Below are 144,179 nucleotides of genomic sequence, written 5' to 3'. Positions count from 1 at the left end.
GAACACTTACCCAATCAATTTTCTTGAAAACCCCACAAGGAATTGCTCAAAACCGAGCACTACAAGTCAAAATGTGATAAGAATGGCCGAACCCTCGATTTGGAAAACTTATAATCTGCCCAGGTCTGAAAGCATCGCGAACGCGGAGAAAGGCTCGCGTTCGCGAAGAAGGAAGGTAAGGCTGTCCAGAAAAACCCTTCGCGAACGCAAGGGAAGGAGTGCGAACGCGAAGAACAAGGGACGGAACCTACGCGAACGCGAGACGTTGAACGCGAACGCGAAGAAGAAATATGAGGCTGCCATGGAGAGCTTCGCGAACGCGAGTAGCTAATCGCGAACGTGATGGATGAAAAAGGCAAACCTTCACGAATGCGAGAGGTTGAACGCGAATGAAAAGAAGAAATATGGAGTGGTCAGCAATAACACTTCACGAACGTGAGATACTCTTCGTGTTCGCGAAGAAGAACACCAGAAGACAGAACATCAGTTCAAAATAGGAGGGAAATGACATGTAGCTCATCCGAAACTCACCCGAGGTCCCCAAGACCACGTCCAAATATACCAACAAGTTCCTTAACCTATCACGGACTCGCTCGAGGTCTCAAATCTCATCAAACAACGTTGAAACTATGAACCGCACCATGAATCGAACTCATGAACTTCCAAAACTTCCAACTTCGAAAACTCGTGCCGAAACCTATCAAACCAACCCAGAATGACGTCAAATTTTTAGGCAAGTCCCAAATAACAGAATGGAGTTGTTCCAACTCTCGGAATCGCATTCCGACCCCGATATCAAAAAGTCCACTTCCGGTCCAAAACTCCAAAAATTTGACTTTCGCCATTTCAAGCCTAAATTTGCTACAGACCTCAAATTCACAGTCCGGACATGCTCCTAAGCCCAAAATCACCCAACGAAGCTAACGAAACTGACAGAACTCCATTCCGGAGTTGCCTTCACACAGTTCCGACCACAGTCAAATCACTCTGAATCATCCAGTAACTAAATTCAACCATGCACGGAAGTTAATACACATAATAAGAAGATGCTCAAGGCCTTATGCCGCCAGACATGGCTTAAATTCTTAAAACGACAAGTCGGGTCATTACAATATGCATGCCACCTCATTAATCGTCTACCATCTGCCGTTATTGGTGGCAAGACACCATTTGAAAAATGGTATGGAAAACCTGCTGAAGATAATAATTTTTGACATGTGTTGGGCTTAATTGCATACTATCATGTGAAGAGTCAAAATTAGATCCGAGAGCAAAGAAAGCTATATTTATGGGGATTACTTCTGGAGTCAAAGGATACTGATTATGGTGTCCAGAGACAAGAAAAATTATATTCAGCAGAGATGTTACCTTTGATGAATCTACCATAACATATAAGGTGACAGTTAAAGATGTCGAACAAACTGATGGTGCTTCAAAGCAGGTAGAGTTTGAGGGAAAATTAATTTTCCCAACACATGGAGAAAACGAGGAAACGGTAGAAGATTTTTCCCTGGAAGAAGAGTTAGTAGAATGGGAGATTTCAACTCAGGAACCCCAACAACAACTTGAATCAATAGCAACCAGCAAGCCAAAAAGAATAATAAAGAAACTTGTTCGTCTCATAGAGACGGTGGCTTGTGCAGCCTCAATTATAGCTGATAGTGTTCCTACTACTTATAAAGACGCAGTCCAAAGTTCAGAAGAAGATAAGTGGATGATTGCCATGAATTAAGAAATGCAATCCCTTCATCAGAATTGCACATGGAAATTGGCCAATCTCCCCAAAGGGCAATAAAGCAATTGGGTGCAAATGGGTATTTGCAAAGAAAGAAGAATTTTCTAACCAAGAAGATGTTCGCTACAAAGCAAGATTGGTGGCCAAAGGGTATGCTCAAAAGAGGGAATTTATTACAATGAGGTATTTTATCCAGTCATGAAATACTCCTCCATTAGAGTTTTGTTGGCTTTGGTAGCATAGTTGAATTTGGAACTAGTTCAGTTAGATGTAAAAACTACATTTTTACTTGGAGACTTGGAAGAGAAAATCTATATGACTCAGCCAGAAGGATTCAAAGTTGCTGAAAAGGAAAATATGGTGTGCAAACTTGAAAAATCGTTGTACGGATTGAAACAATCTTCTAGATAATGGTACAAATGATTTGACAAGTTTATGTTGCGGCAAAAGTACAGAAGAAGCAAATACGATCATTATGTATATTTGCGCAAGCTTGAAGATGGATCTTTCATATATCTTCTCCTATACGTTGATGATATATTGATAGCTTCCAAAAGTCAAGAGGAAATTGAGAAGTTGAAGATTCAACTAAGAAAGGAGTTTGAGATGAAGGATTTAGGTGAGGCGAAGAAAATTCTTGGCATGGAGATAAAAAGAGATAGACACTCAAAGAAACTCTATCTATCTCAGAAAGAATACTTAAAGAAAGTAATAGATCAATTTGGCATGAATGAGAACACGAAGTCGGTTAGCACTCCTCTTGCTCCTCACTTTAAGCTGAGTGTTGCTATGTCGCCGAAGAATGAAGCTGAACGAGAGTATATGTCAAGAGTTCCATATGCGAATGCCGTTGGTAGCTTGATGTATGCAATGGTTTGCACAAGACCTGATATTTCACATGCTATCGGAGTTGTAAGCAGGTATATGCATGATCCAGGAAAGGAGCATTGGCAAGCTGTGAAATGGATTCTACGGTATATTTGTAATACTGTAGATGTTGGATTGATTTTTAAGATGGAAGATAGTTAGTATCTAGTTGGATATTATGACTCGAATTATGCGGGTGATTTGGACAAGCGTAAATCAACTACTGGTTATGTTTTCACTTTTGCAAATGCACCAGTTAGTTGGAAATCTACTTTGCAGTCAATGGTTGCTTTGTCTACTACTAAGGCAGAGTACATGGCAATTACGAAGGTTGTAAAGGAGGCAATTTGGCTTCAAGATCGCTTAGAGATCTTGGTATTGTCAAAAAAGCATCACACTATTTTTTGATAGTCAGAGTGCTATAGAATTAGCAAAGAACCAAGTTTATCATGCAAGGACGAAGCACATTGATGTTCGATATCACTTTGTACGAGATATTATAGAAGAAGGTGGAGTCATGGTGCAGAAAATTCGGACTACAGACAACCCTGCCGATATGCTTACAAAAGTAGCCACTGCAATCAAGTTTCAACATTGTTTGAACTTGATCAACATTGTTGAACTTTAAAGATTGAAGTTGAAGACACAATTAAAATTTATCAGTAAGAGAAAATTGCAAAAGTGGAATCTTACCAAGGTGGAGATTTGTTGAATTTTGACAAGATTAATGTGAACTAGTATGAACATTTGAAGCCTCCTTTTAGGAAGAAATTGGTAGATACATTTTTCATGCATTTACATTGCATGTTCACACTTAATATGATGTCATGCATGACATTATTAAGGCCATTTCCCTTCTATAAATAGCAAGGTTTTTGTTCATTTGTAAATATCTCTCACTTGCCTTCTTATCTCCGAAGGCATTTGAATCTTCTTTCTCTCTTATAGTATTTCACTTATATTTTTGGAGTGAAATAAATTTGAGTTGATTGTGTCCGAGGACTAGGCAAAAATTAAATTTTGCCGAACCTCGTTAATTTCTGGTGTTCATTTTATTATTGTCTCATTAACTATTTATTAGCTACTTTTAGATATAGTAGTTGTGATTTCATCACTCTCTATATATTCGAATTCCGCAACATCTCCATTTTTGAAATAAGAAGAAGAAGAAGATGGGAAAAGGAAGGCTATGGAGCAAATAGAGGAAGCCTGTGTTAACTGTGGCTTCTTCCAGATTGAGAATCATGGAATTCCTTTGGAGTTGCTAAACAGAAGAATGGATTTGTACAAGATCTTCATTGTTTCTTCAGATGAAGATAAACTCTTGGTCTCTCCCAAGCCTGGAGGTACTGTACCACCTACTGGTTATTCACAACATTCGGACGAGAAGTATTGATTCTTAATGCATCCTCTGGCGTCAATGTCTACCCCAAAAATCCACCTCAATTCAAGTATGTCTTCATATTCTCTTCCTCATTCCTCAAACTTATACACTTCCAAATTGGTTTGATTAGTTCTAGAAAATAATTTAGGATAAAAATCGTGTATTCGGATTTGTTTCAGATCTTTTCTGAATTCCGAACATATTTTGAATTGATTTTTTAATCCAAATTTGATGTTAATGGAAAGCTATTGCTTTTTAATTTTATAAGAATTAAACAAATAGATACCTGTATCAGAAGGGATTCGGTACGGTATTGGAAATTCCACAATCACTTCAGCCTGTTTGGCCAAGATGGAGAAATCAGCTTATTTTGAAAGTGTTTTTTTAAAAAAATGCTTTTGAAAAAAAATACTTTCATAGAGATGCAGTTTGTGTTTGGATAATCACTCTGAAAAGCACTATTGAGCAATAACTTGTGTTTGACCAAACTTTTCAGAAAGTGTTTTTAAGTATCAAATTAAATAAGGACATGAATAGATTTACTTAATAGTGAATATTATAAGTAAATAAATAATCTTAAAAATTTGTTATTACAGGCAATAATTAAATCTTTTCATTTTATTTAAGTAAAATATAAAAATAAAATTTAAAAGTACTTAATTCTTTTAATATAAGTTAAATATATTAAAAATCATTCAACAAATATAAAAGTATTCACCCCTAAAGTCACTATTTATTAGAAAGCTATCCTAAAAATAATAAAAAATATTTATACATTAATATCCTAAGTATTAGATTTAATGGTTATTTTGGTATATACTATATTTTGTTAAGGGTATTTTTAGTAAGAAGAAAAGTCAAAATTGCTTCTGCTTTTGGGAAGAAGCTACTTTTTCTGCTTCTCAAAAACTGTTTCTGCTTCTTCCCAAAAAGCTTGGCCAAACACCTCAAGTTAGGGGGAAAATGCTTTTGAGAAAAGAAAAAAAAAGTATTTTTGGCCTCTTGAGAAGCTTGGCCAAACAGGTTATAAATTAGTCAAAATTGAATCAAGGGAGAACCCAGCCCGAGCAAAGAGTAACTCTGTCATGGTGCTTCCAGAAGAACAAAAATAATTTGCATTTTCGTCTTTGTTTAATTTGTAAAAAGAATCTTTACTTTTTTGTATTGGACTAATAAGATGAACTTAAATGAAGCTAACATGGACATTGAGGATCATATGGTCGATCTAATTTACTTGGAATTGAGGCATAATTGTTATTATTGTCACAGTCTTAACTTCTTTTGTGGAATACTTTTGAATTTTGATATTCTTAGATAAGTTTTGGAGGAGATGATTTCGCACTTCACCAAATTAGGGGTTCTATTGGAGAGCATCATAAGTGAGTGTTTGGGCCTCCCTCCTAACACATGCAATATTCAACAACAATCGGTCATGGGATTTATTGATTGGTCTCCACTTTTTTTCAGCAACAGAAGCTGAAGACAATGGGAAATCTGCACATGAAGATGGCAACTGCATTACTTTTGTTTACCAGGATGAAGTTGGAGGCCTTCAAGTGCAAAATGATGGGCAGTGGATTCCAATAGAACCTTCCAAAGACAAACTAGTTGTTAATATAGGTGATGTGATTCAGGTAAATCTCAGTTGGTATGAGAGTTAATTACCATTATCCCAAAACTAAAAGAATAAGTTATTTAATATTTGATTTTTTTTTGTGATATGTATGGGAAAAGATGTTTAGCAACAATAAATTTAAGAGTGCAACTCATAAAGTGGTGAGAGTGAGAGGGAAAAGCCGCTACTCGTGTGCATTCTTCTATAACTTGCAAGGAGACAAGTGGGTTGAGCCATTACCACAATTCACAAAGGAAATTGGAGAGTCACCCAAGTACAAAGGATTTTTCTACAAAGCATATGTGCAGCGGATAGCAAGAAAATGGACTCATCCACCCGCTAGACCTGAAGATCTCATCCATATAACCCACTATTCAATTTCTAATTAGAGAACTCTATGTTGTGATATTTCCAAAAATTGGACAAATGTCCTTCCATGTGGCAATCTTGCATGGGAAATTCAAGACAAGTGTTATACACTTGTCATTCTCTATGCTTCTCTTATAGCCTATAAATAGGCCTTCAAAATAGCCATCAATGATCAGTATCTTTTCCCTTGCCTTTTCGTTCCTCTTCAAGCTTCCTTTTCTTTCCTCCTTAAACTTTTGTAGTCTACTTTCTTTGTTCCCCTCTTTTTAAATAGCTGAATTTGTAATTTAATATTTTGCTGATTCATGTATCCTCCTAAATAGAAGTAGGCTTGTTTAATCCTGGAGAGACATTTCATACTACTGAAATAGTTTCTTAGGACAGTGCCCAGCATGACTCAAGTCAATTCGTGTATCCGCTTACAAAGAATATTGAAACAGTGTTATTATTGAAATTTTTGCTCTCATTTCCTACGATCTAAGAAACTATGGCAAATAACACTGATGCTGAAAGTACTACTGATACTACCAATATTGGCGCTACCTCCACTGCCCCAGTTCCAGTTGCACTATCATATGCCAGGCCATTTCCAGATGTGTCGAATATCGACATTTTTGCCAATAAAAATTTCAAGCGTTGGCAAGAACGTATTTTCTCACTACTTGATATCCATGGTGTTGCACATGCACTGTTGCATCCGCAACCTAGTCCAAACACTGATAATAAAATAGTAGAATCTTGGCAACATGCCAACAAGGTATGTCATCATACTATATTACAAACTATTTTAAATGAACTGTTTGACGTGTATTGCAGTTACAAGGAAGCAAAAGCTATCTGGGAAGCCTTAATTAAAAAATTCACTACTGAAGATGCTACAAAACAAAAATTTATAGTAGAAAAATTTTATCAATGGCAGATGAGAGATGATAAAGAGATGAACGTACAAATCACCGAATATCAAAAATTGCTAGAAGACTTGAAGGTTGAGGGGATGTCATTACCAGAAAAGTTTGCTGCTGGAGTGGTGATTGAGAAGCTGCCTGACTCATGGAGTGACTACAAAAATAACTTAAGGAAGATTCCAATTTCACCATTGAGGAAATTGTGACCCACATCCTAATTGAAGATTCCAACAGAAAAGAATCTGCCAAAACTAGGATGACAGCTCTTAAAGCAAACTTAGTGCAAAGCAACACCAACAACCGTAAAAGGTACGAGAATAAGTCTCAAGATTGCAAGCCTAAAAATCCTAACCTTAAAAGAAAAAAGGGCTCTTGTTTTGTTTGTGGAAAACCAGGCCATCATGCCTCACAGTGCAGGTACAGAGCATGAAATAACAAAGGAAAAACTAATACTCCTAAGGCTAACTTAGCTGAAGGAGGTGATATTATTGCAGCTGTCATTTCTCAAGTAAACATTGTAGCACGTGCAAAAGAATATGTGGTAGACTCTGGGGCTACTCGGCACTTTTGTGCAAATCGAGAAGCATTTTCCTCTTATACTCCTATAGAGGATGATAGAGAAGAGGTCTACCTTGGAGACTCAAGTACTACCAAAGTCTTGGGTAAGGGTAAAGTTCTCCTGAAACTCACTTCGGGAACTTTAGCCCTTGTTGATGTACTGCATGTTCTTACTATGAGGGAAAACTTGATCTCTTTATCCTTATTGGGAAGAGCCGGAGTGAAAGTGTCATTTGAATATGATAAGATCATAATGACCAAAAATAATATATTTGTGGGAAAGGGCTATTATAACCAAGGACTCTTTGTACTAAATATTTCTGATATTATCAATGGAAATACATCTACTACCTAAAGAAAATGCAGTCACTAGGATTAATATCTGGTTTAGACTCAAATAATATTGATAAGTGTGAAATATGTGCTGAAGCTAAAAGTACCAGAAAGACTTATTTTTCTGTAAATAGAGAAACTGAATTATTATCCTTGATTCACACTGACTTAGGCAATTTAAAATAAACCATGACCAGAGGTGGTGAAAGGTATTATGTGAGATTTATTGATGATTTTTCCAGATATACTAAGTTGTATTTGCTTAGAAATAAAGATGATGCCTTTAATGCTTTTATTTCTTATAAAACTGAGGTTGAAAATCAACTTAGTAGAAAAATCAAGAGAATTAGATCTGATAGAGGTGGAGAATATTTATCTTTGAATGTTTTTTGTGAAAAAGAAGGAATAATTCATGAAGTAACTCTGCCTTATTCACCCGAGTCAAATGGAGTAGCTGAAAGAAAAAATAGAACATTAAAAGAGATGATGAACTCTATGTTAGTTAGTTCTAATACTCCTAATAATTTGTGGGGTGAAGCTATTTTATCTGCATGTCACTTACAAAATAGAATACCACATAGAAGAACTGGCAAAACTCCGTATGAATTGTGGAGGGGTTATAAACCTAACTTGAAGTATTTAAAAGTGTGGGGGTGCCTTGCTAAAGTTCTTTTGCCTGAACCTAAAAAGAGAAAAATAGGTTCTAAAACTGTTGATTGCATACTTATTGGATATGCTGAACATAGTGATGCATATAGATTTCTTGTTTTAAAAAGTGATGTGCTTGATTGCAATACTATAATTGAGACAAAGAATGCTGAGTTCTTTGAATATATTTATCCACTGTCTGATAAAATTTCTCATACACCTGTTGAAACAAATAATAAAATTACCTCTAATGAGGAACTGAGAAGGAATAAAAGGCTTAGGAAAGAATATTTTTCTTATAGGAATGATTTTCAGACTTTTCTTGTCGATAATGAACTATAAAATTATTTTGAAGCTATAACTTCTTCAGAAGCTAATTATTGGAAAGAGGCAATAAAAGTTGAAATCGATTCTATTTTAAAAAATAAAACATGGATTTTAACAGATTTACCTCCTGGTGCAAAGCCTATTGGTTGTAAATGGATTTTCAAAAAGAAATTTAATCCTGATGGATCTTTAGATAAATATAAAGCTCGGTTAGTAGCAAAAGAATTTTTTCAAAAATAAAATATAAATTATTTTGATATATTTGCACCAGTGACTAGAATTTCTTTTATTCGAGTTTTAATTGCATTAGCTTCTATCCATAAGCTTTTTATCCATCAAATGGATGTCAAAACAGCTTTTTTAAATGGTGATTTAGAAGAAGAAATTTATATAGTTCAACCTAAAGGTTGTGTCATTCCTGGACAAGAAAATAAAGTTTGTAAATTAATTAAATCTCTTTATGGCCTTAAACAAGCTCCTAAGCAGTGGTATGAGAAGTTTGAACAAGTCTTACTGAGAGACGGTTTTTATTCAGTGGAGGTGGATAAATGTGTTTGTACTAAAGTGGTAGACAATGATTATGTGATAATATGTCTATATGTTGATGACATGCTTATATTTGGTAAAAGTTTAAATATTGTGCAAAGTATTAAATTATTTCTGTCTGCTAATTTTGATATGAAAGATCTAGGTGAAGTAAATACAATATTGGGAGTTAAAGTTATAAGGAGTGAAGATGGAATAATATTGTCACAAGAACATTATGTTGAGAGACTTCTTAAAAAGTTTGAATATTTTAATATCACATCTGTGAGCACTCCTTTTGATGCTAACTCTCAGTTGAAAAGGAATAATGATGACCCAATTGTTCAGTCTAAATATGCACATATTATTGAGAGTCTGATGCATTTAATGAATTTTACAAGGCCTGATATAGTCTATGATGTGTGTAGACTAAGTAGATATACTTATAATCCCAACAGAGAGCATTGATCTGCATTAGCTAGACTAATAAAATATTTGAGAGGAACCATGAATTATAGTATCCTATATAGTGGATTTCCTTCTATTTTAGAAGGGTACAGTGATGCAAACTGGATTTCTGATTCAGATGAGATAAAATTCACTAGTGGTTATGTATTCACCCTTGGTGGTGGTGCAATATCGTGAAAATCAGCTAAACAGACGATCATTGCTAGATCGACTATGGAATCAGAGTTTGTAACTCTGGAGTTAGCTGGTTCTGAGGCTGAGTGCCTAACAAACTTCTTAGCTAATATCCCTTCAATAAAAAACGTATTGCCTCCTGTGTTTATACAATATGATTGCCAAGCGGCAATAGCTATAGCAAAAAATAAATCTTATAATTATAAAAGTAGACACATGAAATTGAGACATGATATCATAAAGCAGATGCTGAGAGATGGAATAATTTTCATTGATTATGTGAAGTCAGAAGTTAATTTGGCCGATCCTCTGACTAAACCTGTGGGAAGAAAATTAATTCTTCAAACCTCAAAAGAGATGGGATTAAGGCCGTCATATTGTCAATAGAGATGGTAACCCAACCTATGTGATTGGAGATCCCATGAAGTAGGTTCATATGTAATAACAAGTCAATATTGACACTGAAGCACAAAAAGAGAGTGCTTGACTGCTACTAATTGAGAGGATGAATTATAACTTTTAATGAAATTCATATTCCTTTAGGATAGTATATTTAAAAGCAGTATACACTTAATGAATTCACCTATATGAGCGTGGAGTGGGGCGGCTTCTATGAGATTTTGGCCTAGTCTCTAGAGCTCTCAAGAATAACCAGGCACGCGCATGGCTTAGTGGCGCAAAACCGCGTTGAACAACAAAATTGTGAGGGTCGAAATGTGATTGATAAAATCTTTGACTTACAATAAGTATTAGTGGTTCATAAAAATATTATATTTCACCAGTAATTCTGTGAGTTAAGTTTTATTTGTCTAAGTTTGGTTCATAGTCGAAAAGACACCAAACCTATTGCATTTGGACCATACAAATCCAGAAAATTTTACTCCTCTTTGTATGAATTTTTTGAAAATATGTGGGGGAACTGTTGTGATATTTTCAAAAATTGGACAAATGTCCTTCCATGTGGCAATCTTGCATGGAAAATTTAAGACAAGTGTTATACACTTGTCATGCTCTAAACTTCTCTTATAGCCTATAAATAGGCCTTCAAAATAGCCATCAACGATCGGTATCTTTTCCATTGCCTTTTCGTTCCTCTTCAAGCTTTCTTTTCTTTTCTCCTTAAACTTTTGTAGTCTACTTTCTTTGTTCTCCTCTTTTTAAATAGTTGGGTTGTAATTTAATATTTTGTTGATTGTTGTATCCTCCCAAATAGAGATAGGCTTGTTTAATCCTGGAGAGACATTTCACACTGCTGAAATAGTTTCTTAGAACAGTGCCCATCACGACTCAAGTCAATTCGTGTATCCGCTTACAAAAAATATTGAAACGGTGTTATTATTGAAATTTTTGCTATCATTTCCTACACTCTATATGTGATCAAAGATTTTCCTCTACATAGGAAGAAACGTAGGAATAATATGTATGACTTCACTCCAACTATGCAGACAATTCATTTGAGTGTCAGTTCTTCAATCAGCTATTCCATTTCACTTGTTTTCTGAACCTCTTCTTCTATAGATTGAACACTATCATACAAGTGTTATTACACTAATTCTGATTTTTAAGTTACATGGCAGAGATGTGCTCTTTTAACTAATTAAACGTGATTGCTTAAAAATATTGGGGGGAGGGAATGGAAGTTGGAAGGCCAAATACATAGACAGCCCCTTAAAGTTGGTCCCAAATTTTATTTAAACACTCCAATTAGTATTTGTGCCTATTGAACACTTTAACCCAATAGAAGTGTACCTATTGAACACCCCTCATAATGTGTGGAAGTAAAACTAGGCGAATGAACTGCAAGCACGTGACATGAAAAAATTAACGAATAAAAACAAGCCAAGTTATTTTGTTAATCTAAAAATGTCTTAGGAAAAAACAAAAAACAAAAAAAACAAAAAGAAAGAGAAAAGAACCCCACTGCTATTCCCCTCCCATCGATGTCAATGCTTTCCGACTAAACAATCAATAGCTTCTCTTTCAATGAAAAAATTCATAAGCTTGAATGGTCCAATATTAACTCCATTTTCTAATTAAGGTAAACAATTAATATTTTTATAAAAAAAAGAATCACATTTCTAATTAAAAACTCCACTGCAGACACCGATTTGCCACCAATACCAATATTACTTTTCTATTTCATACAATTACCTCCATTTTTTGTATCAATATTGCCTTCATCTTCTCCAGTGATTAAACCATCTGAGCAAAATCTGTAACCCATTAAGGTCATTTCACTACTAAGACATATTTTTGTTGTGCTTTCACCTTAAACCATCATCTCTTTCGGCCATCATATACACCACCAAATACACTGCATCTTCATCACCATCTCTTGGGACCATTATCGACAATAACCAGACAGTCAATTCAAGACCACCATCCTTTTAACGGCACCTTCACACTACCAAGTCATCTTCAAAATTGTTGTAGTGCTCTCTACCGACGATGTCACCGGCCACTTCTGAAGTGGGTGTTAGACAGAGAAAGGAGATACAGATAAAGAAGAAAGGAAAAAATATTATTATATTTAAGTAGTCACACGCTCAAAGTTTGGGTAAAAGTCACTTCTTTTGCCATATCAGCGGGTGGGTTTAATAGGTACACTTCTATTGGGATTAAAGTATTCAATAGGTACAAGTGTTAGTTTGAGTGTTTAAATAGAATTTGGGACCAACTTTAAGGGTTGTCTATGTATTTGGCCAAGTTGGAACTATATATATGGGGCATTTGCGTGGTTCATGTTTTTAATTCGATTACATCAGACAAGCTTGTAAACGTATGTGTTATGACTTATGACTACTATATACTTGATGCTAATTATCCTTATACTGATTCTCATAATTGGAGCGTGTTACTGGCTTGTAGTGAAGAATTTTTTATTAAATTCATAAAGTGGGTTAATTTCATAGATAGTTTTATTGCATCAAAATCATAAAATTAGTGTAATAGAAAAATAACTCAATTATGCCGATATATGTAGCAGATTTAGCATTTTCGGCCTTTTTATTTTATTATGATATATATCATAATTAATTAATCAGAAAGTTAGATGAATTTTTGTGAAATTAATTCTTTCTGAAGACTTGCCAACTTTGATTGTCTCAACAATTTTTCAGATTCAATGCTTTTCTTTTTACCTCTTCCAGCTCTCTCTTATGAAAGAGTACATAGCACTGCTATTCTTTCCGTTGGCTTACTCACCCTCTCGCTACAGCTATGTCAATTCTTTTGTCCCTTTTTCTTCAAAGCATTTTGAGATCCTTTAATCTATTTGTATACGGTCGAAACTGATTTCGGCCTTCGTACGACTAATCGAGATGGGATCATATTGGACCGAATAAAGTATTCATAATATTGAGATGGGATCCGAAGATGGCACAAACGAGCTTCAAATTTCAGGTACAGGTCAAATACCGAGTTCGAAGTCATTATCGAGCTCAGGTCCGAATCGAACTATGATGAGATGTGATGGAATCGAGCTTAAGGGCCAGAGGCCAACCGATACCGAGCCGAAGTAATTACCGGACCCTGAGTCGACATCGACCTCAAACGCACATCGAGCTCTAAAACTGGAAACTGACCAATGCTGAGTCCGATCAAGATTGAGCTCATAGACAAGAGTCGTTGCAGCCGCACTAAGGGAGAGAATCTCGGCGGGAATTAGGGAAAAGTTGATTTATTATGGGTTCCCCACTATGTATTTTTAATTATATCTAAAGTAGGATCCCCCACTATAAAATGGATGACTATATTTCTGTGAAGGATCAAGTTTGGTATACATTATAATTCAGATATCATACTGAAGAATTGTCCTTTTTTAGCTTTATAAATTGATTCATCTTGCTTAATCCATAAATCATCCTCTTTTCAACTTTGTTTATTTTTCATTCTTTACAGACAATATTCGATATTTCTATTTACTCTTATAAATTGTGTCAAGTTATACCATATACCCTTAGAACTACGTACAAATTCAACTCTTTCCGTTTTTCGGGTAAACAGTTTGGCGCCCACTGTGGGGCTAAGGATAACAGTGGTTATTTGATACAAGTCTGCAAAACACACCATTTTACGCTTGTTGTTGAAAGTGTTTTTGATAAGCAACAATAAACTCTCAATTAATGGCTTTACCTATCGACAACGAAGATGTCCTTCAAGGTGAAAACAACAACTTGACGCCTAGGGCCGAAAGGCCGCTCGTCGATGCCGTTGGAGCCCGAGTCGAAGTACCATTAAATGTTAATTCGCATGTGGCTATCGAAGAAAATCAACGTTCTGAACCTGAAAATAGCATTCATGGTGGTACTCGATCTGTAGCTTGAGATACCCATAACGTTGAGGAAAACGGAATCAGCTTGCGTATGATTTTTAAAATATTGCAAGCTCAACAAGTAGCGATAGCTCAGTTGCAGAGTCAAACCGGGGTACCAAGCAGACCGGAGCCCAGTTCACCCCGAGAAATCACCCACAGAATAGAGCCAGCTGTAATAAGTTCAAATAAGTAAGAATCAGGGACTAATCCCGAAATTACTAAGATGTTCGAAGAACTGACCAAACGAATAGAGTTAGGAGAAAGGAAAATCGAGGCAAACGACAAAAAGATGGAAACGTATAACTCCAGGGTCGATCAGATCCCGGGGGCACCACTAGTGTTGAAAAGTTTGGATTCCAAAAAATCCGTGCGAAAACCTTTTCCGCCAAGTGCAACTCCAAAATCGATCCCCAAAAAATTCTGCATGCCCAAAATTCCTAAATATAATGGAACGACGGATCCCAACGAACATGTCATCTCTTAGCCATTAAAGGGAATGACCTAGAAGATGATGAAATCGAATCTGTGCTGTTGAAAAAATTCGGAGAGATCCTTTCGAAGGGAGCAATGATTTGGTATCACAACCTACCACCAAACTCCATCGACTCATTCGCCATGTTAGCAGATTCTTTCGTAAAGGCACACGCAGGGGCCATAAAGGTCGCAATGAGGAAATCGAACCTTTTCAAAGTAAGACAAAGAGGTAATAGAATGTTGAGAGAGTTCGTGTCCCGATTTCAAATAGAACGCATGGAATTGCCATCGGTCACAGATGATTGGGCCGTTCAAGCTTTCACCCAAGGGTTGAATGAGCGGAGTTCGATAGCATCACATCAGTTAAAATAAAGTTTGATCGAGTATCCGGTCATGACCTGGGTAGATGTGCACAATCGATATCAGTCGAAGATCAGGGTCGAGGACGATCAACTAAGAGCCCCCTCTAGTTCAGTATATCCAAATAGGTCGGTGGTTAAAAACTATGTGGACATCGACAGGGAACGAAGGTCGAACAAAGAGCGATATCAACCATATGCCGCAGATCGCAAGAATAATGGTTCAGGACGCAACTCCACTCGGAACAATCGAAGAAGTGATCAAGGACAGAGTTCTCAGGGACTTATGAACAAAAGTAGTTTCAACAAGTATGTTGATTCCACAGAAGCACCTCGATTATTGAAATATAACTTTAGCATCGATGCATCGGGAATTGTATCGGCAATCGGAAAGATCAAAGATACCATGTGGCCCAGACCCATACAGACTGATCCTTCCCAAAGAAACCCAAATTTGATGTGCAAGTATCATGGCATGCATGGTCACAAGACCGAGGATTGTAGACAATTAAGGGAGGAGGTAGCCCGTATATTCAACGAGGACCACTTTCGAGAGTTCCTCAGTGATCGAGCCAAGAATCATTTCAGAGAAAGAGACGCCAACAAGAAAAATGAACAGGAGGAACCCCAACATGTCATTCATATGATCGTCGGTGGGGTCGATTAGGGAAAAACGAACCCGAGACTATGTGCCCGAAGGAACTTTGTCATTCAACAACGGAGAAGCGGAAGACATTTTTCAGCCCCACAACGATGCTCTAGTAATTTCTATCTTATTAAGTAAAGTTCAGGTTAAGTGTGTTTTAGTGGATCCAGGTAGTTCGGCAAATATCATCCGATCGAGTGTCGTGGAATAGCTCAGCCTATAGAATTAAATCATACCCGTAGCTTGGGTTTTAAATGGCTTCAATATAGCCAGTGAAATAACTAAATGGGAGATTATTTTACCGGTGAACGTGGCTGGAATGATTCAAGACACCAAGTTTCATGTAATCGAGGGCGACATGAGATATAATGCCCTGCTCAGAAGACCTTTGATCCACAATATGAGGGCAGTCCCTTCGACCCTCCACCAAGTGATGAAATTCCCAACGTCGGACGGTATAAAAATAGTATACGGGAAACAGCATGCCGCAAAGGAAATATTTGCGGTCGATGAGGTAACACCGATATCGACACTATCAACCTCGGAGAGGCCGAGCATCAAAGGAGAGGAGGAAGTCAAATAGCAATCACAGTCATCAGTCTCGACCGAATCGGGGAAGCAGGAGATAGAAGAAGAAAAGGAGGACTTTTTGACCCCTCGAACTTTTATTGTTCCCGAAGACTCCGACGCCACTAAATCAACGGTCGAAGAGCTGGAACAGGTTATATTGATCGAGCACCGACCCGAGCGAAACGTATACCTGGGAATGGGATTAACCCCCGAACTCAGGAAGAGGCTTATTCAATTCCTTATTGATAACATAGATTATTTTGCTTGGTCCCATTTAGACTTGACAGGGATCCCACCAGAGATAACGACGCATCGGCTAAGCCTGGACCCCGGGTTCAAAACGGTGAAGCAAAAGAGGAGACCCAGTCCGAGGTAAAGCAAGCATTCATAAAGGATGAGGTAACTAAACTTCTCAAAATAAGATCCATTCGGGAGGTGAAATATCCCGAATGGTTAGCCAATGTAGTTGTAGTTCCTAAAAAAGGGAACAAACTTCGAATGTGTGTAGATTATAAGGATTTAAGCAAGGCGTACCCCAAAGATTCTTTTCCACTGCCTAACATCGATCGCATGATCGATGCCTCGGCCGGCCACAAAATCCTTACTTTTCTCGATGCCTATTCCGGGTACAATCAAATCCAAATGAACCCGGAGGACCAAGAAACAACTTCATTCGTCACTAAGTATGGGACATATTGTTATAATGTAATGCCCTTCGGGCTAAAAAATACAAGAGCTACTTACCAACGTCTAGTAAATAAAATATTCGAAGAACAATTAGGTAAATCAATGGAAGTTTATATCGATGACATGCTAGTTAAGTCCTTGCTCGCAGAGGACCATTTGGCTCATTTGTAGGAAACGTTTGAGATTTTACGAAAATACAACATGAAGCTCAACCCGAGAAATGTGTTTTCGGGGTCGGTTCGGGCAAGTTCCTTGGCTTCATGGTATCGAATCGGGGGATCGAGATCAACCCCGATAAAATCAAGGCCATCAAAGACATCACCGTCGTGGACAGTGTAAAAGCCATACAGAAGCTAACCGGATGGATAACTGCATTAGGTCGATTCATCTCGAGGTCGTCAGATCGAAGTCACCGATTTTTCTCTCTACTCAAAAAGAAGAAAGATTTTTCCTAGACCCCGGAATGCCAACAGGCATTAGAAGAATTGAAACGATACCTATCGAGCCCACCACTGCTCCACACTCCGAAGGCAGATGAGAAACTTTACTTGTACCTGGCAGTATCAGAAATAGCGGTAAGTAATGTCCTAATTTGAGAAGAGCAAGGTACACAATTTCCCGTTTATTATATAAATCGAACCTTAGGGGAAGCAGAAACTAGGTATCCGCACTTAGAGAAATTGGCACTTGCACTGATAAGTGCCTCTAGGAAGTTAAGACCATACTTTCAATGTCACCCCATATGTGTACTAACCACTTACCCACTTCGTAATATTTTGCACAAGCCCGAACTATCAAGCCGATTGGCCAAATGGGTCGCGAACTCAGTGAGTACGATATCGAATATCAACCCCGGACGGCCATCAAGTCTCAAATTTTAGCGGACTTCGTGGCCAATTTCATGACAACCCTCGTACCCGAAGTCGAAAAGGAACTCTTGTTGAAATCAGGTACATCATCGGGAGTATGGACCCTTTTCACGGATGGGGCTTCGAACGTGAAGGGGTCCGGGCTAGGCATCGTTTTAAATCCACCGACAAATAACACTATTAGGAAATCTATCAAAACTACTAGGTTGACTAAAAATGAGGCCGAGTATGTGGCCATGATTGCAGATCTCAAGCTAGCTAAAAGCTTGGGAGCAGAAGTCGTTGAAGCCAAGTGTGATACTTTACTGGTGGTAAATCGGGTAAACAAAAACTTCGAAGTTCAAGAGGATAGAATGCAAAGGTATTTGGACAAACTATAGGTAACTTTGCACCATTTCAAATAATTGACTTTACAGCATACACCTCGAGAACAAAACAGTGAGGTCGATGCACTTGAAAATTTGGGGTCATCGGTCGAGGAAGATGAGATTAGCTCGGGGACTGTCGTCCAACTCTCGAGATCTATGATCGAGGAAGGCCATGCCGAGATAAACTCTACAAGCTTAACCTGGTATTGGAGGAATAAGTATATTGAATACTTGGAGAACAGAAAGCTCCCATTGGACCATAAAACTTCGAAGGCCCTACGAACCAAAGCTGCCCGATTCACATTGACTGCAGATGGAACATTATACCGAAGGACTTTCGATGGACCATTGGCAGTATGCTTAGGACCAGGAGATACTAACTACATCCTACGTAAGATTCACGAGGGTACTTGTGGAAATCATTCCGGTGCCGATCCATTAGTCCGAAAAATAATCAGAGTAGGATGTTATTGGATCGATATGGACAAAGATGCAAAGGAGTTTGTTCGAAAATGTGACAAATGTCAAAGGTTTTCACCGATGATCCATGAGCCCGGAGAGCAACTTCACTCAGTCCTATCCCCATGGCCATCCATGAAATGGGGAATGGATATCGTCGGCCCTCTGCCATCGGCCCCAGGTAAAGCTAAGTTCATTTTATTTATGACTGACTATTTCTCTAAATGGGTTGAAGCACAGGCGTTCGAAAAAGTACAAGAAAAAGATGTTATAGACTTCATCTGGGATCATATCGTATGTCGATTTGGGATACCCGCCGAAATAGTATGTGACAATGAGAAACAATTTATCGGCATCAAAGTGACAAAATTCCTCGAAGACCACAAAATAAAAAGGATATTATCAACACTGTATCACCCTAGTGGGAACGGACAAGCCGAATCGACGAACAAGACTATCATCCAAAATCTAAAGAAAAGTTTGAACGACGCTAAGAGGGAAAATGGAGAGAAATTCTACTCGAAGTTCTTTGGGCATATCGAACAACATTAAAATCTAGTACAAGGGCAACCCCGTTCTCCTTAGTATATGGCTCTGAAGCCTTGATTCCAGTCAAAGTCGGGGAACCCAGTACCAAGTTTCGATATACAACAGAAGAATCAAATCACGAGGCTATGAATACTAGCCTCGAATTATTGGATGAAAAACGAGAAGCTGCTCTCGTCCAATTGGCCGCCCAAAAGCAGCGGATCGAAAGATACTATAATCGAAGAACCAATCTTCGCCATTTTAAAATCGGGAATTTAGTGCAAAGGAAAGTCACCCTCAACACCCGAAATCCAAATGAAGGAAAACTAGGTCCAAACTGGGAAGGACCGTATCAGGTACTCAAAAATATCGGTAAAGGATCCTACAAGCTCGGTATTATAAACGGCAAACAACTACCAAGCAATTGAAATGTGTCGCACCTAAAACAACAATACTACTAAGGTACGACCCTCCCATGTTCGTTTATATTTCGAAACTAACCCTTGCAGAAGTTCGATCAGGAACAAGGATAGATCATTCAACACGAAGCCTTAGGTCTGAAAGAATGTGTTGCACTCTTTTTCCCTTAGACTGGTTTTATCCCAAATTGGTTTTTCGAAAAGTTTTTAATTAGGCAACCATTAATCGTGCTAACTTAGAACAATTCAATAGTATCCGAGGTCTCTTTACAATCAACCTCGAATACTGGGGGGGGGGGAATTACCCTCGAATATATCAAGTAAGTTCAATTGATTATCAAGCTCGATGCAAGAAAGTTACGTCATAACGATAGGGTTTCGATAGGAAAAATTGTAAGAGCCAAATGGTCAAAATGAACCATGCTCGTGTAGTCTGCTCGATCCCTGGTACAAAACATGAACACATGTATAATGATATAAAGAGAAATTTCTTCTTTGTCGATATCTCACGTCTCAAAATCCATCCTCTATTTTACTAAGCCTAAGGGCTATCCTACTTCGAGTTCGAGCAATCAACTCACTCGACCATTAAGCCTACGGGCTACATTACTTCGAGTTCGAGAAATCAACTCACTCGATCATTAAGCCTACGGGCTACATTACTTCGAGTTCGAACAATCAACTCACTCGACTATTAAAGCCTAAGGGCTATATTACTTTGAGTTCGAGCAATCAACTCACTCGACTATTAAGCCTAAGGGCTACATTACTTCGAGTTCGAGCAATCAACTCACTCGACTATTAATCCTAATTGATACATTACTTAGAGTTCGAGCAATTAACTCACTCGACTATTAATCCTAAGAGCTACATTACTTCGAGTTCTAGCAATCAACTTACTCGACTATTAATCCTAAGGGCTACACTACTTCGAGTTTGAGCAATCAACTCACTCGACTATTAAGCCTAAGGGCTACATTACTTCGAGTTCGAGCAATCAACTCACTCGACCATTAAGCCTACATGCTACATTACTTCGAGTTTGAGCAATCAACTCACTCGATTATTAAGCCTAAGGGCTACATTACTTCGAGTTCAAGAAATTAACTCACTCGACTATTAAGCCTAAGGGCTGCATTACTTCGAGTTCGAACAATCAACTCACTCGACTATTAAAGCCTAAGGGCTATATTACTTTGAGTTCGAGCAATCAACTCACTCGACTATTAAGCCTAAGGGCTACATTACTTCGAGTTCGAGCAATCAACTCACTCGACTATTAATCCTAATTGATACATTACTTTGAGTTCGAGCAATCAACTCACTTGACCATTCAGCCTATGGGCTATAATACTTCGAGTTTGAGCAATCAACTCACTCGACTATTAAACCTAAGGGCTACATTACTTCGAGTTCGAGCAATCAACTCACTCGACTATTAAGCCTAAGGGCTACATTACTTCGAGTTCGAACAATCAATTCTCTCGACTACTAAGCCTAAGGGTTACATTATTTCGAGTTCGAGCAAGCACTCACTCGGTTATAAAGACCACAAAGTTCTAATTCAATCAAATTGCCTAATGCCTCGAATTTATGAAAACTTTCATAAGGCATTAATGAAACAAGACCATCACAAGGTAGAAAATAAGATAGAGATGAATCAGGAAAAGATCTTTATATATACAAATATGTTTACAACGTCCGAACAGGACCCTACACAGAAAATAGAAAAACTTCTAAGTCTCCTGGTTTTCTTTGGGGGCGGTCTCTTCTCCATCGGGCTCCTCCCCGCTCTCGAATTCACCCTCTCTCCCATCATCATCATCATCATCATCATCGGAATCCAAGGCTGCAGCATCGACTTCGAGATCTTTAGCCCTTTTTATCTCTTCGGCGAGATCGAAACCTCGAGCATGGATCTCCTCGAGGTCTCCCTCCGAGATCGGCATTTAACAAGTTCAGCAACCCAATGTTCTTGAGTGTTAGCGGTCTTGGTCGCCTCTCTTACTTGTACCTAAACAGCTTCAGCATCCGCCCGATAGGCGGCCACTAATGCATTCGCATTGGCCTTTGCTTTTCTGGCATCAGATTTGGCCTTGGCAAGTTCGGAGGCCAACTGAGCCTCGAGCTCCTCTATTTTTCTTGCTTGAACTGAGCTCTTCTCCTTCATGCTTTGAAGTTGGTTTTCGGCCGATGATAATTGGGTTCGAGCAGTTTCTTTTTCTGCGGCAAGACGATCCATACCATCTTTCCATCCCAAGGACTCCGCCCTTAGCATATCGACCTCCTCATGAAACTTCCCAATCAACTCAAGCTTCTGTTGCAGTTGTGAGATCGAAATATTGGCCACCGTTCTAGGATTGAGCCCATGGGTTTTTAAGATTATTATTACCTGCTCGATCAGGTCAGTCTGGTCTTGATCAGCCTTGGCCAACTCAGCTCGGAGGTCTTTGATTTCTTCTTCCCTTTGCCCGAAGAGGAGTCTAAGGGCGTTCCTCTCCTCCATGACCCGTCGGAGGTCGGCCTCGTATCGATGCAGCTCAGCTCGAGACCGAGAACATGCCTCCCGATGAACCGTTGCATCTTACGTAAGAAAGAAAAAAAGAAGTCAGAGAAGAATAGCAAACATAAAAGTAATATCAACTAAGGGAGTTAAAGCTTACCCCATTCAGAGCTTGTTGCACTTCACAGAAAAGGCCCGACATATCACAAGGGCCAGCAACATCCTTGACTTCAGTAAACAAATCACAAAAGGGGTCCTCCCCTTCATGAGATCGGTTTATCTCGAGGGCCCCCAAATCTTGGGCTTACAGAATCTCCCCTTCGGAAAAAGGCAGGGGGAGTGGGTGAGTCTCCGATTACTATTGCCCCAAGCGACTCGCGTGGGGCATTCTACTCAGTTCGGAGAGCTTCAGGACCGGCCCCTTCTGATATACCCACCGTTTGTTGACTTCGGTAGTAAGCAATCTCGATTTTTAGCGATTCGGGGACTCTGCCCGAACCTTCCTCCGATATCTCCTCAGTCCGAGGCGGAGCTTTATAAATCACCATCGATTCAGATGCCTTTGGGGCATAAATGGTTTTCTTCATTCGGGCCACCAGCACGGACCCGTCATTTTCTTTTTCTTCTTCATCTTTATCTCTTAGACGCAGAACTGATTCTAAGGACAAAGGGATGTTATTCTTACTCGGCTTACGAGCCATCCTTGTCTTCGATTTTGGATCTTCGGAAGCTGAGGCCCTTTTCTCTTATTATCCTTCACCGGTTTTGGAACAGAGGACAAAGCCTCTTCCTCGACGGACAAGGCCCTCAAAACCGCATCTTTGCCCAGGCCTACATACAAGAAAATTGATTTAAGTATATGGAGAGCATCTCGTTTAAACTATCAAAGATACGAGAAAGAGGCTTACCATGATTTTTGGTCTCCCATAGGCCCTTTGACAAATCACGCCATGAGTGCTCGACGTATGAGGAGGTCGAAGCCAGGTCCCGTACCTAGTTCTTGAGGTCAGGGGCTGCACCGGGCATCCAAGAAACCGCTGTATCACAAAAGGGGATATCAGTGAGAAAGAAAACAAAGGAGCAAAACAATAGGGAGATAACAGCAGAGTTACACTTATGCTTCATGTTCCACTCCTCTTGAAATGGCATCTTCTCGGCCGGTATTAGGTCCAAAGTCTTCACTCGAATGAACCGGCCCATCCAGCCTCGATCCTTGTCCTCGTCTAAGCTCGAAAACAGAACCTCGGTAGCCCGGCACTGAAGTTTTATTAACTCGCCTCGAAAGAGACGGGGGCAGTACAATCGAATGAGATGGTCGAGGGTGAAAGGCATCCCCTTGATTTTATTCATGAAGAAACGAATTAAAATAACGATCCGCCAAAAAGAAGGATGGATCTGGCTTAAGGTTATTTGGTATTGACGGCAGAAATCAATAATAACAGAGTTGAGAGGACCTAATGTGAAAGGGTAAGTATACATAGTTAAAAACCCTTTCACGTGGGTGGTGATATCTTCTTCAGGAGTCGGGATTACTACTACTTTGTTCTCCCAATTGCAATCTTTTCTTATCTGTTCGAGGTACCCCTCGGTTATCGAATACATAAACCTCGATCTTGGCTCACATCGGCTGGGAACCGACGAGCCTTTGTCGACCTTAAAATCAGAGGTAAGAACACATGCCCCAGGAACGTACTCCTCAGGTCGTGGCTCCACCAGTATTTTGTCGGCGGAAGACTGTGAAGAAGAAGCTTTTTCTTTTTGAGAAATGGTTTTTGATGTTTTCGCCATTTTGGGTTTAAAGATTGAAAATAGAAGAAGGTAACAAAGATTTGGTATTTTTGAAGAAAGATTTTGCAGTAAAAAATCACAGATTTACAGATGAACTCAGAAGAAGAACTTAGAAAATTTGGAGATTGAAGATGTAAAAATGATAAATGGTAAAAGGGTGGGCTATTATAGATTGAGCAATGGCGGTTCAATATCAGCGGTGGCCGACCATCGTCTGACACGCATTAAATGTCTTGGTAAACTAAACCGACGGGACAGCTATAACGTACATCATGGTCAGGCTCGATGCAAACGTCAGTGCATATCCAATCGAGCTGTTGGGAAATCATATCGTTTCTCGCCACATCCTTCCCGAGAAACGAGGGGACTATCTGTATACGGTCGAAACTGACTTCGGCCTTCGTACGACTGATCGAGATGGGATCATATTGGACCGAAGAAAGTCTTCATAATATCGAGATGGGATCCGAAGATGGCACAAACGAGTTTCAAATTTCAGGTACGGTCAAATATCGAGTTCGAAGTCATTATCGAGCTCACGTCTGAATCGAACTATGATGAGATGTGATGGAATCGAGCTTAAGGGCCAGAGGCCAACTGATACCGAGCCCAAGTCATTACCGGATCCCGAGTCGACATCGACCTCAAACGCACATCGAGCTCTAAAACTGGAAACCGACCAATGCTGAGTCCGATCAAGACTGAGCTCATAGACAAGAGTCGTTGCAGCCGCACTAAGGGAGAGAATCTCGGCGAGAATTAGGGAAAACCTGATTTATTATGGGTTTCCCACTATGTATTTCTAATTATATCTAAAATAGGATCCCCCACTATAAAAGGGATGACTATATTTCTGTGAAGGACCAAATTTGGTATACATTGTAATTCAGATATCATACACTCTCATACCGAAGAATTGTCCTTTTTTAGCTTCATAGAATGATTCTTCTTGCTTAATCCATAAATCATCATCTTTTCAACTTTGCTTATTTTTCATTCTTTACAGTCAATATTCGATATTTCTATTTACTCTTACGAATTGTGTCAAGTTATACCACATACTCTTAGAACTACGTACAAATTCAACTTTATACGTTTTCGGATAAACATTGTTCATATTTAAAATTTTAAATACAAAAACATGGTAAGATACTGTTAATTTAAAAGGCTCAATTTGTAGCTCTGTGTCTAGCCACTGTTTGTTGTTACTAATATAAAATACTCAAAACTGTAGATACTGCAATCTTGTTTCTTATTTTTTTCAAATAACGTCAACTCGTCAAGTACTGCTTCAAATAGTTTACTCTATTTTTGGATACCAATGCACGTCTCTTCTCCCTCAGTTAAAGCCAGATGGAATCTAGTGTATTGAGAGGAAATCTTTAAAATGCTAAAAGAATTGTCAAACAAATGACGAAGAGTACTAGATGAGATCTAACGTCGCAAATTATATTAGTTATATGAGGTGAAATCACGTAAAGTTGCCAAATTGAATGCTCCATGTGAGGTGGTTAATTATGTCCCTCCCTATGGTTCTGCAAAGGGAGTAAAATTATTTAATTTAATTAATCAGTAACCACACTTATCCCCTTTTTAAAAAAATATGTCATCAGAGCGCCAAGCTAATCATCAACCAACAACCCACATATATAGACGTACACATTTATTGATTTTTCTCATATAGTTATAGTGTAATCTTGAAATAAGCTTCTTCTAGTACTTCTATACATTTTTTCAAAACAAATACTTTCAGTTTGTAACCTCTTATTAGATGCACGAGTTTTGCAAGTCCACATGGCTAATTCAGTGATACCAATTGTTGATCTCTCTCCTTTCTTCAGACAAGGAGATAAAGATGGCAAGAGAAAGGTGAGAGAAGTGATAGACGAAACGTGTTCTCGATATGGTTTCTTCCAAATTATCAATCATGGGGTGCCTTTGGACTTAATGAGCCGTGCCCTGAAACTATCAAAAATATTCTTTGAGTCTTCAGTTGAAGAGAAAATGAATTGTTCTCCATTGCCAGGGTCACCTTTTCCTGCTGGCTATAATAGAAAACCAAATCCATCTTATGAGTTTGCAGAGTTCTTGGTTATGCTTCAACCTGGATCCAACTTCAATGTTTTTCCTTCTAATCATTCACATCTCCGGTAAGTTATATGTAATATTAGGACTTAAGTTATATGCATAAGAATCGTCTCACTACTGTTTATCAACAAATATATAAGGATGAGGTTAGTTTTTTCTTTTCCTTTGTATCAAAAGATCTGTTAAAACTTTATACAATGCTTTTATAAATTTTTGGTCCTCTTCCTAGTTACTTAGAAAAAGTGAGCCACCTGTTTAGGTACAAGACACTATCATTACTACTTGGACAATTAGACATCCAACCCGCATAGATTACATTATCACTATACTTTTATAACCATGTTACCAATTAAAATTTGTCATATAATTTACTTATATACTTTATAAGTGATCTAATCGTGTAAATATTTTTTATACAATCTGTACATAAAACTTAAGCTCACAATAGCAACACTTTTATTTTTTCTCTTTTTGCAAAAACTAATTAAGTTGTTTATTTGTAAAGTGGCTCCTAGTTAAACTGGTGGCTAGCATACTTCCCCGTGTCCAAGTTTTCACATTCTGTGCTATCTAATGATTCTTGGCCTCAATGATTGTGGAAACCCTTTAGCTAATACATTCATTTTGTAAGATAAGAATTAGCACGTTATTGGATCTTTTCGGATTACTACTGAAGTATACAAAATTTGTAAACTATGGCATACGATACAGACTTGATAACTTAGAAACAAAGTTGCAGCCATCTTTTTTTATTTATGACAGAGCTGCCCATGAACTGAATAATTTATATGGGGCTGAAATGATTAAGGGCTACTTAATTCTATGTCCCCTTTTATCCATTAATTAGAGTGAATGATTGCATTACTCTATTAATCTAATGTATAGAATACTAATCTAATTCCTATCACCCTTTAGGGCATGAAAAGATGAATAGTTAAAATATAAAGAATAAAACTTGACTCTCAAGTTAAACGAATAGCCATTGAGAAGATAATTCAATAATTCATGTTTCTTCAATAATGTTTCAGAGCAGTAATGGAAGATTTATTCGATCAATTTGTGAAGATTGGAGCAATTTTAGAGAGCATACTGAGTGAATCCTTGGGTCTACCTCTTAGCACTTTCCAAGAATTTAACAATGACAGAAATTCAGATGTGTTGACAGCTCTATATTACTTACCAGCAACAGAGAAGGAAAAGATGGGAATAAGTTCACATAGAGATGTTGGATGCATAACATTTGTGTTACAGGATGAAATTGGAGGACTTGAAGTTCTAAAGGATGATAAATGGATCCCTGTAACTCCAAAGGAGGGTGCCCTTGTTGTCAACATTGGTATTATTCTTCAGGTACAAAAAGAAAATATTATTTACACTCAGTGTATATACGTATAAGTTAATAGTTTTGCTTATGAGCTTTATCTTTTTCCTTTTTGTTGAAGGTGCTGACAAATAACAAATACAAGAGTCCAAATCATAGGGTGGTGAGACCCAACGGAAGATCAAGAAATTCATTTTCATTCTTCTATAATATATCAGGGGGAAAATGGGTTGAACCACTTCCAGATTTCACTAAGCAGATTGCTGAGAAACCCAAGTATAAGGGATTTTTTTACAGTGACTATTTGCAAAAGCGCAAGGAAAATAAGCTCAAGCGTACTTCTGGACTTGAAGACGATCTTGGCTTATCTCATTTTTCACTCACTGTATAAAAGATCATTTATGTGTCTCTTATCAAGCATTGTTTCTCTTCATTTCCATATGCTTTTTAACTTTCTAAATTTGTACACATTTGCCTAGTCTCCCCTTGATGATATGGCAATATTTTAAAGCCCTTTGTTGACAAATGTCTTAAACAAAAGTATGTGGCAGCCCGTCTAGAAGCTATGAGATAAATAGCAAGAAACTTTTGAAAAATGGCATTTGCCACGTTCTTTCCTCTCAGCATATGGATCCATGCACATGTGCCTATAAATAGGCTCTCAATATAGACAAGAAAATCATTCATTAGCGAGACAAAGAAATCCTTCTACTTCTTTCCTTCTAATTTCGGTCTTCATCACCTTTCCTTTATTTTTTCTTCTCAAAGTTTAGTAGTTTAATTTCTTTTGTTTCTCTCTTTTAACTAGTTGAGTTTGTAATTTAATTTTGCTTATTCATGTATCCTTTTAAATGGAGGTAGACTTGTTTAATCCTGCGGAGACATTTCATACTGTTAAAATAATTTCTTAGGACAGTGCATAGCACGACTTAAGTCAACCCGTTTATCCGCTTACAAATAATATTATAGCAGTATTATTATTGATATTTTTGCTCTCATTTCCTACAAACTAAGAAACTATGGCAAACAATACTGATACTGAAAATACTACTGATACTACCAATATTGGCGCTACCTCCGTTGTTCCAGCCTCAGTTGCACTACCATATGCCAGACCATTTCCAGATGTGTCAAATATTGAAATTTTTGCCAATGAAAATTTCAAGCGTTGGCAAGAACATATTTTCTCACTACTTGATATCCATGGTATTGCACATGCATTGCTGCATCCATAACCTAGTGCAGACGCTGATAATAAAATAGTGGAATCATGGCAACATGCCAACAAGGTATGGTGTCATACTATATTACAAATTATTTTTAATGAACTGTTTAATGTATATTGCAGTTATAAGGAAGAAAAAGGTATCTCGGAAGCCTTAATTAAAAAATTCACTGCTGAAGATACTACAAAATAAAAATTTGTAGTAGAAATTTTTTATCAGTGGCAGATGAGAGATGACAAAGAGATGAACGTGCAAATCAACGAATATCAAAAATTGCTAGAAGACTTGAAGGCCGAGGGGATGTCTTTACCAAAAATGTTTGTTGCTGGAGTGTTAATTGAGAAGTTGTCTAATTGATGGAGTGACTATAAAAATAACTTAAAGCACAAACAGAGAAATTTTACCATTAAGAAAATTGTGACCCACATCCTAATTGAAGATTCCAACATAAAAGAGTCTGTCAAAGCTAGGATGACAGCTCTTAAAGCAAATTTAGTGCAAAGCAGCAACAACAACAACAACAACAACAACAACAACAACAACAACAACAACAACAACAACAACAACAACAACAACAGCAAAAGGTACGAGAATAAGTCTCGAGGTTACAAGCCTAAAAATTCTAACCTTAAAAGAAAAAAAAAAAAGCTCTTGTTTTGTTTGTGAAAAATTAGGCCATTATGCCTCACAGTGCAGGTACAGAGCAGGAAATGACAAAGGAAAAACTAATACTCCTAAGGGAAAATTAGCTGAAGGAGATGATATTATTGCAGTTGTCATTTCTCAAGTAAACATTGTAGCACATGCAAAAGAATGGGTGGTAGACTCTGGGGCTACTCAGCACATTTGTGCAAATCGAGAAGCATTTTTCTCTTATACTCCTATAGAGGATGATAGAGAAGAGGTCTACCTTAGAGACTCAAGTACTACCAAAGTCTTGGGTAAGGGTAAAGTTCTCTTGAAACTCACTTCGAGAAAAACTTTAGCCCTTGTTGATGTACTGCTTGTTCCTACTATGAGGGCAAACTTGATTTCTGTATCCTTGTTGGAAAGAACCGGAGTAAAAGTGTCATTTAAATCTGATAAGATCATAATGACCAAAATCAATGTGTTTGTGGGAAAGGGCTATTGTAACAAAGGACTCTTTGTACTTAATGTATCTAATGTTATCAATGAAAATGTATATGCTTCTGCTTATATGGTTGAGTCTATTTCTTTATGGCATGCTAGAATAGGACATATTAATATCGCATATATAAGAATAATGCAGTCACTAGGCTTAATATCTGGCTTAGACTCAAACGATTTAGACAAGTGTGAAATATGTGTTGAAGCAAAAAGTACCAGAAAGACTTATTTTTCTGTAAATAGAGACTGATTTATTATCCTTGATTCACACTGATTTAGGCGATCTAAAGTAGACTATGACTAGAGGTGGTAAAAGATATTATGTGACTTTTATTGATGATTTTTCTAGATTTACTAAGTTGTATTTTCTTAGAAATAAAGATGATGCCTTTAATTCTTTTATTTCTTATAAAACTGAGGTTGAAAATTAACTTAGTAGAAAAATCAAGAGAATTAGATATGATAGAGGTGGAGAATAATTATCTTTAAATGATTTTTGTGAAAAGAATGGAATTTTCATGAATTAACTCCGCCATATTCTCCCGAGTCAAATGGAGTAGCTGAAATAAAAAAAATAGAACATTGAAAAAGATGATGAGCTCTATGTTAGTTAGTTCTAATGCACCAGATAATTTGTGGGGTGAAGCTACATTATCTGCATGTCACTTATTAAATAGAATACCACATAGAAGAACTAGCAAAACTCCTTATGAATTGTGGAAGGGTTATAAACCTAACTTGAAATATTTAAAAGTGTGGGGGTGCCTTGCTAAAGTTCTTTTACCTTAACCTAAAAAGAGAAAAATAGGTTATATAACTGCAGATTGCATGCTTATTGGATATGCTGAACATAGTGATACATATAGATTTCTTGTTTTAAAAAGTGATGTGCTTTATTGCAATACTATAATTGAGACAAAGAATGCTGAGTTCTTTGAATATATTTATCAACTGTCTAATAAAATTTCTCATACACTTATCGAAACAAATAATAAAATTACCTCTAATGAGGAACTGAGAATGAGCAAAAGGCCTAGGAAAGAATATTTTTCTTGTGAAAATAATTTTCAGACTTTTCTTGTCAATAATGAATCATCAAATTATTTTGAAGCTATATCTTTTTCAGTAGCTAATTATTGAAAAGAGACAATAAAAGTTGAAATCGATTCTATTTTGAAAAATAAAATATGAATTTTAACAGATTTACCTCTTGATACAAAGCCTATTGGTTGTAAATAGATTTTCAAAAAGAAATTTAATCTTGATGGATCTTTAGTTAAATATAAAGCTCGGTTAGTAGCAAAGGGATTCTCTCAAAAATAAAATATAAATTATTTTGATACATTTGCACCGGTGACTAGAATTTCTTTTATTCGAGTTTTAATTTCCTTAGCTACTATCCATAAGCTTTTTATCCATCAAATGGATGTCAAAACAGCTTTTTTAAATGGTGATTTAGAAGAAGAAATTTATATGGTTCAACCTGAAGGTTGTGTCATTCCTGGACAAGAAAATAAAATTTGTAAATTAATTAAATCTCTTTATGGCCTTAAACAAGCTCCTAAGGAGTGGTATGAGAAATTTGAACAAGTCTTACTAAGAGATGATTTTTCTTCAGTCGAGGTGGATAAATATGTTTGTACTAAAGTGGTAGAAAATAATTATGTGATAATATGCCTATATGTTGATCACATACTTATATTTGGTACAAGTTTAAATATTGTGCAAAGTACTAAATTATTTTTGTCTGCTAATTTTGATATGAAAGATCTAGGTGAAGTAAATACAATATTGGGAGTTAAAGTTATAAGGAGTGAAGATGGAATAATGTTGTCACAAGAACATTATGTTGAAATACTTCTTAAAAAGTTTGAATATTTTAATGTCACACTTGTAAGCACTCCTTTTGATGCTAACTCGCACTTGAAAAAGAATAATGGTGACCCAGTTGCTCAGTCTAAATATGCGCATATTATTGGGAGTCTGATGCATTTAATGAGTTTTACAAGGCCTGATATAACCTATGTTGTATGTAAACTGAGTAGATATACTCATAATCCCAACAGAGAGCAGTGGTCTGCATTCGATAGACTAATAAAATATTTGAGAGGAACCATGAATTAGGTATCCTATATAGTGAATTTTCTTCTAGTTTAGAAGGGTACAGTGATGCAAATTGGATCTCTGATTCAGATGAAATAAAATTCACTAGTGGTTATGTATTCACCCTTGGTGGTGATGTAATATCATAAAAATCAGCTAAACAGATAATCATTGCTAGATCGACTATGGAATAAGAGTTTGTAGCTCTGGAGTTAGTTGGTTATGAGGATTAGTGGCTAAGAAACTTCTTAGCTAATATCTCTTTAATAAAGGATGTATTGCCTCTTGTGTCTATGCATTGTGATTATCAAGCGGCAATAGCTATTGCAAAGAATAAATCTTATAATTGTAAAAGTAGACACATGAAATTGAGACATGATGTCATAAAACAGTTGTTGAGAAATGAAATAATTTTCATTGACTATGGGAAGTCGGAGATAAATTTGGTTGGTCCTCTGACTAAACCTGTGAGAAGAAAATTAATTCATCAAACCTCAAAAAAGATGGGGTTAAGGCTGACATGTTGTCAGTAGAGATGGTAACCCAACCTATGTGATTAAAGATCCCATGAAGTAGGTTCATATGGGTAATAACAAGTCGATATTGACACTGAAGCACTAACAGAGAGTGCTTAACTGCTACTAATTGAGAGGATGAGTTATAACTCTTAATGAATTCATATTCCTTATGGATGGTGTATTTAAAAGCAGTATACACTTGATGAATTCACCTATATGAGAGTGGAGTGGGGCCGCTCCTATGAGATTTTGGCCTAGTCTCTGGAGCTCTCATGAATAACCATTAGGCACGTGCATGACCTAGTGTCACACCTCCTTTTTCCCGAAGAGGATATGGTATTTTTTCAATTAAAGTGACGTTAATCGAAATGGAATTATTTATTTATCAGAGTCGTCACTTGGAATAGTTGTTATAGTGTCCCAAGTCACCAGTTTATTTTAAATCCCAAATCGAGGAAATTGACTCTATTTTATGGTCCGCGAACACAAAAGGCCGGGTAAGGAATTTTGTTAACCCGGGAGAAGGTGTGAGGCACTCTCGAGTTCCGTGGTTTTAGCACGGTCGCTTAACAATTAATACTTGGCCTAATTATTTGATTTAATACATATTTAAAGCCTATTATGCATTTTTACTTTTTAACCGATTTTAATTATTTATGAAATTATTTCTGGAACAAGTCACGATGTCGTACACTTGTCGTTTTGGCACACGTCGCAAACTGCGCCACATGAAATGCACCCGCGATTTACGACCTGCTTATTTTTATTATTGTTTGAAGTTCTGGTCGAGTCACGTGGAACGTACACTCGAATTGGAATTTACGTATCGTGACCATGCTATGGGAACCGTACCCATAATCACGATGATTTATTAATCGCGTCTAAAGAAAGCTACGATATTCATTAGTATTTCTTTCTATGATCAGGATTAAGTGTGAAGTCTAGAATTCATGGATCTTCATATGTGGAGAGTAGTTCATTCTTTTAAATTATTAATAAAGTTATTTTGGAGAAAAGCATTAGAATTACTAGAATTGCTTTGGCGGTCATTTTTTATATAAGCTCATATGCGCCTACAGCGATTTAAAAAAAACTTCACAATGTTTCAAAGAGTTTGAGCTTCTGTAACAAGCCCACCAGTACTGAGTGCTAGCCATGGTCACCAAGACAAAAACAATTCATGGTCTAAGAACTCTGTTCAACTCAAAATCACGGAGATTCAGCAATTGACATTTATGAACTATAAGATTCCCCAATCTAAAACTAATTTCATGTTTCTGTTATATGCTAGATAAATGAGCTAGCTGACTCTTAGGAAATATATACAAATAACAGTCACTCACATACTAATTTTGCTAATCACTATAACCCAAAATATAGTCATTACAGGTTCATTTCATACTAATTCTGCACACACAAAAAAACAATAACAAACAGGATTCCAAAATTCAAAATCCAAGGAATTCGAACAATATCCAAACAACACATACAGTTATTTATGAATTCACTTCATATCCTTATTTCTTAGTGTACTCGGTCCAATTCGAATTTAAAGTTAAACAGTGAAGGAGTATTCAGCGAACATATAGATGAACAAACTGAGGCAAATTTTATAATGCTAAAACATCTGTATGGCAATACATAATCTGAGAATGAAACTAGTATCTGGATCGGTAGGAAACAAAGCTAACGCAACTAAGTAAAAGCTGAAGGAAGCAGTAGGGTAGGAGTTCAGCAGCAGATTCGAGTAAAACAGCAGCAGAAATAATATGATTCCAGCCCGATTAGGCCTTAAAACTTTCAAAAAAATGTAGTGCAAAACCAGCAAAAATTGAAGCGACTATCCAGATCCCTTTCACTCCTCTTGTTCGAAGCTTTTGTGTGTGTATGTGTGTGTGCTTTCGGTCCCTTTGCTGAGACTGGAGTGGGAGAGGGGACAGCTGCTCGGAGGGAATGGATAAGAAGAAGTCGGCGGCTAGGTTGTTTTATGTGTAAGGGGGCAATCTGATCTCTTCTTCATGGGAATGAAGGAAGTGGGGGGAGTGAGCCCATTCTCTGTTGTGGTTCGAGAGTGAGAGAGGAAAAATTAGGGTCTATTTTAGGGAAGAAGGGGGATATTGGGTCGGCGGGTAGCGGGCTTGGGCGAATAGAAAAAAATGGGCCACTAGAAGCACCTGGCCCAAAGCTGTAATGAGACCCTATAGCCTTCTCTTTTCTTTCTTTGTATTTTGCAAGACTAATCAATTTATTTAACACTCCTAATTTCAACTAATTTGTAAAATTAATCTAATGACCTATTTTTCTATAAATAACTAATTCATTTAGCTAACCAATGCATGTAGAGTTACTAATGTATTTTTTTTGGGTATTTTAGTATTTTATAAATGCAATTGATTATGCAATTAAAATCTAAAAAATGTAAAAATTAAAAATATTTTTGTATTTTCTTTAGGATTTAAAATGCAACTTAAAAATGCATCAAACATGAATACGTACAAAGCAAACTAAGTAAAAATATAGAAAAATAATTTAAAGCTATTTTTTAAATTTTTTAGGAGTAATTTTATATTAGGGCAAAAATTAGGTGCTCACACCTAGTGGCGCAAAACCACGTTGAACAACGAAATTGTGAGGGTTGAAATATGATTGATAAAATCTCTGACTTACAATAAGAATTATTGGTTCATAAAAATATTATAATTCACCAGTAATTCTGTGAGTTAAATTTTATCGGTCCGAGTTTGGTTCATAGTCCAAAAGATACCAAACCTATTGCATTTAGACCATACAAATCCAGTAAGTTTATTTTTGAAGGTCTTTAAAATAGTGGGGGACTGGCAATATTTTAAAGCCCTTTGTTGACAAATGTCTTAAACAAAAGTATGTGGCAGCCCTTCTAGAAGTTATGAGATAAATGGCAAGAAGCTTTTGAAAAGTGGCAATCGCATTTGCCACGTTCTTTCCTCTTAGCATATGGATCCATGCACATGTGCCTATAAATAGGCTCTTAACTAGACAAGAAAATCATTCATTAGCAAGACAAAGAAATCCTTCTACTTCTTTCCTTCTAATTTCGGTCTTCATCACCTTTCCTTTATTTTTTCTTCTCAAAGATTAGTAGTTTAATTTCTTTTGGTTCTCTCTTTTAACTAGTTGGGTTTGTAATTTAATTTTGCTGATTTCCGTATTCTCTTAAATAGAGGTAGACTTGTTTAATTCTGGGAAGATATTTTATACTGCTAAAATAGTTTTTTAAGACAATGCCTAATACGACTCAAGTCAACTCGTGTATCCGCTTACAAAGAATATTATATCAATGTTATCATTAAAATTTTTGCTCTCATTTCCTACAAATGATACATTGCATTATCTTTGCTCGTGTGTGTTTTCATTTTCCATACAATCTTCATTTTAAAGTATCTCTTTTCTTCTATTTTTGTTTTCTTTCCTTTATTATCTAAAACAAAATCTATTTCTTCCCTTTAACCCCTAAAAACAAAAGGAAGAAGCAAAACATTTAAATTTCTGGGTCAAAGAATATTGGAAATTTTACCTCCTATAACAAAGCTTAACACCTTATTAATTATAAATAAATACCTTTTTAAAATATTATTTTCTATAGCTACCTTTTAGTTTTTATAACAGAAAAAAAATAAAAATATATATATATATATATATATATATATATATATATATATATATATATATATATATATGGTCACTTCCTACTGTTAAGCCATTAAATACGCTGTTTAATATTTTTCTCTCTCCTACTTTCTATTCTTTCTCTCACAAGATCACTGTATAGTATCCAACTTATCTCTCCACGATCTCTCTCTCCACTATCTCTCTCTCACAATGCCAGTCTCTTCCTCATTCTATATGCACGATTCTCCACTGATTCATCTCCATTGTCTCACTCAATTTTCAATATTATTTTCTCCAAAACGTTGTGGTAAGTGTTCAAGTTGTTAGATTTTCGCTGGTACTGTGCTTCTTCTGTTTCTCTTTACTAATTTTTTATAAATAATCACCATTGTTATGCTTTCGCCAAAAAACTCGAAACTTTATCTCTGATGGCTGATTCAACAACTCAGAAGAGGGTTACCCAAGGTATACCCACCAAAGCACTCAATTTCGAAGGGCCATCTTTCGATTTGCAAATCACTCAAGCGAGACATGTATTTGCAGGTTCAACAGCAAATACATACAGCAGAATACAGTTGGCTTGAGAATACAGATGAAAACACTTAGTTGGAATACATAACTAAAACTAGAACAACTAGTGTATTTTAAAAAGTTGTTGAATGAAATAAAATACATCTAAATACAACAGTCAAAAGTCACTGTAATAAGTATAATTGAGTTTTTTGAGTTATATTAGGAGTCTATCACGTTGATTGATTCACTTACCGTTTTTAAACAGTTGGAGAGACCTTTTTTCGCAGATTTCCGTTACTGTATTCACGAATACAGCTCGCGAATACATATGAATACAGTCTATATTAGTTGGACTTCCCTGTTTTCCGCCGAGTTTTACTACTGTATTCATGAATACAGTAGCTTGAATACATCGAATACACTCTATAACAAGTGAAAAGATAGTTATAAGAAATAATTAAGTAAATGGTAGCTACAGCAAGTTAATAGCAACTAAAAATAGTGGTTTCTGAAAATTTCTCAAGAATATTCCAACCTCTTTCGGGACCAATTTCAAGTTCAATATTAACAGCCCAAGAGGGTGGAGAAGAGTTCAGGTCCACTCTTTTAGTGAATGAACGAGAAATGTATTCACCGTCCAATCAAGAATTAAGATGGTTAGTTGCGCATAAGGTATGACACCAGATAGTCATTTTTGAGCATATTATTTAAAATATATTCACAATTTACAATATATTTAAATATTAGCCAGTTCTCCCAAACTTCAGGACATTGTCTCCTAAAGTTTAAAAATTTTGTCCAAAAATTCGAATCTTATGTACTGAATTTAAATTAGCAGTTCAGAAATTCAGGAAACTTAGTCCTGAATTTCAAAAGAGCAACTTAAAAATTTAGGGCACTAAGTCCTGAATTTTAAATAAGCAGTTCAAAAATTCAGGATACAACAATTCAGAATATTTAATTATGAAGTTTGGGCAAATTGGCTAATTTTTAAGTGCGTTGTAAATTGTGAATATATTCTAAATAGCAGGCTTAAAAGTGGCCACTGGTGCACTTCGCGCTTTGTGTATCTACATTTGGGCTTCATTCGGCCAGATATTGGACAAAGTTACAAAACCAGTTTGTAACCCAAATGCTGTACCACTGAATTTTAGGCCTAAATACCACAAGCTAAAAATTAAAGAGTGCATATATAGATCTATAACTTTCTTTTTGAGAATGATGCGAGTCTTCACCACTACCTTTAAGTTTCACGTTACAAACTTTTTGAGCCATGGAACTAAAAGAGGAGTTACAAGATCAACTAATGTACATCCTAGGATGAAATGGATGATTCATAGTTTTGGTGTATGAAGAGGTGTTGTTAACTAATCTACTTTATTTTCGTATTGAACCTATAGTTCAATCTATCAATATCCATAAGTCGTTTTTTCAACACTATTAAAATCTGGATCCAGAAATGCCATGCATTATTATTTGTAGTTCTATTTTCTTACAGTTTTACCCAACAAGATATAAGATATAACTTGGGAAAGCATCTAGTACAAGCACATAGTCAAACTTTGACTCCATAAGAGTGGAAAAACGGATTAGAAAGGAAAGCATACATATGTATATGCAAGAAATTAAAGAAGAACAAAAGGAGTAGCTTCCAGTGTTTTGAAAAGCGTTTTCGGGGCGATCCACGGGGCGATGGTGTGGGACGAAAGTCTCAAGAGGCGTACGCCCAGCAATTCGGAGTGTTTGATGCGAGTTTTTTTAGTGAGGTGTAAGCCCCAAAGATTTTTTCAAATTAAAACAAAAATTGTTGAATAAGTCCATATAATACCAAATATTTCAAAATTCAGCTTGGTAATTACTCAAAAGTTTTAAAAAGAAACTGAAATATATTAAATTTAAAAGTCAATACCTTTTTTATTGATTGAAACCCCAATTCATGGTCTTTCTCAATTCTTTACCTTGTCCACTAATATCTCCCAAAAACAACGAATATTCAGTTTTCTTTTAAAAATACAAAGAGAACTCCATTCTCCTTCATAGTTCAAAGTTCAAATTGAAGGTTAGTCATCCTTTTTGTTCCTCCATGTAGAAAATTTTATTCTTTTCGACTCAAGTTACTTGAGCTTCTAAGTAGCGTATAATAGATTGTTTTGACTAGTTTTTGTGGGGATGAAGCACATATTACTTTTGCTTCTAAGTATCGTATAATAGATTATTTTGACTAGTTTTTGTGGGTATGGAGCACATCTATATATATTCACATATTTATAATTTTTTTCAATTTTTATGTAATTTTACCTGTTTATAAATATTTACTGTAATTATATTATTTTATAAAATATTAAAAATTAAATACATATGAGGCTTACGCCTCGATGAGGCATATGTAAAACGCATCGCATTACGCTCACGCCTTTTAAAACACTGGTAGCTTCCTTCCCTAAGCGAAGTTCCAAGCAATTTTGCCTTATTTAATTATATAACCTTCTTTGGACAGTAACGATTCTTTGATATCAATCCCAATTAATTGGACATATAAATTTTCTCTTCGAAAACAAATTAATAGGATATTTAATTTTCTTACTTGCTATATCAGGTAAAGGTAACCTTATGATGGTTAGAATTTACAATAACGACGTATATAAGTTAAACTTTAATTGATATTGAAGTAAACAAATGATGAAGAAAGAATTGAGAATGGTGAAGATAAGAGGGATTCCATTCGTGGCCCTATATTTGGGACGAGTATTATGTTTGGGAGATATCGTTTTCTACAAATTTCATGTCTGCATCATAGTAGTAAGCACTTAATTAGCAAATTGCATTTGCTCTTGACTTTTCTTTAAAGAGGATATGAGCTTTCCTAATCGTTGTGTCCCCCTGTTACTTATTCTGCTGACGTGTGATTTTCTACAAAAAAATGTCTCAATCATTCTATTTTGCTTTTATTATCATCACGAATGAGTAACCATCATTTTTTCTTTAATCATGAACCCGACAATCAAAACTAGTCAGCTCATCAAGTTAATTGTTTTGTAAAGAGATTCCAAATACTAATTCCTTGTGGAAAAAATGATTAAGTTCCAATTAAGTAGGCGTCTGTACATAAAAATTGTAATTTTTGAAGAAAAAAAAAATACCCCCTCCGTCTCAATTTATGTGAATCTATTTGATTGGGCACGGAGTTTAAGAAAAGAGAGAAGACTTTTGAACTTGTAGTGTAAAATGAGGCAGATATATTTTTGTGTGACTATAAATCATTGTATAAAGGTAAATTGTTTCCAAATAGGGAAAGTGATCATTCTTTTTGGCACGGACTAAAAAGGAAATAGGTTCAAAACGGAGGGAGTAGTATTTAGAGTTAAGTTGAAAAATGATATTTGAAATTTGAAATTATATTTGGACATGCATTTCAGTTTTTGAGCGGCGAAAGAGAAATTCTTTGAAAAATCACTTTTTGATTTTTGAAAAACATATTTTCGAAGAAAAAAAATTAAAACGTGCAAAATATCATGGAAAAATATATTTTTTTTAAAAAAAGTTGACAAAAAAAATTATGAACAAACGGGGCCTAATAATTCGTTTAACGAACATAAAGGAGGTCCTCCTTTTTCCCCAAAAAAACTTCTTTTATTTTTTCAAAAGAATTTTTTCAAAACACGTTTATAGAAAACTTTAAAAGCTTTGTCAATTTCAGTGTATAAATATTCATATTCATCGATCCATATAAAACTCTATATTATTTTCTAGGATTGTATAATACTATTAACTTTTACAAAGAAAACTATATACGTTCTAGTAATAATTCTTCGGAAAACCAGATCCAATTAGATCAGTGGGTGCTTTTCAACAATATAGTATGGAAATTAAGAATATGGTGACAAGTGTAACTTATCCCACTATTGAAGATATGTGTCTATTCTCCATATTTCTGTTTGTCGGGTTTCCTTATGTGCTGTATTTTGATTGGTTCCTGTGGAGCTTGTTTGGATAAGATGCAATTACGTGGTGGCTTTTGGAATTTGGGGTAAAGACAACGGACTAAAAGGAAATGGAAAATGACTTCAGTCTATTAATCTTTCATGGTTAAATCCTTTTATAATAATATCTTATCACATTTCCAGATTTGTTAATTATCACATGATTCACATCCAAGACTTTGAGGTCCTTAGGACTTTAACTAGTTCTTCTTCCTTCCTCGTTAATTTTAACTTGATGCCACTAGCTTCCACATCAGAAAATTAGAAAAAGAAAAAAAAACATCCAATATATATATATATGATATGACAAAGAATATAAACGCCTTGGTAAGAAATCTTGGTTTAATTTTTTTTTTCTATAAAACATTAAAAAGAAGAGGTAGCTAGAATCAGGAAAGTTTGTACGGGCTAATGTTGCTCATCATATCTCTGACACTTTAATATAGTTGAGGCAGTGATAAGATCTTTAAACAGCTTGGCCTAATATGATAGTATATATAAACTAAAGAAAATCCACATAAAGAAAAGGAAGATTAATGATGATGTATTATAATATGTGGAAGATCAGTTGGTCTGCTTTAAACAAAACTAATGGGGTGAGTAGGACAAGGAATATACAGATTGTGCTTTTTAATTTGTAAAGGACAGATTTGTTCCGCTAGCTGCGCCTTTCTTTTTAGCATCAAAAGAATAACTCGGACAAACCAATCTCTAACCGTCTTCAACGCACCAAATCAAATAGTATTTGCCACAACAAATTCAGCACTACCTCTGCATATGGATTATGGACCCTATACTCTATGCTGATCTCTTTCTCTCTCTCCAGTTTAAAGAAAAAGGAGACATGCATAGACTGTTGCGGAAGCCAAATGTATATAGTGTGAATGAGTCACAACTACTATACCAAAAATTATGATAACCACTAAATAATAAACAAGACAATAAGACAACAATAAAAGAACACCAGAATTTACGAGGTTCGGCCAATTTTGCCTACTTCCTCGGACACAAACAATATTTTATTCCACTCCAAAATTACAAGTGAAATAATACTAAAGAGAGAAGATACAAATGCCTTAAGAAGATAAAAGGGAAATGAGAGGTGTGTTTAAATCCTAAACATTAGGCCTCCTTTTATAGGGTGAAATTCTCATTCAAAATTGTCATCCACCGATGTGGTACTTTTGCCAATTTCAACAAATCTCCACCTTGGCAAAATTTCACATCTTCAATTTTCTCTCAATAACAAATTTTGGTTGTGTCTTCATCTTCAATCTTTAGTGTTCAACAATGTTGATCAAATCCAAACAATGTTGAAACTTGACCGCAGTCACCACTTTTGTCAGCATATCAGCAGGGTTCTCCGTAGTATGAATTTTCTTCACCGTGACTCCACCTTCTTCTATGATTTCTCGTACGAAATGATACCGAACATCAATGTGCTTCGTCCTTGCATGATAAACTTGGTTTTTCGCTAATTGAATAGCACTTTGACTATCACAAAAAATTGTAATATTTTTTTGTTCAATACCAAGCTCCTTTAGCAACCCCTGAAGCCAAATTGCCTCCTTCACAGCCTCCGTAATAGCCATGTACTCTGCCTCTGTTGTAGACAAAGCAATTGTTGACTGCAAAGTAGACTTCCAACTAACTGGTGCCTTTGCAAAAGTAAACACATAACCAGTAGTTGACCTTCGTTTGTCCAGATCACCCGCAAAATCTGAGTCACAATATCCAACTACAGACCGATTGCCTTCCTGCTCAAAAACTAACCCAACATCTACAGTACTATGAATATACCGTAGAATCCATTTCACAGCTTGCCAATGCTTCTTTCCTGGATTATGCATATATCTGCTAATAACTCCAACGGCTTGTGAAATGTCAGGTCTCGTACAAACCATTGCATACACCAAGCTACCAACAACATTTGCGTATGATACCCTTGACATATACTCCTGTTCAGTTTCATCCTTTGGCGACATAGTAGTACTTAGCTTAAAATGGGGAGCAAGTGGCGTACTAATTGGCTTAGTCTTCTTATCTATGCCAAAACGCTTTAGTACTCTCTTCAAATATTCTTTCTGAGATAAACAGAGTTTCTTTGTACGTCTATCTCTTATTATCTCCATGCCAAGAATTTTCTTTGCCTCACCCAGATCCTTCATCTCGAACTCCTCCTTCAGTTGAATCTTCAACTTATCAATTTCTTCCGAATTCTTGGAAGTTATCAACATATCATCAACATATAGGAGAAGATATACAAAGGAACCATCATTAAGTTTGTGCAAATACACACAATGATCGTATTTGCTTCTCTTGTACCCTTGCCGCAACATAAACTTGTCAAATCGCTTGTACCATTGTCTAGAAGATTGTTTCAATCTGTACAACGATTTTTCAAGTTTGCATACTATATTTTCTTTTCCAGCAACTTTGAATCCTTCTGGCTGAGTCATGTAGATTTCCTCCTCCAAGTTTTCATGTAAAAATGCAGTTTTTACATCCATCTGAACTAGTTCCAAATCCAACTGTGCTACCAAAGCCAACATAATTCTAATGGAGGAATATTTTACAACTGGAGAAAATACTTCATTGTAATCAATTCCCTCCTTTTGAGCATATCCTTTGGCCACCAATCTTGCTTTGTAGCGAACATCTTCTTAGTTAGGAAATTCTTCTTTCTTTGCAAATACCCATTTGCACCCAATTGCTTTCTTTCCCTTTGGGAGATTGGCCAATTTCCATGTATGATTCTGATGAAGGGACTGCATTTCTTCATTCATGGCAATTCTCCACTTATCTTCTTCTGAACTTTGGATTGCGTCTTTATAAGTGGTAGGAACACCATCAGCTACAATTGAGGTTGCACAAGCAACCGTCTCTATAAGACGAACAGGTTTCGTTATTGTCCTTTTTGGCCTGCTGGTTGCTATTGATTCAAGTTGTTGTCGAGGTTCCTGAGTTGGAATCTCCCTTTCTACTGGCTCTTCTTCCAGAGGGTAATCTTCATGAGTTTCCTCCTCTGCTTCTTGTGTAGGAAAAATAAATTTTCCCTCAAACTCCACCTGCTTTGATGCACCACCAGTTTGTTTGACATCTTCAACTGTCACCTTATCTGTTATGGCAGATTCATCAAAGGTAACATCTCTGCTGAATATAATATTCCTTGTCTCTGGACACCATAAGCGGTATCCTTTGACTCCAGAAGTAATCCCCATAAATATAGCCTTCTTTGCTCTCGGATCCAATTTTGACTCTTTCACATGACAGTATGCAATTGAGCCAAACATGTGCAAAGAGTCATAATCTACAGCAGGTTTTCCATACCATTTTTCAAATGGTGTCTTGCCATTAATAGCAGCAGATGGTAGACGATTAATGAGGTGGCATGCATATATAATTGCCTCAGCCCAATATTCTTTGCCCAAGCCAGCATTGGACAACATACACCGTACCTTCTCCAGTAAAGTCCGGTTCATACGTTCTGCCACTCCATTCTGTTGTGGTGTATGTCTGACAGTGAAGTGTCGGACGATGCCATCATTTTCACAGACCTTATTGAAATGATCATTTTTGTATTCACCTCCATTGTCTGTGCGAATACACTTGATCCTCCTGCCTGTTTGATTCTCCACCATCGTTTTCCATTTGAGAAAAATTCCCAACACTTCATCTTTCCTCTTCATTGTATACACCCACGCTCTTCGGGAAAAATCATCAACAAAGGTTACAAAATAGTGCTTCCCACCCAATGAAGGTGTTTTGGAAGCACCCCAAACATCAGAGTGTACATAATCCAAAATGCCTTTAGTATTATGGATCGCTGTACCAAATTTAACCCTTGTCTGTTTCCCTTTGACACAATGCTCGCAAAACTCCAAGTTGCAAGTCTTTACGCCTTTTAACAATCCTTGATTAGATAGAGCTTTCAAGGATTTTCCTCCAGCATGTCCCAAGCGCACGTGCCATAGCCTGGTTGCTTCTGCCTCTTTGTCATCACTGGATGTCACTGTTGCTGTCCCAATAACTGTGCTACCACGATAGCAGTACATGTTATTGTTCTTCCGATTGGCCTTCATCACCACTAGTGCACCGGAGCATATTCTCATCACTCCATTTTCTGCAATGATTTTGAACCCTTTTGATTCTAGGGCTCCCACAGAGATGAGATTCTTCTTCAAACCCGGTACATATCGAACATCTGTTAATGTTCTGATCATTCCATCATGGCTCCTTAATCTTATTGAACCAATGCCATATGAGGTAAGAGGGTTGTTATCCGCTGTGTGGATGACTCCATATTCTCCTTCTTGAAAATTCATGAACCAGTCCTTGTTGGGACACATATGATAGCTACAAGCCGAGTCCATCAACCATATGTCTGATGATGTTGATAACTCTGTTGTAACTAATGAGAAGTCTGAATCATCACAATCAGCTACATTTGAATCCATAATGGCCTTTCCATTGTTATGTCTGGCCTTATTCTTCAACTTCGGACAGTCTTTCTTCCAGTGCCCCTTTTCTCGACAAAAGGCACATTCATCTTTGCTGGGTCTAGATCTCGACTTGGATCTTCCCTTCTTAGTCCTCGTTTGATTTTGAGGACGACCCCTCACAATTAGTGTTTCTCCTTCTCCGCCCTTCTGTTTTTCTCCCTTTCTTTGTTCATAGCTGTACAAAGCCGAACAAACTTCTCTGAGAGAAATTTCGTCATTTCCATAGAGTAGAGTAGTTTCAAGGTGCTCGTACTCATTAGGAAGTGACCCCAACAACATCAAGGCCAAGTCACCATCATCAAAAGTTGCATCCATATTTTGCAAATCTGTGACCAACTTATTGAAACTGGTGATATGTTCATTCATTGTGGTACCAGGAACATAGGTGAAACGAAACAGTCTCTTCTTCATGTACAATTTATTTTGACTATTTTTCTTCAAAAATTTATCCTCTAGTGCTTTCCATAATTTACTTGCAGAAGTTTTCTTTGTGTATGGATATTTCTGCTCTCTAGCAAGGTAGGATCGAATGGTACCGCAAGCAACACGATTGATAATTTTCTAATCTTCTTCTCCAATAACATCTGGCTTCTTTTCTTCAATGGCAAGATCTAGCCCTTGTTGAAAAAGAACATCTAGAACCTCGTCTTGCCACATCCTAAAATGTCCTGACCCGTCAAAAATTTCTACCGCAAATTTCGCATTTGACACAATTCTTGTCATAAGCGAAGATGCCAACGATGACGTATTATTAACACTTGATGTAGATTCTTCTTGTTTACTGTCTCCCATTTTGACACAAATATTATTTAGTAGCTGACGACACAAATCACGATTATTTCCTTTCTGGTGTGGAAGATCAGACTAAGCTGCAACTACAGAGCATACTCAGACAGAACCTTGACTCAGTTACCAAGATAGATCTTTTCTGATGTGGAAGATCAGACTATGCTGCAACCACAGAGCATACTTAGACAGTACCTTGGCTCTGATACCAATTGTTCTGGAAGCCAAATGTATATAGTGTGAATGAGTTACAACTACTATACCAAAAATTATGACAACCACTAAATAATAAACAAGACAATAAGACAACAATAAAAGAACACCAGAATTTACGAGGTTCGGCCAATTTTGCCTACTTTCTCGGACACAAACAATATTTTATTCCACTCTAAAATTACAAGTGAAATAATACTAAAGAGAGAAGATACAAATGCCTTAAGAAGATAAAAGGGAAATGAGAGGTGTGTTTAAATCCTAAACATTAGGCCTCCTTTTATAGGGTGAAATTCCCATTCAAAATTGTCATCCACCGATGTGGTACTTTTGCCAATTTCAACATAAACTAGTGCAAAATCTCCAAAAATATTTTATGTTCAAAATCTCCAATCACATAACTATAACGGATAATCCGTTAACCCGTTAAGAATATATATATATATATATATATATATATATATATATATATATATATATATATATATATGTACACCAAGAATGTACAATGACTACCTTAAAATAATTTTATAATCGTCTTTGTCACTATGCTACAAGTGTAGCTTATGTCGATGGGATTCCACAATTTATAAAATATTCAGAAAAATTTACATTATTACTCTATTTGTACAATATAAAGCTTCAATTTAATTATCGTCTTCAAATCATGTAGCTCTGCTTCTGCTAGAAAGTCTAAAACAATTTTAGGTGGATTTAACCCCATATCAAGTTTTGGATATTGTAGTTCTGGAATTCTGAGGTAAACAAAGTTAAAGCTTAAATATCACCTCTTATTTTGAGCATTTCAATGATTGGTAACTCTTCCAACAAGCATTGTGAGGAGGGGCCTCCTTCTTTGTGCTAATTGGATGTCATGACTGTTCGTCCTTATCGTGCGTAAAGGAAGTGCAAATAAAAAATAAAATACAAAAATTCTTGATCCAAGTATTTGGAAAGTCCACTTCAGTTTTAGCAAAAAATACAAGGAATACATAAAAGTGAAATCTACTCGAGCCCTAATTAACGAACAGTTGTCACAACTGAAATACCATTCGTGGGACTACTATTACCTCTGCTTTCACAGACACGACCAAACGAGACCAAAGTTTTTGGGAAAGTTGATGTCAACAATTCCAAGTCTGATAATATAGACATTGATGACGTCAATTTCCTCCCCACATAAACATGAGTTTTCTGTTCTTTCATCAGCTTTTACTACCTCAAGACAATCTTGTTCGTATATTTCCGTCAAGGTGAAATATCGTGTACATGTTTCTGTTATGAAATACTCCAATGATGAGACTACAATTACTTCTAATATGATTCAGAGACAACAGCATATGGGAATGAATTTGCGACTGAAAATGAAATGAGAAATGCAAAAAGAGGAAGGGGAAACACAAAGGTTATGGTCTGAGAAAAAGTAACATTGACAACAGGTCCAACAATTGCATTCACGTGACAACATGTTCTAAATTACTACTCGTACTCTCTCTGCATTTCTGCATTTCCCCTTCTCCATTATTCTGGACCCCAATAAATTTTTCAACTGTCCCTTTAGTCCCTTCACCCACCCACCTTCCCTACTTGCATATCCCTACAAGTTTCTCCATCTTTTATTTGGTGGGCTGGTTTTGTTGGTTTCAGCTCAAACACAAGCTCAGATGACCTAATGTTGCACTCCGCTGTCAAACATGTCATGAGATCAACTTGATTATTCTATTATTTGGCACTTCTAGCCTAACACCAGCCAATTTCTGGACGATGTTGACAACTAGTGAAGAGCCACTACGTACGTAAATATCCTTCGTCGAAAGATTATTACACAATATTAAATCTTAAACAGCCTTAATAAAATTTATGACTTCCCCACCGTAGGCAACTTCTCCAAACTCTTGAAGGATCAATATAAGTAATCTGTCTGTGGCATATCACAGGCGTAACTTCTTTGAACTTGATAAAAGAGAAAGAAAATAATTTTGTCTGACAAGTCAATAATGAAACTCAATATTGAGAACTCCGTATGTAAAATTGAGATTTTTTAGGTAAATTTCTTAAGAATAGTAATATTTATTTCAGAGCTTGGCTGTTCCAATATATCATCTCTCAATAATCCATTTCTTCTTTGTGATCGTCGATTTTGACGTTTTCCCTAATTCGATCGATATCTGAGAGCGGTCTCGTTTTTGCCCTAATTGACTGTCTTGGAAGGGGCTTTTTCTCCCAAAGTGTGATACTCACACAATCAATCTCAATCACTCATAGTTGTTGATGATTTGAGCGATGTGGCTAGCACAGAAGTAAACATCGGAGTTCCAGGAAATTCCAAAATCGATATAGGTGATCCTTTGTATCTGCACCCGTCGGATAATCCCTGTGCTATGCTAGTTGGTTATCATTCATGGAGGCGTAGTGTGTTGCGAGGTCTGTCAGTGAAAAACAAGCTAGGGTTTATAAATGGCGAATGTAAGCGTCCGGACCCTCACTCACCCACATTTCGTCAATGGGAACGATGTGATGATATGGTGACTTTATGGATCCTTAATTCTCTATCGAAGGAAATCGCATACAGTGTCGAATATGCAAATGATGCTATGGAGTTGTGGATTGAATTAGAAGATCGCTATGAGAAGACAAATGGAGCTCGACTGTACCAAATCCAAAAGAAAATAAACGATACATCTCAGGGAACTCTTGATATTACCAATTACTACACCAAACTGAAGAAGCTCTGGGAGGAATTGAGCACCTTGAGTAATAAATCTCAATGCAGTTGCAATTGCACTTGTGGCACGGAGAAAAATTTCTACAAAACCGAGCAGGATAGGCGACTAATACAATTCCTCATGGGATTGAATGAAACCTACATTGTGATTCGAGGAAGCGTCCTCATGATGAACCCATTACCAAACTTAGCTCAAGTCTTTTCTCTCCTAATACAAGATGAGAAGCATAGGGAAATCAAACCAAACACTCAGTTGTTTATCGAATCAACTTCTATGAATGCTGCTAGTTTTAGGCCCAACACTTATAGGACCAACTATTCGCCCAACAACAGCAGCAATGGTGGACAAGGAAGTGGAAGACCTATATGTGACTACTGCAAGAAACCAGGGCACACTAAGGATAGGTATTTCAAACTGTATGGCTACCCTAAGAGTTCTGGCTTGCAATCAAAACCAAAATCCAAACCAAAACATCAACCAGAATCAAGGCTTCAATCGAAACCAGAATTACAACAAGGGAAAGAGAATAGTGGCCAATGTACATGGAAATCAGTCCTCTGATATGTTATCTAACAAAGGAGAGGAACAAAATGATTTGAATGAAGACGAGAACACCAGCCTATCAAAGGAGCAATATGGACAAATTATGAATCTGCAACAACACTTTCAAGCTGGGAATGAACGAGAAAATGCATGTGCCACCAATCCTATCAGTGGAGTTGTGAACTTTGCAGGTATAATAGTCTCTACTTTCTCTATAGATTTTGGTAAATTATCATGTCAATGTCTCAAAAATAAGACTGATTCCTCGATATTAGACTCAGGGGCTTCCAATCACATAACTTTCAATAAGTCCCTATTAACCAACATTATAACATTGCCCTATCCATTCCTAGTTGTCTACCAAATGGATATAAAGTGAGAGTAACAGAAATTGGTAGTGTAACATTTGTGTCTCGCATCACTTTACATAAAGTAATGTTTGTACCTTCTTTCAAATACAATCTAATTTTCATTCATGGTCTGAGCAGTTTTAACCCCAGAAGCATAGTAGCCTTCACTGACAACCTTTGTCTTCTGCAGGCCCTTTTAATGAAGAGACCTCTAGAGATTGGTAAGGCTTGTGATGGGCTATACCTTCTTTGACCAAAGTGTCTCAGAAACAAGTACTCAGGTTCTGTTATTAGCAACCCAGTCTCTTGCCTTGGTAATAAGGCCCATTGCACACATAACTCACACTGTCATATTGATTCATCTATACATAGTTCATTGTCCACAAATAAGTGTGTATCTCATCCACCTGTAAATGGTTCATGTTTGAATAATAAAAACCTTAGTCGAAATTCTTGTGTATCCCCTAATCATAATGTGAATGTTGTGTGTCATAATAGACTTGGACATGCACCCTTTGTCAAAATGAGAGGGATTTTCTCTATCCCCATTTCTTTTCCTTCAAAGCAACATTTTTTTTGTTCCATTTTTCCAATGGTCAGGCAGGGAAACTACCTTTTCCCCAGAAAACAAATTTTTTCACAAATATCTTTCAACTACTACACATAGATATATGGGGACCTTATCATGTGGCAACACATGACAACTACAAGTACTTTCTTATACTGGTGGATGATTACAGTAGGTCCACTTGGACTAACTTTCTCATCTGCAAAAGCAATGCCTTACAAGTTATAAAAATATTTGTCTCTATGGTCGAAACCCAATTTAATACAAAAGTTAAAACAATCAGATCAGACAATGGCTTAAAGTTCACCAGTACAGAGGCAAGTATGTTTTTCCAATCCAAAGGCATCATTTACCAAAAGACCTGCCCTTATACACCTCAAAAGAATGGGGTAATAGAAAGAAAACATAAATATCTCCTGAAAACTGTCAGGGCACTGTTATTCCAATCAAAATTACATGTAAAATACTGGGGTGAGTGCATCTTGTGTGTAACATACATCATAAACATATTATCCTCTTCCCACAGTTATCCTAAATCCCCATTTGAATTACTTCACAAGTGAAAACCAACATACTCTCACATGAGAAGTTTTGGATGCCTATGTTACCCTTCAGTACCAAAAGTACATAGAAATATGTTTGAACCTAGAACATCCCCACATATATTCATTGGTTATCCCTATGGTGTCAAAGGGTACAAGGTGTTAAGTCTTGCCACAAAGAAGATATCTGTTTCCCGGGATGTTGTCTTCATTGAGAATGTGTTTCCTTTTGCTATATCACCTGAAAATACTTCATTTCCTTCTGTTCTTAATTTTGTTCCCTTCATTGATTATATACAAAAGGGCACTGAACATGCTTATGGTAGTGATAATGGCACAAATGTTACACATGGCCAATCCCCACACCTTGAGTCCAACACTAGTTTACCCACTATGAGTTCCTCCAGTCCTTTACCACAACCTGGAACACCACAATCTTCAAGCCACACTTATCACCAATAGCCTATCAACATGCCAACACACATGTTGCCTTAAGGAAATCATAAAGACCATACATGACAACTATGTATTTACAAGACTACCTACACTCACTCCCTAAGCTAAAATCATCACCATATATTGCTCACAGCAACTATGTTGTACCTTTCTCCCTTAATGCCTTATTCTCTAACAATCATTATATAACCTCTGATATCTTAAATCCTGAGAGTCAAAGTCTTGTGAGAGACATCTGCAGTGACAGTGAACCCTCATTATATGAGAAGGCAGCTATGAATCCTGCTTGGCAAACAACTATGAACCAAGAGTTTGAGGTATTATATGCCAACCATACTTGGGACTTAGTTCCCTTACCTCTTGGAAAGAAAGCCATATGATGTAAGTAGGTATATAAAATAAAACATAAAGTAGATGGTAGTGTAGAAAGACTCAAAGCTAGATTAGTTGTAAAGGGATATACGCAACAGGCTAGAATTGACTACACAGAAATATTCTCCCCTTAGTTAAGATGACAACTGTAAGGTCCTTAATAGCCATTGTTGTCAAGAAAGGGTGGTACATATCCCAATTGGATGTAAACAATGCATTCCTACATGGGGATCTAAATGAAGATGTGTACATGGAGGTCCCAGAGGGCCTAGCAGTAGATAACTCAGAGTTGGTCTGCAAACTCAACAAATCTCTTTATGGCCTAAACCATGCAAGCAGGAAGTGATATGCCAAACTAACTGAGGCTTTATGCTCAAGGGGTTATGCACATTCAATGTATTACTATTCTTTGTTTTATAAGAAAACTGAGCATTCATCTATTTATATAGCAGTGTATGTCGATGACATTATAGTTGCAGGAACTGACATTATGGAGATTAAAGATTTAAAAGCATTCTTGAACAACAACTTCAAAATAAAGGATTTGGGGAGGCTGCATTACTTCTTGGGACTAGACGTTCTTTACAAAGATGATGGCGTAATAATATCCTAGAGAAAGTTCACTCTTGACCTGTTAAAGGAATATTAGTGTATGGGTTACAACAACTTCAACTCTCCACTGGAGCTCACTGTGAAACTCGAAGCTAAGGAATGAGAAACATTAACAGATCCCACTTACTACAGAAAATTGGTAGGGAAGTTCAATTTTCTCACCAACACTAGACTAGATATAGCTTACAGTGTGCAATACTTGAGCCAATTCATGGATAACCCCAGAAAACCTCATCTAAAAACAGCCTTTCATCTGCTCAGATACTTAAAGGGGGATCCCACCTTGGACATATTCTTATCTAAGGATCCAGATTATACAATCAGAGCCTGTTGTGTCTCTAATTGAGCAGCATGCCCGGACTCTAGAAAATCTGTAAGTGGTTACCTTGTGTTGATGGGCAGCAGTCTCGTTAGTTGGAAGTCCAAGAAGCAGGACACTATCTCTTTGTCCTCTGCAGAAGCAGAATACAGAGCCTTGAGGAAGGTACTAGGAGAACTGGCGTGGCTCAGTAGATTGTTTGAAGAACTCATAAGCCCTTTTCCCAAGCCCATTACAGTGTTTTGTGACAGTCAGTCTACCATGCACATAGCCAGGAACACTGTATTCTATGAGAGAACCAAATATATAGAAGTTGACTGTCACTTTGTGTGAAGCAAGCTACAAGAGGGGTTGATTTCACTACATCATGTGGGGACTACAGACCAGCTTGCAGATGTTCTAACAAAGGCCCTGACAGGAGTCAAGCATTCAGCAGCTTTGCACAAGTTGGCAGTGTTTTTCACACCACCAACTTGAGGGGGGAGGGTATTGAGATTACCTAATTATGTAAAGTGGCTAGTTAGTTGTAAAGAAGACATTCAGTTAAATAGATAGGATAGTATGTATATATATTCATTACAGGCATCAATAACACGTGAGGTTCATTTCCCAGTCTTTCTTTCTCTTTCTTCTCGAACGTTCTCTCTTTTCGACCTCCATTGCTGTCCAAGCTGAGCTTGAGCCAGCTTTTACTTTGAGCAATTAACAGTAGTATTAAGCCATAGATCTTTTTGTGTGTGTGTGTGTGTGTGTGAATATGACGCCTAACGTATAGGATGACAATATTGTCCTTGTCCGCTCATGGATCTGATGCCACTTGACTTTCCGCTATTGGTAGAATATATATCCTATGAAATTGCTACTAATAAATTTCGTGACAGACGATCAACTAAAAACCAATATGTAAATTCAAACCTATCGGTGTAAGAAATAATTTGTCTAATAAGAACTATATTCCTACTTTTCTCAGTAAAAAAGACTGTCATCAGCAACCACCAGAAAAGAGATCAAGCATATCTCAAGCAGTCTCCTTTTTTGAATCTCAGCACTTAATTAAGAAGCACTACCTGGTCAAATAAAGGAGACAGTACAGGAAAAGTCCAAATATGCATACTTTGACAGTTTGACTCCCTTGGAAGTTGAGATATAAAGTTTTACAAAGTCAAACTTATAAGAGCAATTCTTCTTTAATCAGAAAAAACTACTTAGTTAATTACATAAGAAATTAAAGAAACACCTCCTTGCTTATTTGTTTCTAGTAACACAGCAATGGGAACAAAGAAAAAGAATTGCACTAGTTGGAATGAATCTAGTAATAGATGCCGTCTAGAACTTGCGATGGATCTAATAATAAATGCTTTCCATACATTCATCAAACAAGAGTTGACAGTTTAACATACTACGACATCGGGTAATTGATTGACACAGACTGGCTGCTATAACATGTCATTGTTCTTCTCTGCTACATTTCTTTTTCCTTTTTAATTTTTTAATTTTCCCCCTATTTCAGAAGCAACATATCACTCTTGAACTGCATGCTTCGTTCCATTTTTTGTGGCATTCTTTAATTTTTAGTACGTCTAAAAAATGCATATTTTTATATCTTGAAAGAAGTTAACTTTCCTCTTAGTTTATCCTTAATTACATGAGCTTTTATACCAACAGAATTGTCATGCTAAATTTCATGTCGGTTTTAGGAGTTGGGGAGGCCCAGTATTTCACCATATATCGATATACTTCATGTTAATATGATTTAGCGGCTGCAAATTGGACCCTGATCCTTACCTCAACAAAAGAAAATCTTTTCAGACTTCGACTTCCAATATAGTCGATATTTTTGGTCGTTTTAATCAAATAAACACCACGTATAATACATAATTAGGGTTTTAGGCTAAACACTACCAAAAATTGATATCTAAATGAGAAATGAAGTAATATATAGGACAAGGACATGGAGCCATACCTCCTTACCTTTTGTTGATACATTAGCAATCTATATATTTTGCATAGATCTAAATTTAAAGGGGAAACATGCCGTTTTGTCTAACCTAGCAAGGTTTCTCTCGTGATGTTAATTTGGGAGTTCATCAAAATTGATAAAAACGGAGGTGATTGTAAAATGTAAATCTTGTGCACAAATAGCTAATACGTACGTGTCCAAGTTTAATTAACTCCCATGCTGCAATGCTATAGCCTTTAGATCGATGTGCCCTTGATTTGCTTATGGTGTAAATTGTAATTAACAGAAATAGGAAATATGTACAAGCACCACAATCTATTGCTTCAAGCTATTATAGTAGCTTTCTACAGTTGTGCATGAGGAAGTTATAGATTTTGCTTCCCATTTGAATTTGACACTCTAATTAAATCTGCCTTAAAAGGTCTGTAATTATTCACGACTACATGAAAGTAGAAAATCTAGACGAGTTTGGAATGTAGATAATGAGCTCAAACTAATTCATGATTGCTTGTTAAAAAGTAAATTAATGGTTAATCAATAAGATGTAAATTGAGTTTGAGATAATACAAATAGTATCACGGTATATTAGTTTAATTATTAAATTGCTCGAATTGAAGAAAATATTTTTCATTTGATAAAATATGTCATGTCTTTTAAGGTTAGATCATAAGTAATATATAAAGGTAGGTCAGTTTTATTGGGACATACGTAGTACCTTATTGCTAACATAGACTTGTAGCAGAAATTAAAGATTCCGAGTAAAAGTGAGATGAAACATGCACAAATTAAAATATGATCATGATAACTTCAGACTAAATTATAAGTTATTTCCTAACAAATGCTTTTAGTAATATATTGAAGTATATACTATAGTAATATTATAATATATCGGGGTTGCATGAGTGACAGAAGGTGTTGATGTCAAAGGGCGTACTACCTAATACCCAGGCTAGGCATTTGTTAAACAAGCATTTGAAAGGTGCATCGATCCCATAGCTGCCAGTCTTGCAGTCATATATATACCATTCCTCATCCTGTATACCCACTCGAAAAGGTGTATAGTATTTATGTCTACAATAAAATATAGGGTGTCACCATGCTAAAGCACCATCCACCCAACCTTAGCCATCATTCATTCTCTTATCTTTTCAATTTCTCTTTTGATCACAAACACCCTTTTACCCCTTTTTATTATTATTTTTGTTTATTTTTACTTGTCACGTTTCACTTTTCGAAAGTTAATTTAACTCATTTTTTAAGCTAAATTGTATTAAATTTTCATAATATTTTAAAATTAAAATTTAGACATTCGGAAACTATATGAAAAGTACTATATAATTTATAATTTTTCTCAGATCAATATGGTGAAAAAATACATATTAAAATATTTGTCAAACTTTATTTAGTTTGACTCTCGAAAAGCAAAACATGACAAGTAAAAAGTGAAAGGGTGGAAGTATTTTTTTTTTCTATCAGGAGACTAGGACCAATGATAAAATTGAAACGAGGAAGCTACTTCTATACAAGTTTGCGTTCATTGATCGTTGCAATTGTATATAACTAAAGTCTCTACTATTCATTAGTACAACTTAAGGTAATTACTGATAGTAGGAGTTGATTCTTTTACTGCTATGAGAAAAAATAAATAATTACTGATAGTAAGAGCAACTATAGTACTTTCTACCTCATCTTTCTAATTTATGTAGCACATTTCCTTTCTAGTTTCTTTCGAAAAAATATTATCTTTCTTTATTTAAAAAATTTTTAAAATTTAAAATTACATTTTATCCTTAAAAAAATAATTTATAGTCACACAAATCTTTAAAATTTATTTTAGATCATAACTTTCAAAAAATTTCATTCATTGTTTAAGGTATATATTCAGTCAAATGGTACTACATAAGTAGTATATATTAAACGTATGTGTGAAAAATCTTTCTTTATTTATTAAATTTTGTATCTAATTGTCAAACACTTTCACCTATGAAGTAGAGTGCAATGATATTTCGGGCTCATTATTATTCTAAAATTCTAAATCATCCGCTAAGTTTAGAGTAGGGGGAGAAGAGATCCTCGAGCCTAAGCATAGGATAATTAGGCCCAAAGAGAAATAGCATATAATATAATATAAGGTGAAAGGGAGGGAAAATAATTGGAGGAATCCCAAAGAAGGCAAAGCACCCGGCAAAGGTTCAGAACAAAGGCAAAGAGCCAAAGGCGAAAGGAAATGATTACATGAATGAAGAAAAGGACCCACTCCACCTTTGATAAATCTTCCCCTTTCCAAGTCTCTCAATTTTATTGACTTGGGTTTGGGCCCCACCTATGGCCACCATTGTCTTTATGGATTGAATGATAAAAAAGAGCACCTCACGTGGAGTCTGAACCAAAGGTTCTGTCCAACCACAATAAAAAGTATTTCCTGAAAAGAGAAAAAAGAAAAAAAAAGAAAATCAAACTCAAAATCAGTAGTAATATTTTCTTTCTTTTTCTTTTGCGACACATTTCAATCAATATTTGTCAAAAAGACAATTAAAAAAGGAGCCTCCAACAAAAGCAAATAATTTCTTTTTTCTACTTTTTTTCGCTGTTTAAAGCTCACCCCTTATAATTCCCACTCATTATCGTTGATGCTTAAAGCGTTCCCTCTCTTCTCTTATCCTCTATCTCTCGCCCTTAGCCCAACCAACACATGTTACACATCGAATGCCAAAAGAAAATCCCATATATACAACAATCTATAGAGGGGAAAGAGACATATACTCATCCCAGCTAATACAAAGAGGGGAAAAAGATAAAAGGGAACATTTTGTTTCGTTTCATTCATTCTAGTGAGAGAGAGAGAAAGAAACATAAGCAGACCCACAAAGAATTAAATATAGTGTCTGTCACTATTTTCTCATAAAAAGAACTTGGCCTAGAGAGAAAAAGAAGAAGAGAAAGAGAAAGAGAAAGGTTTTTTAGAGCAAGTTTTTAGACATTAATTACTTGTTGTGATCATGGATGGAGGAGGTGATGATCATCATCTCCACCAACACCATCACCACTATCGCCCTATTGCTACTTTCCCATTCCAATTACTTGAGAAAAAAGAAGATGAAGCTTGCTCTAGTTCATCCAACGCTGCTGCAGCCTATACTTCTCTTGCTATTTCCAACACAGATAATACTCACACAAACCCTAATAATACACCTCGATCAACTACATCATCAGCTTCCACTCTCCAAATCTCAGCTTCTGGCGCTGATTCATCTAAAAAGCCGCCCCCAAAACGAACCTCCACCAAAGACCGCCACACTAAGGTTTGTTGAATTTTATCTGACCTATCTCATTTAAGAACTTAAGCACTACTAATTAATTGCTTGATTATATTATGTGTCAACAGGTAGATGGTCGTGGCAGACGTATCCGCATGCCTGCGCTTTGTGCCGCTAGGGTTTTTCAGCTCACACGCGAGCTAGGTCACAAGTCCGACGGCGAAACCATAGAGTGGCTACTTCAACAAGCGGAACCAGCAGTAATAGCCGCAACAGGAACTGGTACAATTCCCGCAAACTTTACGTCGCTTAATATTTCTTTACGTAGCTCAGGGTCCAGCATGTCCGTACCGTCGCAGCTACGATCCTCGTATTTCAATCCAAATTTTTCGCTTTCTCAACGACGAGGGTTATTTCCGGGAATTGGATTGTCGTCTGACACTTCAGCTACTACGTTGTTGAACTTTCAAACAAATTTAAACCCTAGTATGCAGTTGCAAGCGAAGAATGAATTGCGTGATAATTCGATTGATTTAACGGAAACAAGTGCGGAGGATAATTTAAATAGGAAACGGAGATCTGATTTAGACTTGGAGCAGCAACATCAACAGCAAATGGGAAGTTATTTGCTACAATCGAGTACTGGGACTATGCCAGTAATGATTAGTTTGAGAGAAATGTGTAATCGGAGAGAAATGTGTAGTCTCTAGAATTTAAATTGTATCAATGTCTCCCATCATAACACCATCCCTTTCATCCCCACTCTAAGGAGAAAAAATAGGTAAATAAATACACAATAATGTAAATGTTACCTCCTTTTTGGAGATTATAGAATATGAATAAAATAGATTCATCATCTATTAGGACTGAAGCTTGTCTAAACTTAAAGTGTAATCGGATACTCCCAAGGAATTAAACTTAAGCCGTGAGATATGTTATGAAAAGGTTATTTTCAAATTATATATGAGTTGACAATAAAGATAAAGTTAGCTTATTTTAGTAAAATTTTACCTCCTATGGCAAATGTATACACCCTACTTTTATAAACTAAAATTATTTTAAAATATTATTTTCTATAGCTACCTTTTATATTTTATAGCAAAATAAGTATTTTATGGTATATATTACCATTGAGGCATGAAATAAGGCATGAAATACGCTATTTATATTTTTCCTCTCTCTTAGACAGCTGGACATACCTATTTTTAAGGTATTGCCGTTACTGTATTCATGAATACATGACGCAAATACATGTGAATACATGCGCGCACAACTGTATTCATGAATATAGCAGTGCGAATACATGCGCGTACAACTGAACTCCCTGATTTTAGGCGCTTTTTGCTGTTATATTCATGAATACATAGCGCAAATACATGTGAATACATGCGCGTACAGCTGAACTGCCCTAATTTTAGACGCTTTTTACTATTGTATTCATGAATACATGACGCGAATACATGTGAATACATGGCGTACAATTGGACTGCCCTGATTTTAGGTGCAAGTAGCGCGAATACAACGAATACAGTTGCGCAATAACTAAATAGTTATTATAGGAAGTAATTATGTATATGATAATTATAGAAAATTAATAGCCACTAAACAATAGTGGTTTCTAAAAATTCCTCAAAAACAAATTAAGACCATCCCCTTTAAGTGGGCTTCTGTTGAGTATGGGCTTTAAAAAAGACTGAAACCCAAGTTTTAAGTTGTCCGTCTACTTCAAAATCCACCCAAAAAGAAGAAAAATTACAGATACTACTTTTCATAGAAAAAGTTTTTAACAAAAGGTTATGTGAAGAAGGATTTGCAACTACTATGATTTCTGCCAAGAAAATTACACTTGAAATGAACATCGAACCCGAATTTCGTAAGAAACGTGTGATATATAGGAAGTAATAACAACTTGATGAGAATGTTGATAATAAAATCTCAAAATCTTTTGAAGAGTCATTTGGAGTTGATTACTTTATACATAATAGACACGACTATTTTTTTCACTTCAAAATAGATTTGAACAATTCGAAGCATATGAAAATATTTTTGGTTTCCTATTTAGCAGTAAAAATTAAGGTCACTAGATCATGGAAATTTGAAAAAATATTGTCTTATCTTGAATATTCCTTAAAGCATAATAATCAATTCGATATTGATGGTTTAGATTTATTTTCGAAATTAAAAGTATTAAGAAAATAGTACAATTAGAAGATAACAGTTTAATTGATACACTCGGTCAAATAAAAAGATTTGATTATTTTTCTAATGCCTATATTGCTTGTGGAATAATGTTAATAACTCTTGTTACCAGCACTTCATTGGAAAGAAGTTTTCAAAATTAAAATTGATAAAATCTTACCTAAGATCAACGATGTTTTGAGAAAAGTTAAATGGATTAGTTATATTGTCAATTAAGAAAGACTTATTAGGAGTTATTGATTATAAGAAAATTATTAATAACTTTGTATCTAAGTTAGCAAGAAAATAGACTTCAAATAAATAAAAAATAATAATTTTTTAAAAAAAGTTAAGGCCCTCGTAAAGTTTGGCTTTAGGCCACAAAACTTGTCGGGCCGCCCCTGGTGTGACCACTTGGACATCTATAGGAACGAATATCCTGTTTGTGGCTCGTCTAGCCTTATGGTACCGGGTTCATCTGAACCCAGTACTTTTGACGTGGGGAATAATTTATATGTAAAAATTCATTAATATTACAATAAATAGTAGCTATGAATCCATAACTTTAAAAATATAATGGGTTCAATACTAAAAAATTCAGATATTGAACCCATAGAGTTAAAATTTCAGATTCGCATGTGCTCGTCACAATTAGCTACTATAGTGATATATTAGGTTGTCTCCGCGGATTGTAATTTTCATCCAAATGCGGGTATATTGAACTTTAATTTATGACTGTAAGTAACTGAAGAAAAGCTTAAGATAAGTTTTTCCCCACGACTACGTATTTCATCTCGCGTGCCATGTTCTTTTGTTTCTTAAAGTCTCTGCATAAATGAGTGCCTTTTCAAATGTGAAATAAATGAGAAAAAGCCAAAGTGTCTTCTTTTGAACACATTGAAAGTGTCAGAAGGAAAAAAATAAAAATAACAGGCAGATTGATGGCTCCTTAAGGAGTTTGAATGAATCCAAATGTCATGTGGTGGACCTTGAAGAACTAAAGAGAGTATCTGAACTGTAACAAGTTGGCATCTTTGAAGCTTAACTTTTTAGGGAAAACTAATCTGCCATGCTGCGGCCATTCATTAGGCATATGACGTGGGAAGGCTTGTTTTTGAGCAAAGAGTCAATTTAACAGTCTATTCCCTTACCAAATATAGGCAACAATCAGATGCTTCAATAGCTATTGCATGAAATTCATTCTTAGTTAGAGATGCATTAGAATTTCAGATATTAGACAGATAACGGATTTAGCTTATACCACTCAAACCGGAAAGAATCGTTACACTATGAGTAATGTATTTTAACATGTTGTAAAAGGTCATCTACTTTATTTTTTAACATGTCACGTTACATAACATGTCTTATTTTCAAGTTACTAATATGTCATATTATTAAAATTCATGTGAACACTTGTAGTTATCTTTTAAGTAACCTGATAGTGTATGAATTTGAATAACTTTCTCAGAAAATAATTTAGTGACTTTGAGTAAAAGTTGAGCAGCCATTTATGAAATTTCTCCAACTTCTTTTCGAAGTGAATTTCATATACAGACACAACTTCAATCTTCAAATACTCTTAAACAGAGCTGGGGCCAAGATTTAAAGTGTGTGGATTCTCAATTAATCACCTATAGCTCCACTTCTTCTCTTAAACTTCAACTTCAAATTCAAATGCTATGTTCTTTCTACTACAACCAAATATTATCCAAACCCTATTAATTAATTTTTTTTTTTGCTTTGGTAGAAAGTGCTCTGACATTGAACTGTGTTGTAACAATTTAGGGGCGTTCATGGTTCGGTTTGGATCGGTTTTTCCTAAAAAGAAACCAAACCCAAGTAAGTTAGTTTTTCAAATATCTGAACCAAACCAAACCAATTAAGTCGGTTTTATCGATTTTTTGATTTTTTATCGATTTTTTTCTTAAATATGAAACATACACTACCAAACACATATTCCGACGAGTACATTTTCAACGTAACACTATCAAACCAATTGCTCTTTGAGAAATCTATCATTTACCAAGATATATTGATGATAATTGAATCAAATAGTGATGAATAATTTAATTACCAATCAAACTAGAATATAAAAACAAAAAATTAGATTATTATAATAACAAAGAACTAGACTAAAATATAAATGACTAATATGTACCATAAAATTTTAGAAACTTTATATAAAAATATACATACATACATATATATACATATATATATATATATATATATATATATATATATATATATATATATAGGTGTAATAATAAATTTAAATAGCTACTTCTATAGTTGGTTTGGTTCGATTTTTTCGGTTATTTTTTGGTTAAAACCAAAACCAAACCAAATTTGATCGGTTTTAAAATTCAAAACCAAAACCAAACCAAACCTAAAAAGTATCAATTTTTTTGGTCGATTTGGTTCGTTTTTCGGTTTGGATTGATTTTTCTGAGTTTTTATGACCCCCATGTAACATACTCTACAAAATTTTCAGTAATACACTAGTAGGACCGGCATTTTAACAAGTAGTAGTACTATCTCCGTTTCAATTCATGTGAACTCGTTTGATTGGACACGGAGTTTAAGAAAAAAATGAAGACTTTTGGAATTTGTGGTCCTAAACAAGTCAAAAAGGGGTCAAGCGTATTTGTGTGGTTATAAAAACTTCTCATTAAGGGTAGAATTGAAAGTTTAAACTAAATTATTTTCAAGTTTAAAAATGTATCATTGTTTTTGAAACGGACAAAAAAGAAAATAATTTTACGTAAATTAAGGATGGATTAATACTTTACCTGGGAAAAGGGGCAAATTTCACTTGGGTGAAATATGACTGGAGGGGTAATTGGTTGTCACAACCTCCATAATATCGATATAGAAATTTTGTCATAGTTGTACAAAAACTAGCACATGGGTTGAAACCATTAGGTACAACAGAGTGGTCCCTTAAAGAAAATCTTGTAACCCTGGAATAGTATGATTAGACCATCCAAATTAAACCATGTATCCAACAATTGTCTTCTTTTTGGAAACTAATCCCGCTAGTCGGCAACCAAATTAGGGAGAGTGATTTTAAGTTCCTAATACTCATCAATTTTGCTAAATTTGACCCTGTAATCTCCCTTCTTCTATGATTCCCACTTTTCCATTATTAATGATGTTGATAGCTCACTAAATTTTGGTTTTGAGCCTTCTTCTTGGCTACAAATACTTTTTGGTTCTTTAGTTTTTTTTTTCCGGCTAGTGGCAAAGTCGGAAATAGTGTTAAAGATATTCAACGATGTTAAAAATTTATGTTTAAAAATTAATATTTGACATAAGTATAATTTTTTGACAAAAAGTGTTCGAAACCTCTATCACTCACACAAAGAGCACAGAAAATAATAACAAAGAAAATGTGGGTTTTAAAATATACTAGTAGTAATCTTTTAAGTAGGAAGTACTATAAACCAACTGAAGAGTGTGTAAAAATAGCAGTTGAGAGTCCATGATTGTAAAAGGTACAAGACAATAGAAGATGCCATACCAGCTAGCATATTGTGCACATTAATCTCCCTACTTGTGTTTCACTTAAGGTGTCTGCCACAGAAAGCTTTTAGCTCAGACTCTTCCTTCCCCCTTTAACCTTTAATGTGGGCATATTTTCTGAAAAAAAACTTACATTCAATGCTTCTTTCAATTATTACATTGTTTAGAACTTCTGTCCAAAACATTTAAAGAAATTATGTATATATTGTTCAGAACCGACAAATTTATCACCCATAGGGACAGAGTGTCAAACTATTTTTTTTTTTTCGTTTCTTTATTACTTTTGTTGCGTGCATGCACATCATTAATCAATATATACTGAAATTAAATCTCATTGTCCCAACTGAATGAAAAAGATGCTAATGTTTAAGCTGCTATCTAAGTTGAACTAGTTATGTATGAAGTTTTCCTTGTGGAGAAAAAGGGATTGCATCACTTCCATCTTCTCATACTTTAAATAACAGGTCAAATCTGGTTAGTTGTGACTTTACCTTTTCTTCAAAAACATGTATAGAGGGTGACAGTCACCCATTTGGAGTTCCCAATCCATGTGGAATAACTCTGCTCCTGTTTTCCTATGACACATTTGCTCCATAGTTTGGATTATTGCAGCGAAGGAAAGTGGCCTAGATGAGCAAGCCGGTATGTGTGTGTATATATATAAAAAGACTTATCTTAAATTTGAAACTTAATTAATTTAAACTTCTAATTTTACAGTGAAAAGTGAGACTTATTTAAGCTCACAAGCTTTAATTTTTTTTATAGCAACACAAATGTTATGTCATATTTAAAATGAAATAGAAAGAGTAAGTAAATGGATCGTTAACAAGATGCTATGTTGCTCAATTTTTCAGTCGTAGTGTAGACAAGCGCTCATGGGCAAACGGTGGGCTGCGCTTGCTGGTTGGGCTCATATTAAGTTGCTGCTACTTAGAATGCAGAAGTCTCAAATGAAATGTTCACTTATAGGCTTTAGCCCAATTTTACTACAGATAGGACGGCCCGTAGATTCTTGACATAATTGGAAGAAAAACTCGTAGAAAAAAGTTTTCTGTGTATATTGAATGAATTGTAATCTGTACAGTGCACGTATATAAACAAGAAAGAGTGAAATTTATGTATAATTCTATCCACTTGTCCCTATTCAATTTATTCTCTTATAACTAACTAACAGATATGGAATAAATATTCACAGCTGATAAAACCTACACAATACAACTCTATTAAACAGGCCCAAAACGTTGAGTGCCCAACTTGTATATTTGAAGCTTTGGGCCCAATTAGTCAGCTGAAGCTTTAGCCCAATTAGTGTAGTCAAAATATCTCCCTTTGTATATGTCTGATTCACGTGTAAGCAAATGAGACCAAAACACCACATCTGCTAAACATAAGAAACCTAGCCGACTTGAACCACCGTGGAACCTTCGAGAGAAACACCACTACCACCATTAGAACCACCGACTCCAACACCCATCCTCAAGTTGGAGGAGATGAAAGAACACCCAACTTGCCCAATAAATTGTGATGAGAAGGTCCAGCTATCGGTTTAGTGAACAAATCAGTTGAGAAGAGGATCGAACAAATGAAAGAGAAATCAAGTTCGAGAAACTGTTGTCTCACGAAATGGCAATCAATTTCAACGTGTTTCGTTCGCTCATGCAAGACGAGATTTTTAGCGATATGAATCGCCGCTTGATTGTCGGAATGAAGTGGTACTAGTAAAGAAATGGGGAGAGACAGATCTTCAAAGAGGCGTACTAACCATGTCAATTCTGCTACTACACGCCGCATAGAACGGTATTCCGCTTCTGTTGAGCTGAGAGAAATGAAAGTCTGTTTCTTCGATTTCTATGAAATTGGAGACCCTCCAAGGGAAATGAAGAAATCACTCATTGATTTCCTTGTTTCTGGACAAGTTCCCCAATCTGAGTTGCAAAAAGTGATGAGTTGAAACGACGGGGAAGCTGTCATGAAAAGCCCCAAACATGGGTCTTTCAACAGATATCGTAGAACATGAAGAACAGCATGCAAATGGGGCTTTCTCGAATCCTGCATATATTGACTCAAATGTTGCACTATAAATCAAAGATATGGTCGGGTATGAGTCAGGTAGTTCAATTTACCCCAAAGATTCTGGTACAAAGTTGGAGAAGAAAGGGACTCACCTGTTTTGGCAAGCAATTTGATAGTGGGATCAAGAGGAGAGGAAACAAAGGAGCAATACAGTGAATCAAATTCCTCTAGCAAATCCATAGTGAATTTCCTTTGACAAAGAATCAATCTGGTTGACTCACGAAGAACTTCCATGCCAAGGAAGAAGTGTAAGTCCCCGAGATCTTTTATTCTGAACTCTTGATCTAGAAATATTTTTAATGCATGTAATTCATCCATGTCATTCCCTGTCAATAGAATGTCGTCTACATACACAGCCACAATAAATATAGAGGATTCCGACTTTATAAAAAATAATCATTCAACGAATGAGAAAATCCCTTGAAATTCAGGGCCGTTGTAAGTCGTGCATACCATTGTCTGGATGCCTGACGAAGCCCATAAATGGATTTCCTTAATCTATACACATTTGTCGGTGAAGAGGGTTCAACCCCTGCTGGGAACTTCATATAAACTTCTTCATTCAATTCACCATGTAAGAAAGCGTTATTCACATCCAATTGATAGAGCCCCCACCCTTTCTTAATTGATATAGAGAGAATACACCGGATAATTGTTATTTTGACCACGGGAGAAAATGCTTCTGTAAAATCTATCCCTTCTTGTTGTATATCTCCCCTAATTATCAATCTTGCCTTCAGTCTTTGTATACTCCCATTAGAATGTTGCTTCACCTTGTAGACCCATTTACAAGACAAAGCCTTTCTTTTAGGGGCAATTCTACCACTTCCCAGGTTTTATTAAACTCAAGTACTGTAATTGTTTTTTGCCATAGCCTCCTACTAACCAGGATGTAGTGCTGCCTGTGTATAGCTACTAGGTTCTTGGATATTGGACAATGCATTAAGTAGATGTTAGTTAGCGGTGGAAAGACCATGAAAATGGAAAGAAGATGGTGAGATTGGTGAGAGGAAACAAAGAGTACTAACATTAGTAAGTTGAATTTCATTGCAAATGTAGTCCTTTAGATATGAAAGTGCAATGTGTGGTCTAGAAGATCTTCTAATTAAGTTATCCATAATAGGTTCAGGACTAGTTGGAGAACAATTAGGAATGTGGACTGTCACGACCCAAAATCCCACTAGTCGTGATGGCACCTAACCCAATCCGTTAGGTAAGCCAATTTCCAACAATCCAATTCCAATAAAATTAATTAAAAGAAAATATCTAAAACCAATACATCTTCCCTAGAACTGGTAGTACAAATCGTGAGTTTCTAAGAATAAAGTGTACAAAGCGGAAATGAAATAAATACATAGTCTGTTTGAATAATACACAAACAGAGTTTTTATAAATCTAAGGCTACCCTTAACAAGAGGCAGCTACAACAGGAACGCAGGTACATCTTCAGATCCCGCAACCATCGAGCACAGCAACAACGACAGCCAATATCTGCACGCAATGTGCAGAAGTGTAGTATCAGTATAACCGACCTCATGTACTGAGTAAGTAACAAACCTAGCCGTAGGTTGAAAGCAGTGACGAGCTTCTACCAAGGTCGGGTCCAAAACTACTAGTCCACAATAGTCCATAACAACATAAAGCAAATAGTACCAGAAGAAACACAGAGATAAAAATGCTCAGCCGCAACATGATTTCAAAAATAATAGTTCTTCCTTTCAAATACATCAGTGAAAACCCAAATCGTTTGCCGAAGTTGCCAAAAATATGAATAATTTGAGAATAGTAATTCTTCCAAAAATCATTTTAATAGTAAATAAAATATCTCATTTTCTTTCCCAGATAACCAGTGTGAAACAAATGCATCACTATGCCCATCTGTCAATATGTGTGAAAAATCATGAATAATGCGATACCATACAACATGAGGAAAACACATCTCTATGCGTATATGTCGTGTGCGTGTTAATGCAATGTATCTTGGAGATTGCACTCATGTACTCACAGTCTCAGAGTACTCAATCTCATTGTCTCGCATTCTCTCTCACTATGCTCAACACACTCAATCACTCAGCGCTATACAATACTTGTTGCGGCGTGCAGCCCGATCCCTGTTTATAGTCGATTGCGCTCACTGGGGGTGTACAGACTGCGCTCACTGGGGGTATATATATAAAGCCAACATGGTCTGCTGCGACGTGTAGCCCGATCCCAAAAATATCCTCACAATCAGGCCCTCGGCCTCCCTCAGTCGTCAATCTCTCCAGTCTCTCTTTCATGGGCTCACAATGTCATGAGAATAGCCCAAAAATGATGATAATGGTGTATCAATAAATAACAACAGAGACAGAGATATGATATGCAATGAAATGAATATGACTGAGTATAAATTTTCATTTTAAAATAAATATTTCACAACAATATGACCTTTGTGGGTCCCAATAATACTGGCACATAGCCTCAACATGATTTTTAATATGCTTTTCAGCTCAATTTCTTTAACTCATAAAATCGCATGGAAAATGCCAAGATCATTTAAGTACAAACTTCCACAGAAACAATTATGTCACAATTTCTATAGTGCACGCCCACACACCCGTCACCTAGCATGTGCGTCACCGCCCAACAATTCACGAAATACATATATTCAGGGTTCATACCTTCAACTCCAAGATTAGAAAAGTTACTTACCTCGAACAAGCCAAATCCAATGTCGAGCAAGCTAAACAATGTTCCAGAAATCCCATTATGCGCGTATCAACTTCCAAAGGGCTCGAATCTAGTCACAATTAATTTGATTCAGCTCACAAAAATTATAGGAATTAATTCCATATCAAAATATTAATATTTTCCAAAAATTCCAAATTATGCCTCAAATATCACCCGTGGAGCCCACGTCTCGGAATCCGATAAAACTCACGAAATCCGAACCCCCATTCAACCACGAGTCCAACCATACCAAAATTACTCAAATCCGACCACAACTCGGCCTTCAAATCCTCAATTAAAGTGTATGAATTTTTCTACTATTTTCAACCCAAAACACTAATTTGTTGATAAAAACAATAATAGATTCGTGTAATTTAACCAAAACCGAATTAGAATCACTTACCCCGTTGTTTCCCTTGAAAAACTCACCAAAATCGCCTCTTCCCGAGCTCAAATCCGTCAAAAATGAAAAATGGGACGAAATCCCATTTTTAGAACTTAAACTCACTGACCAGGCTTTTCTTTTTCGTGAACGTGACAGGTCCCTCGCGTTCGCGAAGCACAACTCGAATGCCCAGAAATTTAACTCTTCGCGAACGCGACCGTGGCTTGGCGAACGCGAAGCTTTGCAAATCTTACCCTTCGCGAACGCGCCCACGGCTTCGCGAACGCGAAACTTTACCAGCTCAGACCTTCGCGAACGCCACCTCGCGAACGCGTAGAACAAGAACCCGGGGTCCCCAATCGCCTCACTCCTCTTCGCGAACGCGACACCTCTCACGCGTCCGCGATGCACACACAGACCATACCTTTGTGTTCGCGTCCTCCCCTTCGCGAACGCGAAGAACGAAACCTCACACTCAGAAAACACTCGCGAACGCGAGAGAAAATCAGAAAAATGCAGCAACAGATATCACCAATCTCACCAAGGCCAAAAATGATCCGTTAACCCTCCGGAATTCACCCGAGCCCCTCTGGACCTCAACCAAATATACCGACAAGTCCTAAAACATCATACGGACTTAGTCGAACCCGCAAATCACCTCAAACAACGCTAAAACTATGAATTACACCCTAATTCAAGCTTAATGAACTTTGAAATTTCTAGTTTCTACAAACGACTCCGGAACCTATCAATTCACATCCGATTGACCTCAAATTTTGCACACAAGTCATAAATGACATAACGGAGGTATTCAAATTTTCAGAATTGGATTGCGACCCCGATATCAAAAAGTCAACCCCCGGTCAAACTTCCCAAAAATTTAACTTTCGGCATTTCAAGCCTAATTCCACTACGGACCTCCAAATAATTTTTCGGACACGCTCCTAAGTCCAAAATCACCATACAGAGCTATTGGAATCATCAAAATTAAATTCCGAGGCCGTTTACACATAAGTCGACATCCGGTCACTATTTTAACTTAAACTTTAAACCTTGGAACTAAATGTTCCAATTCATTCCAAAACCTCACCGGACCCGAACCAATTGCCCCGGTAAGTCACACAATAACTGTAAAGCCTAATTTGAGCAGTAAATGGGGAAGCGGGGTTGCAGTACTCAAAACGACCGGTCGGGTCGTTACATGGACTGTTTGTTTAATGAAAGTACTCGTGTGAGGACTAGGTACAGAGACCGTGGATGAAAAATTAGGAATGTGGACAGTAGAATTGACTGGAGTAGCTGAATGTTGTGAGGGTGAAGTGCGTTCTCTATAAGTGAATGAGTGTGTATTGGGACATCATTTGAGTTGACAAACCTAGAAAAATTCTCAGAAGTAAGTGGGAAATAAGAATTTCCTGCATCGGTTGACTTCAGAGAAGCAAAAGAAAAAAAATTTTCATGAAAAACACAACATCCCTTGAAACAAAAGCTTTCAAAGTTTTCAGATTTAACATTTTATATCCTTTCCTTCCATGTGGATAACCTAGGAACACACAAGAAATTGTCTTTGGTTCAAACTTTCTTCTATGACTTGATAAAGTGGAAGCAAAACATAGGCAACTAAAACACTTCAGGTTATGATAATTTGGCTTAGAATTGAAAAGCAATTCATAAGGAGTTTTGTATTGGATAACTTTGGATGGATATCTATTAATCAAATAGGTTGATTGATAAGATAAAAATACTATGCATAATATGAGTTGTTATTGAATCCTTAATACTGATATTATTATTCTCTTGTAGGTAATATCAAAATATAAATAAAGAAATAAATAAGAATGAAGGAGGAAGTTGAAAATGGAAAAGAAAGAAACTAGCATCACCAAAAGTCACGTGTACACTTGATGTACACCATTCTCTCATCAAAATTCATTTCAATGTTGGCAAGTTGGCAAAGATGAAAGTGAAACTTTGTTGTACACGGCAAAAGCAATGGAAATATCTATAAATACTGTCATTTTTACAAAGCTCGAAGAACAGACTTCGAGGGAGGAAAAAAGCAAATAAAGTGTTTCTATGTTTAGAAGTCTGCAGTTATTAGTTTCTTTCAGCTATCAATATTGGAAATTATTTGGTTCCTCCTTTTAATTAAATAGCGGGAATTATTCTTCTTGAATATTTCTTTCTATTTTCTTATAATGGACAAGAATATTTTCATTAGTAGTACTAACTCCAGTATGGAGTAATTTTCTTTTGTTTTGGGAGAATGATGGGTCTTAATATCTCTATATAATTAGTAGATATTATTTCTCAATTTCACATGCTTGAGCTGAAGCTTTTTATTTAAATTTTATCTGCTTTATAGTTGGGTGTTATTTAATTAGTTAGCATCTATCTATTTCGTACTACATATTAACTTCTTACTAATTCTGTAATCGAAAGAGGCGGAAGAAGTAATAGTTAATTTTGGTATTAATAGATGTTAACTTGTATTTAGTGACATCTAGCTCTTATATGTTAAAATTGATTTTACACTTATTTGTAATCGAAAGAGGTGAATATTGTAGTAATCAATTATAACAAGTAAGGTAACCAAAAGAGACTTACTAAAAAGAGCATGTTTTAGTTCAAGTATATATTTCTGGTTCTTTAATATTACCATTTTAACGATTAATTTGTATAACCGAGAGGAGTACATTTAATTGTTCAACTATAGTAATAATATATAAATGTAATCGTGAGAGGCATTTATAACATTTCTAAGAAATAGAAATTGAAGAATAAATATATCTACTATATAATAAAATTATTAAGTGAAGTCAGGATCCCAACACCTTTTTATTATATTTGTGAAAAATAAAATATTTTCTATTGCTCTATTCATGCATTCTTAGTTAGTTATTTCACAACTCAACTCTTTCTTATTTCTCAAATAGTAATTAAAACAAGAAACGTCTATAGAATAGATATACCAATCTATGTGTATTCGACATCTTTCTATACGATTATTTGACAGAGTACTGAGTTTAAATTATACACACGCAAGAAACTCGTCAAATTGTTGGCGCCGTTGTCAGGGATTGGCTAAAGTCTACTACAGATTAACTGTTTTACTACTAATTTGAGATTTCTTTTATTGTCTAATTATTTTAACTTTTCTGCGGAAATTTCAGAAAGTGTATGACCCGTTCCTCTTCTAGAGAACTAGTCGAATACGATCCGGAAATTGAAAAATCCTTGCGATTGTTGCGAAAAGAACAAACCTCACGATCTCAAATTTTCACATTAGAGAAAATGGAGAACGAAGAACCCAATAACCAACTTCCACCACATCAAGTAGAATAACAGTTTGATGAGGTGGTACCATGACGTGATAGAATACTCCATGATTATGCAAGACCAGATCATTTTGAAGGAGAATCAAGTGTAAGGAGACCACCAATAGCAGCAAATAACTTTGAAATCCGTACAGGCTTGATTCAGACTATCAAACAGTTATGTCAGTTTACTGTGATGCAAGTGAAGATCCCCATGCCCATTTAATTGATTTAAGTGAAGATCCCCATGCAAGACCAGGTACAATGGTGTTACAACAGACGCTATTAGCTTACGACTTTTTCCTTTTTCTTTAAAAAGTGAAGCCAAAACCTGGTTGCGAAGCCTACCAAGAGGTTCTATTACAACATGGGACCAAATGACCCAAACCTGCAAAGACAATTAAAATGAAGCAAGAAATCAATAATTTTATGCAGACAGATACTGAATCTGTATACCAGGCATGGGAAAGATTAGCAGCAATATTAAGAAAATACCCACATCATGGTATCCAAGACCCTGGTATTTTATACATTTTTTTATCACGATCTTAAGCCCTCTGCTAGAAATATAATTGATGCAGCATCAGGAGGATCAATAATGGGAAAAACCACTGCAGAAATAATGCAACTATTTAATGAAATTTCGAAAAATGTTGTTCAATGGCCCTCAGATAGAATGATTATCAAGAAAACGGCAGGAGTAAATCAAATTGAATCTTTGAATTCATTAGCACAACAAATTGCGACCTTAACACAAAGTCGAAGCTTTTCAGGTAGGTGCTCGATCATCATCCCAACTTGAGAATTGTGATTTCTGTAATTGTAATCATCTAAATCATGAATGTCAAGCTTCAACACAAAATGAGGAACAAGTAAATGTGATTGGTTATAGAAATAATTACTCATTCGGTAGTCCCATGGCACAAAAATATCCAGGATTTCAATGGAGTAATCCTAATGGTGCTGAAAATCCTCAAAGATTTTTTAATCAAAAGCAGCAGGTACAAGAACCACCCGATTTTCAAAAATCAAAATTGAGGGCAACAAAATTTTCAACAATATCAGCAGCAGCCTCAAAGAGCTCATCAACAAAGCCTTGAAGTCCTGATGTACAAATTCATTAAGGCTACTGATGAGAAGGTTGAAAGTCAACATTCAGCTATCAAGAATTTGGAAATTCAGGTAAGCCAATTAGCAACCCTCATGTTTGGACAAATTCAAGGTGCTCTACCAAACAACACAGAGAAAACCCCAAAAGAACACCTTAAAGCCATCTCTCTACGATCAGGTAAATCTCTTGATGATCCATATGCAGATAGAGAAAGAAAGCCACAAGAAGTGGAAAAGGTAAATGAAGGTGAGAATAAAATGGAATCTAAGTTTCCAAAAGAACAAAAGAATAAAGGGAAAAATGTACTAGAAAATGAATTGATAACAAATCCTCACTCTGTACCTCTCCCTTTTCCCCAAAAGATGAAAAGACAAAAGCTTGGCAAACAGTTTTCAAAGTTTCGAGATATTTTGAAGCAACTTTACATTAACATATCTTTCACATATGCTTTGATGCAAATGCCTTCATATGCTAAATTTCTCAAAGAAATTTTGTCAAGTAAACGAAAATTGGAAGAAGTTTCAGTGGTTAAGCTTACAGAAAAATGTAGTGCTATACTTCAAAATAAGCTCCCACAGAAATTGGGTGATCCGGAAAGTTTTACAATTCCTTGTACCATGGGAGGTGCTCATTTTGAAAAAGTGTTATGTGATTCAAGTGCTTCAATAAATCTAATGCCTTTTTCAATTTTCAGGAAATTAAAACTTGGTGAAATGAAAGATACTGGTGTGTCTCTTCAATTAGCTGATCAAAGTACTAAGAGACCAAAAGGAATTATTGAAAATATCCTTGTTAGAGTTGACAAATTTGTATTCCCAATAGATTTTATAGTGCTTGAAATGGAAGAAAATACTGAGGTACCATTAATTTTAGGTAGACCATTTCTCGCAACACGGAGAGCAATTATTGATGTTCATCAAGGACAATTAATATTGCGAGTTGATGAGGAAAGAGTGATTTTTGACATGCAGAAAATGATAAAATTCCCTGGGGATGAGTCATCATCATCTTGTTTTCAAATTGACGTACTAGATGACCTTGTAGACGAATACAAAGATAATCAGTTAATTAATGATTCATTGGAAAGATGTTTGGCTAGGTCAGGTACCATAAGTGATAATAACCCCATAATTAGAGAAGAAGCTGAAATACTGGAAAAAGAGTCAGAAAATGAGAAAGTCTCACAAGAACGAGTTCAATTAAAAATTGAACTCAAAGATCTTCGTTCTCATTTAAAATATGTGTTTCTTAAGCCTCAATTATTTTCAGTACTCATTTCATCTTCTTTGACTATAGAACAGGAAGGCAAACTGATTGAAGTCCTGAGAAAACACAAAAGAACCTTAGGGTGGACTATAGCTGACATCAAAGGAATCAGTCCAACTATTTGTATGCACAGGATTCTTATGGAGAATGAGTATAAGCCTATAGTCCAACCCCAAAGAAGACTGAACCCAGCAATGCAGGAAGTCGTCAAGAAAGAAGTGGTGAAACTTCTAGCAGCAGGTATCATTTATCCAATATCTGACAGTCCTTGGGTAAGTCCTGTACAAGTAGTACCAAAGAAAGGAGGTATGACAGTAATAAAAAATGAAAATAATGAACTCATACCTACTAGAACAGTCACAGGATGGAGAGTTTGTATTGATTACAGACGACTTAATGAGGCCACAAGAAAAGACCATTTTCCTTTCCCATTTATTGACCAAATGCTTGAAAGAGTTGCAGGTCATGGTTTTTACTGTTTTCTGATATTCTGGGTATAATCAGATACCTATTGCTCCAAAAGATCAGGAGAAAACCACATTCACATGCCCCCAAGGTACGTATGCTTACCGTAGAATGCCATTTGGACTATGTAACGCTCCTGCTACATTTCAACATGGCATGTAGGCAATTTTATCAGGCATGGCTGAAAAGTTTCTTGAAATCTTCATGGATGATTTTACACTTTTTGGAAAGACATTTGAAGATTGTCTCTATCATTTAATTTTGGTGCTTAAAAGATGTGAAGAAACAAATTTAGTTCTTAACTAGGAAAAATGCCACTTTATGGTAACAGAGGGAATTGTTTTAGGACATAAAATCACTGCTAAAGGAATAGAAGTTGATAAAACTAAGATTGATCTTATAGCAGGATTACCCCCTCCTACCAATGTTAAAGGTATTAGAAGTTTCTTAGGGCATACAGGTTTTTATAGAAGGTTCATAAAAGATTTTTCAAAGATTTCGAAACCTCTGACTAACCTACTGATGAAAGATGTGAAGTTCGAATTTTCAGATAATTGCATGAAAGCATTTGAAATTCTCAAGGAACAATTGACTAATGCTCCAATTGTTGTTTTTCCTGATGGGAGCCAGTCATTTGAAATAATGTGTGATGCAAGTGATACAACAGTTGGAGCTATATTGGGACAAAAGAGAGACAAGATTTTTAGACCTATTTACTACTCCAGTAGAACCCTCAATGAAGCTCAAAATAATTATGCCATAACTGAGAAGGAGCTACTAGCAGTTGTATTTGCATTTGACAAATTTCGTTCCTATTTGATAGGAACGAAGGTTAGAGTATTTATTGACCATGCTGCTTTAAAGTACTTCTTAGCAAAGAAAGATGCCAAACCCAGATTGCTAAGATGGATACTTCTTTTGCAAGAGTTTGATCTTGAAATAAAAGATAGGAAAGGTTCAGAAAATCAAGTAGCTGACCATTTGTCATGATTAGAAAATCCTCCAACCGAGGCAACAAATATCAAGGAGGAATTTCCTGATGAGCATATTTATACAATTACCACAGTTACAAATCAACCACCTTGGTTTGCTGACATTGCCAACTACTTAGTTGGAGGATGGATCCCAAAAGATTTATCTTATGAACAAAGAAAAAAACTCAAAAAAGAAATTAGATGTTATTTTTGGGACGATCCTTACTTATTTAAATTTTGTGCAGATGGCATGATCCAGAGATGTGTACCAGAAATAGAAATAAACAACATCCTAAGCCACTGTCATGATGGAGCTGTAGGAGGACACTATGAAGGAAGGATAACAGCCGCAAAAGTGCTTGAAGCAGGTTTTTTCTCGCCCACTCTCTTAAAATATGCAAGAAATTACGTCACCACTTGTGACAAATGCCAGAGAAGCGGTAGCATTTCAAAAAGAGATGAGATGCCTCTTAACTCTATTCTTGTGTGTGAAATATTTGATGTTTGGGGTATTGATTTCATGGGTTCTTTTCCTCCATCAAATGGCTGTGAATATATTTTAGTAGTTGTTGATTATGTTTCAAAATGGGTAGAAGCAATAGCTACTAGAAAAAATGATGCTCATGTTGTTTGTGCTTTTCTCAAGAAAAATATTTTTTCTCGATTTGGAACTCCAAGTGTTATCATAAGTGATCAGGGAACTCATTTTATAAATAGACAATTTGCAAATTTGTTATCAAAATATGGAGTAACTTATAAAACAGGAACTCCATATCATGCTCAAACGAGCGGGCAAGTAAAAGTTTCCAACAGAGAATTGAAAAGAATTTTAGAAAAATATGTTGGATCTTCTCGAAAAGATTGGTCTTTAAAGTTAGATGATGCTTTATGGGCATACCGAACTGCTTTCAATACTCCAATAGGCACATCTCCTTATAGATTAGTTTTTGGAAAAGCTTGTCAATTACCTGTGGAATTAGAACATAAAGCATCTATCTATTTCTACTACATATTAACTTCTTACTAATTCTGTAATCGAAAGAGGCGAAAAAAGTAATAGTTAATTCTGGTATTAATAGATGTTAATTTGTATTTAGTGACATCTAGCTCTTATATGTTAAAATTGATTCTACACTTATTTGTAATCGAAAGAGGTGAATATTGTAGTAATCAATTATAACAAGTAAGGTAACCGAAAGGGACTTACTAAAAAGAGCATGTTTTAGTTCAAGTATATATTTTTGGTTCTTTAATATTACTATTTTAACGATTAATTTGTATAACCGAGAGGAGTACATTTAATTGTTCAACTATAGTAATAATATATAAATGTAATCGTGAAAGGCATTTATAATATTTATGAGAAATAGAAATTGAAGAATAAATATATCTGCTATATAATAAAATTATTAAGTGAAGCCATAATCCCAACATCTTTTTATTATATTTGTGAAAAATAAAATATTTTTTGTTGCTCTATTCATGCATTCTTAGTTAGTTATTTCACAACTCAACTCTTTCTTATTTTCTCAAATAGTAATCAAAACAAGAAACGTCTATAGAATAGATATATCAATCTCTGTGGGTTCGACATCTTTCTATACTATTATTTGACAGAGTACGAGTTTAAATTATATACACGCAAGAAACTCGTCATTGATGTTAATAGGCAATCTCCCTAGAAAGTAATTGGCAAGTGTGACTGAAAATGTAATGCCCTATATGTTTCTAATAAATGCTTATGTTTCCTTTCCACAACTCTATTTTGTTGTGGAGTGGTTACACAAGTGGTTTGATGAATGATTCCTTGGGAGGGAAGAAATTCATGTTTTTCCACTGCCTAACTCAAAAGCATTATCTGATCTTATAATTTGAACCTTTGTGTGAAATTGTCTTTCTACCATTGCTAGAAAAAACTTTAAAATAGGAAAGGCATTTAATTTTGTGCTAAGTAGATAGGTCCAAGTTCTCCTACTAAAATCATTCACAATAGTAAGAAAGTATCTAAAACCATCATAAGTAGGACTCTTATATGGTCCCCAGGTATCTACATGAATTAATTCAAACACTGATTTTGTTGAAATAGAACTTGAGGGAAAGGGGAGCTTTGATTGTCTTGCCATAGGACAAATGACACAAGGATCAGTAAAATTTGAAATAGAAGAAACAAGAATGCTTGCTATATTTCTCATACTACTTAAAGGCATATGGCCTAGCCTATAGTGCCATAACTTGCCTTTTACATTTGAATTAGAAAAACTGAAACAGGAATTAAACTTAGGAGCAGAAACTGCCTTATTTTTGGAAACTAAATTACTACTAGACTTGAGAAAACTCTTGGAAATAGATTTTGAAACTCTTGGCTTGATGATGTAGAGGCTCCCTTTCTCCTTACCAATCTCCAGAGGGCTCTTCAGTGAAGGGCCCTGCAGTAGAAAACTAGAAGTAGGAGTGAAAAGCACATATCGCTTGAGATATTTGCACGACTTATGTATAAACATTAGATTAAATTTAAAGGAAGGAATATAGAGCACATTCTGTAACACTAAGTTAGGTAAAATAGAAACAAAACCAGAATGTGTAACCTTGACTCTATGAGAATTAGGCAGAGTGACCATTACAGGTTTAGGCAGAGGTTTGAAATCAGAAAGAAACCCTTGTTGAAATTCATGTGTTCAGATACACCACCATCCATTATCCATGACTTTTCATCTATTTGAACAAAACTGGCATATGAGTTAAAGAATATAGCTATACCAGCACAATTGACATTTGCATATGCATCAGGAGTAACAACATTCTGTTGTCCCATGTTGACTTGCTGGAGCAGCTGCAACAGTTGAGTCACATTCTCTTTGGTAAGTGTCTGCACATCTGTAGCATTGATAGCTCCTTGCTCACTGCTTTCTCCTGAATTGAAAGCATTGTTTGCTTGTGCTGATCCATGAAATTTCTTCTGCTTTGTGAACTTAAAATCTGTAGGGAAGCCATGAATCTTATAACATTTCTTAATGCTATGTCCTGGCTTTTTGCAGTAAGCAAGGATACTAGAAAATTTCTTTCCCTCAAAACCTCCTTTCTTTCCTTTGTATTCACTGTATTTCTTGACCCCTCGTGACCGATTTGCTGCAATGAAAGATGCAGCATCATGTGTAACATGTATCTCCCTCTGTTTTTCATCTTGGATAACCAAGGAATATGTTTGTCCAAGTGAAGGCATGGGAGAAGACAAAAGGATATTGCTCCTGACTCCTATGAAAGAGTCATTTAGACCCATTAAGAACTGAAGCAGTTTCTCATCTTGGTGAGCCTTGAAATTCTTTGCTTTAGCACCACACTCACACTCACAAACACAGACAGAAAAAGTGTTTAGTACATCTAGCTTATCCCATAGGCTCTTGATTTTGTAAAATAGCCTGATACATTAGAATTACCTTGCACAACAACACTTAGTTCCTTTTGTAGTTAGAATAATTTTGCTCCATTTGTCTGACCAAACCCGTCTTCCAGGTCACTCCAAAGATCCTTTACACTTTGTGAGTACAAGACACTCTCTGTTATCGTGAGTTGAGAAATCATGAGAGCACCATGTCATTGCAACGAGCCCAGACCCTTTGAAGACCAGATTCAACACCAGGAACAACTAAGGATCCCCATCAACGAATCCCAGTTTGTTCTTGGCTAAAAGAGCTATGACAACAGTTCTCCTTCCAACCTCCATATCCTCTTATATCGAAGACTGAAGAAACGAGATTCATCCCTCGATAATCTGAGGGATGAAGATAATATGGGTAACCAGAATCAAACAACCCAGTTGTAGTGGAACCAACTGCAACAGATGTAGCTACAATCGGAGTAGCTGGGATTAGTCCATCAGTGGTCTAAGATTCAGTAGCCATTGTTGTAGTGAGAAGTTGTGTTTGAAAATTTGATCTGTAAAAAAAATGAGCTAGGAGAAGAAAAATATTAGAGCAGATTAGACATGTTATGATACCACGACAAAATTGGAAGAAAAACTTGTAGAAAAAGTTTTCTCTGTATATTGAATGAATTGTAATTTGTACAGTGCATGTATATTAACAAGAAAGAATGGAATCTAAAAATAACTTACCTATCCACCTGTCCCTATTCTATTTGTTCTCTTATAATAAACTAACAGATATGAAATAAATATTTACAGCTGATAAAACCTACTCAATATAACTCTATTAAACAGGCTCAGAACGTGTAGTGCCCAACTGGTATATCTGAAGCTTTGGGCCCAATTAGTGTAGTCAGAATATCTCCCTTTATATATGTGTGATTCACGTGTAAGCAAATGAGACCAAAACACCACATTTGATAAACATAAGAAACCTAGCCGCCTTGAACCACCGTGCAACCTTCGAGAGAAACACCACACCACCTAGAAGAACCATGCAATATAATGAATAAGACAAGAATGATGAAAAATATTTTGAATGTGGAAGATATGGCCATGTTCAATCACCGTCTCCGCCATACTGGTCCGAGTGGAGAGAACTTCACAAAGCCTACATGGAGAAAAAGCAATTATTAGGCAATAAGCAATTGTTTTCTTCTTTCTTTGAATTGCTTTTGATATATTCATTTCGTTATTTTCTTCCTCATTTCTATAAAAAGGTTGTAACAAAAAAAAAATAGAAAATTGATTATTGGCAGGATTTTAGCCAAAAAATTGGGCTTAGCAAATAAAAGCCTAAAAGCATTGACAATGGATAGCCAAATCATATTGAACAAACTAAAAACTATGAGAATTGAACCTAATTTCATACTTATCGGCTTTCAAAATCTAAATTTGTCCAAAAAGCACATATTAACCAAATATTCAATCTCACGAGTCCAAATGATATTATGACAAAAGAGTATGATCAACTAATCTCTTTAAACTAAAAACTCCTTGCTACCATTAGATAAATTTTGCCTCCATTTTACATTATTTTTACTGTTCAATCTGAGTTATCTCAAAATAATATTTTCTTTCACAAAAATTTCGGTCCAACAAGAGAAGTTAAAAACACCTTGTTACAGTACTCATAATTATGTAGCCTCAAAACAATTTTTATACAGAAAAAAGGATAATTTGTAGAATTGTTAGCCAAGTGTATAAGTGATGCCGAGACATTCAACTGGAACTGGGAAAAGAAAAAGACAAGCTCCATGACCCTGATTAGTTGCTGAAGATGACATTTTACTAGGGAATTTATCAATTCCTCTTACATATTGTTACCCGATGTCAATTTCCCATTTTACTATGATCCTCAAATAAGATTTTATAATAATCAAAAGCACCTTAAAATCATAAAATAAATTGAATACGATGATAAGACGTGGTAATAGTTTTAAGTAAAGGCACAAAGTTATTATACTGCTACTATATTTTAGAGGAGCCAATTGATTTTGTGGTTCATTGTATTTTTTTTTGTTTTTATAGAGTATTAATTATCTCAAGAGATCTTTATTTTATATACGCAAAAGATTAACAAATAAATAATATATAAGGAATTTTTGTAAAATCATTTTCTTATATTCAAATTGTAAAATTTATGTTGAACAATCTCCTTTTCTTTTCTAAAGTTAATGAATTTTGTTACTTATGTAATAGATTCGAAGTCAATTTCCAAAGACTTTTCATTCTTTCTTGTCCCTGAAAGAAAGAGAAGTTGAAATGCTAGGATAATTGCATCTAATTTCAGCGTGAATTTGGTATCTATTTACTAATATTTCGGAATAAAATTTGTTTACATAGAAACAAGACAAAGTCTTATCATTAAATCATTTGTAAATAATAATATTGAGGAATTGTAACGTAAAATCAGAATTATTGCAATAAAAAATAAAATAATAAGTGACTTTCAGTTAGAAATTATCGACTTTAATAAGTTGACAGGTGTTGGACCAGCGTGAAATGAATGAACAGTGGCGGAGAGTGAAGTTGGTGAGCTGACGCTAAGTGCTGATTTTTTTTAAAAAGGTAATGAATTGATCTGTGGCTGTGGAAAACTAAAGTGAAATTTGGGCAGATAATGAATGAATATAATCTGTTGGACTAAAATGGCTAGGGCTAGGAACTGCTCGAAACCGGTGATTTGGATCTGGTTAATCTCTGCCCTTACCTTCTATGCTCTTTTCCTTATGGCTACCCGCAATTCTACAGGTAATTGTAATGTAGATTATATTCATCAAGTTGTTTCCTTTTGATTTTTGTAAAAAATTGCTATGTTTTTTGTGCAATCAGATTTCCCCATGCTTATATCGAGAAAGTAAGTAATTAATTACTTAAATTGATTCTTTAGTTTACTAGTACTTTATTTCTTAATCTGAAGTACATCTTCTATATTACTATTTCCTTATCTGCTTCTCCGCCGATAATTTAGCTTCTTGTTATCCTTAATTAATTAGCTCGGATTGACTTTCCATATATATTAGTAGTATATATAAACACTCTTTCCATGCCTGAATTTATATATACTGAGATAGGCAGTGTAAAAGACAGAGATATAGATACATCTCAAATGAAGGATTTTGGTAACTGTAATTCTCTCTATGTAAAGCCCGAAAAGTGTTTTATTTATAAATAATTTTTTTTATTTTTAAAATATGAATAAAATAGTAGATTCTGACTTGAATTTGGGAGGCTTTTTGCTTATTTATCTAGATGAAAGTTGAGAGCGCGAGTTTTCTGTAAATTGCTCGTTATGCTTGTTTTATTTATGGTTGTTGTGAAGGAGTATTTTATTTATTTATTTATTTATTTATTTTTTATAAGTGGTTTTAATGGAAAGCATTCCTTTCCTTATATCAGTGATGGTACATTTAAATGCAGTGTCATTTTGAGTCTCCTATACTGAATCTACTCCAGAAAAGAAGGTTCTCTCCCTTTTTAAACGATGATGTTGGCAACACTGAATTCTGGTTTTTTAGCATGTAATCCAGAAGAAAAAAAACATCTTTAGGAACTAATATATGGAGAAACCATTTTATGTATCATAGCTAGCTATGTGTTAGACACAAAAAGAAGCTATTTCTGTTACTTGAATTGACAAATAATTAAATGGTTGGAACAGAATGGTCTATCTCAAATGCGGAGCAGAGGTCTAGATTGTATCATAAGATGGAAAAAGACTTGGAGGAGCACGGAGCTGCTTTCCTCAAACAGGGTGAAACTACTCAATCACTTACCCTGTCAGATCTGTTTACTTTCAAAGATGGAGTTGTCACTCCTGTACTCAAGGTTAATTTTACTTATTAAGCAGCATTCAGCCATATGCTCGTTTGTCATGTTTAACATGAAGGTGATTAATTTCCTTCTGTGTATAGGCTGCAAACCCCCCTGTGCGAGCAAATGTTTTGTATCTCAACCCAGAGTATTCTGTCCCTATTGCGTAAGTACTGCATGTTGATTTCTCTGGACAAAAATCTCCCACAAAAATTTCCATCTCTCGCTGAAGCAAAAACAGTTACGTTTAGTTACTCTTAAGAAAGCCAAGTTGGCCTATTTTGAAGGAGAACGTTGGCTACTTTACAATTTTGTTCAATTATGCATGATTCTACTTTGCAAATTGAACTTGGAATTCCTATATTCACACTTGTCCTCGTTTGTTTTTGTAAAGGGAAGCTGTGAGAGCTATATTCTCGCCACATTTTGATAAAGGTATGGTGTCTTTTTTAATGATTACTATTGGAGGAATGTGTTAAACGCTTATTATGCATCTCTTATTCTATCAATTTGGATGCTTATACGCCTGTTGCTTAGCAATTTGGTTTCAGAATTCTAGCTTATATCACTTTAGCATGTTCCATGCTTCACATCACATAACAGCCGTCCCTGCCTCTGAAGCACAGGTAAAAATGCTTTTGGATGAAACGTTAGTTTATGGCCTTTCTTCTCATTGAACTCTTATGTTGATGGAACTGACACTGTTAGTGTTTCCTCAGATTGAAGCTGAAGGAAATGCTGTTAGAGCTGTTTCTGATACAATCTGCCCACTAAAAATTTCCCTAGACAGAGTGGTTCTGACATCAACTGGGGTGCTAGTAGGTTGTTGGCAGGTCTTTCAAAAAACCCTGATCTTTACCTCTCTTTCACTTGATCTATCTCTCTGGAGTATTTCAGGAAGTCTTCAAAGTACTTATATATTTGAGATAAGCATACTGCTAGTGCGCACCACTACAGTTTTAGTTCTTTCCTCTATCCTGAATGTAGGACATTTTCAACTATCATTTCAAGATACAATGATTGTTTCAAACTTTCTTCTTAGGCATATTACTATGTCATATTACTTTGCCTTCTGGATATAGTCTTGCACTCTATGTCATATTACTTATGCCCGCAAAGAGATGATTAAGGACCTACATTACTTGGATCATTCATCTTCACCGATATCTATGTTGGTATGACATGCTATGGGTATCTTGTATTATTCAAAATACGGTAAGAATTAGCAAAGAAATTTGCACATTCCCATACCAGATACCACCCATACCCTTACTGGTAGACCATGTACGAATCCATGTAACATAGTAGGGACTTCAGATTATTATGTATAAGTTGAATTTTAGGTCTACTTTTCCAACTAGTAGTTTAGTCTTATATGTAAAAGTAGTGCTGTACCTATTATTCCTTTATCAAGAGATACATAGTTATATATGCAAGACATGCCTACTTTAACGATGTTCAATATAAAGGATTTGTATTTACCTGGGTGTATCTTGTGGCATAATTGAGACGCTGACTTTTTCCATGTACATGAATCACGACATCTCATCTCATCTCAATGGCCATAGCAATGAGTTATCCCTTTTTATTTATTTATGTTGTTTGTCTCCCCTTATTACTGGCTTATGATTGACTCAAATGGTACTCTACAAATGGTGCATCATTCTGCAATGGTCATCATATGCTGAAATCATTAAGTTGAAAAAAAAAAAAGATTCAAGGAGATATAAGTTGGTGAAATTGCATTCCCTGCCTTTTTACACTTTCATTTTATGTTTTCATTTGTAGGTGGACTCTGGAACTGATCCTGTAACTATCCGACAAAAATTGAGAAATGCTCTTCCGCATGCTCCTGCAAAGCAACTTGTGAGAACCAAACAAACCTTTTCTGCTTTACATCTTGGTGAAGATGCTAAAGTCTTAGCACTTCAACCACTTATTGCTAGTAAAGTCACATATTATCAAACAATGTGGGAAGTAAACCATTATGCACTTTAATCACAAATCTGTCATTGCTTACTGCATGGTTCTTCCCCATCCCCTCTAAGTTTTAGGACTCTTATCTTTGATTTATAAGTCTTGTGTTCTCAAGATAGAACTGTTAAAATAGTATGTCAAGATTTCAAGCATTTGCTAATTACACATTCTTGTTGCTGCAGTATGATGGTGTAATGCTTCATACATCATTTGCCAGGCTTCTGGGACACCCTAGCAGTTGGCCTGAGGTAGTTTAACACTAGCATCTGTGAGCTGTCGCCTGCATTTCAAGCCTTCCATTGTTTCATTAATTTTTTAATCCTAGAAATCACTGCTTAGTCCCCCTATGACACGTTGTTTTTGGTACTAAAAGGAAATGACTATTATCTAGAAGAAGTTATTAAAGTCAGGATGTTTAACACCTTGTCATAGTTCACAGAGGAGTTAAAACATAAGGGGACGAGGGAAAACAATAAAATCCTGATAGAGATCCTTCCCACACTTCCAGTTTGCCACCTAGTATTGAGCATCTTTCTATTGAGGGAGAAAAACATTTTTCTTGAATGTGAGGAGATAAGGGAAAACCCAAACTTTTAACTTGAACTGGCAGAATAAGGTTTTCTATAGATCAATAATGCTTGTTTAAAGGAAGTAAATTTCAAATCTTACAAGCTAGTCAAGAACATGACTGAGGGCGATTCAATTAAAGAGACTGTTAGCTGTTGTGGGAAATTGGCAACACAGTACAACAACAACAACAACCCAGTATAATCCCACAAGTGGGGTCTGGGGAAGGTAAATTGGCAACACAGTCTGAGGTCAAAATAACTACAATAAGACATAGACATCACTTCAGCATGAGCTCTTTTCTTTCGTTGCAAAGTTTTACCATGAGTATTATCACTTGGTTAATTTTCATCCAAGAAAATTATTCACTTGGTTAAGTGAATTTTTTCTTGTTTTTTCACAGGAAGCAAATAAGGTTTCAGAACTCCAATTTCTCCATGAGCTCGTGACTAGATTAAACAATAAAATCCACGGCACTAAGGTAATTCTTGGTTTTATCTAAATTAATCCTTATTGCCTCATAATGAATGCATTGACCTCCCCCCTGGTATGATGTGCTTGTCTTTGCCATGTCTGGAGCTCATGATTGTGCATTTGGAATGAATATGAGGCTTGCTTTCCCATACACTTCAATGTGTTTCTTAAAAGAAAGAAACAATTTGAAGCTTGAATTTCAGAATCTCAAAATGAGATGACAGTTTGCAAGACTTGCAGCAATATTGAGCATGTGTGGTCTTGTTGTCTCCCCACTTTCATATAGAAGCCAATCTTGCTCTCCGTTATTTTACCTAAAAATAACCTCCAAACTGATAATACAACTCCTTAGAGCTTTTTTGGGGGGAAAGTCATGTAGGTGAATAGCTGGGTGCAAAAGAAGTTGGGACATTCTTTGTAGACCTTTGATGAAGCAGTGGCTTGGGATTATATGACCTTGTAACATGGAAAATTCAAAGTTGCTGATTGCAAGAACATATGCTCTAAACATCCTGCAAATAGGATTCTCTGCATATAGAGCTTCTAGACCTTAGGAATTTGTTGTTTGGTTATTCATACCATAGAACTGCTCCAGGGCTAAGATGCTAAAATTTGGACCACTTATTAGACCCCATATTCAGTATATCATTTGCAGCTGCGAAGAAGCATATTTCTGGTTTAATAATTGGCATCTCTGTTGCTCTATATGTCGCACCAAATTTACTTAGGCATCTTGTCTTGACTTTGATTTCCAAGGTAGTAAACACGATTTTGATAATCAATGGCATTGACCAAAGTGGAGAAGATCAAGGGATGCTCTGTGTTGATAAGTGCCATTCCTGCTACTAAGTTTTCTTGTACTAGGGAACAGATACAATTAGATGGAGAGGAGATGGACTCGGAGGGATTTTTCAATCAAGAATGCTTGCAATCTTTTAGGTCTAAGAAAAGCACAGAGTGAATGGGTGAAATTGGCTGGTGCCTGCCACCTGAGGATAGCTAGAAGGCAGCCATTCTTTCGTTGACCTTTTTTCAATAACTAAGCACACTGGAGAGTTGGGAGACTCTGCTCTGTAGCCTCTGCAATGCTCATGAAGGGTCAATTCGACATCTCTCTTTGCTTGTTAATTTACAACGTGTATTTGGTACAGACTTCTACAACAATGTCTTGCATATAGCAGCTCATATTCGTAGTATATAGAACTTGTTTGGCTTAATCAAGTTACTAAGAGAAAGGCATTCTCTGGTACTGAAGTTAACCTTTACTGTGCAGCCAACTAGACACATAAGGAGAGAAACCCGAGACGATTCTAACCAGAATCTAAGTGTCTTAATATATTGGTTTCTGATATTTATCGTGCTACAATAATAGAGGGTCCATAGCTACTGTATTCCCAAAAGATAAGAGAAATGGAAACTAAGTTTTAATTGGGTTTTGGCCAACGTATCTTGTGACTGTGCCAGTATTTTAGGAACACTGTTCTGGCCTGCTTTGCATTGTTTAATTTTATCAGTGCCAAGGGTATGTCCTAGAGTTTTTGTACTCCACCCTTTAATTGTTCTCTTACAATTTTGCTTTTCTTTTTTGGGTGACAAAAGTGTTAAGTAATTTTTAATTATAAACCGAAAATTAAAACTATCTCGGTTTATCTTTTGCTTTCGAATATTCACTTTGTTCAAGAATTTGGTGGTTGATTTTGATTGGTATTTGCATTTATAATGTTTACTTCAATTGTTGTAGGCAACAGTCAGTGAGCTCTGGAATGTGGAGGAATATGACATATTAGCGCTTGCGTTGAATGGGAGAATGAAAGTCCGCAAGTTCCAGCTTGGCTGTTCGAAAGTGTGAATATTCTACTTATGAGAATAGGTTATTGATATGGCATAGACCTCGGTGTTCACCTATCCATGGGGATCGATCATGCGAATTCTGATGTACAGCTTTATTCAGCCTCCATTATATATTTAGGAGCATTAGAAGTTGGATATTACAATGTATTGTTTGCTCTTCCAACATTTCTACATGATACTTGAAAATCTATATATATATAGTTGGGGAAAAAAAGAGTGAGGTGGCATATCTCTTTGGCCAGCTTTACCATTTATCTTTATTCTCATTTTTTTGACTTTTTCCCACCTTTTCCTACTAAAATAATGCTTTTTCATCTTAAATCTTAAATATCTATCTACGTAACACATCAATAGAAAATAAATTAATTATTAATTAATGACAATAATGGTGCGGAGGCGCACAGTAACAACGGTTAACATAAATCACAATTTTTAGCAATTATGTTTTGATAAAAAACAGATTTCAACAGTTACAACTACCAATCAGATCAATTCCCAAACCAATTTGGTTCTTTCTCCCTTCCCATTTAAGGCCACTATTAAATGTGTGTAATTTGCTAACAAAGGGTCAAATATCTATATTATACCATTTGTCTTTCCAAAATCTAAATTCTCAGAAGTCAAGATTGGTTCTTGCCCAGCGTTATTACATCACAAAAACAAAATGTATGTACAACTCCTCTTTTCTTGACATCTTCACTATGAAACTGTAACTCATGAAGGGGATATTCTTTAGAGGCAAGTTATTTTTTGTTGTGGTAATAATATTCTTTTCCTTGCAATGTTTTCATTCGGGTTATAAGCATTTATTCATTCAACTGTATTAATTTGATAGCTTTTCTGAAACAACATATATGTTGCTCTACTGATTGGTGAAACCGGTCTATTTAAATATTTCAATTTCTGTTGGTATTCATCCTTTTATTATTATTTTTATTATCACTGGGGAAGTATCAATGTTTAATATATGGTGACATCTCTCTATTTCCGTGGGTCCCATAACAAAATAATATCATTCTTGACGTAGAAAGTCAGATGCAAATATGGAAGTCACTCTTAACATTAAGACTAACAAATCACATTGTCAATCAAGGTATGTTTAGTTAAGCTTTTACAATATATTTTCTCATGTTTTTTCCTAATTTTTGGGTCACGTAAAAGTTACAAAATCTGATTGTAGGTGTTTGAGGGTGAAAGATCAAGAATTTAAACTTTTCAAAGTAGTCAGTAACTTCAAAGTTGTCACAAGAGTAGAAATATTATGCTTTCACATTCACTTTTTCTAATATTGAAAGCGTAAATAGATCAAATTTTATTTAAAAGTTTTAGATCTTGATAGATGTTGCACTTTATACTGTGAAGCCAGCTGCTATTTAAATAAGATTTCACGAGCGGTTTTACGCGTGACAATTAATATATTTACTTACCCTATTTGATTATGTTCCCTTTAATGACTCTTGACATATATTGCTTTTTTAAATGCTCCATAAAACTATTGTTCTTTCTTTTTTGAAACTATTTATGTGGAGGAGGGAGGGGAGTATTGCAAGTGTTCTTGTAGGAAAAATAAAAGGAGCCTCCTCTATTTGAAATCGCTTTATTTTTTTCCTTCTCCTTTTCTGTTTATTTGCTTATATGGAGATAATTTTTTTAGGCAGGCAAAGGGAAGAGGGTGAGTTGCTTTTCTCTCTTTATAAGAAGAGTGGGAAGGAAATACAGATAGGAGCAAAAGAAAACATTAGTTAAAATGTTGTGTTTGTATTGATATATGGTTTTTTTATACAAATTTACTAGTTATACATATAAGTTTGTTAGTAGTCTGTGGTAAACGTTTGTAAAAGTGACAATCTTTGGTGTATGAGTTAAGAGGAAAGAAATCCAATCTCGGTCCCCCATTGTACGTTCTCTGGTCTCTCTATATTTGACTTTGTGCACAAAAGTCTTGTAAGACAGCTTTTTGCATTTCATAAACAGTTCTGAAGAAGTTAGCACCATATATTAAAACAAAAAAAACAAAACAAAACCTTTCTGTTGAAGTTAAGAGGAAAATAATGCAAGTTCAGTCCCTCGATTATTTGGTTTTTGCTTGTGGTCTCTCTATATTTGATTTTGTGTATAAAACTCTTATATGAGTTCCAACTTATGCATTTTGAACACATTATAAACAGATCGAAAGAAGTTGGCATTCCCGGGTGGGGGTGTGGGGGGTGGGGGGAGCTAAGGGAGTTCCTTTCTCTCAACGCGTACTTCATCCCTCTCCATTATGCCTCCTGATTATTGGTAACAAATGCGGTAGAAAAGATACCATGTAGCCACTCTAAAGAGTTACTATTTAAGAATTAGTCAATACGTTTTGAATTTCAGTTTTACAGTTCAAATTTTCAAGATAAAGATATCTTGAATTGTCCTGAAGTTAAGATTTTTAAATACTAACTAAATATCTTTGAGAATGGTTATATGTGTACTTGCCCCACAAATGCGCTATGCCCACTTGCCCCCATTGTAAGCTTGGTCTAATTTTTTCTAAGTAGGTACTACTAGTTAGTATGTATCTCTATTTTACCGGCTTAAGTGCGGAGTATCAAATTGTAATGGAGCCAAAGAGAAGATGTGATGTGAGGGGGAAAAAAGGAGGATAAAGATAGAGTTGGGTTAAATAATTGAAGAGAGGAGAGAGGAGGGTGCGTGTGACGTGTGTGAGCGTAAATATAAATATAGAAATGAAATGTATAGTATGGGACTATGGGCAAAGCGGCGAAGCGAGTGGTAAATGCAAGTACGGAACGTGTATGGTTTTGCTATTTGACAAAAGAACACAACTCGCGTGGCACGCTTCTCATGTGTTCCCCATTTTATACTCCCCACAAGCAGCTGCTCGCCACACGCCCTCCTCTTCTTACATAAATGTAATTTTATTTATGTAACTTCCCTAATTTTATTTTGCAACTCTCAAAAGTCAAAATATTCTGAAGAACCAAAGAGGTACATATCTCTCATATTTCTTTCTACCTGCTTTTAACGGATTCTTTTAGTTTTTCTTCATTTTAGCCCGAATTTTCGGGGGTCTCGTCTTGCTATGAATCTCCTTGGTTATTAATTTCATTTTTCATACTGATTTACTTCATTTAGGATGCTAATTCTTTGGGGCTTCTTTTACGAAATTCTTTTAGGTTTTGAATGTTAGTGCCGTACATATTTTACCTGGATCATGGAGCTTCTTTTACAAAATTCTGTTCTTGCTTTGGTGAACAAATGGGGACTAAATGCTTCTTATCAATAAATAATTAATTTTATAAATGGGGATTAAATGCTGTTATTTCCAACCAAACGTTCTGAAACAAGGAGTACTTATTTCTTTTAGGCTTCTGCTTCTCATGAGTTACCTCAATTTAATCAGTGAATGACGCTGGATTTAAACAGTACAACTTGTATTCTGCTGTTTAATAGCAAAACGTAGAAAAATGGATTGCAAAGTAGTGATCAGCACTCTCCTGAGTTTATGAAGTGTCAATTTTGTTACTTTCAAATGAATTTAGCTTGATAATAACACCTTGGTTACGTTGCTCGTCCATCTTTGATCAACCGGATATCTTATCCTAAACATAATACCTTTTCTTTTGTCCCCTTTTCTCCTTTTCATAAGACAGTCTGTAGCATTTCTTATCGACGCCTACAAGGTGGACTCAAATTAGAGATGGATACAGAAAATCCTCCAATAGTTGAAAAGGATACTACAGCTGTGGAGACTTCGCTAGATAGGTCAGTCCTTTTAGATCAAGTTCACTTTTTGTAGCATGAATGTCATATTGTTCTATTTTCTTCTGAAATTTTGCAATCTGCAATAAGCATGTGTCTTACCTTTTAATTACTTTTCAACTTACGATGTGATTTGTATACCAAGTTGATGCCAAATAGAATCTTATTTGAAGCTTGGCTTCTGATTTATATAAACTATTCAAGGGCCCTAGTAACAGATTTTGTATCCACATGGATGGAGTGAAATCTTGTGTGTCTGGATAAGGTGAGGATCCTTTTTTTCTTCTTTTTTATAACTAGAAAAGGTGCATGTGAATTTGTTGGCCTAGTTGAGGCGTGGATCTTTTTGTGGTTGATGATACCAGAAACTATTGTTTTCAAAAGACAGTTGCACTATACAAAAGCTCAAAACCACCTTACCCAATGACTCAATTTGTAGATATCTCGCCTTAAGTTGGAAGATATTATATGCTTCTTGGCAGTTTGCATTGTGATTTGGATGCTTAATTATATAATCCAAATAATTTTAGCTTTCTCTTTGCAAACCCTGTAATTTTTCAGCAAGAAATTTTAGTCCTTTCTGCAAGTTTGAACTAAGCAATAAAATCTTTTGAGTAAGACAGCAGTTTTTTCTAACTGCCAAAAGTTGATAATATTTGAGGTTCTGTTCCTTTTCATCTGTCAAAGAGATCCAGCTGAGCTATCACCCTCAGTTAATCCATCCAGTCATCTAGGCTTGCCGGGTAGAAGAAGCTGGACTGTTTAGTGAATACTTGGTGAATTGCTGGGTAGAAGAACCTATAGACCATTTAGTCATCTAGGCTTGTCAGGTGAATTGTTGTTTTGGTGATCTTTCCCTTATTGTTCATGGAAGGATCTGAAGATTTTGAACAGAATGCAGTCTTCAAGTTTGAGAGCCCATCGTAGCCCAGCTTCCCCCAAAATGAACTACCTGGAAGTTGTTACCCTGCTCTACAATGTTAATCACAGCATCGCAATAAAAATAGATATCTGGAATTACCTATTTAACAGGAAAAACGGAATCTGGAGTTTTGAATATAAATTGACTAAATTGCAAAAGTTCCTCCCAAAAATTTAGAGAATGTACTTCTGCCTCTTCATAACTCTGTTCTTATTTCTTTGGATCCGCATAAAGGTTTCCAAATATCAGTATAAGTACAGTAATAGTTTGTGTACTCACGCTCATATATTTATTTTGACTGCTCTACTGATCATTATCTGTGGCACTTCTACAGTGAGTCCTGATTGTGTAAAGCTCTCTTGTTACAGCTCTCATCTTGGCAAGAAGAATCAAAAGAAAGCCCCAAAAAGAGTTCATAAAGCTGAGAGAGAGAAGCTGAAGAGAGAGCATCTAAATGAGCTTTTCCTTGGTTTGGCTAATGCTCTTGGTAATGTCTTGATTGCTACTTACTAACTTTACCATTTTCATTATTGACAAATCCCAAACGTGGCTCCTCTATTTAATATTTCTACATTTTCAGTTTAGATATTGCCAATTTTTTAACAGAGATGCCTTGTTGTTGCAGAACTATCTGAGCAGATGAATGGAAAAGCCTCCATCTTGAATGAAGCTGCTCGATTTGTAAAGGACATGCTTTCTCAGATCAAGCATCTGAGGACAGAAAATACAACTTTGCTGTCTGAATCTCAGTATGTAAGTGTCCTAATTTCTATGAATTCTACTAGCTTGGAGACGCTGTACTTTGTTTTTCTTTCTTATTTTCTATGCATGATTGCTTCTGCCTTCATTCCTCATTCAGAATGTTTAAATCCACTCATTTGTAGTGTATGCATTTTAAAGTTATGACTGCTTCTTATTTATTCAGCTGTTACGCTGTTCTAATCTGCATTAGCGACTTTCTCGGATTTTACACTCTCATACATGTTCTTAAATCTGTCTTCTTGACAGCTGAGTGTGGAGAAAAAGGAGCTTCAGGATGAAACTTCAGCTTTGGAGGCTGAAATTGGCAGACTGCAGAATGAGGTCAAAGCAAGGGAAGCCGAGACAAATCTTGACCTAAATCTAGCTCCTCCTGAAATTCAGCACCCAGAGTTCGCCTCACACAATAATTATATGAGATTACCTGCTTCAGAACATGCGTTTCAAGACTCACAAATTATGAACCCTGCTTATGTCTTTCCCTTTAGCTCTAATTCCCAGGTTTATCCAGCGCCCGATGCTACAAAGTCCACGGCTACGCCCACATCTACTGTGAAGAAACCACAGCCCAGATATCCTACTCCAGCTGATGTATGGCCATCCCAAATCTTTGAAAAGCGGCCTCGGTTATTAGGACAGGAAGTTCAAGATGGTGCAAAATAATGTTAGTCTAGAAGAAATGCGGTATTCGTAGAATGGCATGTATAATTTGGTACTGTATATTTAGACGATAAGCAGCAAATTCAGCTATACTTTGGACTTGCAGCTCTCCATGGTATATAACCTTTCGTTGTTTTGATCAACGATAATCTAGTTATCTATCACGCGAAAGAGATAGTATCAGATCAGTTGGGAGCAAACATAGTAGTATTAGATATTAGGCCAACTCCAACCCTTACCTCCATTTTCTCCTCCAAAATGCAGGAAAGTTAGAGGGTGTTTGGATTGGCTTTCAAAAAGTAACTTATAAGCTAAAAGCCAAAAGTCATAAATTGGTAATACCCAACTTTTGGCTTTTGGCTTATTTTTGTACTTTTTATGCCTAAAAGTAAGTACTTTTAAGCACTTTTTATCATTTGACCAAACACCACAAAAATTAGGATAGTGTTTAAAAGACAATAAGTCAATCCAAACACCCTCTTACTCCAACCATTACTCCATTTTTTACTCCAAAAAAGAATATTCCATTTTATATTCTTCTCTCTCTTCAATATTATATTATTATCTTTATATAAATTTTATTTTGTTATTTCTAATAAAGAAAATCTATCTTTTTTTCTTTTTTACATATTCATCACATATAATTTAATATAAAATTATTTTACACCATAAATTTTTAAATAATATAATTTGTAAGCAAATATAATATATTATATATATTAAAGAATAATTCAAATAAAAGTGAAATCATTGAGATACAATATAATTCAATACATATTACATAATGGTAAAATTCATATTAAATATTATAATTTATAATAAAATTAACTTACAAATTTACATAAAAATAATAAATGTACGAAAATTAATTTATCAAAATTATGCGCTAAAGTTAAGATGTAAAATTAATATTATAAAAATATTACATAAATATAATTAGATATATATAAAAAGATAAGTTAAAAGAGTTAAATAATAAAAATAATAATAAAATGTGCATGAATAGTAATGGGGAGATGAATAGTGTCCCCATATTTGGAGGAATACTATTCATCTTCGTTTTGAAGGCAAAAAAGGAAGGATTGGAGCTCCATTATGGTAAAAGTTGCCCCGAAGAAATGGGGAGGTTTGGAGATGCCTCGGGGAGTAAAAAAATATGTTGGCAAACAAAACCTGTAAGTAGGCGTTTGACTTGACATCTACGGTTTAAATCTTAGATACGGATTAATGTTTGTTGAAGTCACTTTCAAATTATTGGTTTCTACGTGGCAAAATTAGTACTAGTCCATTCTATTTTGACAAGGTAGGACAGTAGGAGAGAGAAATGATTTCGGTAGTGTGAAATTGTATACAAGAATCGGAAAATCGTATCCAATCGAAAAAGTCAAACCAAATCGATTAAAAAATCTGACTATATTTGGTTTGATTTGATTTGGTATTGAGAGAAAAAATCTGAACCAAACTGACATATAAATATTTAATTTTAAGACTTTATATAGAATTTTATTTAAAAAATATATAAAAATATTTGAGATCTTCTAATGGGGTATAATATTTAATAGAACTATAAATTGCATTCATTTTTATTTACTTTAAATAATAGATTGTATCACTTTCTTATTATGTGTTATTGAAATGCGTCAATCATCTTTTTGTTCTTTCATATTCATATGTTATTATATGTTTTTCGAATTTGAAGTGGTATTTCGATAATCTAAAATTACATAGAACATACTATCATTATTTAGGTATCATATTAATTTTTATGTGTTAATTATTAAATTTGGTTAACCCTGGAAGCGTACATCAACCAAAAATTATTGGTAGACGACTAAGAAAATAAACTATTATGTGTTACTTAAAACAATTCTCCCATAAGATCACTTTAATAAATCATATGTTTGTTATTTTTTTTAATTTTTAGTAAACATATATTCAATTATCAAAATTTTATCTATAACTTTAATAATGCAAGATTGAAATAATATTCATTTAACAAAAAAATTCGAAAAATCCGACAAAACCGAACTCATCCAAACCGATATAATTGGATAAAATCTGAACCAACCCGATCCATATACACCCTTAGTGTCAATTATTGCATGAATCCTGAAAAAATGACAAGCGATCCCTTATGTTTTAATAATATAGTCTTTATATATACCTTTGAACAGTTTTTGTCCAATTTAATTAAGAGGGAGCACTTAGTCTCTAATAGTCAAATATATAAATAATTTAGAATGTCCAATATCAATGTGTTTATGCTTGATATCCATTTAAAAGATCAAAAGTGCTCAAAAATACATTTAAAGGATGAACTAAGATATATCCAAAGATAAGCAGCCAGTTTGTCATTTTATGTAGGAATTTGATCTTGCTCTAACTTTTTAAAGTTAGGATTTCACTAGAACCTACGAGAAGAAATCAAATTGCGGTAAAAAGAACAATGGCAAGGAAAGGACAAATGTACAAGTTCCGGAAGTTGGGTTGAGTTGTTGGACGGTCGCACCGAATCCAATATTTTATGCTACTTTATTGATTATCGACTATTTATTCTGCTAACTCATCTTTGTAACGTCGAGGTGTTTGCTTTAAAAAAAATTGAAGTTTACACTTCATGTTGTTTGGTTGAAAAAAAATATAACAACCATGGTCAGTATAATCTCACTAGTGGGGTCTGAAAAAGATAGTGTGTACGCAGATCTTACCTCTACCCTGGGGTAGAGAGGCTGTTTCCAATAGACCCTCGGCATCCTTCCCTCCAAGAACTCCGCACATTACTCTTGGGTGACTCGAACTCACAACCTCTTGTTGTTGTTGGTGGTGGTGTTTGGTTGAAAAAAAATCTGAAGAAAAATTTCAAACAAAGGCTATAATAAGTTGTAACGGGGTTTGATTTTTTGGGTACCCATTCCCACTTCTTCAATATCATATTAGCAACCTCCAACCTCATACAGTGAACTCAAGTCTAGACTTTAGTTCCCTTTTCTTTTTTATTTTATGTTTCCTTGTGTTTTTAATTTGACTCAATACCAGATCAAAAGTGAAGAAGGAAACGTAAGAAGCAAGCATTAGGCAAAATAAGTGCGGCACGGAGAAAGCCCAAGTTATACTGATATTTTTAGCTTTCATAGATTCAACTATATGTTCTCGTGGAGATAATTTCTCTCCATTTCTTTTTTCCTTTCATTTTACCGAAAACATGTATTTTCTTCGGTAATGGTCATGATCATGGATGTGACAATCATTGTTTACCCGAAAAATGGATAGAGTTGAATTTATACGCAGTTCCGAGGATATGTGGCGTAACTTGATACAAAATACAAGGATAAATAAAATATAAATGTAGATTGGAGAGAATGCAATCTAGATAAGGTTATCAAGAACAATGAACCTCAGGATTCAACAAATAGAATCAATCTAAAAAACTGAAAGAGCGATTCTTTACTGTAGAAGAATGTAGTACTTTTATTACAATGTAAGTCTCAGAAAACTTGTGCTACAAAAATGATAACCAAGCTCTTTTATAGTGGAGGGATTTGGCTCCAAGCATAATAAAATAAACATTCAGTGGGAGACTCATATTAAGTCAGCTTTTCCATAATTTCTGCCAAGATTCTCTCTAGTGGGATTGCAACGGCTTTTGTCTGCGAGCTCGATCTTGCTTAGAATCCTCAATTTTGGTTTGAGCTTGATTTCGGCTCGAACTTGTGATCTTGGTTCGGGACCGATCCTGGTTCGAGCCCTCGAATTGATTCAAGGTCAATGTTGGTTGGTCTCTGGATTATCAGCACGATAGGTCTACCCTGCATCATGGTTTGATTCTTATTCGAGTTTGATTATGCTATCGATCTCGACACGGACCGGCCTCCCCGGGTTCGAGGTTAGTTCGTCCCCCTTTCGGAATTTTACTTCGATACATCACCCTTCGAACTCGATCGGACATGACAAGGCTGAAATCTATTTCGGCCGTATATAAATAGTCCCCCCGTTTCTCAGAAAGAATATGGCAAGAAACGATATGATTTCCAACAGCTCGATCGGATTATATCTTGTCGTTTCTATCGGGTTCGACCATGACGCATCTGGTAGTTGTCTCGTCGGTTTAGTCTTTCAAGTCATTTAATGCATGTCAGGCGGTGGTTGGCTACTGCTGATACTGAACCGCCATCGTTTGAACCTATAAATAACCCTTACTTTTATCTTTTACCATTTTTACATCTTCTATCTTCCAAAATTTCCCAAGTTCTTCTTCGTACTCTCCAACTTACCAGTAAAGCTGTGATTTCTTTCCGCAAAAACCCCTCTTCAATTCTATCAAATCTCTGTTACTTTCTTCTATTCCTTACTTTTGAATTCAAAAATGACGAAAACATCGCAAACCATCCCTCAGAAAGAGAAGGCTTCATCTTCACAGTGTGTCGCCGATGAGACACGGCAGAACCACGGCCTGAGGAGTGTGTTCCCGGGGCGTGTGTCCTTACTTCAGATTTTAAGGTTGATAAAGGTTCATCGGTCCCTGGCCGGTATGAGCCGGTATCGAGGTACATGTGTTCGATAACCGAGAAGCACCTCGATCTATTAAAGAAGGATTGCAATTTGGGTGAAAAAGAAGTAATAATACCTACCCCTGACGAAGATATCACTTCTTACGTGAAAGGGTTTTTGAATGTATATACTTACCCTTTCACTTTGGGTCCCCTCGATTCCGTCATTATTGACTTCTGTCGACAATATCAAGTAACCCTAGGCCAGGTTCATCCTTCTTTGTGGCGGATCGTTATCCTGATCCGATATTTTGTGAGCAAAATCGAGGGGATGTCGTTCACCCTCGATCATCTTATCCGGTTGTACCGTCCCCAGTGTCGGGCTACCAAGGCTCTGTTCTCGAGTATTGACGAGGACAGGGACCGGGGCTGGATGGGCAGGTTCGTTCGAGTAAGGACTTCGGACCTGATTCCGACTGAAAAAATGCCCTTTCCCGAGGAGTGGAATATGAAACGTAAGTGTGATCTTGTTGTTACTTCTATTTTGTTCTTCCATTTATTCTCTTATCGAAACTCCTCCTTTTGTGATGTAGCGGTTCCCTGGATGCCCGGAGCGGTTCCCGATCTCAAGAACTGGGTACGAGCTCTTGTTTCGACCTCCACATACGCCGAACGCTCATGGCGTTATTTGTCAAAGGGTCGGTGGGAGGCCAAAAATCACGGTAAGCTCATTTCTCGGACTCTAATGATCCGAACGAGGCATTTCTCAAAATATTTTTTATAAGGTTTCCCATATGCAGGTTTGGGTAAAGACGCGGTCTTGAGGCCCCTGTCCAATAAGGAGGATGTTTCGACCTCTGTCCCAAAGCCGATGAAGGAAAATAAAAGGAAGAGAGCCTCGATTCCCGAATATCCAAAACCGAAGAAGAGGACGGCTCGTAAGCCGAACAAGAATGTCATTCCTTTTAACGTGGAATCCGTTCTGCATCTAAGGGATGAAGAAGAAGAAGAAGAAGAAGAAGAAGAAGAAGAAGAAGAAGAAAAAGAAGAAGAAGAAGAAGAGAACAATGAATCCGCGCTGGCGATCCGAATGAAGAGAGAAATCGATGCCTCATCGTCGGCTGGATCGATGATGCTCTATGAGGCTCCGCCTTGAACTGAAGATATACCGAAGAAAGATTTAGGTAGAGTCCCCGAACTATCGGATGTCGAAGACGCCTCTCATCGGAGTCAACCGATAGGGGATACGATCGAAGAGCCCCTCGAACCCCTCCGAGCCGAGGGGAACGCTCCAAGCGAGTCATTTGGGGCAGCAGCGATCGAGGATTTGCCTACCTTTCCCACTTTTTCCGCAGGGGTGATTCGGGAAGCTCAAGCTCTGGGATCCCTCGATCTAGACATGCCTCACGATGAAGAAGATCCGTTTCGTGACTTGTCTGCCGGTATTGAGGACGTTCCGGTGCCGGTGATGAATCGGATCTTTTTCACGGATTGCGGCAGGCTTTGAATCAGGTGAGCCTTTAAAATTATTTTGTCGGTACTATCTTTATGTTCGTTTTTCGTTAACTTCACTTCTTGTTTCTTTGTAGGCAGCGGCAGTCCATCGAGAATAATGTTCTCGTTCCCAAAATGAGCTGCATCGATACGCGGCCGACCTACACTGCGCTACTGACGAGAGGAACTCCCTTAGACTTTCCTTAGGGCAGAGAGAGGAGGAAAAAAAAGACCTCCGAGCTGAGATGGCCAAGGCTTATCGAGATCAGAATGATTTGTCTAAGCAGGTAATGATGCTTTTGAAAGCCTATGGGCTTGATACCGGAACGATAGCTAACATGTCGGTCTCACAGCTGCAGCAAAAAATCAAGATGATCGGGAAGCTTCGTGAGGAGGTCGACGTGATAAGGATGAAGTCCTTGCGGTGGAAAGAAGGTATGGACCGCTTTGCTGCAGAAAAAGAGACTGCTCGAGCCCAGTTATCATCGTCCGAAACCCAACTTCAGAAAATGAAGGAAAAAGGCCTGGTTCAAGCAAGAAGAATTGAGGAGCTTGAGGCTCGGTTGGCCTCTGTACTTGCCAAGGCCGAATTCGATGCTGAAAAGGCAAAGGCCGATGCAGATGCGTTCGTGGCGGTCTATCGGGTCGATGCTGAAGCTGCCCAAATCCAGGCAAGAGAGGCAGCCGAGTCCGCCGATAGTCGAGCGCATTGGGTCGCCGAACTTGCTAAGTGTCGATCGAGAAGGGAAACTCTCAAGGAGATTCATGCTCGTGGCTTTGATCTCGCTGAAGAGATAAAAAGGGCAAAAGAACTCAAAGCTGATGCTGAAGCTCTGGTTTCTGATGGTGATGACGACGACGATGGGAGCAAGAGCGGATCCGAAAATGGGGGGGAACCTGAAAAAGAAGAGACCGATCCCGGTCGAGAAATTTAGTTCTTAGTTTTTACGTTGTAATCACCCATGCAGATAAATTTGTGTATAGACATATCTCCCCTTTTGCCGACTTGCTTCTGTTTTTGTTTCCCGTCTTGCGAGGACTTTATTCGCCTTATGAATGTTTTAAACAACTTAATCAAATTTGGACCTCGTAGCCTCTGTAACCGAGCGAGCGTTTACTCAAACTTGGGGCAATGTAGCCCTTTAGGCTTATTAGTTGTCAATGATTTGATCTTGAAGAAATATAGCCCGTGGGCGTAATGGTCGAGCGAGTGTTTGCTCGAACTCGAAAATGTAGCTTGTAGGCTTAGTCGAGTGAATGATTCGAACTCAAATTAATGTAGCTTGTAGGCTTAATCGAGTGAATGATTTGAACTCGAATTAATGTAGCCCGTAGGCTTAGTCGAATGAATGATTCGAACTCGAATTAATGTAGCCCGTAGGCTTAGTCGAATGAATGATTCGAACTCGAAGTAATGTATCCCGTAGGCTTAGTCGAGTGAATGGTTCGAACTCGAAGTAATGTAGCCCGTAGGCGTAATGGTCGAGTGAGTGTTTGCTCGAACTCGAAATAAAAACAGCCGGTAGGCTTGGTCGAGTGAGTGATTCGAACTCGAAGTAATGTAGCCCGTAGGCTTAATGGTCGAGTGAGTATTTGCTCGAACTCAAAATAAAAATAGCCCGTTGGCTTGGTCGAGTGAGTGATTCGAACTCGAAGTAATGTAGCCCGTAGGCTTAATAGTCGAGTGAGTGTTTGCTCGAACTCGAAATAAAAATAGCCCGTAGGCTTGGTCGAGTGAATGATTCGAACTCAAAGTAATGTAGCCCGTAGGCTTAATGGTCGAATGTATCTTAATTCTGATTGCACAATAAATCTCAAAATAGAGGAATTTTCATTGGACATAAGATGCCGATAAAGAAGAGAACTTTCTTCGCACGTTATTACGCGCCTGGGTTCGGGCCAATCTATATGAGCATGGTTCGCTTCGATCATTTGGCTCTTACAGTTTTTCCTATTGGGACCCTGTTGCTGTGAAATAACTTTCTTGCGGGACCTCGGATATTGTCATAAATGCTGCACGATCAATGGTTGCCTCATTAAAAATCTTGCCGAAAAATCCATTTGGGATAAAACCGGTCTAAGGGAAAAAGAGTGCAACGCGTGCTTTCTAGCGAGAGATCTGTCCCTTGTTCGGACTCCTGCAGGGGTCAGTTTTGAGATATAAACGAATATGGAAAGGTTGTACCTTAGCAGTAGTACCGTTTTAGATGTGATATATTCCAGCTGCTTGATAGTTGTTTGTCGTTTATAATGCCGATCTTGTACGACCAATTCCCGATGTTCTCGAGTACCTGATATGGTCCTTCCCAATTCGGTCCTAGCTTCCCTTCATTTGGATTTCGGGTATTGATGGTAATTTTTCTCAACACTAAGTCCCCAAGCTTGAAATGGCAGAGCTTGGTTCTTCGATTATAATATCTTTCGATTCGCTACTTTTGGGCGGCCATTCGGACGAGAGCAGCTTTTCGTCTTTCGTCCGATAGTTCGAGGCTTGTATTCATAGCCTCGTTATTTGATTCTTCCATCGTGAATTTAAATCTGGCACTGGGTTCACCAACTTCGACTGGTATTAATGCTTCGGACCCATATACTAAGGAGAACGGGGTCGTCCCCATACTGGATTTTGACGTTGTCCGATATGCCCAAAGGACTTCGGGCAAGATTTCTCTCCATCTCCCTTTAGCGTCGTTCAACCTCTTCTTTAAGTTTTGAATGACAGTTTTGTTTGTCGATTCGGCCTGCCCATTCCCACTGGGGTGGTATAGCGTCAACAGTATCCTTCTTATCTTGTAGTCTTCGAGGAATCTTGTTACTTTGCCGCTAACAAATTATTTTCCATTATCACATATTATTTCGGCGGGTATTCCGAATCGGCATATGATATGATCCCAAATAAAGTCTATAACTTCTTTCTCTCTTATTTTCTCGAACGCCTGCGCTTCAACCCATTTAGAAAAATAGTCAATCATAAACAAAATGAATTTGGCTTTACCTGGGGTCGATGGCAGAGGGCCGACGATATCCATTCCCCATTTCATGAATGGCCACGGGGATAGGACTGAGTGGAGTTGCTCTCCGGGCTGGTGGATCATCGGTGCGAACCTCTAACATTTGTCACATTTACGAACAAATTCCTTCGCATCTTTGCCCATATCGATCCAATAATACCCTGCTCTGATTATTTTTCGGACTAATGTATCGGCTCCAGAGTGATTCCCGCAAGTACCCTTATGCACTTCCCGTAGGACGTAATCGACATCCCCCGGACCAAAGCATACCGCCAACGGTCCATCGAATGTTCTTCGGTACAGCGTTTCGTCCGAAGCCAATATGAATCGAGCAGCTTTGGTCCGTAGGGTTCTGGAATCTTTAGGGTCCGATGAGAGTTTTCTGCTTTTCAAGTATTCAATATACTTGTTTCTCCAATCCCAGGTTAAGCTTGTAGAATTTATTTTGACGTGACCTTCTTCGATTACCGATCTCAAAATTTGATCAACATTCCCCGAGCCCGTATCATCTACCTCGACCGACGACCCCAAATTCGCAAGCACATCGGCCTCATTATTCTGTTCCCGTGGTACATGCCGTAAAGTCCATTGTTTGAAATGGCGTAAAATGATAAGCAGTTTATCTAAATACCTTTGCATTCTACCTTCTCGAACTTCGAAGGTTTTGTTTACTTGACTCACCACCAGCAAGGAGTCGCAATTGGCTTCAATGAACTATGCTCTCAAGTTTCTAGCTAGCTCGAGACCTGCAATCATGGCTTCATACTCGGCCTCATTGTTATTCAACCTGATAGTTTTAATAGATTGCCTAATAGTGCTACCCGTGGGTGATTTCAAAACTATGCCCATCCCGGACCCTTTTACGTTCAAAGCCCCGTCCGTAAAAAGGATCCATACCTCTGATGATGTACCTAATTTCAACAGTTCTTTTTCGACTTCGGGTACGAGGGTTGGTGTGAAATCGGCCATGAAGTCTGCTAAAATTTGAGACTTGATGGCCGTGCGGGGTTGATATTCGATATCATACCCACTGAGTTCGACGGCCCATTTGGCCAGTCGGCCTAATAACTCGGGTTTGTGCAAAATATTACGAAGCGGGTAAGTGGACAATACACATATGGAATGACATTGAAAGTACGGCCTTAACTTTCTTGAGGCGCTTATCAGTGCAAGTGCCAATTTTTCTAGGAGCGGATATCTAGCTTCCGCCTCTCCTAAGGTTCGAATCGTATAATAAACGGGGAATTACGTACCTTGCTCTTCTCGAACTAGGAAACCGCTTACGGCGACTTCCGATACTGCCAAGTACAAATAAAGTTTCTCATCTGTTTTTGGAGTGTGAAGCAGTGGCGGGCTTGATAGATATCGCTTTAGTTCTTCTAATGCTTGTTGGCACTCCGGGGTCCAAGAAAAATCATTCTTCTTTTTGAGTAGAGAGAAATATTTATGACTTCGATCAGATGATCTTGAGATGAACCGGCTTAAGGCGGCAAACCGACCCATTAGCCTTTGTATGGCCTTCACGCTGTCCACAACGACGATGTCTTCGATGGCCTTGATTTTATCGGGGTTAATCTCTATTCCCCGATGTGACACCATAAAGCCGAGGAACTTGACCGAACCGACCTCGAAAGCATATTTCTCGGGGTTGAGCTTCATGTTGTATTTTCTTAAAATCTCGAACGTTTCCTGCAAATGAGTTATATGGTCCTCTGCGCGCAGGGACTTAACTAACATGTCATCAATATAAACTTCCATTGATTTTCCTATTTGTTCTTCGAATATTTTATTTACTAGGTGTTGGTAAGTAGCCCTTGCGGTTTTTAGCCCGAAGGGCATTACATTATAACAATACGTTCCATATTTGGTGACAAATGAAGTCTTTTCCTGGTCCTCCAGGTTCATCTGGATTTGATTATACCCGAAATAGGCATCGAGAAAAGTGAGGATCTCGTGGCCGGCCGTGGCATCGATCATGCGATCGATATTGGGCAGCGAAAAGGAATCTTTGGGGCATGCTTTATTCAAATCCTTATAGTCCACGCACATTCTATGTTTGTTCCCTTTTTTAGAGACTACAACTACGTTGGCTAACCATTCGGGATATTTCACCTCCCGAATAGACCCTACTTTGAGAAGCTTGGTTACCTCGTCCTTTATGAATGCGTGCTTTCTATCGGACTGGGGTCTTCTCTTTTGCTTCACCGGTCTGAACCTGGGGTCTAAACTTAGCTGATGCGTCGTTATGTCCGGCGGGATCCCTGTTACATCTAAATGGGACCAGTCAAAACAATCGATGTTATCGATAAGAAATTGAACGAGTTTCTTCCTGAGTTCAGGGCTCAACCTCGTTCCCAAGTATACCTTTCGCTCGGGCCAGTGCTCGATTAATATGACTTGCTCTAGCTCCTCGATCGTCGATTTTGTGGCATCGGAGTCATCGGGAATCATGAAAGATTGAGGGACCCTTTGATCACCATCCTCTTCGATTTTCTGGTTGTCTGGCTGGGTTGAAGCCGATGTCTGTGATTGCTATTTGGTGTCCCGTTCTCCTTCCGGGCCCGATCCTTTTATCGGCGAAAGTGAGGACACTGGTTTAGCTTCGTCGACGGCGAACATTTTTTTCGCGGCTGGTTGTTCTCCGTACACCATTTTCACACCTCCCGACGTCGGGAATTTGAGGGCCCGGTGTAGGGTCAAAGGCACAGCTCTCATGTTGTGGATCCATGGCCTTCCGAAAAGGGCGTTATATCTCATATCGCCTTCGATCACGTGAAACTTTGTTTCCTGGATGGTTCCGGCCACGTTTATTGGTAGGACTATCTCACCTTTGGTGGTTTCGCATGCCATATTGAACCCGTTTAGGACCAGAGTTGCGGGTACGATCTGATCCTGTAGGCCGAGCTGCTCTACTACCTTCAATCGGATGATGTTGGCCGAGTTACTTGGATCGATTAACACACGCTTAATTTTAGTTTTATTCACGAGTACGGATATTACCAGTGCATCGTTGTGAGGTTCGATGACCCCCTCTGCATCTTCATCATCAAAGGACAGAGTCCCAATGGGTGCGTAATCTTGAGTCCGAGATCGCTTTTCCCTCACCATCGATGTTTTAGTGTGTTTAAGCATTGGTCCCTAAGGGGTATCGATGCCGCCGATGATCATGTGGATGACGTGCTGCGGTTCTTCTTGCTCATTTTGCTTGCTAAAATCCCTACTTCTAAAATGGCTCTTTGCCCTATCACTCAGAAACTCCCAAAGGTTCCCTTTGTTAAATAAGCGAACTATTTCCTCTCTTAGTTGCTTGCAATCTTCCGTTCTGTGGCCATAGGTACCATGATATTCACACGTTTGATTGGGATTTCTTCGGGCAGGATTAGTCTACATTGGTCGAGGCCATTTAGTATCTTTGGTGCGTCCGATGGCCGACACGAGAGCGGATGCACCAATGCTGAAGTTATATTCTGATAATCGAGGTGCTTCTATAAGATCGGCATATTTATCGAAGTCGTTCTTACTCATAAGCCCCTGAGAATTTTGTCCTCGATTAATCCTTCGATTGTTCCGAACTGCGTTGCGTGCTGAACCGTTGTTCACCCGATCTGCGACGTACGGTTGATATTGGTCTCTGTTCGACCTTTGTTCTCTGTCGATCTGCTTTTGATTACTAACTGTCATGTTCTGATGAACGGGTTCGTACGGGGCTCCCGACTGATCATCCTCGACCCTAATTTTCGATTGATATCGGTTGTGCACATCTGCCCAAGTTACCGCTGGATACTCGATCAAATTTTATTTCAGCCAATGTGATGTTGTCGAACTTAGCTCGTTCAACCCTTGGGTGAAGGCTTGTACGGCCCAGTCGTCTGTGACCGGGGGTAATTCTATGTGTTCCATTTGAAATCGGGATACGAATTCCCTCAGCATTTCATCTTGCCTTTGCTTTACTTTGAAGAGGTCTGATTTCCTTGTTGCAACCTTTATGGCACCAGCATGTGCCTTTACGAATGAATCTGCTAACATGGCAAAAGAATCGATGGAATTCGGCGGTAAATTATGGTACCAGATCATAGCTCTTTTCGAGAGGGTCTCCCCGAACTTTTTCAACAGCACGGATTCGATCTCATCATCTTCCAAATCGTTGCCTTTTATGGCATATGTGTAAGAGGTGACATGTTCGTTAGGATCGGTCGTACCGTTATATTTGGAAATTTCGGGCATACGGAATTTTTTGGGGATTGGCTTCGGTGCCGCACTCGACGGAAAAGGCTTTTGTATGAATTTTTTCGAATCAAGCCCCTTTTATCATTGGTGAAGCCCCCGGGATTTGGTCGACCCTGGCATTGTACGTTTCCACCCTCTTGTCGTTGGCTTCGACTCGTTTTGTGAGTTCCTCGAGCAATTTAGTAATTCCGGGAGTAGTCCCCGATTTTTGCTCGTTAGATTTCACTATGGCAGGCTCTGTTCTGGGGGTGACTTCTCGAAATAGATTGGAAACCGGCCTGCTTTGTGTGCGAGTTTGGCTCTGTAGCTGAGCTATCGCTACTTGTTGGGCTTGCAGCATCTCGAAGATCATACGTAAGCTAGCCCCAATTTCCCCTGGGTTTGGGGTGTCTCGGGCTACGGATCGAGTACCACCCTGAATGCTTCTTTCCTGTTCGGAACGCTGGTTCGCCTCCAAAGCTATTTGTGAATTGACATCCAATGGTATTTCGGCTCGAATTTCGAGTACTTCAATTCGAGCCTCGGGTGCCAAGTTGTTGGTTTTATCTTGAGGCCGGCTTCGTAATTGATCGGTGAAGCCATTCGATCGGTGGTTATTCGTAGCTGACCCGAAATTCAAAGTATTTTCGGAAATAAGTGCAAAGCACAATGACGTGTTTTTTCAGATTTGTATCAAATGACCACTGTTATCCTCGGTCCCACAGTGGGCGCCAAACTGTTTACCCGAAAAATGGATAGAGTTAAATTTATACGTAGTTCCGAGGATATGTGGTGCAACTTGATACAAAATGCAAGGATAAATAAAATATAAATGTAGACTGGAGAGAATGCAATCTAGATAAGGTTATCAAGAACAATGAACCTCAGAATTCGACAAATAGAATCAATCTAAGAAACTGAAAGAGTGATTCTTTACTGTAGAAGAATGTAGTACTTTTATAACAATGTAAGTCTTAGAAAACTTGTGCTACAAAAATGATAACCAAGCCCTTTTATAGTGGAGGGATTTGGCTCCAAGCATAATAAAATAAATATTCAGTGGGAGACTCATGATAAATCAGCTTTTTCATAATTTCTGCCAAGATTCTCTCTAGTGGGATTACAACGGCTTTTGTCTGTGAGCTCGATCTTGCTTAGAATCCTCAATTTTGATTTGAGCTTGATTTCGGCTCGAACTTGTGATCTTGGTTTGGGCCCGATCCTGGTTCGAGCTCTCGAATTGATTCCAGGTCAATGTTCGTTGGTCTCTGGATTATTAGCACAATAGGTCTACCCTGCATCATGGTTCGATTCTTATTCGAGTTTGATTATGATATCGATCTCGACACGGACCGGCCTCCCGGGTTCGAGGTTAGTTGGTCCACCCTTCGGGATCTTAATTCGATACATCACCCTTCGAACTCGATCGAACATGCCAAGGCTGAAATCTATTTCGACCTTATACAATCTTGTTTTTAAGTGAAATGGATTATTAGTAAAGTAGATTCACTAGATTGAATTCTTAGTGGTCGATTGAATAGTACGGTCTCTGTCAAAAAAAAATTGAATGGCTGTTTTTAAATTTTAGCTTGACAAATTAGGATTCATAGTCTAATGATGCGGGCAAAAATTTACTTTTACAATAAATGTGAATTTCATTATGTCAATTTCCACCTTCTTTCATCCTTGGTAATAATAGAGTTTTAAAAGAAAAAAAATTCTCTCCTCGTAGAAGTGAAACGTTTTCCTTTTCAGTGACAAATTACAAATAAGAGGCTTCTTTAATTTTCATTTAGCCCTAGATCCTAATTTTTTTTTTTTTTTAATTATCTTTCCAAAAACAATCTGTAAATTAGTCGCAGAACAAGTACTTTTAGAGTTTAGAATAGAAACAAACTAGGTGCATTGTTTTTTCGGCAAAGGGCCAAATAAATTCTTGTACTTTCGAAAATGGTCTAAAAATACCCCTTGTTATATTATTGGGTTATATATACCCTTCCCGTCATACTTTGAACAAATATACCCTTATTTTGGATGGAGTGCCACGTGTCAGCACTAGATGAAAACGAATTATTTCTTTTTTTTACCCGTTCCTTTTTAAAAAATCCACCACCAGACCCGTTTTAAAATTCAATTTTTTTAAAGCATATATTTTATAAAAACTGATTTTTTTTTTTTTTGTAAAAACTGAAATTTTTTTTTATAAAATATATATTTTTAAGTCTTTTCAATTTTTTTAAAGTATCCTTTTTTGTAAATACTGAAAAAAAATATTTTTTAAAAAATGCTTTAAAAACTGAAAAATATATATTCTGTAAAAATTGGAAAAAAAAATTGCAAAATATATATTTTTCAGTTTTTTAAAGTATTTTTTTCTAAAAACTGGAAAAAAAAATTTGCAAAATATTTTTATTTTTTTAAAACTAATGCATATGTAGTCCACTGTTTCAGGACAGTCTTTTTTTTTTCTAATTTTTTTTAAAAATATTTTTTTTCTTCAGTTTTTACAAAAAAAATACTTCAAAAAAACTGAAAAGACTTAAAAATAAATATATTTTGTAAATTCCTTTTTTTTTCAAGTTTTTACAAAATATATATTTTTCAGTTTTTAAAACATTTTAAAAAAATAAAAATGTTTTTTCAATTTTTATAAAAAAAAATACTTTAAAAAAACTGAAAAGAATTAAAAATATATATTTTGTAAATTCTTTTTTTTATTTTCAGTTTTTACAAAAAACAAATCAGTTTTTATAAAATATATGCTTTAAAAAAACTGAATTTTAAAACGGTTTGGGTGATGAGTTTTTTAAAACGGATCGGATAAAAAAAAAATAGGTCGTTTTCATCTTGTGCTGACACGTGATACTCTATCCAAAATAAAGTTATATTTATTCCAAAGTATGACAGAAAGAGTATATATAGCCCAATAGTATAATAAGGATATTTTTAGACTATTTTCGAAAACACAATATATATTTGTCCTTTGCCGTTGTTTTTTTAATGTTTTCACAGAAACAACACGAGAACTCTCTCTAACTTTACTCTTCTCTGAACAACAAAGCAGCAACTGTTACTCTCCTCATCAGCCACTGACCCAAATTTAGAGCCATCTTCTTCTCATCTTCTGTACACTGCTATAACTGCAAATCTCAGACCTATACCTCTCTTTAGAAGTCGTAATATAATTAATTTTGGACTTTAGAGATGGGAGGATCTGGTGGTGTAGGAAGCTTCCTCAAGGTTATACTCAACAACTTTGACATTCTTGCCGGGTATCTCTCTCTCCTCAATCTAGTTCAAACACTCACCTTTTTCTTTGTATTTATGTATTACAAATGGGTTCTTTCTAGTTTATTCTTAGATAATAGAGATCAATTTAGGAACAATTTATTCTTGTGAAGCTAATTTCTATTCTTGTACACTTGAAATTGCAGGCCGGTGGTTAGTCTGGTTTATCCTCTGTAAGTGTGTTTTCGCTTAGTGTTTTTATTTTACTTGTTTCCTTACTGCCTCATATGTTATGTTTTGGTACTGAGCTCTGGGTTATATGGCAGGTATGCCTCAATAAGAGCTATAGAGAGCAAATCCCCAGTCGATGATCAGCAATGGCTTACATATTGGATTTTGTACTCTATGATTACACTTTTTGAGCTGACCTTTGCCAAGCTTATTGAATGGTAATATTCCTCGGTCGAGATTTTTATATGCTTTTGAGCTATTATTTGTCGAATTCGATGACAAGTAGATATAATTGTCTCTTTATCACTTGTAGATGGAAGATGGTCCTTCAATTAATAAATATCCTTGTCCTTATTTCAGGATGAAATGGAAGAAAAGTATAATACTTATAACAGACGATGTTTGTGAATAACCCTTTGAGCATTGTGTTCGTTGCCAAATCTTATTCTTCCATCCTAGTTTCTAAATAGTTATTATAGAAGAATGAAGAGACTTTAAATTCCTATATTTTTAATAGCATCACAACGATTTTAAGTTTTACTAACTTCGTATATAGGGGCTTAACTTTGGTGTTGTAGATCGTTGAACAAGTGATGAGTGATGACGTGCTACCTAAGAAACAGAAAGATTATCTGCTGATTGCAGTTTGCTATCAGATGGAATAAGAATTTTTAAGCCAAACAGTCCTTTAGTAAACCATACTCGTAGAAATAATGAGAATCACGAAGTAATTGATGCTCGAACTTTGTCAGTCTGGGTGAAAAATGATTCTGATTTTTGAGTAAATTTCCTGTGAAGTCATCTACAATCTGATCATGGACTCTTGGAGCAACTGTCATGCTTGACAATAGTTATGAATTATTACTGAATGAGTTAGCACTCATATAGTGGAATCTTCACCAGTATATTTAAAACAAGAGCAGAACAAGTCGATTGTTCAGGACGTTCAGTGACCTTAGTAGCTCTGTTTGACAATTCATTGTGAAGATGGTTGCAAGAAACTGGATTTCCATGATAAATGCAAAAAATGAGCTGTGGTGATGTAGTTGACCTTAGCTTGGTTGAAAATGTTTGAGCACAAGGTACTGTCACATTGAGGTATAAGGTTAGGAAACCCCATTTTCTGATGTAATTGAAGGCAAAGAGGGAAGATTTTGTGAGACTCTGCTTGGCAAACAATTCGATTGTTCAGGACGTTCTGTCCCCCCCCCCCCACAATTCTTTTCTTTGGTTCATGTTTCTTAGTTATATACTTATATTTGTCATGCTGGAAGGAAAAGAGAAAGCAATGTGTTTCCGGTATTAGGAAATACTTAAGTAGTAGTTTTGGTTGTTTCCAACTGGACGGAGAAATAAAAGTTTCGGACATAGTACATGAATCTCTTCTATATCAGTATATTTCTAGTGAGTTTGGATGATCACTACTACTCTTTTCCAAATGCCAGGTCTGATTTTTTTTTGCACTAACAAGTTCTTTATTCTTTTATGTCAGGCTTCCTTTCTGGTCATATGCAAAACTGATCACAACCTGCTGGTTGGTGATACCTTACTTCAATGGTGCAGCATATGTGTATGAGCATTATATTAGGCCTTATATTGTCCAACGAAAAGCAGTTAACATCTGGTATGTTCCACGAAAGAAGGATGTCTTTAGTAAGCCTGATGACATCCTAACTGCTGCAGAGAAATATATACAAGAACACGGAACCCAAGCATTTGAGGAGATGATCCACAAGGTACGGTAATCAGTTCGCCGTGTTAGTTTATAGTTTTGAGGGAATGCCATAGAAACATGTAGAAACCAAGTGACTTGAGGTAGGCTGAGATCGCATAATTCACGTGATTAAGGATTGGCTCATTTCATTACCTGCAGGCTGAAGGAGAACGAAGGCCCCAAACCAGCAATTACGTGTTTTATGATGACGACTACAGATACTGAACCTTGTATACTACAGTTTCTTTAGTTTGGTTTTTGCTGCTCCAGTACTTTAGGAAAGGACGAGATCTATCTGCCATTGTAAAGAGGTGCCCTGAAACTGATGGTTTGGTCTTTGTACGTTTGGACTATTAGCTTCTCTCAGAGAGTTTTTGCAATCCTGTATTTTTAACTTTTAAGTTATAAACTTATACTGTTTATGGCTCTTTCACCAAGGTGTTTTCCAAGATACTTTTTATCAGTCACTGTTAATTCCAAACATTTTGTTAAGGATAATGAGAGCCGTTATTCTATTTCTCTTCCAGCAGGATAAGGAATTTTGATCTCTATCAAAACATTGGTTTCTCTTGTTTTGATCACTTGATAGGTCTGAGAAGGTCTCACAGTGATTGTTTGCCTGACTTAAGCTCGAATTTTAAAATGCCGAACAGGAGTGCTGCATTGTACTCCCACTTACACGGGGAAATGGAAGTGCTGCCTCCCAGTGTACAAGCACTTCAACCTTTTTTAATGTTCTTTATAACTTTTCTTTGTTATGTGATGATTCTTTAGGTAGGGTACATAGAAAGGGATGTAGTTCTTGAACCAGAGAAGGGCTAATTGGCGCTTAATCTAACTACAAGGATAACCATTTAGGAGGGAAACGCTCATGTTTTAAGGGCAGTGGTTCGCAGTGGAGCATAAGTCTATATAGGTGTTACCTGTTAGGACCTTTAATCGGCAAGCCAAGCTGCTGGAGTATTAGTCTGATGCTTGTTTTGCAAGAAGTTAAGCAAGTGTCAGCTTCACCAATTCTATGCTTGTTTCTGTAGATTCTCAAGATGTGCTTTCGTGTAGAGCTTTTGTCGGGGAAAATTTGAAATAAAAATTACTGTCAGTATAATCACAAATTTGAACTTTGGAACTTCTTATGGAAAAATATAGGCAGTAGTACTATATCAGAGGAACTTGCTCACCTGACACCAGATGAAGAGCTTTAATAATCTTTTTAATACTATCTTTTGAAACTATATCTGTGAAATGTTTGATGTAAAAGCTAACAAATGTGAAATCATACCACATGCCTTTTGATAATCTTTCCCTCAAGTGTCGAGACTTTTGATGGCCTCGCAAAACAGAGGGGAAAAGCAACTGAGAGAAATAAGGGGCATTCCGAGAATTGAACTCGGGACCTCTCGCACCCTAAGCGAGAATCATACCACTAGACCAAATGCCTTGCTTGTTGTAGCTTTGTGGATAAAGGATAATTTCTCTGGAATATTTGTTTATTTCTCTGGATTTCTAGGAAATAGTGCTTCATTCACAAATTGTTTGGTTTAATAGTTGGAATAAACTGAACTTGTTATAAAATAAAAATTGTAAAGTAAAGACAAGTATAGAGAGAAACTGATATATTATTCAAACTTCAAACTTATGTACATAATGAACTGAAAACTCCTCTATTTATAGAAGAAAGGAAGCTGCTACTGCAAGCTGCCGTGTAAGCTGCTTGTAAGTTGTTTGTAAGCTGCTACTGTACCATATATAGATAATCTTTTACCGGGGGTAATGTTTATTCATAACGGAGTACCAAAATGATAAGCTTCTTCAAGAGGCTTATTTCCAATAGAGTACTAAATAGATAAATATATTTACGGCGGAGTCTCATATGGATAAACTTCTTCAGGATTCTTTTTTCTTTGTTTAATAATATTTTTTAACCCAAATAGCTGTCCACCTAGCCGACTGATGTATGTATACTGACTAGAAAAAGTAAACGGTTAATCTGGTCGGCTTTTTGTGTAATTGTGTCACAAAATACTTGACATTATTATAGTTTACTTCTACATTTTAATTATTCTAATTCATTAAAACATTCAAGATTTAAATATTAATGTAAACTTTCTTCTATCAAACTAACTTTTCAATCATTACTTTTGATATTTTCTTCCATTATCATTACTACAATATACTAGTCGAATAATATAAAACGAGACGAATGAAGTAATTATTATTCAACAAATTTTCTTTCCAAAATCACCTAATCCTAACCTTGGAATATGCTATAAACTGTGAATTCTTACACAAAAGGAGCCGAAAACCTGGCCTACATATTCTAAAGAGAGGAGAACGATATATCACTTACACAAATTAAAGAATTATCCAAGTACAAAAATAATCAATAAATATGTTTTTTTGCTAATAAGGATACAATTATATTAAAAGCTAAACAGTAACACTATTGCAAAGGGGGACCAATCGTGGTACAGTAACATCCGAAAGGTCCTTATTGAAAGCATCGAAAGTAAAGGGTGGGGGAAGGGTGGGGGAGACATAAAATGTATGGGACTCCATTATAATTGGCCTTTAGAAGGAGTTAGGAGCATGCCATATTTTTCCAGGGCATCTGCTACACCATTTGCCTCCCGGTAGATACGGCCAAATGTTGCTGTCTGCAGCTAGTGGAGTAAAGTCGTGTGAATCAGTTTCAATAAATACTAAACTATGATAATTGAACTACAAATGACATATTATGATAAATGGATTAACAACTTGTTTGGATGGTTGTTACCTATTGTATTGTATCATATTGTTATTTTAAATACGATATTTATTTTGATTGTTACTTAAATTTTATTGTATCGTATCGTTAAATTTGTCGTTATGTAATGACGAAATGTGCCACTTTATGTAACGATCTGTGATGATCCGGCCGGTCGTCTTGAGAGTTATAGCCCCAATTCCCTATTAACTATTTTTTCCATATCCTTTTCTGCTATTGTGACTTGCCGGGAGGTTTCGTTTTGGTTTTTGGAGTGTTTTGGGACACTTAGTCCCTAAAATGGAGATTTAATCCTTAGGATTTGGACTGTTGTTAGAATTGTATGAAGACGACTCCAGAATAGAGTTTCGTTGATTTCGTTAGCTCCGTTAGGTAATTTTGGACTTAGGGACGTGTCCGGATAGTATTTTGGAGGTCTATAGCTCATTTAGGCTTGAAATGGCAAAAGTCGAAGTTTTGGATATTTGGACCGGTAGTGGAATTTTGATATCGGGGTCGGATTCCGATTCTGGAAGTTGTAATAGGTCCGTAGGGTTGAATATGACATGTTTGCAAAATTTTGGGTCAATCGGACGTGGTTGGTAGGTTTTGACATCGGTTGTCGAATTTGAAAGTTTCAAGTTCTTTAAATTTGAATCGGAGGATTCGTGATTTTAGCGTTGTTTGAGGTTGTTTGAGGATTCGATTAAGTTCGTGTGATGTTTTGGGACTTGTTGGTAGGTTTGGTTGAGGTCCCAAGGGCCTCGGGTGAATTTCGGGTGGTTAACATATCATTTTTGGCCTTTGGGAGATAGCAGATTATGGTGTTCTTCAGTTGCTGGTTTCCTTCTTCGCGTTCGCGGGGGGTGTTCCGCGATCGCGAAGAGGATCTGGGGCAGGTAGGAATTATATGCTTCACGTTCGCGATGTCAGTCCCGTGTTCGCGAAGCTCTAAGATCATAAGCCTACGTGTTCGCGAAGAATATCCTGCGTTCGCGTAGAAGGGATTGGTTGCTGGGTCCCCAGGCCCTTATGCCTACGCGTTCGCGATGTTGGTCCCGCATTTGCGTAGGGTTGAGTTGTGAGGCCTTCGCGTTCGAGATGTAGAATTTCTGGGCAAGAATAATTTGCTCTTCGCAAACGCAAGGGATATTTCACGTTCGCAAAGAAGGGAGCACCTAGGCTGATTTAAAGGTTCAAATCGAGGGTTTATGTCATTTTTCACCATTTGGACTTGAAAGCTCGGAATTTGGCAATTTTTGGAGGGATTTTCACGTGGGTGTTTGGGGTAAGTGATTCTTACCTACTTTTGGTTAATTTCCATGATTATGTCTTTAATTTCATTATTAAATTAATAATTTGTGTTGCAAAATTGGGGGAAAACTTGAGAAAAGTTCTTAGGCCGAATTTTGATCGAGATTTTGGTATCGGATTTGAGTAATTTTGGTACGAGTGAACTCATGAGTGAATGGGTGTTCATATTTTATGATTTTTACTCGATTCCTAGACCTGGGCCCGGGGAGACCTTTTGGGGTGATTTTCTAATTTCTTGCCTTAGCTTTGATTTCATTAATTAGAGTAATTCTTATAGTTGTATTTATGGTATATAATTGATTTTGGCTAGATTTGGGCCATTCGAAGCCGGATATTCTTGGAAAGAGCATTGTTACGGATTGATTGAGCTTGGTTTGAGGTAAGTGGCTTGCCTAACCTTGTGTGGGGGAAATCCCCTTAGGATTTAGTGTTGTTATGATATGTGAGCGCTGTGTACGCGAGGTGACGAGTGCATACACAGGCTATTTGTGAAAAATCCTGATTTTTACCAAGTAATAGCCTGTTTTTCATCTTATCTGGGTATACTAGCATGTGTAGTTATCTTGTTAGCCTAAAATAGGATGTCTACGTGTCATAATTGCATATTTGAACTCTTTGCAGCATGTTTAGAAGAATCATGTTTCTTTCTTGACTTGTACTTAGTCTAAATTATATGTTTCGTGTTGTAGTTGTTATATTCATTCGTTTGAGCTGCGTATTTACTTTGGGCCTAGGGACGGTATCCCGGGAGATCCCCCTGCATATTTACTTTTGAGACTACGAGGCGGCTCCTCGGGAGTTCTCCCTGCACATTTACTTTTGGGACTTTGGGACGGTATCCCGGAAGATTCCCCTGCATATTTACTTTTGAGACTTTGAGGTGGTACCTCGGGAGATCTCCTTGCACCTTTATTTTGGGACTACAAGATGGTATCTCGGGAGATCTCCTATTGTTTATCCTTGTGTTTTGTGTGCTACTTTGTTATGTTCTCTTTGTTTAAATTCTAGTCTCTTATTATATTGTTATACTCTCCTGCTTATTTATTATATACCAGTAGGGCCTTGACCTGACCTCATCACTACTCAACCGGGTTAGGCTCGACACTTACTGGATACCGTTGCGGTGTACTCACGCCCTTTCCTTCACATATTTTTCGTGTGCAGATCCAGGTTCCTTTTACCAGCCTTGTCCTTAATTGCAGTCACTGCTGTTTTTGGAGAACTTCAAGGTACATCTTCCCGTGCCCGCAGATCCTCAGAGTCCCCCCCCCTCCCCCCTCTATCCCCCTATGTTGATTCTTCTCTTATTTCTATAGACACTGATGTATAAAACAGTTAGAACTTCGTAGAAGCTTGTGACTTACGGTGTTCCGGGTCTTGGGAGTGTTTTGTATATTTCGAGAATTGATTATTGTATATGCCGAGCGGCATCTCAATTGCTTAAAAAAATATTTGTTACTATTAGTTGTTAATTTTCATGTTTTTCATTTCTTTTCCGCAAGTGTTAGGCTTACCTAGTCGTAAAGACTAGGTGCCGTCGCGACGATTCACGGAGGGAGAGTTTGGGTCGTGAAAAGTTGGTATCAGAGCTCTAGGTTCATAGGTGTCGTGAGTTACAAGCCAGTTTATTAGAGTCTCGCGGATCGGTACGGAGACGTCTGTACTTATCTTTGGGAGGCTATGGAACTGTTAGGAAAAAATTATGCTTCTTTGATTCCTTGTCGTGCGAAATTTGTTGGCATCAAAAATTCTAAACTTCTATAATCCATTCTTTCTCACAGATGGTGAGGACCCGTACCGGAGGATCTAATAACTAGGCACCCGCGCCCCTTGCTAGAGCCGCCAGAGGCTGGGGGCGGGGTAGAGAACGACCACGCGGTGCAGCCAGAGCACCCGCGCGAGCTGCGACAGAGGAGCCCCCAGCAGTTCCAGCTGGAGGGCTGGCACCGGATATTCCTATTGCTGCACCAGCCCTCCAAGAGACTCTAGCCTAACTCATGAGCATGTTTAGCACTTTAGCTCGGGCTGGATTGATCCTACTAGCTCCCGCCACATCTCAGGCCGGGGGAGGGGCACAGACTCCCGCATCCCGTACTCCTGAACAGAGGGTCCAGGTTGATCAGGCACCAGAGTTCATTCCTATGCAGCCGGTAGCTCCGGTTCAGCATGAGACCAGGACAACTGCTTATGAGGCGGAGCAACTCAGACTTGAGAGGTACAAGAAGTACCACCCACCTACCTTCAGCGGATTGGCTACAGATGATGCTCAGGGTTTTCTGGAGGAGTGTCATCGTATTCTCCGTACTACGGGTGTAGCGGAGACAAGTTGGGTTTCTTTTACCACCTTCCAGCTTAGAGGAGCATCCTATCAGTGGTGGCGTGCTTATGAGTTTAGTAGTCCGGATGAGGCAGCTTCACTTACATGTACTCAGTTCTCGGACATCTTTTTGAGAGAGTATGTCCTTCAGAGCCTTAGGGACTCATGGCGCGCGGAGTTTGAGCAGCTGCGCTAGGGTGCTACGACTGTGTCAGAGTATGCAGTCCGCTTCAGTGATTTGGCCCGACATGCACCGACCTTGGTTGCTACAGTTCGAGAGAGGGTTCGTCGGTTTATTGAGGGACTCCACCCCAGTATCAGGATTAGTATGGTCAGGGAGCTGGACATGGATATTCCTTACCAGCAGGTTGTGAGTATTGCTAGGAGATTGGAGGGCATGCTTGCCCGGGACCAAGAGGAGAGAAAGGCCAAGAGGTCTCGAAAGACTGGTTCTTATTCTGGAGCTCGTTCCCCAGCAGTTCGCCATGGTAGGGGTTATGTGGGTCGCCCCGTTCATTCAGCTCTTCCAGCTGCCAGTGGTGCTCCAGTCCCTTTCTAGGCCCCAGGAGCCTTATTATGCACCGCCAGTATCTAGTGTGCCTCATGCTCGGGGTGCTTTTAGCGGCCAGTCCAGCATACTTGGTCCGAGTCAGTCGCAGCAGCCATGCCCTATGGTCCGAGGGGTTGCTTTGAGTGTGGCGACACCCGCCATATGGTGAAGGATTGCCCCAGACTTAGGAGGGTTTCACCTCCACAGACTTCTCAGCCACCACGTGCTCCACCGGGTCCTCAGGCCATGATTCCAGTACCAGCTACCGCCCCACCTTCTCAACCAGCTCGAGGTAGAGGTTGGGGAGGTCGAGGTCGCCCTAGAGGGGGAGGCCAGGCCGGGTATTATGCTCTTTTGGCTCGTACAGAGGCGGTTGCTTCCGACTCTGTCATTACAGGTATTGTTCCAGTCTGTCATAGAGATGCGTCGGTATTATTTGACCCAGGCTCTATGTATTTATATGTGTCCTCTTATTTTTCCCCACACTTGGGCGTATCTCGGGATTCTTTGAGTTCTCTAGTTTATGTGTCTACTCATGTGGGAGATTCTCTTATTGTGGATCGCGTGTATCGATCGTGTTTGATTACTCTTAGTGGTTTTGAGACCATAGCCGATTTATTATTACTCAGCATGGTAGATTTTGATGTTATCTTGGGCATGGACTGGTTGTCACCCCATTATGCTATTCTTGATTGTCACACTAAGACTATGACGTTGGCGATGCCAGGCTTACCGCGATTAGAGTGGAGAGGTACCTCAGAGTATAATCCCAGCAGAGTTATTTCATTTCTTAAAGCTCAACGAATGGTTGAGAAGGGGTGTGACATGTATCTAGCTTATGTGAGAGATGTCAGTATTGATACCCCTACAAATGAGTTAGTCCTAGTAGTGAGGGATTTTCCAGATATATTTCCAGCTGACCCTTCCGGGCATGCCGCCCGACAGAGATATTGATTTTGACATTGATTTGTTGTCGGACACTCAGCCCATCTCTATTCCTCCATATCGTATGGCTCCTCCTGAATTGAAGGGGTTGAAGGAGAAGTTACAGGAGTTGCTTGATAAAGGCTTCATTCGGCCTAGTGTGTCACCTTGGGGTGCTCCGGTCATGTTTGTGAGGAAAAAGGATGGTTCTATGCGTATGTTTATTGATTATCGCCAACTGAACAAGGTTACAGTGAAGAACAGGTACCCATTGTCTCACATTGATGACTTATTTGATCAGCTACAGGGTGCCATGGTGTTTTCCAAGATTGACTTGAGTTCAGGCTATCACCAATTGAAGATTCTGGAGCCGGATATCTCGAATACTGCTTTCAAGACTAGATATGGTCACTATGAGTTTCTTGTCATGTCTTTTGGGCTGACCAATGCCCCAACAACCTTTATGCATTTGATGCATAGCGTGTTCCGGCCTTATCTTGAATCCTTCGTCATTGTGTTTATTGACGACATCCTAGTGTATTCCCGTACTCGGAAAGATCATGAGCAGCACCTGAGGACTGTGCTTCAGACCTTGAGAGAAAAGAAGTTATATGCAAAATTTTATAAGTGTGAGTTTTGTCTAGACTCAGTGACATTCTTGGGCTATGCAGTATCGAGTGATGAGATCAAGGTGGATCTGAAGAAGGTGGAAGCAGTGTAGAGTTGGCCTATACCGTCATCGGCTATGGAGATCCGCAGTTTTCTTGGTTTGGCGGGGTATTACCGTCATTTTGTAGAGGGATTCTCATCTATTGCAACACCTATGACCAGGTTAACCCAGAACGGTGCTCCGTTCAGGTGGACAGAGGAGTGTGAGGAGAGCTTTCAGAAGCTCAAGACAACTTTGACTACAGCCCCAGTATTGGTATTGCCTTCAGGTTTGGGGTCTTACACCGTCTATTGTGATGCTTCGCGGATTGTTCTTGGCGCGGTGTTGATGTAGGACGGTAGGGTGATTGCCTACGCATCCAGACAGTTGAAGGTGCATGAGAAGAACTACCTTGTCCATGATCTTAAGTTAGCAGCTATTGTTCACGCCCTGAAGATCTGGCGCCACTATTTGTATGGTGTTCCTTGTGAGATCTACACCGATCACCAGAGTTTGCAACACCCGTTCAAGTAAAAGGATCTTAACTTACGTCAGCGGATGTGGTTGGAGCTCCTTAAGGATTATGACATTACCATTTTGTACTACCTGGGGAAGGCCAATGTGGTGGCCGATGCTTTGAGTCGTCGAGCGGAGAGTTTGGAGAGTTTAGCATATCTTCCAGCAGCAGAGAGACCCTTAGCATTGGATGTTCAGGCCTTAGCCAGCCAGTTTGTGAGATTGGATATTTCTGAGCCGAGTCGAGTATTGGCTTATGTGGTCTCTCAGTATTCTATTTATGATCGCATCAGGAAGCGTCAATATGATGACCCCCACCTGCTTGTCCTTAAGGACACGGTTCAGCACGGTGATGCTAAGGAGGTCACTATTGGGGATGATGGCGTATTGAGGATGCAGGGTACGCTATGTGTGCCTAATGTAGATGGTTTGCATGAGTTGATTCTTCAGGAGGCTCATAGCTCACGGTACTTTATTCATCCGGGTGCCGTGAAGATGTATCAGGACTTGAGGCAGCATTAGTAGTGGAGGAGGATAAAGAAGGACATAGTGGAGTATGTGGCTCGGTGCCTAAATTACCAGCAGCTGACGTATGAGCATCATCGACCAGGTGGGTTGCTTCAGAAGTTAGAGATTCCGGAGTGTAAATGGGAGCGGATCACTATGGATTTCGTTGTTGGGCTTCCACGGACTCAGCGGAAGTTTGATGCAGTTTGGGTGATTGTGGACCGGCTGACCAAGTTAGCTCATTTCATTCCTGTGATGACTATTTATTCTTCCGAGCAGCTGGCTCGAGTGTATATTCGCGAGATCGTGAGGCTTCATAGCGTATCGGTATCTTATCATCTCTGACCGGGGTACGCAGTTTACATCACAGTTCCGGAGGGCTGTACAGCAGGAGCTGGGTACTCGAGTTGAGGTGAGCACAACATTTCACCCTCAGACGGACGGACAGTCCGAGCACACTATTTAGATACTGGAGGATATGCTCCGCACCCGTGTGATAGTTTTTGGGGGTGCTTGGGATCAGCTTTTGCCACTTGCGGAGTTTGCCTACAACAACAGTTATCAGTCGAGCATTCAGATGGCACCATATGAGGCTCTGTATGGTAGGCGGTATTGGTCCCCAGTGGGTTGGTTTGAGCCGGGCAAGGCCAGATTATTGGGTACAAACTTGGTCCAAGATGCCCTGGATAAGGTGAAGGTAATTCGGGATCGACTCCGCACGGCCCAGTCCAGACAGAAGAGTTATGCAGATCGGAAGGTTCACGATGTAGCATTCATGGTTGTAGAGCGGGTCTTGCTTCGGGTATCGCCTATGAAGGGCGTTATGAGGTTCGGGAATAAGGGCAAGCTGAACCCAAGGTACATTGGTCCTTTTGAGGTGTTGAGGCGTGTTGGGGAGGTTGCTTATGAGATTTCCTTACTTCCCAGCCTAGCAGGAGTTCATCCGGTATTCCATGTTTCTATGCTCCGGAGGTATCATGGTGATTTGGCTTATGTATTAGATTTCAGCTCAGTCCAGTTGGATAAGGATCTATCTTATGTTGAGGAGCCAGTGGCTATTTTGGACAGGCAGATCAGAAAGCTAAGGTCAAAGAACATTGCTTCCGTGAAGGTGCAGTGGAGGGGTCAGCCGGTTGAGTAGGCGACTTGGAGACCGAGCACGTTATGCACAGCCGTTATCCTCATCTTTTCACCACTTCAAGTATGTCTTTATGCTCGTTCGAGGACGAACGATTGTTTTAAGAGGGGGAGGATGTGGTTTTGAGAGTTATATCCCTGATCCCCTATTAACTATTTTCTCTGTATCCTTTTCTGCTATTGTGACTTGCCGGGAGGTTTCGTTTTGATTTTTGGAGTGTTTTGGGATACTTAGTCCCTAAATGGAGGTTTAAGCCTTAGGATTTGGATCGTAGTCAGAACTATGTGAAGGCGACTCCGTAATGGAGTTCAGTAGGTTCCGTTAGGTAATTTTGGACTTAGAGGCGTGCCCGAATAGTGTTTTGGAGGTATATAGCTCATTTAGGTTTGAAATAGCGAAAATCGAAGTTTGGGAGATTTGGACCGGTAGTGAAATTTTGATACCGGGGTCAGATTCTGATTCAGGAAGTTGAAATAGGTCCTTAGGGTTGAATATGACCTGTGTGTACAATTTGGGGTCAATCGGACGTGGTTAGATAGGTTTCGGCATCGATTGTCGAATTTGGAAGTTTTAAGTTCTTTAAGTTTGAATCGGAGGATGATTCATGATTTTAGCATTGTTTGATGTGGTTTGAGGATTCAATTAAGTTCGTGTGGTGTTTTGAGACTTTTTAGTAGGTTTGGTTGAGGTCCCGAGAGCCTCGGGTGAGTTTCGGGTGGTAAACAGATCATTTTTGGTCTTTGGGAGATAACAGATTATGGTGTTTTTCAGTTGCTGGTTTCCTTCTTCGCGTTTGCGAGAGGTGTTCCGCGATCGCGAAGAGGATCTGGGACAGGTAGGAATTTTATGCTTCGCGTTCGCGATGTCAGTCCCGCATTCACGAAGCTCTGAGATCATAAGCCTACGCATTCGCGAAGAATATCCCGCATTCGTGTAGAAGGGATTGGTTGCTGGGTCCCCAGGCCCTTATGCCTACGCGTTCGCGATGTTGGCCCCGCGTTTGCGTAGGGTTGAGTTGTGAGGCCTTCGCGTTTGCGACTAGGACATCGCGTTCTCGATGTAGAATTTCTGGGTAAGAATAATTTGCTCTTCGCAAATGCGAGGGATATTCCGCGTTCGCGAAGAAGGGAGCACCTCAGTAGATTTAAAGGTTCAAATCGAGGGTTTATGTCATTTTTCACCATTTGGACTTGAGAGCTCGGAATTTGGCAAATTTTGAAGGGATTTTCACGTGGGTGTTTGGGGTAAGTGATTCTTACCTAGTTTTGGTTAATTTCCATAATTATGTCTTTAATTTCATCATTAAATTAGTGATTTGAGTTGGAAAATTGGAGAAAATTTTGAGAAAAGTTCTTTGGCCGAATTTTGGGGTTTTGATCGAGATTTTGGTATCGGATTTGAGTAGTTTTGGTACGAGTGAACTCATAAGTGAATGGGTGTTCATATTTTGTGACTTTTACTCGATTCCGAGACGTGGGCCCGGGGAGACTTTTTGGGGCGATTTTCTAATTTCTTGCCTTAGCTCTGATTTCATTAATTAGAGTAATTCTTATAGTTGTATTTATGGTATATAATTAATTTTGGCTAGATTTGTGCTATTCGGAGCCGGATATTCATGGAAAGAGCCTTGTTACGGATTGATTGAGCTTGGTTTGAGGTAAGTGGCTTGCCTAACCTTGTGTGGGGGAAATTCCCATAGGATTTGGTGTTGTTATAATATGTGAGCGCCGTGTACGCGAGGTGACGAGTGCGTACACGGGCTATTTGTGGAAAACCCTGATTTTTACCAAGTAATAGACTATTTTTTATCTTATCTGAGCATACTAGCATGTATAGTTATCCTATTAGCCTAAAATAGCATGTTTACGCGTCCTAATTTCCTATTTGAACTCTTTGCAGCATGTTTAGAAGAATCCTGTTCCTTTCTTGACTTGTACTTAGTCTAAATTATAGGTTTCGTGTTGTAACTATTATATTCATTTGTTTGAGCTGCGTATTTTCTTTGGGACTACGGGACGGTATTCCGGGAGATCCCCCTGCATATTTACTTTTGAGACTACAAGGTGGCTCTTCGGGAGTTCTCCCTGCACATTTACTTTTGAGACTACGGGACGGTATCCCGGGAGATCCCCTTGTATATTTAATTTTGAGACTACGAGGCGGTACCTCGGGAGATCTTCTTGCACCTTTATTTTGGGACTACGAGACGGTATCTCGGGAGATCCCCTACTGTTTATCCTTGTGTTCTGCGTGTTACTTTGCTATGTTCTCTTTGTTTAAATTCCATTCTCTTATTATATTGTTATACTCTCCTGCTTATTATTATATACCAGTAGGGCCTTGACCTGACCTCGTCACTATTCGACCGAGGTTAGGCTCGGTACTTACTGGGTACCGTTGTGATGTACTCACGCCCTTTCCTGCATATATTTTTCGTGTGCATATCCAGGTTCCTTTAACCAGCCTCGTCCTTAGTTGCAGTCACTGCTGTTTTCGGAGAACTTCAAGGTACATCTGCCCACGCCCGCAGATCCTCGGAGTCCCCCCTCTATCCCCCTATGTTGATTCTTCTCTTATTTCTATAGACACTGATGTATAGAACAGTTAGAACTTCGTAGAACCTTGTGACTTACGGTGTTCCGGGTCTTTGGAGTGTTTTGTATATTTCGAGAGTTGATTATTGTATATGCCGAGCGGTATCTCAATTGCTTAAAAGAAAAAATATATGTTACTGTTAGTTGTTAATTTTCATGTTTTTCATTTCTTTTCCGCAAGTGTTAGGCTTACCTAGTCGTAGAGACTAGGTGCCGTCACGACGATTCACGGAGGGAGAGTTTGGGTCGTGACACGATCGATTTGGTGTGTTCGCGTTGTTACCTTGTGTTTTTCTCTTATCTCACCCTTCATTATTATTAAATAACTAGTAGTCGTACCCGCGCGATGTACGGTCAATATTAAAAAATATTAATTAAGTTAAATTATGATCGGGTTTGTTTTAACATATTAGAATATATTGCTTTAATAAATTTCAATTGTCATCTTATTTATCAATACGATATACCCAATAACAAAATCTCTATTAAATTAAAGGGACTTATATAGTCATTGAATAATTTTTTTTGTTATATATTTTTCTTTATTATATTATCCAATGTTTAGTATTTTTAAATTGTTAATAGAAATTTTTATTAGCATATTACTTTGTTTAATATTTTTGTATACTCACTTTCTTTTGGTAATATAAGTGAAGATATATATTTTATAAAATTTTAAATATTTTTTTATTTTAAATTTTATTCTGTTGTTCTCAATAATATTATCTAATTATAATGAATAAAATCTCTATTAAATTAAAGGGACTTATATGGGCATCGAATACATTTTTTGCTTTGTATTTTTTTAATTATATTATCCAATGTTTAGTATTATTGCATTGTTAATAGAATTTTTTATTAGCATAATACTTTATCTAATATTTTTGTCTGCTACTTTCTTTTTGTAATAGAATAGAAGATATATATTTAATTTCTCTTGAAATATTTTTATTTTAAATTTTATTATATTATTCTCAATAATATTGTCTGAATTTTAATGAATAAATACACTTTTTATTTCAAAAACGTAAAACGAAAATGATTTTAAAAAAATGAAACAAAGAAATTAACTAACCTAAACCAACCCTCACCCATGTTTGAGTAGTTAATTTTAGGTAGTTACTTTCTTTGTTAATTTATAATAATTAATTATTAAGTAAATAATTAATTATTAACTAATTATGCCATGTGACTTTTTTATAGACTGCCATTTGAATTAATATGATGCCTTTTTCTTTGACTTTTAATAATATATAGATAGATATAGATTATAGTCTTATCTACCCTATAGTAATAGTTCAATATAACTAAATTTAAAGACTCATATCATCATCAAATAACTTTTAGATGATACTCAAATATCACAATTATATAGGTTGTTTCAAATAATTTGAAAATATAAATTAATTTAAAATGAATAAGAAATACATTATAATTAAATGAATCTAAAAAATCTTCAATTTATTCTTAGGTGTAATTCGTGATGAAAATCATATAGTAGTTCATTTATAAACACATAATTTATTTAAAAAGTCCCATATGAGATAGAGATTAGTCTTGACTTATAATAATGATAACAGAATAATGTGATAGAAAATTATTTTCCCTTGAATTTGAAAGGTATTTTGACACAAATGGAGTCAACAAATGGACAATTTTTTTTAATTTTGAAATGGAAAGTTTTTTTAAATTATGAAATGGATTTTTTTTAATTCTCGTTTTTATTATAAAATATTTTATTTTATTATTTTATAGATATTTTAACTCAAAAATAATAACCAATAACTAATCATTAACTAAATAACTAATTATCAACTACTTATGCCATGTGACTTTTTTCTAGGCTGTCACTTGGCTTAATGTGGTGCCTTTTTCTTTGGCTTTTGATAATATAAAGATTTTATTTTATCATTTACCGTATCTTTTTATATAATAATTTACACCGTATCATAATTTTTCTTTAAGATATTGCAAGTTTATTTTCATATTATTGGTGCGTGATATGATGAAATAACGGTAAACGATATAATTTATCCAAACATTATATTTATCAAACGATGCATTACAATACAATACAATAAAATACAATACGATAGGATATATTATGAAACAATAGGTAACAACCATCCAAAAAAGCTCTAAAAGAAATGGATTCTACCAAAAGCTCTAGTATATTTTATTTTATCATATATGTAATGGAGAATAAATTTAGAAATTTCAAATTGGCAGCAAAATAAATTGAACTTCGTAGGACTGCAGCTGAACTCAGTAGCTTATAGCTACTACTCCTATAATACAACAAAAAAGAAGGGGTATTATAACAAAACCCAGCTGGGAAAAAACTGGCGGGAAGTTAGTTGATTGGAGACAAGTCTGGGAGAAACAGAAAAGGCCCCTGCAACCAACAGTAGTACCCCACTTCCTTGCCGCGGAAAAGTTGCAACAGATTCAGATTTCGTTGACTACGTGGCATCAACAAAGTCGAATTCACGATTGAATAACTATAAATTAATCCAAGAAAAAAAGAATAAGAAGAGCTATAGCCTTACGTATATATAAAGCACACATATAATACATACGTACTGCTCAGAGAGAAAAAGGAGAGAGGCAAAACAGAAAGTCACACACTAATTTCCGCACAAACCTCTGGGAAATTCTCAATTCATTTCCAGACGTTTCGATCCGATGATTTTATCAAATTCCTTATAGAAAAAAAATAAATCAACGAGCGCTTCGCTTTTGTAATCAAATCGAGAATTTAAGCTTCAAAAATACGTCAGTATTTTCGGTTCATTGAATGCGGCGCCTAAATTGACATCGGCTTCTTCCAGAATTCGGCAACAGTGAGTGCTCCTTTACCTGTATTGATCTTCTTTAAGCACAAAATATGAGTTTCGTTTTCATTTTCCTTGAATTGCATGTACTGTTTAGCGGTGTTCTCTGTCGCCTGCATCGGTCAAGCGTGTATAAATTGGTTTGCATTGACCTAAACCCTAGCTCCTTGTTGGTTCTGATGTTGTTTGTCTGTTGAATTTTGAACTAGGAGCTAGGAAAATATAGGAACCTTTTTTTTTTTTTTTTAATATACTTACGTGATATTGATATGTATTCGTGACTATTTAGGGAGTTATGGTTGTTTGAGTATTAAATAGAATGTGGATGTTGTCATGACCAGTAGTTCCGGATATCCAAAGAAGTTTTGCTGAGATTTTACGTGTATTCTACATGCTTTGATGTTTCGTATAATTATACTTTATGCGGCTAATTTGTTTGAAAAGATGATACTACTAGTGGAAAGTAATCTTAAATTATTTTTTGGTTATCCAGTACAACGATAAGAGAAGCCTGCATGTCATCAACTGCAAATTTTTCTGTCTCTATTTTGTGGGAAAAGTGCCATTACTTAATAGTTCGTGTCGAGGTTCTTCAATTAATCATTTTCCTTATTTTACGCTTACTCATGTTTATTGGCTCTTTCGAAATACTCTGTATGATATTGATATCCTTACTCTCTTGAAGGAAAATTTTGTGAAGTCTTCCTATGGAGGAACCATGGGGACTCTTTTGCCGTCTACAAGATGTTTGGTATTATCATGATCAAAGAGCAAAAGTTCATATAACAGCTTAATGAACAACTTACAGAGGAACAGTCTTGGAGAGAGGAATGTGGAACAGGTGATGTATATTGCTAAACTTTTCTATTCTTTTCTGCTTAAGAACAGAGCGGATTTTGAAGAAGGGCAAACTCTCACCACCAGTGTAGGAAAGCTAGCTTCTTATTCCGAAATCAAACTAGAAATGTTTGTACCATTTAGTCAATAAAGGAAAAAAGAAATACAAATTCAGGTAATCGAAGTGAGCGAATCCTATTGTTTCACCTAATCAGGCAATAATAGAACCATGACAATAATTACATCAACGCCTATGTTTTTGTTTTTCAGACCTCTACATAATGTTTGTTTATCAAGAAGAAGGATGCCAAAAGAGAGAAGGTTGAGTATCTTACATGCGTTAGTTGTCAGTCTGTCTTTTTTTCCCTTGCAAATTAATATATTAACCAATGGCTTTAAATACCAGCATTAAACCAATACATCCATTATGATTATTAACCATAAATTTTTAAACTAGAAGTCAAACTTGAAATAACATAAAGGATGCTTAGTTCTTTTCCTGGGTGCTGCACCACAGACGCCTATTTAATGTACTGCCTGTTGTTAATTGGTGCTTGCTTTTTTTTTTTTAAAAACCCTTTCGGGAGAACATGTAAAGTGATTATATTTTGTAGAAATCTAGAAAAGTTATTCTCCTTTAAGAAGGATAGAAAAGCTGGCATTGCAGTCACAAGTTAGATCAGTTGGTTGAAGTTCAGTTCCATATACAAAAGTCGGCCTTTTGGGACAAGCAGTTGACATGGGAAGGTCAACGGACATGGGAAGGTCAACGGACGATTGACATGGCAGTATAGTTGTGCACGGCAAGGGCATGTGATAGGGAATGCAGAACATATCCATATTGAAGTCCATTAATTCATATTTTAAAGGAAAAAAAGGCCTACAGCATAGTTGAGCTCGTTTGTCCATTATCAGTGTCATTACAGTGTTAGCAGTCATAGCATGAAGATTTTTAGTTCTTTCTATTGCCATTTTTTAATGGAAATATTCCAAAATTCTAATACCTAGTTATTATTCAGTATGTGTGCTTGCGTTTCGTCCAACATTTGGCCACAGTTAACTTGAGCAAATGCAATTTGTTAGGCTTTTGTTATCTGGGAAAGAAACTAGTACAGATGTAGAGTAAAGAGTAGCCTAAATATGTGGACCGCAAAAGTTCTTTGAAATTTAAACTTCAAAATGTTAAATGTAGAAAGTAGCTTCTGGTGTAGTTGTTTATCACGCTAGTCTCACACACTAGAGGTCCCCAGTTCGAACCTGAGCTCAGACATTATCAAAAAAAATGTAGAAAGTAGGTTCTGCATAATATTATTATTCTCTTACTGAATTGCCACAATCTGGTGCCCCTGATGAAAAGATCAATTTGAGTGCCTCATTTTAGCACATATTTTCTCGGTGTGGAATATCAGATAAAAGGAGCTTATAAATTTGTACTCCAACCTTGTTCTCTCTGTTAAATAGACTTCTTTCCCTGTTCTATTTCAGAATTCCATAAACTAAGATTTGGTCCTTTAAGTTTCCCTTGTTAAAGAGTTGTAAATTTTATAATTCTCTTAAAAACCATACAAATCAATATTATTAATTTGAGGAATGAGGGGGTGTATTTGTTGCTGATAAGGTAAAATTTCTATAATGAGCTGTTTGTTATCTTCAACCTACAGATCCTTGTTTCTGCAACTTGCAGGCCATTACAGCCTTAAAGAGAGGAACATATCTACTGAAGTATGGACGCAGAGGAAAGCCAAAGTTCTGCCCTTTTCGTCTTTCTACTGTATGGGTTTTGCATTATTTTGTGCATTATTTCACAAATTTTTTGTTCTTTTTCTCTAGTTTGCTTCTCCTCATGAGCATACTCTCTGTGAACATCCATTTATCTTTCGAATCTTCATTTAACAAATCTAAATGCCATATATCAGGCAAGTATAGTTTAGAAATAACTGATTCGTCAAAGTCTCGGCAAGCACTCAAAACTGTGCTATCATAATGTTCAGATTGCTTCGACAAAACATCAAGTTCTGAATTACCTTAATTTAACTTGCTGGAAAGGTCTCTTGCATTCAAGAATGCACAAAAAGAAAATATCGGGTGAGAATAGCTGATAAATTAATGATCAAAAACTAAAACTTTAGGGATCACTTGGCTATCTGAAGAATTGTGTTTTTTTTTGTCTTCGTAAGGGACAAAATTAGAAACATCTTTTATACATGTATATACTTGGAAAGGGGGAAAAAACGAAACAAGTTTGAGAAGCTCAAAAATATTTTGAAACGTGCTTAGAAGGAACAAGTGGAACAAAATAGCACCGGGATTGGAAGGGAAGGTAAGCTAAGAATAGGGAGAAAGGAGAACCAGTAGGGAGCTGAGAGAAGGGTGAGAACTTGAAAAGTGGTAGGAGAGGTATGGTAAGAAAAAGGTAGACCAGTAAGCGGCTAATTGAAAAACTTTCTTAAAATTCCTTTTTCATCTCTTTGTCTGGCCATGAAAGTATTACAAACTGGGATTTCCTTATGTGAAAATGACATACCAACAAAAAGGAAATGCTATGTTCATGCTTGGGTTGGGGGGGGGGGAGGTTAGGGGTAAATATGGTTGACATAAAGTGGTTTCTGACTTGTGGAGAAGCCTAGCAACTGTACAACTAGATAATATCATCAGCTTATCTTAAACTGATGTTTAAATAGATGTGGTTGGATTTTCAAGCCTTAAAGCATAGGTTAGGTAAAGCTCTACACTTTCATTTTGATGTTTCTATTGTTCAAGTTACATGGTTGCTCGGTGTAAGTACTTGACCTCTGTTGTGATGTTCTTTCTCGTGCCTACAGATGAGTGAGTCGAAGTTAATGAGTTGGAACTTGATAAGAAAGATGTTTATAGCATCCAAGATCAGCTCTATTCTTCTTTCTTTACTAATGCTTCTGCTTCCCCCCCCCCCCCCCACGTGCACACACATACACACTTTTACATATAAGGGTCCTATTTCTCTGCTTCAAAGAAGGGGTATCCTCTGAAGTATCATCCATCAACTGCTTCTCATGGCTAAATTTCAGGATGAGACAAGACTGATATGGTATGTTGACAAGGAGGAGAAACAGCTTCAATTGAGTCAGGTTTCAAGGATTATTCCCGGTCAACGAACTGTAAGCCTTATGCTATCAAGATCATGCATATCAAATTCCATACTAACCAGCATTTGCAATTGATTGCATTTTCTATCTCAAATGAATTGTAGGCAATTTTTCAGCGGTTTCCTAGACCTGAGAAGGAATATCAGTCATTTTCACTTCTATATGGCAAAAGTTCCTTGGATTTGGTAAGTAACATTTACAGTCTTTAACAGCATGTCACACTCCCTTCCAAGTTTAAGCACTTGCATAAATTGCATTCCTTCACTCACAAATTGCTTTTTGAGTAGCAAATTGTCACCAACCAGTTGAGATATAAAATAATTAGTAATTACCTTGTACTAGTAAGTTGAGATCTAGAAAACCCCTAATTTTTTTCCTTAAGAAAGATTAGTTAGTACTGGGATGAAATGGGCCTGAATATTGAGCCATAGTTAATTGATTGATTAATAGATAGCTTTTTGGATGCATTTCACATGTATACAAGTATTTTTTTTAAAATGTTGTTATCTTTTGAGGTTAAAAATTCCCAGCTATGCATTTTTATTTCATACCTTAGTTGCCTTTTTGTTTTAGTAAATCTGTGAAATAACCTATGCAAGTAGTATGAGGAAATGGAAGAAAATTGGAAATTGTATTATTATGCATAATTGCATATAGGAGACATTTCCTATGTTGGTCCACAATTAGCCAGTCTTCATTCTTCCATGAAGTGGCTATATTTGCTATAACTTTGCCTCGGACATAGACAATGAACACCTGTGGCTCAGTCTGCAGTTCATCTGTATTTTCATGATATATGAACTTTGAGTCCTATGCTTGCTTGGAATAATATGTTGTAGATTTTACTAGCTGCTCATTTTATTGGTTGATATACAATATTTAAGAAAGTGGATAACTTTGTACTTGCATATCGTACTTCACTGATATTATAGAGATGCAGATGCTTGTACCCTTCATATGGAGTGAGAATTGCCATTCTTTCAATTCCATAGACTAAATGGGTTAATGAAGCAGGACAATATAAACCTCCGTCCCGGAACAAAGTTAATGCTCATTACTGTTTAGATATGGTTTCCACCTATGTTGCTCGGACTCGTGCGGGTACCCAATACGGGTGCCGATCTAGAGGTCAGATTCTTCATCAATTTAATTTTAATATTTGGGGGTATGAATCCGACTGCGGATGCGGATGCTAGGATAAGGTCAATACATGTATATACGACATATATAAATATATATTTCGATTAATTAAAGTTATTGAACCAAAACTAATAAACTTTTAATTCTTTATAAACACCTAATATTTTATTCAAAAGATATCTCATGTAATAGCTAAGTGTAAACATACTTTATATAACTATACATATAAATTAGCAATCCAATCAATCTACACTTCTTGGTCCTAGATGTAGTCAAAGCACTCAAGGTGACAAAATCCGGTGTGGATCTCACATCCACACCTATACCTATGTCGAATCAACACGGGTGCAACAGGGATTTGAACAGTCCGAGCAACATAGGTTTCCACAAAGATCATCATTAAAGCATGTGTTATGTATTTTCCAAGTATATGGACTAGTAATCTCAGAGTTAAGAAAATAGGCGGACCCGGAATACCGTGATTTTAATAGACTCCATTATTATTAGTACAAAAATGAAGATTTCCAGAAGAATTTTATAATTTTAGATGATAGCAACAAAAAACTGAATTCTTCGGCAGATCTGCAAAGATAAGGAAGAGGCAGAAGTCTGGTTTGTTGCTCTCAGGGCTTTGATATCTTGGGTTAACTGTCAAAAGTGGACAAGCGATATAAGACATGATGCCACATCTTCTGAAGGTTCAACTACTGTGACACAACGAAGTTCTCACTCCGCTTTGTCAAGTAGTAGTGGAAGCAGCAGTACACCCTATGAGGTACTTACTGTGCTTTTCTTGTTAAGTTGATTGATTTATGATCTTGACTCTTTTCCTGTTCTCGTGACAGGATCCAAAGAAAAATCAATTGGTTTCAGTTCCATCTCAGAGTCCCCCAAAAAAGAGATTAGAAAGAGCATTCTCTGACTTTTTACTCTATAATGCAGCCGCACAATGTTCTTCCCAAAGAGAGTTTGCCGCTTGTTCCCTCGACTCAAGATCATACGGAACCTTAGATGATGAAAATGGGCGGAGCTCTGCGGATACTATCCGATTTAGTTTCTCTAGTGCCATTAGTTCATCTAGCCAGGGATCTTCTTCCGCAAATATTGATACCCTTTGTGACATTTTAATATGGGGAGAAGGAATTGGTGATGGCCTGCTTGGTGGTGGGATATGTGGACGTGGAAACTTTGAAGCTGTAAGAAGGGATTCACCTTTGCCTAAGATCTTGGAATCAGCTTTACTACTTGATGCTCAATATATTGCTTGTGGAAGCACACATGCTGTACTAATCACAAAGCAAGGAGAGATCCTTAGTTGGGGAGAGGGGTCAGGTGGCAGACTAGGGCATGGAGTAGAATCTGATGTTTCTAGCCCAAAACTTATTGACACTCTCTGTGGGTTGAATGTTACATCAGCAGCATGCGGAGATTATCATACTTGTGCCACAACAATCAGTGGAGATCTCTATACATGGGGTGAGGGTACCTTTAACTTTGGCCTCCTTGGGCATGATACTGGAATCAGTCACTGGACCCCCAAAAAAGTAAAGGGTCCTTTGGTTGGTAAGCATGTCTCATATGTCTCTTGTGGTCCTTGGCATTCGGCTGCTATAACATCAGTTGGCCAACTTTTTACTTTTGGTGATGGAACTTTTGGTGCTCTAGGTCATGGGGATCGTAGTAGCACTAGCATTCCTAGGGAAGTTGAAACTCTACAAGGACGAAGAACAGCTACAGTGTCCTGTGGGCACTGGCACACTGCAGCCGTGGTAGAGCTCTCTTTTGAGGATTCTGGTTCTAGTAACTCCCCACCTCGGAAGCTTTTCACCTGGGGAAATGGCGATGATGGACAACTTGGACATGGAGATAATGCTTCTAGACTCGCTCCATGCAACATTTTACAGTTAGATGACATTAACTTCTGTAGAGTAGTCTGTGGCCATAGCATTACAGTTGCTCTGACAACATCAGGACAAGTATATACAATGGGGAAAGCTGATTATGGGCAACTAGGAATTCCTGGAAGCAATGGAAAGTTCCCTTCTCGTGTTCAAGGAAAAATTACAAATTGTTTCATCGAAGAAATAGCTTGTGGCTCTTTCCATGTTGTGGCCTTGAGCTCAAACTCTCAGCTTTACACGTGGGGAAAAGGAGGAAATGGTCAGCTAGGACATGGGGACAATCGTGATAGGAACACTCCTACACTGGTTGAAGCGCTGAAAGCAAAACAAATAAAGCATGTGGTCTGTGGAAATAATTTTACTGCTGCCATTTGTCTACACAGAGAAGTGTCTGTTGCTAATAATTCCATTTGTGCTGGATGCCAGAGTCCATTTAATCTCAGACGAAAACGTCATAACTGCTACAACTGTGGGCTTGTCTTTTGCAAAGTGTGCACCAGTAAAAGATCTGTAAAAGCTTCTTTGGCTCCAAAAATGAACAAACCTTATCGTGTGTGTGAAGATTGTTTTGCTAAATTGAACAAGGGCTTGGAGACTGGATTGACGTGTCTACCACCGAAGGCCACCAATGGAAGCTTACAGAAGAATACCGGAGAGAAGGTGAAAGAGACCTTGCCTTCCAAACAAAAAGGCCTTCTGTCTAGGCTGTCCTCATTCAATTCATTCAAGCAGTCTGACAATCAACATCCTAAAAAGAACCAGAAGCAAGATTCAAACTCTGACCATGTCTCTCCAGTTTCCAATGGCAATACTCAGTGTGAATTATCTCAAACATCAAGCCCATTGATGTCTTTTTCTGATTGCCCTGAGAAATTGTCTGTTTCTTTTGTTGGATCAACAAGTCATTCTCAAGCTGGCTCTCCTGCTTCTTTGGAATCAAGTTCATCTTATTCTGTGTCACTGAGATCTGCTATTGCTGCACAAGCATATCACGAAGTGGATCTTGATGATTCAAAGCAAACAAGTGAAAGTCTGAAAAAAGAAATTTCAATATTGAAGGAGCAGGTAAAAATGGTCAAGATTCTTTTTATCAAGCCTCTTTATTGCTGCATTCTGTCATGCCTAAAAGAATCATTGAAGTAGAAAAATATTAGAATATCAGAATTGAAGAGTACCACATTGGTGCTTTAAGGGATGGGTGGTCTCCTTAATATGGCTTGGGCAATTCTCACCTCATAAGCTAGCTTTTAGTGTTGAGTTAGACTCAAGGTCCATTTAACATGGTACCAGAGCAGGACCTATCTCAATTCTCGTTTCCCGATATTGGGCCCCCATATTAAATTGTCCACGCTCCAGATGTCCAGCCCTGGGCGTGAGGGGTGTGAAGAGTCCCACATCGGTGCTTTAAGGGATGGGTGGTCTCCTTAATATGGCTTGGGCAATCCTCACCTCATGAGCTACCTTTTGGTGTTGAGTTAGGCCCAAGGTCCATTTAACAAGAATTACTTATCACTTATTTTTGTTTCTTCTATGTGTTAGAATTACTAATAACATTAGGAAGCATATGGTATGGCTTTGACACTTGTTATGGAAATTAGTGGAAGCATCACTCACTAGTACAATGAAGGAAAAAAGAACAAAAGAAGTATATATTGGGGTCAGGCTGCATGTGGTTGACAGTTAGTTATTCGCACCTAGGATATCCTGGTTCGGTTTCACAAGGTTGCTGTTACTTGTTGACTAATTATGTATTCATTCAAAAGTTTGGTTGTAATTACGTGTAGATTTTTCAATTTCAGAATTCTTCTTGGTTTCATTTCATGAAGATGTTACTTTGTCATTCCCTTCATCAGACTTATTGTATTGTTAGTATAACCATAAAGACTGGAGATTTTTAGAACATTTATCCTGCATCAACTTTTCTTGTCTCTTCCATATTGCGTCTACTATTTAAGAGACCTGGCCTTCTGTTAACATTCTTTCTGTACACTTTCCAGTTTACTGCTCTGCTATCCCGTCTTATTGTTAAATCATCTTTTGTTTTAGAAATTTTTCTTGAGCTAATACTGTTTTCACCCATAATTCCATAATTTGAGCTGTTCTCAAAGTGTTCCAAAAGAGATTTTGAAAAGGAGTCACGTTAGATAGAAGTCACTAATTGGATCAGCGACTTAATCCTTTATTCTGATTTGATTGAAATTACCTTTGAATTGTCAAAATACTGAGTCTCTAGAGTTCTATACCAATTAACTACTAATCCAACTCTTCTTGTATTTTTATAATCAAACTGCAGGTATATATCATTAACTCCTAAGAGAATGTCAAATAGATGCGTAAATAGCTTTTTGGATAAGTGACTTCAAAGTGACGTCTTTTTTGGACGAGCCTTCTATTTGTGGAAACAATTTTACAATAGTTGGAACAACAGGATAACAGATGAAAACAATATTATCTCAAGAAAAAACTTTGTTTTAGTAGTCCTGATTGGTCCAAAATAGTTTTTCATGCACAATATCCTACATTCCGCTGAGAAAGATTGTGTTGCTGTGGTTTCTATTATAGCATAGCTCTACCTATTGCACTAGATTCTGGTATTTGTCTTGCAAAGGGTTTTCTTGAAATAGTCCAACGACCAACTGATTAGAAACAGCAGCCAGCTTAAACTAACTACATCGTATGCAGTGTTACTTCTCCTTTCAAACAAAGAAATCTGTAGTATAAGTTGATCTGTGCGTGCTCTATTGGACCTGAGATATAACCCATGCAGGTAGAGATTCTCACCCAGAGATCTGTTTTCTTAGAGGCTGAGCTTGAGAAGAAATCAAGGCAACTTCAAGAGAAAACTGAACAAGCTAGAACCGAAACAGAGAAAAACAATGCTGCAAAGGAAGTCATCAAAACTCTAATGATGCAGGTACATATTCGTTGTCCTATATATTCCATTACATCTTTAGTTACGTTCTGCAGTTAATTGAAAATGTTTATATTATCCATTAAAGTGTACTAATTATCAATCAGATCTGAATCCGAAATATCCTGTTAAAATTCTCTGTTTACAAAGAAATCAGCATTCAGTTTTTAGTTGTTTATCAATACATCCAGCCGCATCTTTTATGTGTCCAAAGTCTGAACACAAAAGCCTTGTGAGAAAACAACTCAAATTAAGTACCTGATAAATAGTTTTAGCATTTAACTTTAGCAGGGAGAAAGAAGAAAGGAGAAACAAAAAGATCTATGTAAGAGATATGTGGTATTGATAGTAATGAAATGCGAAGGCAAATAAGTGCCCAAGAGAAATAATAATCGCAGCTATTAGAACTGATAACAAAGCTACTAGATTATATTCCAGTTCAGTTACTCTAGCGAAGCTATATTTTCCCTATTTTCTAATGTTATGTTCTTAGAGTGGAAATCTAGTCGTTGCAGCTTGCCCCATAATGATTTTATCTCAAGAAACTTCACAAAATAGGTTGTGGTTACAAACTGCAGATAATGGAGATATGTAAGAGGAACATAAGATACACTTGCATGATCCTTTAAATGATGCATTACATGCCTGTGTGCTCGTGGACTTTGGAAAACACCCTCTTAAGCCCTGCATCTGGAATTATTCTCTCCAAAATTCATGAGCAGATTGTGGATAGCTCCTGCTTTTATTCATTCCACAGAGGACTTAGTTTACACTTGGGACAACTTTCATCCCCCTTATAGGTCACTATCCTTATTTTCGGTCATAACTACTATTCATTGAAGCATTCTTATTATTGTCTTCTTTTTTTCTGGATCCTCTGCTAGGTAAAGGGCACCACTGCAAAAGCACCTCGGGATGCTTCTGCAGAACATCTGATCTCACTGATGACACCTACAATGCCTTGAACCTTGTTTCTGGAAGGAGTAAAGCAACCAGCTAGGATTTCATCACTCCTATTCTTTTTGCAGTTATCTGCAGACCACTGAAGATTTATGGTAGGTTTCAAGATGAATTATCTACTGATTTAACTTCTGTATCAGTGAGTGGTCAGTTATGCTTAAAAAAAGTGGTTGGTTATAATCTGGATGGAGTTTGCTTCGGGTATGGATGTTATATGCATCTCTGTGTATGTGCAGCTGTAAATATCATCAATGTCTCGGAAAGCGTATCAGCCGTGAAAATATGAGATGCACGCCACTGATTCAAGGAAGGAGTCTTATTACCCGTACAACTAATGTGATCCTAAAGAAGCTATCTCTCTATCAGAAAGTGTACATTCAATTTTGCATATAGAGTGAAACTCATATCCTTCGTACACATTAGGATGAACGGACTGCTGCTGTTTCTATGAATAAGTGAAAGGAAAATGAAAATCGCGATAGTAATCAAACAGTCTGATACGTACTTCCTCGTTTGAATACATCCAGCTATCTCTTGTTTCCCACCTCCCGCTCCTTCATGCCATTCTCCTCCCAGTTTTGTAAAAAAAGTACGAGGATATTTCAACACTAACGAGTATTTTGATCAAATGTATGAAAAGAATTTAATCCAGTAGATTTCACTGTTTATCGTGTTGTTTACCCGTGCGCTTCATTTAGCCGTCAGCATCTCCGAGTCTAGTTCCCAGCTTAAAATGGTTGTACTTTTCACATCTCGCTAATCAGAAAGAGCGGTGTTAAATAAAATGAATATGTGGTATTGTGGTGGCTTCGAATGCTTTTATAAAAATTGAAGAATTAGTATATAAGAGAAATTCGAACTGCTTTTTATGTATGATAAGTTTTTACCAAATCAATAGATGGCTACTCATAATACCAATTAGTGATGTAAATATTACTTATACCATTATGCAAAAAGAAAAAAAGAGAGAAAAAGGGCCTTATAATTGTGTTTTGAAAAACTAAAGGTACACAGCACTTATAGGCCAGAAGTTTTGGATTTATAAATTCTGAGAGCAACCTGCGTTCATTCTTTCAAGTACCTACATGAATCAAGTAGGAATATATGTAGACTGCATTCTTAATTTTGTTATATGCAGAAGAAGTGAAGCGGATTCACATTTGTGTTTTTCTATTTTGTTAGATGCGAAGTTTACCATACTCTTCAAAGATATTCGTTGTTTTTTTGACTGCATTCTCGATCAAATCCTTTTAACCTCATTAGTAATTTTACTGGTCCACTCATTTGCTTCTTTTAAATCATTAGGTTCACCTTTCAAACTTGTTCCGTAACTGGCATGGGCGCATGGCCATGGAGGATGATATATTTGTGCGGGCTCATGAAGAATGCCGCACCTCACGAGGCCTAGCTTTTTTATTGGAGCATAATGGTAAGGTGAAGTCTTCTTCAATTAATGTTGTCATTGTGCTAATATGTCCACTTTTATCTTTGGAATATTTTTTATCCTAATTCCTATGGGACTGTCAGAATTTCATGTGGAATCACATGATAACAAGCATCAGGCATCAGGCATCAGCGTAATGACAATGAGTGCATCTTGTTTTCTGCTTTATGCCCATTTCCAACTTCTTTACATTGGCAAGTTTTTTTCTTGCTGAAGACATCACAGTTCAACTAGCAAAACTTATATAGTTTTGGCTAACGGTCAGAAGATTGGTGTAATCTATCTCTACTGCAACACAAGTAATTCAACTGCATAAATTCTTTCTCTACATATATAAGTGACAAACTGACAATGTATGAATTTACAACTACCTACTGTATTATTATGGATGTATATTCTAGTTCTAGGAAAGGGCACTGTGGTAATCATTGTCTAGTGTATTTATGTATTTCTTTAGATAGAGAGGTCTATGGGGAAATTAATGAAATAAAATACTATAAAGATGCAAAATGATAAGATTATCTTATTTTTAGATCGTTATAATATCTCTAATAACTTACACAATATAATATTTAAAAAAATGAAAGAAAAAGAAATATGTCACCGTAAAGGTCATTGCAGTTCAGTATTAAAGCTCTTAGCTTGTCCAGAAAAATTAAGGTTCGATTTTCATCAATTTTTTTCATCTGCTAGACTTCCCCTTTTAAAGCTCGATCGAGCTTTTATTTCCCTTCATCTCCCTAGACCTCCCCCAAAAAGGGAAAAGTTAAGAAAACCCCCTGCTCTTGAAATTTGAAAACTAACAAAAGAAAGGGAGGAGAAAATCGGAGGGGAAAAGACGAGGGAAAATAGAAGTAAATTTGGATTTGCCCCGTTCTCCAGCTTCTTTTTCTGTTCCTTTTGAAATTAATCAAACAAAGGAAAAAGATCTTGTACTTCTCTTTCTTTCTTTTTTCCTTTTCTTCCTCTCCCATTTCCAAATCGCTGACTGTATTTATTTTGTGGAAGATATGTATCTTTCAATTAAAGTTGACTAATTATGATCACTAGACATCCAAATACAAATTTCGCTTCACTGGAGATATCTCCATCAACTAAACACTGGAGACAGATTGTTCATATGGCACCCAAAAAAAAACATGGACGTATAAAGCAGAAGACTGGCAACTTTTCACCAAACGATGGCAACCCACTACATTTAAGAAACTACTGCAAGCAATTCTTACTTATCTTCCACTTCCAGTTCAGCCTTCACTTCCATCCACAGATTCACTTAGAAATTCTTGAGCTTCTGCCAATGCTGATTCTCTTGCATCAGCAGCATATAATATCTTTTTTACTGCGGCAGCCATCTGTGAAATGTCATAAGCCCCAGCACATTGATTAGATGACTCGTAAAACATGCACAAGTATAGATGAATCAACAAGAAGGGTAGCTGGGTAGCTACATCATGAGCATTCTTTTGGTAGAGATGTGGGAGAGAAGAGCTTACCGGGACATTATCTAATTCTGGAGTCTGACAGAGTATCTCAATATCTCGTAACTTTGCGAAATAAAAATCTCTTTCTTTTTCCAAGTGGTCAACAGAGAGCTTGAGATCTGTAACCTGGATGGTTAAAATATGAGTAGCAAGCAGTCGAAGTACCACCAGGCAACTAAAACAGTGAGTTGACAGCAGGAAAAGTAGCAATTGAGAGTTATATAATATAATCACAGGAGTATATACTTATCACAGAAAGAGAAAAAAAAAACAGTAATAACAACTATACCTGTGACGACCCGGCCGGTCGTTTTGAGAGTAATAGCCCCGATTCCCTATTTACTGTTTCCCCCCGTATCTTTTTATGCTTATGTGACTTGTCGGGAGGTTTTGTTTTTTGGTTTCGGAGTGTTTTGGGACACTTAGTCCCTAAAAAGGAAGCTTAAGTATTAGGATTTTGACCGTAGTCGGAACTGTGTGAAGACGACTCCAGAATGGAGTTTCGTCGGTTCTGTTAGCTCCGTTGGGTGATTTTGGACTTAGGGGCGTGTCCGGATTGTGTTTTGGAGGTCTGTAGCTCATTTAGGCTTGAACTGGCGAAAGTCGAATTTTTGAAGATTTTGACCGGTAGTCGACTTTTTGATACTGGGGTCGGATTCCGATTCCGGAAGTTGGAGTAGGTCCGTAATGTTGAATACGACTTGTGTACAAAATTTGGGGTCAATCGGACGTGATTTGATAGGTTTCGACATCGGTTGTAGAAGTTTAAAGTTTCAAGTTCATTAAGTTTGAATCGGAGGGTGATTCGTGTTTTTAGGGTTGTTTGATGTGATTTGAGGGCGCGACTAAGTTTGTATGGTGTTTTAGGACTTGTTGGTATGTTTGGTTGAGGTCCCGGGGGCCTCGGGTGTGTTTCGGATGCTTAACGGATTGAATTTGGATTTAGGCTAGTTGCTGAAGATTTTCTGATTTCTGGTGTTTTCGCACCTGCAGAGGGGAGACCGCAGGTGCGGGATCGCATGTGCGAAGGAGGAGACGCAGATGCGGCCAAGAAGGAGCTGGGCAGGAACCGCAGGTGCGATGCATTTCCGCACTTGCGATAGTCGCAGATGCTGTCGCATAGCCGCAGGAGCGGAACCTGGGATTCTAAGTGGAATCCGCACCTGCGATGGCATTTCCGCAGGTGCGGCGTCGCAGGTGCGGCGTCGCAGATGCGACAGAGAGTACGCAGGTGCGAGATTTCTGGACAGAACACTTAAATACAAAGGTTCGCGATTTTTGCTCATTTTCAACATTTTGAACTCGGGTTTGGCAATTTCTTGGGAGCATTTTGAGGGGCTTCTTGAGGTAAGTCCCTTGTGCTTATTTTTGATCAATAATCTTGCTTCCCCATTTATTTTCCCACCTAATTAGTGTGTATTTAAGGTGGAAATTGGGAGTTGGAGGCTAGAGATTTGAAGAATTTGATTTGGGGTTTTGAGTGGCCATTTGAGGTCGGATTTTGATAAATTTGGTATGGTTGGACTCGTGAGTGAATGGGCTTTCAGATTTTGTAATTTTTGCCTGATTCCGAGACGTGAGCCCGGGTCGACTTTTTAGGGCGAATTTCGTAATTTTTGTTAAAGTACTGATTTCATTAGTTAAATAAGTCTATTATGGTTGTATTTATGATATGTAATTACTTTTGGCTAGATTTGGGCCATTCGGAGCCGGATATTCGTGGGAAAGGCATTGTGACCGATTGATTGAGCTTGGTTCGAGGTAAGTGGCTTGCCTAACTTTGTGTGGGGGAAATCCCCTTAGGATTTGGTACTGCTTTAATATGTGAGCGCCGTGTACGTGAGGTGACGAGTACGTACACGGGCTAATTGTTGTAAAAACCCGATTTCTGCTAAGTAATAACATGTTTCCTTCTTATTTGAGTTACATCAGCATGTGTAGTATCCTGTTAGCTTAGAATAGCATATCTACTTGCCTTAATTGCTTATCTGAACTCCGTGCAACATGTTTAGTGAAATTCCTGCTTTTCCTTGACTTGTACTTTGTCTAAACTGTAGGATTTCGTGTTGTAGCTGTTAATTCTATTGTTTGAGCTG

At 37.0% G+C, this 144,179-nt stretch overlaps 9 protein-coding genes, 1 long non-coding RNA gene, 1 other non-coding gene and 1 pseudogene across 22 annotated transcripts in view; 10 read left to right on the top strand and 2 right to left on the bottom strand.

Moving 5' to 3' along the window:
- The first annotated feature begins 2,170 nt into the window (after positions 1-2,170).
- On the top strand, positions 2,171-7,712 carry LOC142179829 (1-aminocyclopropane-1-carboxylate oxidase-like; annotated as a pseudogene).
- Positions 7,713-25,571: 17,859 nt separating this feature from the next.
- On the top strand, positions 25,572-27,996 carry LOC107799020 (jasmonate-induced oxygenase 1-like). Its single transcript, XM_016622080.2, has 3 exons — positions 25,572-26,043; positions 27,010-27,331; positions 27,424-27,996. The coding sequence occupies exons 1-3, from the start codon at positions 25,688-25,690 to the stop codon at positions 27,691-27,693; spliced, it is 948 nt and encodes a 315-aa protein (XP_016477566.1). The 5' UTR covers positions 25,572-25,687; the 3' UTR covers positions 27,694-27,996.
- Positions 27,997-48,300: 20,304 nt separating this feature from the next.
- On the top strand, positions 48,301-49,206 carry LOC107812263 (uncharacterized). The gene has a single exon (XM_016637319.2). It carries the CDS (start codon positions 48,301-48,303, stop codon positions 49,204-49,206), a length of 906 nt encoding a protein of 301 aa, XP_016492805.2.
- A 7,783-nt stretch (positions 49,207-56,989) lies between these two features.
- Positions 56,990-58,480, top strand: LOC107812262 (uncharacterized). The gene is made up of 2 exons (XM_016637318.2): positions 56,990-57,669; positions 57,753-58,480. Exons 1-2 carry the CDS (start codon positions 57,367-57,369, stop codon positions 58,332-58,334), a joined length of 885 nt encoding a protein of 294 aa, XP_016492804.1. The 5' UTR covers positions 56,990-57,366; the 3' UTR covers positions 58,335-58,480.
- A 6,184-nt stretch (positions 58,481-64,664) lies between these two features.
- LOC142179828 (uncharacterized) lies at positions 64,665-76,654 on the top strand. The gene is made up of 5 exons (XM_075250712.1): positions 64,665-65,648; positions 72,748-74,460; positions 74,693-74,744; positions 75,060-75,608; positions 75,873-76,654. Exons 2-5 carry the CDS (start codon positions 72,919-72,921, stop codon positions 76,652-76,654), a joined length of 2,925 nt encoding a protein of 974 aa, XP_075106813.1. The 5' UTR covers positions 64,665-65,648; positions 72,748-72,918.
- A 1,837-nt stretch (positions 76,655-78,491) lies between these two features.
- On the top strand, positions 78,492-79,745 carry LOC142180266 (uncharacterized). Its single transcript, XR_012708568.1, has 2 exons — positions 78,492-78,931; positions 79,138-79,745. It is a non-coding gene; the product is annotated as an uncharacterized LOC142180266 (long non-coding RNA).
- Positions 79,746-81,552: 1,807 nt separating this feature from the next.
- LOC107812265 (uncharacterized) lies at positions 81,553-87,976 on the top strand. Its single transcript, XM_016637321.2, has 10 exons — positions 81,553-81,802; positions 82,713-82,879; positions 82,966-83,030; positions 83,259-83,299; positions 83,402-83,490; positions 83,584-83,697; positions 84,653-84,730; positions 85,024-85,089; positions 85,812-85,889; positions 87,624-87,976. The coding sequence occupies exons 1-10, from the start codon at positions 81,676-81,678 to the stop codon at positions 87,729-87,731; spliced, it is 933 nt and encodes a 310-aa protein (XP_016492807.1). The 5' UTR covers positions 81,553-81,675; the 3' UTR covers positions 87,732-87,976.
- A 2,599-nt stretch (positions 87,977-90,575) lies between these two features.
- LOC107812266 (transcription factor bHLH47-like) lies at positions 90,576-93,973 on the top strand. 2 transcript variants are annotated; one of them, XM_016637322.2, is made up of 5 exons: positions 90,576-90,715; positions 91,381-91,492; positions 92,780-92,898; positions 93,037-93,164; positions 93,420-93,973. In XM_016637322.2, exons 2-5 carry the CDS (start codon positions 91,428-91,430, stop codon positions 93,831-93,833), a joined length of 726 nt encoding a protein of 241 aa, XP_016492808.1. In that variant the 5' UTR covers positions 90,576-90,715; positions 91,381-91,427; the 3' UTR covers positions 93,834-93,973. The 2 variants fall into 2 exon arrangements, with proteins under 2 accessions (XP_016492808.1, XP_016492809.1); XM_016637323.2 differs by having other exon boundaries at positions 91,377-91,492.
- A 16,045-nt stretch (positions 93,974-110,018) lies between these two features.
- LOC107782648 (HVA22-like protein a) lies at positions 110,019-112,693 on the top strand. The gene is made up of 5 exons (XM_016603542.2): positions 110,019-110,297; positions 110,460-110,486; positions 110,580-110,702; positions 111,977-112,220; positions 112,358-112,693. The coding sequence occupies exons 1-5, from the start codon at positions 110,230-110,232 to the stop codon at positions 112,421-112,423; spliced, it is 528 nt and encodes a 175-aa protein (XP_016459028.1). The 5' UTR covers positions 110,019-110,229; the 3' UTR covers positions 112,424-112,693.
- An 871-nt stretch (positions 112,694-113,564) lies between these two features.
- TRNAP-AGG (transfer RNA proline (anticodon AGG)) lies at positions 113,565-113,636 on the bottom strand. Its single transcript has one exon. It is a non-coding gene; the product is annotated as a tRNA-Pro (tRNA).
- A 14,273-nt stretch (positions 113,637-127,909) lies between these two features.
- Positions 127,910-144,179, top strand: part of LOC107782649 (PH, RCC1 and FYVE domains-containing protein 1-like) — a 16,873-nt gene continuing 603 nt past the window's right edge. The window contains exons 1-11 of one of the 9 annotated variants that reach the window (XR_012708564.1): positions 127,915-128,293; positions 128,970-129,125; positions 130,806-130,892; positions 132,169-132,258; positions 132,351-132,431; positions 133,967-134,161; positions 134,232-136,352; positions 138,055-138,201; positions 138,777-138,998; positions 139,083-139,253; positions 139,395-139,824. Coding sequence is in view for 2 of the 9 variants with exons in the window: in XM_016603543.2 (XP_016459029.1) it covers positions 129,078-129,125; positions 130,806-130,892; positions 132,169-132,258; positions 132,351-132,431; positions 133,967-134,161; positions 134,232-136,352; positions 138,055-138,201; positions 139,083-139,163 (2,850 nt within the window). In the remaining 7 variants the exon portion in view is untranslated. The other 8 variants (XR_012708563.1, XR_012708565.1, XR_001647282.2 and 5 more) reach the window with 8 other exon arrangements.
- Positions 141,659-144,179, bottom strand: part of LOC107782651 (microtubule-associated protein RP/EB family member 1B) — a 6,342-nt gene continuing 3,821 nt past the window's right edge. For 2 of the 3 annotated variants that reach the window (XM_016603545.2, XM_075251542.1), the window contains 2 exons: positions 142,096-142,209; positions 141,659-141,954 (listed from right to left, as the gene is read on the bottom strand). In XM_016603545.2, the coding sequence (XP_016459031.1) occupies positions 141,847-141,954; positions 142,096-142,209 (222 nt within the window). In that variant the 3' untranslated portion in view covers positions 141,659-141,846. The remainder of the gene's footprint in view (positions 141,955-142,095; positions 142,210-144,179) is intronic. The other variant, XM_075251541.1, reaches the window with a different exon arrangement.

This window comes from Nicotiana tabacum, chromosome 4, assembly GCF_000715075.1.
Source record: "Nicotiana tabacum cultivar K326 chromosome 4, ASM71507v2, whole genome shotgun sequence".
Classification (NCBI taxonomy): Eukaryota; Viridiplantae; Streptophyta; class Magnoliopsida; order Solanales; family Solanaceae; genus Nicotiana; species Nicotiana tabacum.
This window is presented reverse-complemented; position numbering and strand designations above follow the sequence as displayed.

What these genes read in the sequence shown, in the direction of transcription:
- LOC107812262 (XM_016637318.2), top strand. Translation starts at nt 57,367, where the DNA reads ATGGATGGAGGAGGTGATGATCATCATCTCCACCAACACCATCACCAC. An exon ending in CCAAAGACCGCCACACTAAG is followed by an intron (nt 57,670 to 57,752) that starts GTTTGTTGAATT and finishes ATGTGTCAACAG; the next exon opens with GTAGATGGTCGTGGCAGACG.
- LOC142179828 (XM_075250712.1), top strand. Translation starts at nt 72,919, where the DNA reads ATGTACAAATTCATTAAGGCTACTGATGAGAAGGTTGAAAGTCAACAT. An exon ending in CAATATCTGACAGTCCTTGG is followed by an intron (nt 74,461 to 74,692) that starts GTAAGTCCTGTA and finishes GGGTATAATCAG; the next exon opens with ATACCTATTGCTCCAAAAGA. An exon ending in TGAAATAAAAGATAGGAAAG is followed by an intron (nt 75,609 to 75,872) that starts GTTCAGAAAATC and finishes AATTTTGTGCAG; the next exon opens with ATGGCATGATCCAGAGATGT.
- LOC107782648 (XM_016603542.2), top strand. Translation starts at nt 110,230, where the DNA reads ATGGGAGGATCTGGTGGTGTAGGAAGCTTCCTCAAGGTTATACTCAAC. An exon ending in TTTGCCAAGCTTATTGAATG is followed by an intron (nt 110,703 to 111,976) that starts GTAATATTCCTC and finishes CTTTTATGTCAG; the next exon opens with GCTTCCTTTCTGGTCATATG. An exon ending in TTGAGGAGATGATCCACAAG is followed by an intron (nt 112,221 to 112,357) that starts GTACGGTAATCA and finishes CATTACCTGCAG; the next exon opens with GCTGAAGGAGAACGAAGGCC.
- LOC107799020 (XM_016622080.2), top strand. Translation starts at nt 25,688, where the DNA reads ATGGCTAATTCAGTGATACCAATTGTTGATCTCTCTCCTTTCTTCAGA. An exon ending in TCTAATCATTCACATCTCCG is followed by an intron (nt 26,044 to 27,009) that starts GTAAGTTATATG and finishes ATAATGTTTCAG; the next exon opens with AGCAGTAATGGAAGATTTAT. An exon ending in ACATTGGTATTATTCTTCAG is followed by an intron (nt 27,332 to 27,423) that starts GTACAAAAAGAA and finishes TTTTTGTTGAAG; the next exon opens with GTGCTGACAAATAACAAATA.
- LOC107812266 (XM_016637322.2), top strand. Translation starts at nt 91,428, where the DNA reads ATGGATACAGAAAATCCTCCAATAGTTGAAAAGGATACTACAGCTGTG. An exon ending in GTGGAGACTTCGCTAGATAG is followed by an intron (nt 91,493 to 92,779) that starts GTCAGTCCTTTT and finishes CTCTTGTTACAG; the next exon opens with CTCTCATCTTGGCAAGAAGA. An exon ending in TGGTTTGGCTAATGCTCTTG is followed by an intron (nt 92,899 to 93,036) that starts GTAATGTCTTGA and finishes TTGTTGTTGCAG; the next exon opens with AACTATCTGAGCAGATGAAT.
- LOC107812263 (XM_016637319.2), top strand. Translation starts at nt 48,301, where the DNA reads ATGCTAGTTGGTTATCATTCATGGAGGCGTAGTGTGTTGCGAGGTCTG.
- LOC107812265 (XM_016637321.2), top strand. Translation starts at nt 81,676, where the DNA reads ATGAATATAATCTGTTGGACTAAAATGGCTAGGGCTAGGAACTGCTCG. An exon ending in TCCCTGCCTCTGAAGCACAG is followed by an intron (nt 83,491 to 83,583) that starts GTAAAAATGCTT and finishes GTGTTTCCTCAG; the next exon opens with ATTGAAGCTGAAGGAAATGC. An exon ending in TGCTAGTAGGTTGTTGGCAG is followed by an intron (nt 83,698 to 84,652) that starts GTCTTTCAAAAA and finishes TTTCATTTGTAG; the next exon opens with GTGGACTCTGGAACTGATCC.